The sequence below is a fragment of the Micropterus salmoides genome, unplaced genomic scaffold (genome assembly GCF_014851395.1).
Source record: "Micropterus salmoides isolate LMB-PRFRI ecotype aquatic unplaced genomic scaffold, ASM1485139v1 Ms_hic_scaffold_20, whole genome shotgun sequence".
NCBI lineage: Eukaryota > Metazoa > Chordata > Actinopteri > Centrarchiformes > Centrarchidae > Micropterus > Micropterus salmoides.
The window spans coordinates 25,088,829-25,233,007 of NW_024041151.1; the positions used below are offsets into that span (position 1 = coordinate 25,088,829).

The following is a 144,179-nucleotide window of genomic DNA, read 5'->3' on the forward strand; positions in this document are numbered from 1 at the left end:
ATTTCTACCAATTCTAATAGGCTACGACATCACATCTGCAGTTACAAATGTCAGTCATTATTTCTGGATGGCATGAAATATTTAGGACCAAATGAGAAACAATCTAGGTTTTTAAAAAAAATCAGTATCTATTAAGAGTTTCACTGTGTCAGAATTGCGTGGGTGACTGACAGGACTGAAAGTAAATAAACAACCCACCAACTGTCATCAAATTTTTATTTAAAATGCTGATAAATTCTGATGTGGAGAGCCCATTTTTCCACCTGAGCCCTGTCCACTTCAAACCAGCAGTAAAGCATGGAAGAGGAAAAAAAAGATAAGAAATACTACTTAAACTAATATTTTCATACACAAATAACTGTTCTAACTTTGTCTGAAAATAGTGCACTCATGTAGGACCCCATCACTCAAAGTAAAAATGTGAAGAGAAAAAAAGGTTTTCAAAGCCTTTAATAAATTGCCGTGATGGGTTTATAAAAAGGCCTTGTTATAAACTGCAATTATTATTATATTATTATTATGTGCTGTGCCACATGTTCAGTGTTAGACCACTTTACTGTAGGATTGGATGATATCATGTTGATCTTAATTGGAAAACTCAAGTGTCTCAGCAGCCACATAGCACACATGAAGAATAGGACGTCTGTGGAGGTTCTCAGTCATCCAGGTCATAGGTTAAAATCAAGGGCAATTGGACTTGAAGATACTAGAAGAAATTTCGCCCCTCATCAAAGAGACTTCTTCAGTTCTGACTGACTTGTATGGGAAACTCAGCTATTTAACCTCTGTGGAGTCGTTTGCCAGGAACATTAATACCGCTGGTTTGTTAGTGCTCCTGGCTGTTGTTGTAACGACAGTCGTTATGGTGGTTAGAGCCATCTGAGGCCAAGTCTAAACGACCATCGTTGGTATCTTCACCTGGGAAGAATAGGACAGATATAGAAAATGCTGAATCACAAACAGATCATATCTAGGGATACTGACATATGATTATAATGGACAGAAAACAGAGTGCAGAATGACAGTGACCAGTTGTCATTTTCAAAAGGTATAGTATCTAAGAGTAACATTAAACCAAGATATGTAACAGTAACTTGTCGTGAAGTTTCTCATCATTGAAAGAGATACTGAGATTGTGGAAACATTTTCATCAATGTAACCCTGACGATGTCATTTCGTCAGTCTTCCATCCCATACCCATCCTAATTAGGAGCAGTGGGCAGCCATTGAGCAGTGCCAGGGCAGCAGTTAGGGGTCCAGGGCCTTGCTCACAGGCACTTTCCGTAGTGGCACTCGAACTGGTAAGCTTACAGTTCTCAAGTCAAGTCCCCACGGGCTGAGCTAAGACGGCGCTAAATTGAAATATTCTGCCTGGAAACCTCTGTTCTAAAAACCTTCCTCCAATGGGCGATATATCAGTGGTAGTGTATTGGGGCCATTACTGCCTTATTTTTTTCTTTGTTTAATATCCACCCCACTTACTGGGTTTTAGAACTGAGAGCACCACCAATGACAACAACTAGAATTTCTCACTATCCAATAAAACTGTAAATCTCACTGCACTCCTATTATTGATTGTTAGCACTGCAAACTTCTGCTTAGACCAGTGTTTTCAGACTTTGCAAACGTGACACTTTTAAGCCTGTCTTCTCCCACAAGGTTATAATTCATTGGATGCATTTTACTCTCTGCTGTCGTATAGCAGAGTAATGCACCATGTGGGTCACTCAGTACACTTCTTGCATCTGTAAACACACAGTATGAATGCTGAATGTATTCAGTATGTAGATTGAGATATGAATATTTTACTAGTGTCAATAATGTGGGTTCCACTGACCTTTAACCATTGTATTGTTACAATCAATGATATCTTTATGTTAGAGTGGGTGTGGTGTGTCTCCTCTCATGTGTCCTTAGTCCGAATTCTCAAAAAGCATATTTTAAAAGTATGCCAGAAACAAATGTTTTATATGACAGCAAAATAAAAATTTTACTATAAAGAAAAAACATGTCATGATCATCATCATCATCATCATCATATCACACAGCGCACAAGAGCATAAATCAGGTGTGCTGAGGTTATCCAGATGTTAAAAGTCTTGTGTTAATCACTGGAACCTGTATATAACATTGTGATATTTTGGGTTTATACATTATTCATTGTGGAAAATCTTACTGAAGTGCCACAATTTAAATGATTGCTGATGGTGTGTAGAACTCTCTCTGTTACTGCTCCTGTGCTCAACCACTAACGCCACCTGTTTGGTGATTGGCTGGAACAATGTTGTGTGGCAAGGTCCACACCACTTTCTTTGTTTTCCATTTACTGAGCCAAGGCTGTGTAGGAAAACCAGATTTTCTTTTCACTCACTATCCCTTTAAGGTTCCATGTAAAGTCAAAGGAAAAGATCCATGGCAACTAGGACTATAATATCATACAGATGTGGATTTTACTAACATGAACTTGTAATTTTGATCAGAAGGAAGTTAGATTGTAATTGTAAGCAATATGTATCTACATTAATTATGGTTTCTAATGTACATTTTTCCATTTTTAGTTTAGTTTAGCTTCACAGAGAACAGATGGCTGTGAGGTATAAATAAATCAGTGCTGCATGGTGATCAATAAGAGCAGGCAGCAACAGCTTACTCTAACACACATTGTTAATTCCTGACTCACATTATAACAGACAAAACCTCCTCCTACACAAGTGGCCATGAAAAACATTTTAGCACTGAGTCCATGTTGGCCCAGTTTCCATAACAACGTGGTGGGCAGCAAATGGCTTTGCTGCTACTATTTCCTCTCCCAGAGGGCTGCGAGGGCCGCTGTGTGTGTGTGTGTGTGTGTGTGTGTGTGTGTGTGTGTGTGTGTGTGTGTGTGTGGGTGGTCATCTCTGCAGGAGAGGAGGATAGTCTGATGTCTGAATGTCAGAGGTGGATTCTAAAAAAGTGACCCCTCCCCACCCCAGTTCTTGCTGAACTGTCCTTACAGAAAACAAAACAAATGCCCTCGCTAAGAGGAGTGTTAGATAATTAGAGGGGGAAGTTGGCAGCGTGCCCGATAAACAGTTGGAGGAGGCGAGGGGAGGGTCTGGTCTCTGGACAGGAAGGGCACGGTCCTGGCATGCAGCGACAGATGTAGGACAAGTAGTGAGATCAGCAGTATAACTGAACTCTCTGATCTGCTGCTCTATGTGAAAACATACTGGAACTGCTTTACTGACTTATTATTGGTTCTGTTCAGTTAACTTTACACAGCAGTTGGTCAGTTGGAATGACGTCAATTTAATATTTGTGGGATTCTGCAAAAAGCAGATCCAAACATAAAAGAAATTGAAACCAATCAGTAAGCATTAGAGGTCAAAACTATGAAAAGTACAGATTTGATAGAATAAAATAAAATAGAATAGCAATCACTACAGTCTGCCCTCCCTCACTCTGCTGTTTCCTTTACTTCCCTGAAAACAGCCTGATTATAGGAGACTTATTATACTGCTTTTCCAGCCCTATATTGTTGTTCTGACACTCCCCTATGGCAGCTTTGTATGATTCAAAGTTCAAAAAAAAGAATTTCCATCTTATTCTGACTCTTCATGCAGGCCCTCATTTCAGCATCTGTCTGAAACAAGTTGTAGACTCTCCTGTTTTTTTAAGGCCCCGTCCTCTGTTCCTTTGTGGGCGTGGAGAGCATTATCTGCCTGGAGCAAATGACCATATATAGAAAAGTAGTAAAAAAAAAAAAACAGTTTAAAACAGAGCATTCAGAACAGGGGGATATCTGAGGTTTTGGCTCACAGGGATTTCATCGGGGGAACAAATGCCAGAAAATATGAAAACGCACAATAGGTCCCCTTTAAAAGGTATGATTCTGGAAAAATCCAATATTATGGCAAATATCATGATATAGAGCAAACAACAACACAGCAAGTTATGTAACTACTGTTAGCTACGTTGTGGGTTAGCAAAGTGTCGCCACAGTTGCTGCTGAGAAGCTAACATGCAGAGAGAAGGAGATAAACACACTGAACGGACGGCTAGCGGACCCAGAAGAGATATTGAATGAATTTGACAAAAAGATATGGATTGGATAAGTCTTAATAATAAGATTTCACAGTCTTATACCTCAACAGTTTTACATCAAGCTGCAACTTTCTTGACTTTTAAATGTACATTTTAAATTGTCCATCATCATATGTGTAATTCAGAGCACTATTCAAACAGGATCAAAAAATTTACAGCTAAACATTAGCATTCAGTCATTGCTGCAGTGCACAGTATGCTAGCATGCTGACATTAGCGTTTAGCTAAAAGCAGCACTGCCTAAGCTGGATATCTGACAGACCTGCTAGCATACCGAGTTTTATGCTAAGCCTGCTGTCTGTCTGTCTGTCACGTGGTTTGAAAGCAGTTGTTTCTCAATGTAGACAGAAGAATGTATTTCATATAATCAGTCAAATAATAACATTTTGTGTAATTAGCAACATCACTGCTGTGTCGCTGGGTCAGCCAGACAGCAGCCATGAGACACAGCACAAAAGGCTCAGAGTTTAAAGCCCACGTTGAAAGTTAATGTGCCATGCTGCTCCTTGGCTTGCCAAACAAGTGACCAAACCAACCTCCACCTGAGGTCCACTGCTAGATAGCTAAGGACACTTCAACACAACTGCTTGTTGGAGTCTCGGTGCGCCAGTTGGCTCTGCTGTCAATCCCACTCAGAGTCTTAGAGATTAAAGGGGAATTTCTAATTAATACCCAAATCGCTTTTCTTTCGTTCAGTAATTTCAAAAACAAACTTTACATTTGAACTCATCACTTTGACACTGATCTTTAACTGCAAAAAAAGTGAGTGAAGTGATCTGAGTAGGACTTTAAGCACTTTACCTTTACCACAGACAAGTGGAAGTGAGTGAGGAGAGGTTCAGGCAGGCGGAAAGACAAACAACAAACAGGAATAGGCATTTCTGTCAAACGCTGCATGTCACTGAATTTGTTTTATAAATAAATATGAGCCATTTTAAACTGCTTCTGCTGTATTTCATGGCTTCATGTGTCTACAGTTTGCCTTAGCTGTTTGATCAGCTGTTTAAATACTTTATAAATAAAACATGAACACAGCCTATGTTTCACATTTACAACACACAACAGCTGTCTTGATTTGCAGACACAGCACCCAAAGAGCCAAATCTGTCTCATGATCTCTCTGAATACACTGAATTATTACTAATTAATGATGAAATTGTCAGAACATCAAGATTCTGATTTCTTCATCACACAGTGTGTCTTTGTCTGGCAGTGAAGGCTGCTGCAGCATAGTTCTGCTGAATCCTGAGGAGATGAGGAGGAAAGTCTCCTCACCAGAGGGCTGGAGACGGAGCTGGCCACCACCCTGTAACCCATGGTAACGCCATCAGCTGCAGTGGGAGGAGCCACGTGTCTCTCTGTGTCTGGATTGGCCAGGAACAGGTGTTCTGAGGTTCCATATAGGGAAGATGGAGAAGGACTGGAAGAGGCGTTGTTGAAGAGGAAGCAGGGATCAAGAAGGGGTTACTTTCAGATCAGTTCTTGTTTACCTGATTAAAACTGTGCATAATTATTAACTGTGCATTGACCTACCTATTATCTGATCTTCTGATATCTATATCTTTTGTATTAATTAGGTTAACTAAAATGTCAATTTGGCACATCAACCTGAATGTCAATCAATTGAACATGAAGGGAGGGGTTGACATTTTCTAGCTTTGCAGATTTTTCCTTTATTTATTCACAATAATTATACTTTTTTTTCCATAGTACTTTTCAGGACACACAAAGAGACACTTTATAATAAAACCAGTACATTTAGCACATTAAAAATAGATACTTAGAATAGGCCTATTTATGCAAAATTCATAAAGGCAGGGGAGACTATAAAACTTGCAAATAGCAGTAGGTGAAATATTATTGGGAGTTTGAAGGCTAATCTAAAGAGGTAGGTTTTGATAAGTGATCTGAATGTGTCCAGGTCAGTCATGGATGTGTATGGGGAGGGAGTTCCAGAGGGAGGGGGCTGCGATAGTGAAAACTCAGGTCACCCAAGGAGTAGTGTCATCCTGAGACGTGGGAAGAGGAGGTTTGTGTCCGAGGAGCAGAGTGGGTGAGGAGGAGGATTTTGTTCTGAATGAGTTAGGTAACAGGGAGCCAGTGGAGATTGTGGAGGACGGGGGTGAGGTGGTCACAGGTGTGGGTGAAGAGGCGGGCAGCAGAGTTTTGGATCTATTGAAAATTATTTATTGCTTTGGCAGATGAACTATATAGGACGGTGTCAATTGTGGATGTAATAAATGCATGGATCAAAGTTTTAGCAGCAGAGAAGTTGAATGATGGACGGAGACGGGCAATTTTTTTGAGGTGCTAGAAGGCAGTCCTGGTGATCTGGGTTATGTGATGTTGAAAACTGATGTTGCTGTCAAAGATGATTCCATTCATTCAGACTTAATACACTGCTATCAAGGAAAGTCTACAACCATAGCTACAACCATTGTTGATTGTGAATAACAAGAAGCTTAAGAATTCTTTACAAAGAACATTGTTTCCATCAGCCCTGTTGCACAACTTAGGAAAAGTTGGACATTTTGGGAAATACACTTATTTGCTTTCTTGTCGAGTATTAGATGAGAAAACAGACACCTTTCTCATGTCTGTACAGTATGCAGTATGTACCGTGGCTTTTCTGCAACAATTCTCCTCTCACAAGATTTCAGAGTTAGAATGGTTCTCGAGCGAAAGGTGATCACCGGGAGACACTCGTAGGGATCCTTTCCGTGATGTTGTTAGACATCTTAAAGAAGCACTTTTTGTGGATGTAATTTTGACGGGCACAATTGCCCTGAAGGAATACGTTGCAGCCACTTCAGAATCTGTAAAGAGTCTTTATTCTGCTTGATCCTCTGTCTGATTTCATCGTGTTTTGGATCTGTATTTAGAGCACCAGAAGGGAAAAAATTACTTCTCTAAGAGATGTTTTAGTCAGGGATTTGAACAAAACCAAGATAACCTGCTGAAGTGCATCTGTGTGAATGTACAGTATACAGTACAATTATGTTACTGTATGTAATGCCAGTTTAACAGAGGGAACAAGTATTAGCCAGTCAGAGGCGTAGGAAAGCTGGTGGGGAAAAAGAATCAGTTAAGCTATAAACTACTTTATATTAATTAGGGTAGCTTGATAAGCATATTGTTGGAGTACAAAGTATACAATTTTTCTCTAAACTGCAGAGGACCAGGAGTATATTTAAATCAGGAATGACAACAAGTTATCAAAATGCAGATGCTTAATTTGAATAAGTAAAATCTGATTAATACTATCAATTTAGAGAGGGAGAGTTACAGATGGGGTCAAAAAGTAGGGTGGTGGAGGGCCAAAGCAGCCTAGACAGCAAAGACATCAGATTGATGATATATGTAAGATGTCTTGAATATCCCCACAGGAAAGCCTGCAAACAAATCCCAATGATGTGATCCATAATTTCATCTACAGTATGCGTGTGTGGCAACTTGGGTCTACTACTTTATGCTTCCTCATTGCGCTATTGTGCTGACAGGAATGCTTAAACAAGAATGTGGAGAAGACAGCTTCCAACATGGCACTGTGAAGCCTGTTGTAAAAAAATATGGCACGGTTGTAAATGAGAGGAAAACAAAGTTCATTGTAGTTTTTGGGAAACATTTTAAAGGAAATAACTGAAAATGCCAGAGACAGTCAGCACTGCAGTGTGTCTGCCACTGGAGTGCAGTGCTTCCTCAGTCCGCGACGTAGAGCCACTTTACTGTTGTCTTCTGTGAGAGACCGCACACAGTGGGGAGAGCAGATTCAAATAGATAAAACCAGTGCTTGAAGTGGGCCGGAACGCACCGGCACCTCGACATTTTACTCTTTGCAGTACCGGGACATTTTCTTGCGTACCGGGACTTCTCCCAAGTTGCAGGTGTCGCGCTAAGGTAGTTATCCCCGTCAGAAAGTGTTTCCCCTGCCGCGGGAGCGCGCGTGCATTCAGCGGTGAAGACGGACCTTCGACTTCATCAAAGTGAATGAAAAATATACCGATTGTTTAATTTATCGTTTTAGTATTGTTTTATTAACGAGGTTTGTGTAGAGCAAGCTAGCACTTATAAACGTTTTTATAGGCTTACGTTATGCGTTACCAAACTTCGTATTATTCATTGCACTCAGATGAATTTATTGAATTTTTATTTCGCGATAGTCTGGTGATGTTATAACTGACCACGTAGTCGATCACTTTTTCATCCATGTTACTGTTTAGAAGCTAGATTCAGACAGACTGTCACCTTTTTAAAGTAAGCTGCTCCACATACGCCATCGATACTGTATCAACATCACTGTCATCAGTTTAACACTTTGCTCGCCTCTGGTGGGATACAAATGATTTCAGATGGCCTAGCAACCTCGTTATGGATGGCGGATACATTTTCTGGCAAGTTGAAAATACAGTCTGAAATAATTTGTATCCCACAATAACTTTTGCTAGGGAAATAGAAACATTTCCATATTCACCCCTGTTATTAGTCATGATGTGAAGTATACACAAAATTAAATACTTGACAGTTGGCCATCATCTGTGCATTATAAAGGGGGGATACATTTTATGGCAAGTAGAAAATACAGTCCGTTTATAAGTATCTTTCAAAGACTGAAGGTTTCCTGTGGGATGCAAGTATAAAACAAGTTCATTTTATTCACAATTAAAAAGGCCCATTCAGTGAAGTTTTATTCACGTCATCTTTAATGACAAAATGTTTATCATTTTTTTCCAATGTAGTGGGAAAAAGAAAAATCAAAGCAAATGCATCATTACAATAACTACTGTTAGACCACCGCAGTCTGAGGGAAATCTCTTGCCACACTTCCATTTCCTATTCACATCAGGCCCTGCCATCAACAATGGGAGTTTCATCTTCACACACCGTGTCAAACTTGACTCCCGCTTTGTGCGTTCACAACCTTACTGCCACTGCCACTCACAAAAAAACAAAACAGACAACTCAAAACAAAACAAACAGTAAAGAACAATCCAAAATATTGCAGCCAAACGCTGCACGTAAAACACAAGAGACATGCATGTCGTGTGCAGTACCTCTGTGGCTGAAATGGAGACAGTACCCCAGTCACTGCTGGTAGTTAATGAGCCTATCATAAGAGGTAAAGCAAAAAGACAGGTTGACCTGCTGGATCATATAATATATGTAGCAAAACTATTTCATGGAGAGGCTTGTTCTACCTTTACTTCAAGGAGCTGTCAAAAGCAGAAAAAAAGTAGTAGTTTTTCCAAATACTTTCACATCTATGCCCTCTAGTGGGGTCGATGAAAGACCCACAAACTAAAACTTCACATACGCTTGTTACGATGCTTTTCAAAAAATGTCAGAGCTCGAAGAAGTTACTTTGTTTTGTGTCTATGCTTTTCTTGCTCTGTGAAATTGCACACTGAAATGCAGTAGTCACAAAATCATTTAACATTTTTTTGAAAAGGCAACAAAGCAACATCCATTTTTGTCGGTCATCGAGCAACAGGCTGATTCTGTCAGAAAGCTCACCCCACAGGTTTCATGTAAAAAAAATAAAATAAAAAGGTAGTATAATATTTATCTTTAAACTCAGGTGAAAAGCTGTACGTCTGTCAACAAAGTAGTCCGCAACAAGCCAATTAGTGGAAGAAAAACTAAGAACTGAACTTCTAAATGAAATATTATTTGAACCAGGTCTGGTCCACTTGGGACAAAACTGACCACAGACCAACCTCAGAGATACTCCAGTGAAGCAGATGTCTGATTCGGCTTTTCAAACATGTTGCAGATGTTACTGAACATGCTAGCCAAGTCCTTGTGTTTACGCATGAAGTGAACGCAAACTAAGACAGACCCTGGAATCAGTTCCCTTCATGTGCAGCTTGATGGAAGTATTTCTAGACATTTTTGCTCATAAGAAATGGCCTTTAATAACAATTATCTGAAGCCAACCAACCAACTCTGAAAGTTTACATTTATCTTTCATATAACACTTTTCAAATGAAATTACTCAGACATCCTAATAACAAATGTCAATATATCTCTTTAATTCAAATCTCACTTTTTTGATACCTTTTTGAATCACTTAAAATCCACAAAAATTAGAAACAAATCAGCACCATGTACCATGTCATATCCAGCCCAATCTGGAATAAAAGTGGGAACTGACAGGTCAGGACCAAACCAGCCGACACAGACCGTATGGACAGAAGACTGAACCACAAAATACTGTTGGTGTACACACTGAGAGGGCCACACTGCCTGCCCGCACAACACACTTCTACACCCTGGTTTCCTGTTACTGTAACTTTGCAAAAATATTCATTCAGATGCAGATTTCAAATGATTTTAATTTCTCGTTTTCATCACAGAAAAGGTGAAGAAATGTCCCATAAATCTCTCCCTCGTCTGGCAGACAGAGCCAGAGACTCCCCCGGTGCAATTCATGATGGCCACTATTGAAACTCCTTTCATCAAAACTACTTAATCACCGCTGTTGTAAAATTATATATATTTTTTAAACTATGTAGCCTATGGAAAGTAAACAAAATGGCTTCTTTCAAAAAAGGCATGAACACTTTTTCAGTTTGCGTAGCTGACTCTGAATCTGGTCGCACTCTTTCGAGATCGAGTGTTGGGCTACTCACGTAGGTGGCACAATCTGTGGTCAGTTAAAACTAAACTAAAACTGGACAGCCCTCCCTCGTTATCAGATGATCAAAGGGCACTGGGATAACGTATGAAGTAGAAGAGTTTGGTTTGATGCTGTGACCCTCCCTGAAAACCCACCCGTAATAAACAATCAAACCCAATCGCTGGGGAACAGGAAATATGACCTTATTCATCCTTTGAAAAGCTTATACAAATGAGTGAAGGTTATGAGGAGGGAGAGAGGGAATATCTACAGATAGTCAGAGAACAGCAATCAAGAAAAAAAGGGGGGGGAAGGAGGGGAGAGAGAGGAAAAGGTAGATGCATTTCATCTGAGAACAAGTCATATCTCAGGGACGAGGAGGGGGGGGCAGGCGGGACAGAGGGAGGAGAGGAGGGCGTTCTTCTCATGACAGCAACACTTTCTCAGGCACTTTTCTTCAGTTCCAGGTTCAGAAAGAGCTGGCAGGTGGTGTGATCAACCTCTTTCCAATGTAGACTCTGTTGAGCAGAAGGTAGACAAGGAGCAGGTTACAAACCATACTCACTGCAGCATGGGAATGTGACCGGTAAAAATATCACTGTGAAAAACAACCAGCTGTGGTGGTGTATTGACTAGACATGCAAGGAAAAGCTTAACCCCTTGTCAACACCCCGATCTGATGTCAGGAATCACTTTTCAACTGACTACATTCATTTTCTGTCTTCACCTTCAATGCATTCCTAGAAAACAGGATGTTAAGTTTGGGAATCACTGGCTTAATTAGGAGCTTAACTAGGGGGACACTGCAAGGGGTCACGCATGAAAAGGGTAAAAATTGTGGCGTGAAACTTTAGTTGGACAGACCTTTTTCACTGCATTTTGACTTGTCCTACACAGCCGTAACAAGTAACACTTATTGCTTTGTTGTAACAATTGCTGGAACAGAGTCACCATTAATGTTATTAGTTCTACCTGTACTTTTCCTGCTATGGTGAAGTCACAATAGTCAAGTTTCCATCCACATTCAGCACAAAATTTTAACTCATTTCCATTAAAAAAAAAAAATGCAGATGAATGTGCGTTTCCATCCACTATCGTTATGTGAATATTAGGAGTTGAGTGCATCCATTCAGGTGCCACTAAACCATTGCAGAAGAGGGCGCAACAAGAGGATGTAATTAAAAAAGTGAATGACAAAGGTGAAAAACGTGATGGAAACATGTCATTTCTGTTTTCTAACCCTAACCCTTTTCGTCTGCCGTTATTTTTAATCCGCCAAGTGGAGCGGAAGCTTCAGTGACGTTTCAGTCACATGCTTCCTGTACGTCGTGGTTAGTAAATCTGCTTCCATTGCAGCAAATTATAATAACTCTTCAAATTTCCTGTGTTGTCGCTGAGATTTCATTTATGTGCAAACTGAAAATCTACATAAAAAAGGTGGATACAGATGTAAAATAGACATTTTTCCCAGCAGATATTTTGACATTTGTCATAGCAGGAAAAGGAGAGATGAACTACTACCATTAATGATGGCTATGTTCCCAGGAAGCCTCTCTAGTGAGTGAGTATAGCATGTACAGTGCCAGTCCCTGGACTTGCCTCACCAAAATAGAATTCAACAACAATAAAAATCATTAATGCCACCTGTGCACTTTCTGCTTTCAAAATGTCTGCTGTGAAAAAGATCTGTAAGGTCTTTGAACCTGGTTCACTTGGAAACAATAAAGGGGAAGAACAAGAGGGCTCTAACGTTGGCAAGGCTAACAAGAGTTAGCAACATTTATCCAGAAAGCAAAACCACATGTTAAGTACAAGACGGACACAACTTTGATAGGGAAGAAAAGAAAAACTGTCAACACTAATCAAGCAAACATATCAGTCAAAGCTAGTGTCTTGCTCTTCACTATCAGTACGGCCATGGGGCGTTAAATTTGTTCATGAAAAAATATATATTTATACATATATATTTTTTGTTATTTTATATTACACCATCTTGCAGCCAGACATGCAGACAGGGATACATAGTTTTTTAAGTCGATGCCATATACCAGTAGCTCACCCATAATACTGATGTGATCCAACAGGGACTTTCTTTTTATAGCACTATACATTTTTAAGCAAAGAACAAATTGGTGTGCATATCCAGAACGTTTCTCAGACATCTTAAGTGTTTTCTTCATTGAATGTTTGTGTAATTTAACAGTGCTATTAGGGCACTTAATAGAAAAACAGGTCTCCAAAATGCTGTTTTTGCAATTAGATAAATCCAGTATCAATATTTGTGAGTAGGACTGATATTGGAATATTATAAATACAGCTTTTGACAGCTAATGTCAGCTAAACTGGTGCCAATATAGCTGTTATCTCTACACAGAAACTAAAAACAACCAAACCCAGCACTATAGACTAACATGTAACTTGAGGAGGATTATGAAATATTTAAATGAACAGAAATACCAAAAATAAAACAATTAGCCCTTTTTCTCATACAGTTCTTCATAAACAACAGCTACCATTCAGTGAGACCATAGAGATTTATTATCTAACCATATAAACCCCAGAATAGCCAAGAGGGATGTTGTGATTATCACAGGTTTGTTAATGACACTCCTTGCATACCACGTCATGTCCAAGAAAAGACTGCTGCCTGAGGAATCCTCGCTGTGACATTATCTGATTGAGGAGCCAGGATTACTGTAACATGTGCTATCACAACCAGAGAGTGCCACTGGGAGCGTCGGGGGCTCACTACGAGGCAGCAGGTGAGCAGCCTTTCAGTCGGCAGCTGCTCTCCCTGTTTGTCATGAGGGGAGGGACACAGCTGACTGCTGTGTGCAGCTGTACAGCTCCCCCTACTGGGCTTCATGTACAACTGGGAAATATTTACAAATTAAGAAAATGCACAAATAATGTTTTATAAAATGATTGTGAAACACCTATACACTAATATCTGAGCACAAACTTGAACTGATATCAATACCCAAACCTTTAACAACACTAAATTCTGGGTGTTCTGCCCTTAAGTGACCTTTGGCTTCAGTGGACCGTTTCAGTGTTCTGTGATGGCATAAGCGCTGGTTTTCCCACCCTGATAAGAAAACATTTCTGGGAGCAACAAATAAAATCTGTTATATTTTGGCATAAAAATTTTAATGAGCTTTTGACTACAAAAAGGCATTAATTTCAGTGTGACCCTTCAAAGACCTGTGGCAGTTTTTGCTTACCCCAGCCCCAGAGCCAGGACGTGTGATAGTAGCAGCGAGGGGATGAAGACTTTGAGGAACTCTGCGGAGAAGATGCCTCCTTTCTTCATGGCCCCGGTCTTCCTCATGCTGAGTGTTACAGAGCGTCGAGGGTGACGGAAGTGAAACTCCCTGCATAAATCACAGTCGCTTTAGACACAGCACTGCTGATTGACAACCTGATACCTGTCAATCTTGGTAAATGCACCCCCCTATAATTTGCTTAAGTCATTCATTGTTAGTCATTCATTGAAGTTTAGAGCTCTCAAATGAGACAACTTGGTTCAGCTTCATCTTTAGAGGACTGAAACACAAATACAAACATCTGAACCAAGTTTTTGTGGCTGATAAAGTAGACTGGCTTCGAAAAAGCTGTAGGTTTAATAGGTTATACAGCAATAAAAGTCATCGGCCCCCCCCCTCCCCATTTTCATATAAAATTGATTCTTAAATTATTTTGTGGGAGTATATTATATATATATATATATACACACACACACACATACACACACACACACACACACACACGTTTCTTGCTGATAGACTCTCTGACTCTCTCTGACTTTAATTTTCTCCATAATAAAATTTGATGGGAGAAATAAAATCTTTGTAATAAGGTGTGTGTGTGTGTGTGTGTGTGTGTGTGTGTGTGTGTGTGTGTGTGTATATATATAAAAAATATGATTGTGCGCCAGCTAAAATTGTTGTAAGTTCTGTACATTTATGCATTATTTAAATAGCTTTCTTTAAATTATTGGAAGAGAGGTTTAACTTGCATATCAATTAACCTTCAGCTTTTCCAATTGTAACGTGAGCGTCAGAGTTTCATACACAAATTCTGGCAGCTGGCTTTATATTTGTGCTTTTAGACCAACTTTATTGCCATAATGAGTAATCCACTTACTCAGGACAAACAAGGAGCTGTGATTTGGTTGCCATGGAAACATTAGGTTGATGTTTACTGAGTTTGAGACTTACTTGGGGGGAATGTTTTCCGGTCGACTAGACCAGTCAGCAACCCAATCTGCGTCCTTCATCAGGATGTCCATGTCCCTCTCCTTGTCCAAGACATCTTCTTCTGACTAAAGAAAGACATTTAATTTAGCCTTTCAAGACAAACAAGATTGTGTATTTATTAAGAGTTTTGTTTCCAGAGTGCCCTCACAGACAAAAAGAGATAAAGAGTGAACAACAGTGAAAGTAATAGTGACAATGCAAAAGAAAGAAATCCACACTGGGAGTGGCAGCCATTTCCATGGAAACTAAAAGCCAGGCAGCAGTTGTCATTCTCGTGTACGCGCACACACACACACACACACACACACACACACCCCACTTCAGGGCAGGTGGTGGAGGTTCCCATGGAAACAGACTGAGAACCTGAGAGGTGCACAAGCCCTTACTTGACTGTCTCTTCTGCCAGTCACGTCCACGTCAAAGATGATCTGTCCGTCATCCTGGGGACTGTGGGGCCGCGGAGGGCTGTGAGCAGAGTCAAAAAACGACATCAAGAGGCCTCGTTATTAGCAAAGTGGTGAACTCATGACTCCTCGTGACTCCTCGTGACCTTCGCACCTTCCTGGAAATTGTTGTCATAGTGTTTACTCACTACTTGAGTCTGCTCAGCTTGCTTTTCCCTTCAGTTCTCTTTTCCCTACACTCTCTCACACTGGTTTGTTATGCATCTACAGTAACCCGTATGTAGAAGACTTGACAGTAGTTTTGTATTGTTCCACCCCTGTTTGACTTCACGCACATTGAGCAAGAAAGCTATATCTGGACTCGTGTGGTTGTTGAAAAGGAGTTTTCTTGCTGTCTACTTGATGTTACAACAACATCTTGAATGGTACAGTATGTAATGCGAACCAGTGGTTTACCCAGCAGTAAAGTCCTGTTGCTCCTGTACTGAAGGAAATAAAAAAAATTCTAATTAATCCTGCGTAACATGACACCTTGATTGTTCTAAAATTGGTAAAACATTGCACTGCTGATACAGTGTTCTTGGATCAAATACTCAAACATCCTCAGGTGATTCGTTGACAGCTGACTGCCGGCTCTCTGATAAGCTCTGCTGTATCGCGGACTCGAGGATTACGCACAAGCACATGATGTGGCTGGGATTTGGAAGAGTCAGGATTTTTCTAATGTGCTCAGTAAAATGGGACGCAAGATGATGTCATTTTATTTTCGGAAACCAACTCAACTTCTGAGCAGGTGTCACGTCATAGTCAAAGCTGACCCAACATGTTGAGAGGGCAAATTTACATATTTATGGGCTGACTTCAGTTTTCCACTGCAATATTAAGGAACGTTTAGAAGCTAAGTGACCATAGGTGGGGACACTAGGGACACTGTCCCAACCACATTTTGAAATGGATGATTTTGTCCCCGTCACTTTTTGAAAGCATTTCTTAAAAACTTCTAAAAATGCCTTGCGGCAAAAAATGTAAACTTACAAATGAAAATGCAACAAATGTGCATTGTCAAAAAAAAGTAACAGGCTGCTGATTACTGCATTATATTCTGTTGTATTTTTCTATTTGTGAATTGTCACCTGCCAGCTGAATTTTTTGTTTCTCTTTTTATAAATGAAGACATTTCCACCCAAAATTGGAGCACAATGCAGGAAATGATATTCAAAATCATCCCCCATTTCAGCATTTCATATTACATCAAAATAGTGTTAAAAATCTTCTAATCTTGTTTTTGAGCATTGTCATGTCTCATGACCAAAGTGTATCATCATGCCCCTTATCTGATGCCGTGCTCCAGATTGCTCAGAACTGGGAAATGTCAGAGTTGAAATATCAGACTTAACCTCAAAGCATTCCAGGTGCACGGTGGTGCCTGACGCCGAAAGTGAACAAAAAACAAGGCTGATCGTGACAAACTCTTTGTCAAGTGTACACCCAGTTGCACCCTCAGGGCTTAGCACATAAACCGCCTCTACACTGGAAAGTTATATTTCAGTCAAGATGGCAGTTTTCTCAACATCTGAACTATCCAACAAACATTGCTTATCACTGATTTCACCAGAGAACACCAAGATTGTTTTACACGAGCAGATGTTGTTGAGTTTCTTGCTGCAAGACGACATGTTTTACTGTCGTTTAACAGCAAAGGAAAGTGAACAACAGCCGGAAGGGAAGGCTAATGAGTTGCTGACTACACACCAGAGGGGCATTCCATCAACGCTGAGCTGCAACTGGGGGCACCCACTAATACAGGGATAGACCTCCTCAGTATGTACAAGATATTGTCTACTGCTTTTCCTTAAATGGGTAATAGCTAATAGTAGCCCTATATCTTTCAGTTCATCTAATGCAATTCTTTCTTCTTTTGCTTGACAAACTTCAGTGTTCTTCTATTCGCAGAGAAATTGCACCAACATGTCTGGGGCTCTTGATGAGGAGACAAGGGGTGCTTCTCAAGTCTCTTATTTGTCGTTTCCTCACTCCAACCAGAAGTTGTTCCGCTCCGCCATCTTGCAGACTGTCCCAAAGCTCTTATTTGCGCTCCGAAGAGCAAGGATCGAGGAGCAGGACCGACACGCCCCTTTATTGGGTAGCCGTTATTTTGATTGGATGCTGCAGCTGATCGGACTGATCTGATACATCACGACAGAAACATTAAGCTCAACTGTATCACTGCAAAGTCTTGATTTGATTTGTTTTATGATTCACCGTCTAGTTAAAATCTGAGTTTATTGTAGGTCTGAACAACAGAAGCCGCCCCCCCCCACACACACACACACACCTTATTAGAAAGATTTTATTTCTCCCATCAAATTTTATTATGGAGAAAATTAAAGTCAGAGAGAGTCGGAGAGTCTGTCAGCAAGAAACACGTTTATCATAATTTATCGTCATTAAGGAGTCGGACAAGCCACTAAACTGCACTAAAGTCTCTAATGAAGCAAGTAAAGGAAAATACAGCCTGCACATCCAGCCATCTCAGACTGCATCTGATGAAAGCAGCCGGCGGCTTAGCGAGTAAAATCAGCTTATGACAGTGTGAATGAAAGCTGCTGCGCAAATAAAAATCGTTATATTGATTTGATGGAAAGCAGTGATCGACTTGCGAGTGATGGGACTTGCAAATAAAACGTATGCAGTAGTGTTAAAGGATATCAGAAGAGGAAATAAACGGAAAGCCTAAAACTGTGCATCCACTTTGATATGAGTAACATCATTTCAATTTCCCTGAAACATTTAGCCTAATAAATCCCAATACACCATGATCATATTCTGGGTTATTCAATAACAAATTCACAATCAGAATTAATAAATATAAATGCAGATAATATCAGCATTGTGCCAGTAGAAATGATGCAAAGAGAATCATGCCTTTCTGCACTGATAACTGAGAGACTTTATTAGTACCAACACCGTGCACATGTACAGTACACAAACTCCATGAAAAGTCTCTACAGCTGTTAGAGCCGACTGACAGCTGATCCAGCTGTGATCATGTGCTGCAATCATCAGAAACGGACGTCGCTTCATGTGATGCTTTGCAGGAAAGGACGTCTCATGTCTCATGCTTAGTTTTTAGGAAAAGACGCAAGTGAGGGAAACGTGGATGCAATTAGGAGACTTGAGAAGCACCCTATGTCTGCAGTGACAAATGCCAGAGGTAAGAGTAAGACAAATGTGAAATGTTTTGGACATTCTACAAATTATGTATGACCATCCAACTGGCAGGACGTGACTAGAACAAGAAATGTGTCAGAAAGGAATGAAGTAACTCTTCATAATCAGTTAGCCTTTGACACATTCTCTTTCACAGGATGTAATTTAGTACATGTACAAGCTCATCGGCATTGAAAGTTAGTGAAATAATAAATATCTTCAACGCAACTTATACACGCTAAGCTTTCAAATAAACTGTGCTCACTCATGATTTTCATAACTTATTTTTTATTAATATGGTCTTTGAACACGTAAATTCATGCTTGTTCACATTGTGAGAAAAAGGTCAGAACTTGTGTTTCCAAACACGACATAAGTGACGCGAGTGTGAAAAGAGACTGGTCTTTTGGGATTCTGTTTCCGTCCACTGGAAATTCTTTGAGCCAAAGTTAAATTAAGCTTGACAGTTGCCTGCTATGAAGCATCAAAATAAGTCAGGAGTTTACTTTATCTACCTTGATGGAACAGTCACCAGGTAAAAGAAAAATAACGTGTAACGTTACGTTAGTACAACAACTAAACCAAGGACAGAAGTGACACTATTTTGGCTTTAAAAATCAAATGCAACTTCTGAAGCAGGGTGCTCTAGGTCAGGAGAAGCATTAGACAGGAACCAAGTTGACCACGTGGTCTAAATATGCAACAACTATAAACATAGTCTTGTTTGAACCCAAGAACTCGTGACTTTCTTTTAACTTTTCAGTCATGGCGGACATTCCTGTGCCCTCTTGTGTAGGAAATGTTAAGGAGATTAGGAAGTATATAACAGCCTTTTGACCAAAACCTTTCAGAGGTAAAGAAAGACAAGTGTACATATGGTGAAAAATCCCCAATAAAAGGTTTAACTACAGGGAGGTCAGAAAAACAAACAAAACAGCACACACAGACCAGTGTGTGCGGTCGAAAAGTCAAAAAAAAAAAAAAAATCTCCTTTCCTAACCACTTTTTAAAGGAAAGATGTGAAGGAGAAAGAGGTACTGAGCAAATATATGCGTTGTCTTCACATACAATTTTCCCCATTTCAATTAGTAAAACACAAAAAAAAATCACTATGTGGCTGTCGATGTTGATAATGTGGTAGGCCGCCACAAATAAATCAAACACTGAAATAATACATTATATTTACTGAAGAGGTTATCCAGCTTGAATATAGCAGTTTCTAAAGGCATTAAGGGTGTCTACACGCTGCAACATTATCCTCACTTAGATCATTTTACAAGACTAGTAACATAGCTCGCATGGGTCTCAGTTATTGTTGACAGTTCAAGACATAGGGCCAATGCATATTAGCAAGATATGGCATAAGAGAGAAATCTCCTTTTCTTTCGTAATGGATGGTCCAGTGTACCCTTTGCAAAAGGTGACCAGCTCTTATGATGAATGCCATTTAAATGCTTCCAGTTCACTTCACTCAGTTAGGAACCTTCCTAAGCAATAAAGACTTTTCAACCGCAGCGTTCGTCTTCACAAGGACCCTTCAGCAGGGCAGGATTGATATCCCTGATATTATAGCGATTAATTTATCCTTTATGTATTGTTAGTGTATGGCGAGTTTACCCTTTTTGTATCCCGTAGCGGGATATTTCTTACATGTATTCTTTTATTTTCTATTCTGAAATATAATTTTTTTTTTTTTATTTGGTTATCCCCCCCCCCCACACACACACTGTTAGCTATCTGATAAGGATAAATGAAAATCTTTATTGTGATTATGCAGATTTCTTTTAAGCATATATATTTGTGATATGGGAAATGTATTGGCTCTCTGACTTTACTCTGTGTTTTTGTATGCATCTGACTATTTTTGTAATTTATAATAAAGTTTCTTAAAAAAAAAAAAGAGCTTGGTTAGCATCTGTGATAGATGCTAATTCTGGCTAGCAAAAAACAAGCTTAAAGCAAAATGTACTTACTGGAAAAACAGCTGACTCATAAGCTTTGAAGAAACGTGAAACTAAAGACTCAAACCATAAAAGGAAAGTGTTTACTGAGGTTATAAATCAAGTGAGAAGTTAGGTCAATTTTACCATTAAGTCCAATGCAATCGGACTGATTATTGCGATCAGAGCCCCCCGCTGGCCATGGAGGTTCCAGCTTGGTAAAACTTAACAATACCTGTCACAGGAGGAGTTGCTGCGGCTTGATTCGTGCTGGGCGTCCAGCAGGATCTTCTCCATGTCTCCGTTGTGGATCGAGGATGATGACGGAACGTGCTCCAGCCCCCCAACCATGGCTTCTGCTTCCTCTTCCTCCACCTGAGGGAGGGGCAGCAGGCCTGGGGCCGGGCCGTCTGTGGAGGACAACTGGACTGATGCGACTGTGCCTCGGTTCATCTCCAACTCCACCCAGGACCCTGTGGAAAGAAACAGACCATCATGCAACTTTCCTTCACTCACCTGTCAGCGATGCTTATATTCCAAGTGGTTTAAAAATTCTATTTCCACCTGGATTTTAAATTAGTATAATATTAAGCTGTAAAACCTGCTAGGCACTTTGGATAAAAAACAGCAAATCACACACAAAGAAAACCCCACTTTATTGTGATAGAGAACAATTATCAGATGATATTAAGGTATAACTTAGGTACTGACACAAACTCTTAAGTATTTGGCACGGCAGCCAACTATTCTACAAAGTAGCGCTTCACTTGAATTTATGTAAACGAGCTGGCCAGCATAAGTACGTCAACATAAATATTAGACATCACTGCATTTTGCACTGCTTTTTAAAGAGTTTCTCCATATGTACGAATACAAGTGGCAGGATCGCCTGATAAGACCAGCCAGTGTAAAGTCATGTCAGTAAACTAATACGCCAATATCCTGCTTAGTGCAAGATCTGACATGACCCAAGCAGCAGGCCTTTTGCTTATTTTTGCCAATAAAATCCATTAGTGTGCAAATGAGTGGCGTCATTTAACTGTGTCCTTGATGATAATGAACTGTGTCTATAATGCATATTACCAACCTTTGGTAACATTCCCCAAATAGGTCTAACAACCTGTTTGTGCCTATAGCAGGAGACAATGTGCTGCCTACCTATTCAAAGGAGCCTGGCGACCGATGTGTTAGCTGCTATGGTTAGCCAGTCAACATGCATGCAATCGCTGACTTAGGTTTAGGCACACACCTCTGTGATAGGGTAAGGGGCTTTGGGGAGCTGTCAGTGCCTTTTACACTAACATAGCTAGCTTCTTAGCTAGCTACTAGTGCTTCCAGTCTAGGCAGTGCGACTCATACAGGGGCGCACGAGGGCATCTCATACAGACGCTGAAGGGTAACTTCTGCATCCTTTCTGAAAGCATCGGTATTTGACGCCCTGAGATGAGAACAGACCACAGACACACGAGTAATTGTGAACAGACACATTTGTGGTAACCCTCTTTGACTGACAGGACCACTTCTGCGCATGTGCAGATAGGGATCGGGCTGCCAGTACGGTTTGGGCTCTGGGAGAAAGTTTTAGTTGACCTTTTTCACAGCAGGACAAGCACAGGTGTAACTTATCAGATTAACGGTGCCTCTTTACAATTTTAATGCCCAGCTGAGCAAGCTTGGCAGGTTTGCAACCATCCTGCTATGCTATATGTCAATTATCTACTTCTCTTTGACTAGTACAGGGTGTTCCAAGATCGAACGACTGAGCCTGTCAGTCAAACAAGTTCAAGAGTAAAACTCTATTTACTACTGTGTGATGAAAGGGCAGTAAATGCCTGTGTATGTGCTATGGTATCATGTAGACCTTGACTGTGATATATGGCACTCTCCCTGCGTGTACGAGAGCTTTGCCATGGACTGACAGCTGAGGGGGGTACAGCGTGTCAGAGCTGAGTTACAAATACATGGAAGGGGCTGGTTATCTAGGGCAATAATTAAAATAATGGGGGTAGGGGGGCTCCAATACCCCTTGTCATGCAGCTATGAAAGCACTTTCTCCTTCTGTACTTAAAATAAAAAAATAAAAAAGAGGAAGCCATTCTGAGCAAGTCAGATGACCCCATAATGATAAGTAAACATGTTCACATGAGCTTCCAGGGAATAAAATTTCTAAGTTCAGGATTCAGGCCAGTTATACCCCCCTACCCAAACGATGCACCCCTCCCCCACTACACAGGGCTAGACTCAGCACTCACACTCATCCTGCAGATTACACGGCGGACGGCGAGCCAAGCTGGTGTTGACAGCCCATTGTCTCCGCTCCGTGGACTAAAACCACAGTGCCATGGCGCTGACTCTCCCGAACATTCTGGCCACAGAGCAGTTATCAGCTGTTGGGTGGATTTAGAGGAAGTAGACATGGGGTGACATCTTTGATCTACTAATGCTGAGGTTCAGACGGGAGGGAGGAGGGCTGAGACTTCCTCTTGACTTAAGACCACAGGTATTAGATAAAAATGTTTACAACACTGGCGTGAGAGCTCCAGGAAACGCCAAAAATAACACAGTCTCAGATAACAGGGCACACTGCTGGCCCAGTGCAAGGTCTTATTGTCCCTAAAGCTATGTCTCAGCATGTACTCATACCCTCATATTAGACTGTGAAAGTACACGTACTGTAACAGAAGTCATTTTCCATTTCAAAACTCCATACTTTTCCAGACTCAAATTTCAAGACTTCAGACTATATTTGGCATTTGAGCACAAATAGCTAGATGTTTGCAATGTAAATAAATGGTTTTAAAATCTAATTCTGACTTTTTATGCTATTATGATGCAAAATAATAGACAGAACGGTGTAGTTAGATACCGTAACTCATTCAATCAATTTTGTGGCCGTTCAATCCACACTCCCACACAGAAGGTTGGGCAGTTCCACTGTCAAACATTTCTGTCCAGAGAGGAAGTAAACTAACTGGTGCTACCGTACTATTTCCCCCCCACTAGGGGCATGTTCAATCTGAAAACGGTGAGCACCGTTTTGCTACCATTTCCGGGTAAAACATGTTTCCTCGAAATAGTGCTTTGAGGTATGTTTTTCCTTGTTTGGTGGTGGTGTCAGAGGGTTTACCCAATCAGCAGTGACTTGTATGTAACACGGCCATATTAAAAAGGCAGTGAAGTGCAGTGCACTTGCGTACACAACAGAGTTTGAGGTACCGCCACTGTCCTTTTAAATAAACGGCCGCTGCAAAACATGAAGGAAGTTGAACTTCCAAAAATGGTTCACAGGCTGGCACGTGACACTAAAAACTAAAGTAAGCTTATGTTAAATGCACGTGTTCAAAGATTTAATGATTGCATGATGTGAAGTTTGCTATTTATTCAATTATTCACATTATAAAAACTACATTTGATGTTCACAAGTATCATTTATGTATAAATATTTTTTTGCAGTTAGGCTAACACAATTCATAGTTTATCCTCATTTCTGCTTAATAGCAGCTAAATACCTATATTATATTTATATTGGATTTATTTAAATGATTTTGTTTGCGGGCGGCGCGGTGGTGCACTGGTTAGCACTGTCGCCTCACAGCAAGAAGGTTGTGAGCAAAGGTGCGCAATAGGCTTTGATGTATGTTTTCTCTTGTTTGGTGGATGTCAGAGGCGTTACCCAATCGGCAGCGACAGGGTGTTCCAGGCACCATCAATTCAGTTGAAATAAACGTTTTGCTACGTTTTGTCGTGGCTGAACTTGGCCATGGCACCAAAAAAATAATAATAGTAATAATAATAATAATGTAGCTGTGCGTTCAGTTGCACACCATACATCAAGCTCACTGCGGCACGCTCACACAGTGGTAAACAAATTGGCAGCATTGACTCCCTGCTCCAAACACCATGAAAAACACTCGACTGCTTGTAGGATTATTTTACTTTAAGAAATTCTGAATTTTATATTTAAAAAAAAAAACAGAATAGGGGCAATAGTCTGGAAACACTAATATGTTTTTTTATTCCATACATATCCAGTAGGGCTGGATTTTGGAAAATAATCTAATTGTGATATTTTTTTTACCAACATTGCAATTTAATATGCGATTCATTTTTAAGTTCTTTAACTTCTGTATTCAGAACAGACAAGCAGTAAATCAGTGTATAGCATGACCAACACAATATTGGATAGATTAAACATACACTGTTCTTGTAGGTCAGGCCTGTGTTATGTTGAAATTAGGTGATTTATGAATTGCATGAATTATTATGAGCAATGGTGGAGAAGAAATATCAAATTTTAATAATATTAGAAAGATAATTTGAGAGTCAAATCATGGCAGATATAATAGCATCAGGTCTGCCTACCTACAGACCACAAGAAAAACTAACTCACCACAGTGTGTTATACAGTAAGCGCTCAATACAAAACCCAAAGTTCAACCACCAATTAATGAGTCCTTATCCCAGTTCAAATCTCCTAGGAGTCCATCTTTCTATATCCCAGTATGCAAACAGTTTGAGGTTCAATTCAAAAGTTGGCCAATGACAGTATAACTAAGTGACGCCTCTTGTGTCTAATAGACAAGCTTAGTAATTCTCTGACAACACCAGAGATCCTCCCTCCTCCCCCGCAGCCTCCGATGCTGATGAGCAGCGCACTGGCTGTGACCAGGCTATAACTTGGGACAGACTGGGCCTCTTTCGGACTTTGAAGGAACCCTGTAATATATCCTGGTGCACCAACGCCACCACTACAATGTGCTGTGAATTTTAAACTTCATAAGTTATTCTGGCTCTGTCTGATGTAATTATGACCACTACGTTTATCCGCCAAATGCAAATGAGTAAGTTAATTAAAAATGGTTCTGTGTTAATGTTGTGGTAGGGATTATGGGGAGATCCAGACTAAATAAAATATTGAATCCTTATTAAATGTTTAAGAAAGTAATTCAAAAAGTTGGACTGTTCTAAGAACTACCAAACGTGAACATATAGTGACACACTGTCTCTAATAAAAGCAACATTTGTTGCTTTCCATCACCTATAACAGGAGAAAGATTTAACCTGGCATCCTGTTAAATGGCCAACCAAATGCTGGCAACTTGCTTACCCCACAGGTTATTTTTAAAAAGGTACCTATCAATCACTAGATATACGAGACTATTAAAGAATTGTGTGTCTCTTAAAATAAGAAAAGTGAAGGAAAGTTTGAGTCCTGCCCAGATGTGGCTTTGTTTCGGCCAGCCTCCATGTTCCTACACTGCTGTGTGCTGTCCCCACACTTTCCCCACCTTCCTCGCCCCTAAAACGTCTGTGGCCATAAATAGCATGCCAAGTCACGGCCCCCCCATAGTGTGGAAAAAATTAAACCACAGCGTACAGAAGAAGGCCCCTGAGTCAGTGCTGCATGTAATAAACATACCTTTGTTTACGTCGCTAACGCCATCCGCAAAGCCGAGGTCTAACGTACCCTCCAATTTCAACAACTGAATGCTCAGGTGAAACATTTCCACACACATGAAATGATAGAGTGAACACACGGTGGGAAAATGCTGTGTCAAATGCTGACTGAGTTAGAATTTTAATTATTTGAAAGAGATGTTTTTTTTATGAAACTGGTAGCCTACTTACACAGACTGAAATCTGAAAATATAATTAATAAAAAGGATGAAGATTACAAACGTTAAAATTTTACACTGATTTCAGTTCTTTAGAAAGACTTAACTGTCTGTAAAGAACAGCAACTACAACAAATTTCTCCAGCCCCATTTTTCCAGCTCTGACTTCTTCCATCTCGCCTTGTTGACAAAGCTTAAACCCGCCCCTCCGCGTGAAACGCTGATTGGCTCACTTGCCTATCACTCAAGCCTGTCGAAGCGCCATTGGTTAAACCACTGTCAATAAACATACGGAACATAACGTCCCTTTCTTTACCTTCAATGTAGCTTCACGGCGGAAAAAAGATAGGGCAGAATAAACTTTATAACCACCTATAAACTTGTTATAAGCATACAGCCGCTTCCCCCGACACGTTCCCCAGACAAACAACACACTGACAAGCTGTTCCAGTCCAGCAATTTGGTCACATTTAGCTTACCGTTTAGCCCAGAGTCTCCGTTGTTTTCTGTAGTGTTAGCAGCGTCGGACATGGTTGTGCCTGGTGAGCAGGACGGGTTTCTTAAAAGGCTCAAGTCAGTGCAGAAGGCGCACTACCTTAACTTCACACATTCAGACCTGCCCTGTTTTTCAGAGAGCGGCAAGCTAAGCTAAAGCACCGCTGCGGTTTGTTTCTCGTCCGTTTTGCTGGTCTTGAAGCAGCAGCCGCCGCGAGCTGCTCACTCACACCCCCCTCGGTGCTGGTGATGACGTCAGGTTGTCCGGTTGACAACAAAAGAGAGAGAGGAAGTAGAATTACATAACGAGCAGAAAAACACCCGTACAGGGTAGGGTATGTATGGACTATTAGCGTGGATTATCGGTCAACAGTATAAGTTCAAACAATACGCCATCTGGTGATTGGTTGCTATCTCAATTTGCCCATGTGGGATGAGGCGTGCGTGCACACACGTACACAGCACATGCCAGTCAAGAAACGAGGCAGACGTGTACCCAACTCTAGTTCTCAGCAACCAGACACCACATCAGCTTATTTCAGTAAACCGACAGTGGTTCATTAAGTGCCAGAGAGCGGCTGGTTTTCATTACGTCCATCAGTCACATCAGCTTTAATGCCAGGTGCTCGCAGCTGTTTATGATTTTAACAAAAAAACAGCAGAAACCCAAATGGAGAAGGTATGCCTCCTCTCCAGCTGACGGTGTTCTAATCAGTGAAGTCACCTGGTCCCGTGTTTGTTTATCGAGTAAACATGGATCTAGGATGGCTTACAATTGATGTACAACCTTGAGGATTATGCTACATGAGGCAACAACACAGATGACAGATTGTGTAAAATTAGAGCTTAGTGCTGATGACATCCCATCAACGATCAGGCAATCACAAGGATGCAAAAAGTAGTTCCTTTATTATCTTCACTGTCATAGATTAAAATTGTAGTTATACATTGCTAGAGGCATCAATATAATCTGAACTGTCCACATTTTAAATACGCGTGTGGAAACATCAACTGCCGCACATCCTTATGCAGCTTATTGTACCATCACATACAGTTGCAGTAATAATGTCTGCAGTAGTTTAAACACTTTAAGTGACTTACTCAAATAATGTTTTCTTTGAAAACTCCAGTCTTATAAACACATCCAAGTACTTTAGTTGGTGCAGTAAGTGAGTCCAGTGTCAAATCAAAGGTTTCCCCTGTTGTGAAGTACTGTTTCAGAGCTGTGGTACACCAGGAGAAGACAATATTTCTGATCACTCAAAAAGATGGGTGAAAGGTCCGGCTTCATTTCACAAAACAGGACGGAACAAATCTAGTGACATTTTAACTTTTTTAATATAAATATGACAATCATAATAATTATCTTTGAATAGGCTATCTCTTATACCTGACTATTGTTAAACACAAACAAAAGAAATAGAGGAACCAATGCACAGATGTCGACACAAAGAGCCAATCCACAAAAAAAAAAAGAAAGTAGTCTGGAGTCTGAACCCATTTGGCCATCCAGAGCCTGAGGCAGGTCAACAGTGAGTGGAAACTCCTCCTCAACTCCTCACAGATTTCAATCTGTGGAAACACAACCGCTGAAGTGTTGCTCTCCAGTGTGAGCAGCAAGTACAAGAAAACTGTGACCATACATTTGTGACTGTTAAGTATGCATGGTTTAATGAAAGAGGGGAGACATTTTAAGAGACGCATAGAATACTATGACAGTATCACAGATGAATAAAAGGTGTATACACAAAAAAAATCTGGCAATTTTTCTTAGAAAAATAAACACTACGATGGCACAGGACAATAAGGGGACGTACTAAATAAGTGTTTCATTTTCTACCACAGAGCCATTGGGGGAAAGTTATAAAAATAAGTGTGTCTGTGTTCAGAATTTTAAGGAAATTATACTGGTTTACCTACCCATGATACCCAAGGGGAAGAAAAAGGCAGGTGATCTGCCCCTCCCCCAAACAAAACATAAAAAAAACAGGGGAAAAAAAAATAACAAAACAATTGGCACAACATCACTTAAACAACAAGGCGGGTGTAACTCTGCCACTGACAGGCTGATGATGGGCAAGAGCGAGGCTTCCTCTGTCCACATCTAGAACAAAGTGGCAAAGTCTGGTCACCCAGTAGCGACGGACAGGGATGCTGGTTGTCGGCGTTACCACAGAACACTCTGGATGAGGCTGAGAGGCTGCACGTGGTTCACAGGACGTCACCCATGCCAACTTTGACATATGCTCACCCAATAGTTAATTCACTTTATCCTGGAATATGTAGAGGTTGTTGGTCGTCGCCACTGCAATGATGTTGTCCTGGGGATGCCAGGCAGTGTGAAGGATCTTCTTGTTGAAGTCCAAACTGTCCACGCTGATTTCGTCCTTCTTGCGCTTGCCGCCTGCGCACACTTTGCGGGGTTTTAGGGCCTGCATGGGCTTGCTGTTTTCTCGGGACGCCTCCAAAGTTACATCACGCCTTTGGCCGCGGTCGAACATCCGGAAGAAGTTGTTGTATGAGCCAGTCATCACCACACTGAAAGGGGGGGGGGGGGTATGAGAAAGGTGTGAGAGCCTTTCACGCAAGTACTCTTGGAATAATGTTGTTAATGTAATTAAAAGATGTGTTTTTAAGTGACAATTTGCACAGTAGGCATAAAGTAAATACACCATTGGTATACAACTGATATTAAACTGAATTTGAAACATTTTAAATGACCATACGTTTTATATAATTACATTACAGGACTAACAGAGCTAAGGAGGTCAAATCATGTCAAGGTATCAATCTTGAAAATCATGATATCATATTCTAAACACAGACAAGCAGAATCCAGACAGTGCTATTTTATTATGTGCCCCCTGCATGCCCTCACCTGTCATTGCCATTCCAGCAGCATTCAAACTTGTCGAAGATGCAGTCATTCTCATAGAGCGAGCACAGCTTGCTCCTCAGGTACTCATGAACCTGCAAAGATCAGGAGGCAGGTGTGAAGGAGCTGAATGACGCAGCCACTGTGAAAGATCATTATGACCGCTGCAGGTGTGTGTTTACGTCAGTATTCAGACTGGCCACATGAGCCACCTATATGCTCAGCATATCTCCATTATCATCAATGGAACAAACCTCTGTCTATACAAAAGCCAGTGCACAGCAAAGCCACATATTTATGGTGCCTCCTAGTGGCCACTATGTGAAATTACAAGGAATGATTCAAAAAAGGTGTGGCCACTCTGCTTCAAAAAGTCCATGCATTTTTTTCTTTAGTTGAATTTTGTGTTTAAAGCAATGAAATAAATACTACTTTAGTGTAATTTAACCTGCAAGCCCACATGAATTTAAAGTAGTAGTAAATTTGGTTTAGGTTCAATTGTCTGTAGCAACGAGTTAATTCAACGATAAGTCACTCATAACTTGTATACACCTGTGTAACAAAACCTGACACACACACTGTTACTGTGCGTGAGTTTGTTAGTCTCACCTGATGGGTCTCCACTGGCCTGTTCTCCATGTTCAGATCCCAAATCTTCACAGACAAGTAGTCTCTGGTCATCATGTAGCGTCCATTGTGGCTAAACTTAACATCTGAGATTGAGGATATGATCTCAGAGAAGAAGGAGCGATTACTGGGATCTTCTGGCTCCTCAAACACTGGGCAAGAGAAAGGAAGATGATACAGACATTATTCAGATGAAATATAGTCTGACTGCAGTACAGACAGGGTTCTAAGTAACATTAGGGAAATGTGAAAGACTAAGAGCTTGTTATTAACATGAGACATTTTTTGTTATTATTTTATCATACATGCTTTATTTGATAATCACAGTAGAAAGAGAACGGCACAGCAGAGGATGACATGCAGTGAAGGGTCCACAAGGGCCATTCGGTAAGGACTCTGCCTTGATACATGGTACATGCTCTACCTGGTGAGGTACTGGGGCACTTGTGTGTTACTTAGTGAGAGCTGACAGAGATGCAAACTGATGGCTTTTAATACAAAATGCATTAAACAATTACTCACTAAAAGATCCAAAACAGGTGTGTAGAGTATTTCACAAACCTGTGTGACTGATAAATATTTACTTAATCCTTTATTGACAGCGCATTATGAGTAAAGCTCATCCAGTAGGCTTTTTTCCCCAGTAACCTTGCATGCTTGAAAATATATGCATGCACGATAATCGAAATAAAATGATTATTGCACCGCGTTCGATTCTCAACAATGCTCTCGGTCTATGTTGTTATAAATCTAGTGCACCCCTTTCCTTTACAGTGGTGCACTTTAGCCCCTCCCTAAAGGCCCAAACTCAACCTCTCAGACAGGCTGTGGCATGTTCATTTCAGCTTGAGCCGAGATGACTGGAGGTTATTACTGCTATGACTACAAGTCACCATTGTTAACTCAATCCTATGGCATCATAAATTGCATAAATTATCCTAGCGGACATTTCCTCTACTCCTAGTTTAATAAATTAACTATTATTTATACTCATTTATACCTTTCTTACTTACTCACAATTGATTTAATGATCACTGCATGTCCCGACAGAACACCCCGTTGAATAACGTAACAAGTTAGTAGTAGTTCACCTGCTAAGCCCACACTCACACAGAGCCCCCTCTGTGGACCATCTGTCACCCAAAGCACTCTACCTGGGCAAACGCAGTTTGCTGTCATCCTCTTACACTCCAAGATGCGGTTTAAAAGTTAATAAAGTCTAATAACTCTTGATTATTTCATGGGCTATGATGTGTCCTAAGTCCAGTGAGTAATTGTGTTAAATATTCGCGATCTCAGTAATATTTTACCATAATCTAGGAGCCCTAGTGTCTAGTATATTTTGAGGAAACATGCTGACATTACAAATATCCATAATGAAGGAGGTTTAACATGTGCTGCTCATTAATTGTCTGGGACGGACACACACACACACCCCGTCTCACCATGTGTAGGCTGGTTCAGTGGTTCATTTTTTAAGAACACAGCACCTTTTCATAGGATTTGCCATGGCACCACAAGCCAACCAATCCCAAATATAACATGCATATACTTGTATGCATGTACACAGATGTGTACTGGCTTGAACAATGCATCATATTATACATCAATATTAAGTCACTCAGAAAAAAAAAGCAAACAGGTGCTCTGCAGGTTGACAAATATTTACTTTAAGACAATAAACCTAATATTTTAAATTTCTTCACAATTAGCTTTTCTTTAAGGTGTACAAGGACAAATAGAAATACTTATTTCAGTTTTTTTGGTTGGCTCAGATTCAGTTGTCAGAGACTGAGTTGAGGGCTGATGACACTTTATTAAAACCATAAAACAAATGTGAATTGATAATAAATCTTGCAGCACCTTTGCCCAATCCTCAAGGCACCGTGGGGACAAGCACCGTGGGGACAAGTGGTCTAGGTTAATGTTATCACAGCTACCATCTGCCCCCTTTTATACTAGAATGTGTTTCATATTCAGTGTTTCCCCACATACTGACTTTACTTGAGTATAGTACATTGAGTGACCCATTTTAGCATTTTGCAGAGAAACCACAGATGTTATCTGGTATTACATTTCAAGAGGCACGGTGGATATTTTACAAGCACGGACCAGGCAAAGGAACAGTGAACCCATCAGTGCAGATGTCATTCGGTACCACAATGGTTTTGATCATTTCAACAGGCTACGTCATTAACAAACCTCCTCCACATGCGGATCTGCAGATGGAGAAAAATCTAAAAAGACGAGTTCTGTGTCTTTTTGGCAACTTTATAAAGTCATACCTCTGATGGAGAAGGTGTGTGTGTGTGTGTGTGTGTGTGTGTGTGTGTGCCAAAGAGAACTGAAGAGACAAGCAAGGGGAGCAGATTCAAGCAGTGAGTAAACACAAACACTGCAATAAAGTGGAGAGTGAAGTAGAATTAAAATGGTGAAATAAGAAATAACTTACAAGAAATATCCTTCTAAAGCAGGTACTCACATTTTGAGTGCTTGTCACACAGCGCTGAAACCCTCATGTCACACAGACGGATGGTTCCTTTGCTGCTGCTGTAGACGAAGGTGTTACACTGATGAGGATGAAACTCTGCTGCTGTGATCACCTCCGTTAGCTCCTCCATGTTGGCTGGTTTAATGTCAACAATATCTGAAGCGCACAGGGTTAAGAGGAATAAACCTTTTGAGCGATTAGGGCATTGACTCGCCTGATTTATGCATTTTTGCAGCACAAAAACATTTCCTAAATCATAACTCAAATTGCAGCAATTTCCTTTGGCAAGTGCCAAACTGAGTGATAATGTACCCTGAATAGAGCATTCGCAACAGGAAAAAAAACAGACCGATAATGGACCAGTGAGGATGACAATCAGTGTTTTCAGCCTATTCAATAGTTAGACATGAAAGCCAATCAGTGGTAACTGAGATGCCCTGACAGACACAAGCCCGTCAGAATCTTTTTTAGAATAGCTCAAATTAGGTCTTTTCTGTCTAGGGCTGATGCAGAAACCCAAATTCACCCTTTTGTTTCATCCAGACTTGATTATTAATGTTTTGTTGTCAGGCCATGCTAGTATTAAAATGGCTGGATGGTTCTGCAGCACAAATCTTAACTTAGGAAAAGTAGAAAAATCAACCTATTACACCATTCTTCTTCCATCAGGTCACTCTCAATGAATATATTAAGTCTAGTACTATAGTCCATGTTTGTCCTGTCAATGAGAATCCTGTACATTTTCTGAAAACCTCTGAATATCTCTCTCCGTTTGTGTCCCACAAGCACAGCTGTATGCCTCTCTCATTCTCTCTCGTTTTTCCTCCTTGTCCTCCATTTTCACTCAGGCTTCCCTGCTGGACCATCACGTGGGAATTTTTCCTTCCCTGACAACGGTCTAAAGACAGAGTTTGTCGTGTGCTGTACAGATTGTAAAGTCCTCTGAGGCACATTTGTTATTGGGCCATATCGATGAAATTGACAGAACACATGACATTGATGAACATCAGTCTGCTATTCGATAATCTCATATTCAGATATGAGTTTCATGGACTAGACAGGTGTGCAAAAAACACCCATATGAATTTAAGGATACTGAAGCTGCGGTCAGTGATCTCGAGGTGCCAGAGGTTGATGCGGAGGTCGTCTGCAGACAGGTAAGTCTCATTGTCACTGTTGACTGAGATAGAGTTGATGTGGTAGGTGTGAGCGTTGGCGAACACCCTCCGTGGGCTGGCTTCCACCATGAGGTCCATTGGTATTAAAACTGGTACCTGAGATAAGAACAAATGAGATTAAGAACAAACAGGAACTAAGTTGAAACTTATAATAAAGTAGGCAGGAATCCATTTTGTAGCTCTGATATCTCCTTGTGGCACATTTCTGTCAATTCACAAAGCTCTTCATAGCCTTGCATAACCAGAACATCTAGCCAGTGTCATGCAGTATTCTACACTGCTCAAAAAAATAAAGGGAACACTAAAATAACACATCCTAGATTTGAATGAGTGAAATAATCTCATTAAATACTCCTTTTTTTCTTTACATAGCTGAATGTGCGGACAACAAAAATCACAAAAATTATCAATGGAAATCAAATTTATCAACCAATGGAGGTCTGGATTTGGAGTCACACTCAAAATCAAAGTGGAAAACCACACTACAGGCCGATCCAACTTTGATGTGATGTCCTTAAAACAAGTCAAAATGAGGCTCAGTAGCGTGTGTGGCCTCTACGTGCCTGTATGACCTCCCTACAACGCCTGGGCATGCTCCTGATGAGGTGGTGGATGGTCTCCTGAGGGATCTGCTCCCAGACCTGGACTAAAGCATCCGCCAACTCCTGGACAGTCTGTGGTGCAACGTGGCGTTGGTGGATGGAGCGAGACATGATGTCCCAGATGTGCTCAATTGGATTCAGGTCTGGGGAACGGGCGGGTCAGTCCATAGCATCAATGCCTTCCTCTTGCAGGAACTGCTGACACACTCCAGCCACATGAGGTCTAGCATTGTCTTGCATTAGGAGGAACCCAGGGCCAACCGCACCAGCATATGGTCTCACAGGGGGTCTGAGGATCTCATCTCGGTACCTAATGGCAGTCAGGCTACCTCTGGCGAGCACATGGAGGGCTGTGCGGCCCCCCAAGAAATGCCACCCCACACCATTACTGACCCACCGCCAAACCGGTCATGCTGGAGGATGTTGCAGGCAGCAGAACGTTCTCCACGGCGTCTCCAGACTCTGTCACGTCTGTCACATGTGCTCAGTGTGAACCTGCTTTCATCTGTGAAGAGCACAGGGCGCCAGTGGCGAATTTGCCAATCTTGGTGTTCTCTGGCAAATGCCAAACGTCCTGCACGGTGTTGGGCTGTAAGCACAACCCCCACCTGTGGACGTCGGGCCCCCATACCACCCTCATGGAGTCTGTCTGTGGCCTGCTGGAGGTCATTTTGCAGGGCTCTGGCAGTGCTCCTCCTGCTCCTCCTTCCACAAAGGCGGAGGTAGCGGTCCTGCTTCTGGGTTGTTGCCCTCCTACGGCCTCCTCCATGTCTCCTGATGTACTGGCCTGTCTCCTGGTAGCGCCTCCATGCTCTGGACACTACGCCGACAGACACAGCAAACCTTCTTGCCACAGCTCGCATTGATGTGCCATCCTGGATGAGCTGCACTACCTGAGCCACTTGTGTGGGTTGTAGACTCCGTCTCATGCTACCACTAGAGTGAAAGCACCGCCAGCATTCAAAAGTGACCAAAACATCAGCCAGGAAGCATAGGAACTGAGAAGTGGTCTGTGGTCACCACCTGCAGAACCACTCCTTTATTGGGGGTGTCTTGCTAATTGCCAATAATTTCCAGCTGTTGTCTATTCCATTTGCACAGCATGTGAAATTGATTGTCAACCAGTGTTGCTTCCCAAGTGGACAGTTTGATTTCACAGGAGTGTGATTGACTTGGAGTTCCATTGTGTTGTTTAAGTGTTCCCTTTTTTTTTTTTGGGCAGTGTATATATCAGGGATGGGATTGTGCAAGTACAAAAAAAAACAATAGGATTTGTGATCCAAGATTAGGCACTTTTTGTTTTTTTAAACACCTGAATAAGCCATTTACTGCATGAACTAACAGGAATTGTGAAGAATGACACATGGAAATATGTTTACAGCTATAATTTATAGAAGAGAATAGAACAGGCTTGTATTTCACCTGGGACTGTGGGACGTCTGTACACAGTCTGTAGGCTTTTGTCTCTAGTGTGTGCTTGTACTCGCTGACGATCCAGCATCTACTCTACTGACAAACCTAAGCATAGCCCCTGTAAATTACAGATAACTATACTTGCTAGGTGTTAATGTTATCAGCTCGGTCAGGCACATTCAAACAGGCTCTGTAAGGTTTTTAATACATTTCCAAATGTAAAATACTATTTATACTATGACTTGTCTGAATACATGATGGTTAGTATTTATTGAGATGTGTATCCATATTGCCCAGTCTGCACTGCTGATTAGCTTTTTTATAGTCAAAAGTCAATGTCAATCCATTGCTCTCCACCTTGCATTAGTCCAGCGTTGTAACTAATCCTTGAGTGATGCCAAGAATCCACTGACTCCGCCTACGGCACATTACGGCTACGCCACGGTTTTGATGCGTCCATAGCCCGGCATCAAAATCCACTGGAAGGGACTCCGAAGCGTTTAACCAGCAGAGTGTGCAGCCTGCTCCACATTATTGACTTATTAAATTTATCCTTTTTGTGCTTACCACATTTCCCACAAGGAGCATTCCAAAATCAGAGCGTTTTGCCTGCCTGATTTTGCTGACATGTTTAGATTTTGTTGATTTGGTAATCAGTGTTTGCATTTTGTGCCTCTGCTATGATTAAGTAGGCTACGTAGTTAAATGATTTCCTTGTGTGTCCGTTTTAACCGTGTTCATTTTTTTTTTTTTTTTTTTTTAAACCATCGGGAGTCTCCACAGGGTGTTTTATTTTGAAAATTGACTGGATTATCTATGCCGTACTGTCTCTGACTTCCTGCCTGGTTCGATCTGCTCTGTGCTGCTTGACACGGCCTGTGGCAAAAATAGACTTGCTACCTATTCTCTGCGGAGCGGAGCATAGAGTTGCTTCTGGGACGCGCTGCAGCCGTGTCTGGTGAACTCAAAAGCATAGACTAATGGTGCCAGACTAATGGCCGCAATTAGCTCAGTGAGTGGATCTTGTGGGGTGAGCTGGGTGCACAATCAATGTAAAGAACTGCTAAATATATACCGAAGAAGACCCAGGGGGAGAAGTCTCTTAAAATTTAAAATGTTTTTACTATAACCAGAAGGTTAAGAAACATGCGAGTGTAAATCATGACCCCTTTGCGTCTTTATGCCTTGATGACAATGCACCCAGAAGGTACATGTCTGATATGAGCTCAAACAGTAACTGTAGTAGCACAAGTTGCAAGCTGTTATCTTTGCTGTTAACAGGAAGTTAACCGGTAGCCCTTGACGACACTGCAAGTTAGAGGCACAACTATTTATGTTATGTACAGCACATTGTAAACATCTTAACCCCCCCTCCCCCAAACACACACCTATGTTACACCCACAACTGTTAGCAGTTGTCTGATCAGACATCTCAGGAATGTATTAGCATGTAAAGACTTCACTAACATTTAGCTTGTCCTGTTAGATGTCTGTTAGTCTCGTCAGGCTTGTTAGGGCAGGAAAACCTACACCTATACAATTCTGTCAATTATATAATTTAGTGCATGCCGCAAACTGCCAGCAGAGTTTCACACAAGTAAAAAAATTTTTATAAAAAAAAGGTGCAATCAGCCAGAATAACTGAACACGCCTGTGTGGATATCCAGGGCAACTTGTACATTTCAAACTATCAGTATAACTGCAGGGCAGGTAATCTGAGCAGTCTGCATTACCAAACCTACTAAACATGGCAACACTGCTCTCTCACTATATCCAATATCAAATAAATATGTAGAGATTATTTTCAGTTTGGTCTGCCTGCTTGTGTTTGATTCAATGACTGACCCGCAGTGATGTGATATTGTTGGGGTCTTTGTAGCGTCCATCCTCCTCTTTGAGATTATAACCCTCTGGTCTCCTGTCTCGTTCACTGATTTTCCACAACTTGATTGTCTTATCTGTCAAATAAAAACAATTATGTAAAAAACACCATGACCAACTCTTTTCAAAAGGACAAATGCAAACTCTTAGCATTCAGAGAAAGGGTCAAACAATCAACGGATATGTTGATCGGAGTTTGGTTACATTTCAGAGGAATCAAACAAAAAAAAGGTGGCGGTACAAAAGGGGACTGGTTAAAGGGAATTCTTCTGGATGTGAAATCTTTGACTAACCTAGTGTAATACTATTTACACTAGGTTGCCTATGTCTTATAACTTTAAATATCCAGTGATGAATTTTTTCCAGTTTTTAAAAATATTTTATTGCCCTTTGGCATTATGAATGATGATGAGCTGCATTACGTTTTCTGAAATATGAATTCCAGTTCTTGTCCACATGTAACTGAAGTAGGAAAGTGGAAATAATTAATTTCTCTGTTAAAAAAGTTTAAATGTCACCTTTTTGCATTTAAGATTAAAATCACCACAGATTGCTGTTAAAAAATATATAGGTATGCACTCAATTAAAATTACTAACTTACCGTTAGTTGACAACAAGAATTGCGCAGCGTTCTTTTGAGGAAGCCAGCGAATTTTGTTGATCTTCTCTTCTATTTCCAAACTCTTCAAGTAGTCAAACTCGGGCTCATGGCTCTGGAAAGTGCTGTAAACATTGTATTCGCTCCGGAACTGAGGCTGATTCTTATTCTGAAATATCAGACAGATGAAAAAGAGCAGACATTAGACAAGAATAAGACAGTGACGATCAAGTTTAATTCCAAAAAGATATAACCATCTTTTAAATTGAAGCTACTTTTACAAAGAAATAAAACTGTCATGTCCATAAAACTTAAGAATAACTGATTTCAGGGGTTGACCTTTTCTAAAATGGATAGTGTGTGGGAATAAAACTTGCAGCTGTACCTCTATTTCCTGCTGGAAAATGACTACACGCCCACCCTTGTCTCCTGTGGCCAGCAGCTCCCCTGTGTGGTTAAACTCAACTGTGGATATGATGTCCGCTGCAAAAGAAATAATTAAAAACACATACATGACACACATTTAAAACTTGCATCTGCAATGATGTTATTTTTATGTTGGTTGTACAGAGATAAAACGACTCATCTCCAACAGTAAAGACAATGAGAAACCACTCAGTTCATGTAACTCTGGATTTATTGGTCCTAGAATCAGAGAGCACTAGAAGGACAAGCGTGTAGGCTGAAGATACAGAACGATGTCAAAAGCATGTAGAGCAGACGGACCAGTAACCTACTTTTTCCCTTTTCTCTCCCCCATCACTCAGACAGCATTACACGTTTGCCCTCAGCAGCATTATGTTGTTTTATAAACTGAAACACACACACACACACACACACACACACACACTTAACCCTTTGTTGCCCACTGGAGCAGAAAGACAATGCAGCAAAAGATTGTAGGAGGAAGTCTTTGTCTATGCTGTACTCCCCTGAGGCCTAAAGCAGGGGGTAATACATTTGAACTATATGCAAGGCTACTTGAGAGGACATACTAATAACTGCTCTTCTATTAGGGCAGCAATCACTTTATAATTATCCATCAGCGATCATTTAATTTATTCTGTTAGCTTATAAGATATATAAAATAATGAAGAATGCCTATCAAAAAAAATTTAATAAAAATGTCAACATCCAATCCATAGCATCCAATAACTAAATTTAAACCAAACTTATCCGGAAAACGAGCACTTTAACATAGGGCTGAGCAATTAATCAAAAATTCATTTTCAACAACAATTTTGGCTTTCAATGATTATGAAAACAAGATAATAAAACAATTATTGTGCTGCCTTCCGTTTCGCAAGATGTTCTTGTTTTGTCTTGTGTTATAAACCCAGCGGACCCCTTTCCTTTACAGCGCTGCACTCTCTCCCCTCCCTAAAAGCCCAAACTCACTCTCTTCGTTTTTAGTGATCTGTCATGTCGTCCATCTTTATATACACTCATGATTCGTACACAAGAGTGTCGTTATCCCACAGGAACTTCCTTCACATTTTTGGGGATAAAAACCTTAAAATACAAACTAATAACCTACCATACCTGATGATTTGTGCATCAACTGGGGGGAAAATTTTGCATCTCACAGCGTAGCCACAAGAGACGCAGAGGGTTGTCCAGTAAAAAAAAAAAAGTTGAATCTGGCTCAAGTTGCCAGTTTATTAGGTACACTTACCTAAAACCTAAACTAAAAAGTGTAGTCTAATTCAACTGTCAATAAGTCCTACCTTCATGAAGGTCAAAATGTTGGTGGTGTTGATTCAACTGTATGGTCATTTTGGAGACTGTATTTTGTTGTGCTGTTTAAATGTATTATGTTACAGTGACTAGTGTTTCCGTTATTTTGTCCACCTCATTTACATCAATAAGGGAAGGCTAATGTTGTGCTAATTCTACTGTTTTGCGTGCATTGAGACAGAGGGGGAAAAAACCCTGATAACTCCTGTCTAATAGGAGCATAAACTACTTTGTGCGACAAGCCTTCACATTTCATGCAGACATCTGGCCTTCTGAAGGCTCTGATGCAGGATTTCCCTACACATCCTTCACCATGAACAACCGAGACCAGAGTCCAAGATGATCATTCCTTTCTGAAATACATCAAAGTGCTTAAAAATGTCCACATTTTGCTGTTTGATTCAAAAATTATGCATGGATGATACATTGCTTCAATGTTCCAACTCTGACAAGATCAGACCACGACTTGTTTGCGTTTGCTATACAAAGTGGATCACTGAGGGCCACAATTGCAAAGACGCAAAAATCACGAAGTTGGCCCATGCAAATGGGCTAGTAAAGGCCAATGATAAAAAAAACATCTTGTGTTTACAGAATCCATGTAGCTCCTTCAATGAATAAATGACCCTACATGCAAAATACATAAAGAGTTCAATATATCAAAAGGTGCTGCCCTTTCATCAATAATATTACCTTACTATATCATATAGTACGTATTTGTTGGCAAACAGTACCATTTTTACAGTACCCTTTTCACATTTTATTGTACAGTAAATTTTATTTATATATAGTTATTTTTATCTTCATTTCCTCTTAATATTTTGATTGTTTGTATCAAACACCAGGGCAAATTGTCAAACACTACTTACCAAAATAACAAAAATTACCCTGAAATATATAATATGAAATATTATAAATATTTATATAATAATAAAACAATAATACATTTAATAGTACAGTAATAATAAATAAGTCCTATATAAATCACACACTGAGATACTTCCTGCAATTGGTTTAAATGGTGTTCACACCAGAAATGAAACGCTCCAGAGTTCATTTGACAGTGGCCCGAGAACGCCCCTTTGGGGCAGACAAGAGAGCCTGCATTTCAGCTCGAGCCCGACGGGCCCCGACTTATTTACACCCCTGGGGCCGGGCTTCGGGCCACTTTTCACATCATAGTTCACATGCGGGCCGGGCCTCGGGCCTTTTTTGGGTTATCCTTTTTATATTTTTAGACATTAATTAAAAGAAAATATGAGAAGTTGACGTCGACGATAGAAAACAAATATATAAAGACATTTCATAACCTGTTTTTAACCTCTCTTATAGTTACACTGACATATGACTGACATGACAGTCTCACGCACGCACACAGAAGGTTTCTCGGTGAGATGTGCTGCTCTAGTGGAAACAGCACGAGACCCTGCTACCGCAACGGTCAAGACTGGCTCGCTCTGTGTTTAGTGTCCCCGTCAGCAGCAGCAGCGAACGTGTCTTAAGCCCAGCGGGAAGAGTGATAGAAGAGAGAAGGACGGGCTTAAAACCTTCCACTGTGGATGCTGTTCTTTTTCTCCATGATGCTCTGTAAGAGACTGTTCTAACTTTTCGTTTGATTGGACTTTATTTTCGTTTAACTGTTGGAAACTACTGGAAAAAAGAATGGCCATGTTCTTTGGTGCATTATAAGGTAAGATAACCTGCAAGTTTGTTTTTAATTAATTTAATTTAATTTGTTTAGATTGTAGGCTATTGCTCATTTGGTTTGGGAGCGCTGTTGAGAGCAGCCTGCCTGCCTCACTGTAGTATTTCAAAAATGTTGTTTTACTCACTGTGGTTTAATAAATAAACATTTATTAAAATAACTATCTGTGTGAACAGACTTGAAGTGTTTTGTAGCTAAGTAAAGGATTAGCGTTGATTTGAGAGGCTAAATTGATCAAACATGTTTTACTCGCTGTCGGCTCGGCTGTTTGGTCGTCATTAAAAAGAAAATGCTCCAAACATTTGTCTAAATTGACTTAATAAAGAAATGAAACATAACTAACAAAACTGACATATTTTAATGGCTGCCAGTAGGGCAGGCTGTCACTGTGTAATGAAAAGAAAGAAAAAACAAACAAACAAACAAAAAAAACACAGGCTCGGGCTAGTAACTTTGATGAACTGTCGCACACAGGTCGGGCTAGGGCCTGAGCGCCTCGGACCAGGGCCGGGCTCGGGCCTAGATTTGAGGCCCGTGCAGGGCTCTACAAGAGAGAGCTTGTTTGGTCCATAACCAAGTTCGAGTCTGGCTTTCACACGAACCGCACTATGAGCATATATGCTCCAGCGTTCGGTGCAACTGGACTTAACAAGGCTGGTGTGAACCTGCCCTGACAGAGAGATGCATACGCACAGCACTGGCTGAGCAACCTAGACAGCGAATATGGAGAGGGAGTGTCGGTGGCAAGAAAGCCAATGAATCAGAGACACATAAAACATTATTTTCTTACTGTTTCACAGCGGTTATATTCTTAAGCACAAATAAACACACCCACACCACACAACACTGTGGCTAATTGCAGCAACGCCTTATTTTGTCTGAATGCAGCCTTAATGTGAAGCAGTAACAGCAGGAAGTGTTTGGTTTACATTAGCACTACCTTAACACACAGCTCCAATACAGCCAAGGACTGTAACAGGCTGCTGTATTAAGGTAAAAACAAATGTAAAAGTGGAAATACAGAGACTTGTGTTACCTGGGAGCTGCTAAATTCCCTAAAGTTTAACAGGTGAGCAGTAAGTTAGGGTTAAGCCCCATTATATTATTGTCCAGCTGCAGGAGGTTGTAGTTGAAATACGTAGCATCACAGCTCATCACACTACAGCATGGTTAAATAGTGCTTCATCTATAAAGTGGAAATGGAACAAATGAGGAAGCTACCATATGCTCACTCACTGCATGCTGTTGTGTATTATCTAGTACCTAGAACATTTTTCCTACGTTCCCATCCATGCTTTAAATTTAGTAAGTTTTTGGCAGAGCGCATACCCTCAGCTACATCGTCGTCGATGGCTCCTTTCACCTGAGAGAAGCACCACTGCATGTCACCTCCAGGTCCTGCAGAGTGGAAAAAAATAAACATTCAAGTAAATTTCTGGCAGGTTGCAAGTTTACTTACTAGACATATTTTCATTTCAAGCTTCATGTTTCCCAGGTGTTAACTGTCTTGCAGTGGGCATCGACGATGATGTGCAAGTGGTTGAGATTAAGACGGCCAAGTTGAACATTCTTTGCAGATAATGAAACAGAGTGCCTCAGCAATAACTAACCACACAGTGTGGTCTGTCAGAACAGACTCCTATGAAAGTGGTTCAAAGGCAGCACTTTTTGTTTCAGCAAATTGTATAACTAAAATGATGTTTGAACTACAGACAGATGGCAGACCTGTTGCGCAAATTTATGCAGACATATGTACACACATCCTCTCACAACTTCCTACTACCCTCAAAAGAATGAAATAGATATCACATGAAACTTTTTAATCTCTCCGAAAATGAAGATATAGCTATCCCAGAACTGTTCCACACATGATCCCTGCAAAGCCAGTTATGTTATGGGCACATTAAGAGGGCAAAAACTGTTTAAACTGACATGAAATACTGGCCACTTCAAATGTAAATAATGTAAATCCACCAAATCATTATCTTTAGAGCAGTTTTGCATTTCCCTCAAGACAGATTTGAGCCTTAGTTGGTGCTGTAGTTCTCACTTTGAGAGGAAAAGTCAATTGCAAATCATGTTCCTAAATACAGACTTAACTCCAGATCATACTAACACTTTATTTTAAGCCCAGGCAACTGATATACCAGCAGGAGATGCTCTTATGCCGGACTCCTATGTTAAAAATACATCAACAAGAAAAAAACATGCTGCCTTGTTTGATTATGACCTCCATCACTTGCCTCAACAGGTTCTCCATCAACATAGCTCATTGCACAATGCAGCTACTGGATTCCGCATATTTTGTTTTATTTTTACACGTGATCAGTTTGGTTATTACACAATGAAAACTGGTCTGATTTGTCGATAACAATGTCCAAAGCTAGCAGAACACCTCTGCAGAACGATCAAGGACATTTATGAGTCACCGGGGCTTCAACATACACGTATTCTGAAATGAATCATGACTTTAAACAAAAAGGCAGAACAGGAATAGTAATGTAGGACTCTAATAGGTTGCCTGCATGTGTTTAAGAATACAATGCACAGAACAAACAGGTGCTTTAATGTTTAAATAATCTCAGTCAGTTTTCAAAAGAGGATGATATGCACTACCTCTGCCCAAAGACCAGTGTCAGTTCCCCGCCCAAAGAGAACAAATCCATATTGGTAGTGACCTATTGTTTTTTAAACGCTAAACGAATAACGTTAGACAGCCAGTAATCTCAAGATACAAGGAACTTAAGTCGCATGTACTTTTTAACTACATTCACAGCAAAGTATCAGATGATGAATGAAATGCGCGATGCTACGTTAGGCTAAACAAACCTTTGACTATCTGGATCTTATTTGAAAGAGGAAATGTTCCACTTTAGTACATGTGTGTCACCAACACCGGCTCCTTTGACTTTTCGGTCCTTTTAACCAGAAACTGCACAGAACATTTAACAGCTTGTTCAGCCTGCAGCAGGCCCGGAGTACTAGCCTGCATGTGGGCAATGTCAAAGTTCGAGCTAACGTTAGCTAGCCAGGCTTGTCAAGCCAGTCATGGCATGTTTGAGAAATGTGTGCACTGGATTGGAAACCACCGGTTCCACCTCTAGCTATTTGCTTTATGTTTCAACACGACCAACAGACCACATCACCTCAATTAGTGGCTTTTATGTCCCGTGCATAACGTTAAGTCTGAGATGCAGCCGTTAACGTTAAAGCTAAGTTACGACAAGTTAGCATAAGATGTTAATGTAGCGGATAGCTATGTTTGGCTATCACTGTGTGCAGTGTTAGCTTGCGAGACCGGTCCCGGTCCGGTGATAATGGTAAACATCTATCCTTTGCTAGCAGCAGCTGGCTAACTAGCTTTAGCCGGCAAAGACGGGCCAGATGGGCGATGACACTCAAGATTGCTTGCTAGCTTTGCTAGCTAGCACTAGCTAAGTTTTGTTAGCTAGCTGCCGCTAGCTAAACTGACACTGGGCTGGGTTCGCGAAATCTTGCAGCCGTCGGAGCAAAGAGCTTGTTTTGGAACAATGTCGCATTTTAAGAAGGCCGACCTGTTCGTGGTGTTTATGTGTGTAATGGCAGGATTGGATTACCTGCCATGATGAGACAGACAGTGGAGCTTTCCTCAGTCAGTCACGATCCTGCTTCCCACTCCCACGCGCTGGTTCGTGGGCTCTGAACTTTTTCTTCCGCTATCTGTCTGCGCAAACCTGAATGTCAGATGCTGAAATAACCGTAACGCGGGTTATTTTAATGCTCTCCTCCTTTTCTTTCCCGCTCCCCTCGCTGTTGTTTCACTCTGTTTTTCACTCTGTCACTCACTCTCCCCTCTGCCTCTCTTGCCGCATCCCACAAGTCACTTCTTCCCCACCCCTCTAGAGTCTCTTTCCGCACGTGAACCAAAGGGTTTTTATAATGCGCGCGCACACAGCATGGCTGATGCACAGGCATGCGCGTGCACATGGATGAGTAGACACCTAGCTATAGTGATGGAGAGAGTATCATACTGTGTATTCAAGCTGAAAGCTAACAATGTCACTTGATACAAACTTTACTTAAGTATCCAAGTGTCTCATGTTGAAAAGAAGAGGAAGAAGACAATGTAGTTATTTAGTTACTCAGTAACATCTGGTCACACTGTGGCGCCTTGAAGTATCCATTTCAAATGTGACTAGCCCACAGGTATCAACCAACCTTCTCCAATTTAGGGATCCACTCAAAACCTGTGGTCATATTATATATGAAAGCTTTCTCAAATTGTATGAGTAGGCCCTATGTATATTTTAACCAGACAGTATCTCCTTATGCCCTAGTGTGACTGTACACTCTCTCCAATGTATGCACATAAATCATCTCTGTATATAGGGAGACTAATTATCCTGTTTTCTTTGTGCTGCCATTCACTCTTGCACTACCATAACCCTGTAGTATATAGTAACAACCTGGGCTGTATATAGATACTGTTTGCACAACGCTTGTCTGTGTAGTTCCTGTATCAAATGTGTGCTACTGTGTACTGTGTAAAAGGACATCAATTGCTACTGAAAACCAAAGACAAATTTCTTGTATGTTTCACCAATGACACTTGACTAATAAAGGTTATTCTGATTCTGAAATATTGAAATCCTCAAATTTTGCAATGACCAACTGGCAGTCAGAGTTTCACGTATCCATCCTCAAGGATAAGACACAAACCTCACTGTCAACTTTTCCAAGGTGGGTCAAAAATCAAGGGCAACTGGCTTCTTCAGTTATTTCTCTTGGATGCGAGGCGAAACATCATCAAGTATCTTCAACCAAGTCCAGTTGCCCTTGATTTTTAAGCCACCTTGAATGACCTGGATGACTGGGAATATTCACAAACTTCTCACTGTCAACTGTTTTCACTGGGACAACTGAAAATCTTTGATATTTTCTGATGACAATTGTTCACAGTGAGATTTGTGGATTATTCAGAGTAACCAGGATATTGTTTCCAGAGACATTGCTGTTTAGTTTTTAAATGCCATTTTAAAAAATACTTTTAGGTTTACAAATCAAATTCCATTTAGTTTGCATAGTGGTGCTTTGAGCTAAATGCTAATGCCAGGATAACGTCCTAACAATGGTTACATGCTGAGGTTTAGCAGGTGGAATGGTTAAGATGTTTACCATTTTAGATTAGCATGTTCTACAGGCGTTTGGTCCCAAACCAAATTTTGACTTCATGATTATGGCATTAGTTGAAAAGGAAAGAACAAGGAAGTGTGAACCAAATTTCACGGCAGACCACGGTTCTATAGTTCTTGAGACATTTCACCCAAAACCACGAGTGTCAACCTCATAGTTGCAGTGTCAAGATCACAGATTTTAGGATTCAATGTGGTAGCATTGTCAAGAAATGAGATAATGTGGTCTGGATCAAAGTGACAGACACACCGACAGACCTACTGACTGTCATTGCCATCCCTACAGAAATATAAAAAGCATCCATTATTAGAAAAAGACATTCAATTTCCTGTTGTATGCCTTTACAATATTATAATTTTTTCAAATAAAGTCAAAACTATCTGCATTGTTACTAGTAGGGGTTTGTGGGAAAACATATTTTTTTGTGATTTGGGGGAGCTAACCCTTTATGCCCTTCTCATGTCCAAGTCTCAAGTGTACGGCTCTGCCTGTTGAGGGTTGCGGGACTTCCTGTCAGGCTGAATGCAGCTTGTGTTGCAGTCTGAAACGGCAAGTCACAAAAACAAGACGTTCTTGTTGGGATTTTTTCATCTTTGAGCCCTTTCCATGTGTGCAATGTGAGTCCCTAATTTTTGAAACTGGCAGACATGGATGATGTACATCTGTGGGAGTAATTTGATATACAGTGTCTGTTTAAGGCAGCATGTGATTTGCATACATCTGTAATTAACATTTAATCCCCAAGGAGAGTAAAACTGTTTTCCTCCTGCCCTCATGCAACATTTTGTTACCAACATTAACATTGGTAGTTTTTCACATCACTCAAATCAAATGTCGTTAAGTTACAGTAGGCCATGCAGTAACCAGCTTATAATGCTTGTTATTAACTTTCTTGTTCAGTCAATTGTCTCATATTTGTGTGGTGTGTATTTCAGTAAGGACGTTACTCTGTTACACTGATTTTGTTTTTTGTCCACTAGAGGGCCACCAAGATTTGAATTTGTGGGTTTACAGTAAGGTAAAGGGCCACTAGGTTAATGTTCACCTCAGTTCTCTTCCCATCATATTCTATTCTGTTCTTTCAAAAAGGCCAAAAAAGAACATGATTTAAAAAAGAAAATATAATGTCTGAATTTGTGTTTTGATTTCCAAACCCATGCAATTCGTGCAATTGATGTTTGTCTTTTACTGTAATTTCACAATGATGAATGAAATATTGTGGGATTTACAAATCAACCTACTGCATAAAAAACAAGCAAGCAAAGAAATAAAATCCCAAGTCAGTTTCACCTGCAAGATCCATGAGTACACTGGTGCGTTTTTATTGTCAGATATACAGACAATGCAGGTGGTGTCAGTTACGGGAAATGTTGAATGTGACCTTGCACATCTATTAAAAGAGTAAAAACTAACTTACTGTACCACAACAGACCTTTATCACTGCTTTAAAAAAGTACTTATAATAACATAATTATAAATATGCTATGTGACATGTTAAATATAAATAAGTTAAGTTTAATATAGTCTATAATGTTGAATTTGGGTTCATACACATTGTGGCACATTCTGTCTGAAAACCACCCAGGGCCAATCTGTATCCTTTATACAATTAAAATAAACGCCATTGATTTCAAATGCTACAAATTACATGTAACTATCATTAATCATTTTATTATTAGTAGTAGTAGCAGAGGTGGTGTCAGAATACATACATGCCTATGAAGAAGACAGAAAAGACAAAATAAAAGTTCAACAATGTAAAAACCCACAGATTTGATGGCAGTGTGGCAATTGTGTGGACAAGTTTTTCTCTGTGGCTCCAGAGATCGAGTGGGTTGTCCGTTAATTGAAAGATCGGCATTTCAATGCCCAGCTCCTCCTGGCTGCAAATGTCCTTGGGCAAGATACCGAACCCTGAATTGCCCCTGGTGGCTGTTCCATCGGTGTATGAATGTGTGTGAATGGTGAATGCGATGTAGTGTAAAAGTGCTTTAAGTGGTTGCAAAGACTAGAAAGGCGCGATACAAATACAGAGCAATTACATTTACTCTCCATATAGCATTGAACAATATGAACAATTAGAACTAATGATTTCTGCCAGTGGCACCCTGCTCTGGTTGAAATAACTCTGATAGAATAAATCTTTTCTGCAATGGTTTGGAACATTAATAAGATGACGCCATAACTCTTCCAGATTATATGATAATGGAGGGCAGCGTCTTCTACTTTACCAAGTCAAAGACATTCTCACCTAAGTCAACCTATATACCAAATATCTGCAGCAGTCAGCACCAGGAGCCATTAGAGCTAAAAGATGTCATGTTATGAGGCCTGCCTCTACATCATCCAAAAGGATCCACAGGGAATGTTCATTGACTTCCAAAAAGCATTTTGACAGTTGTTGCTACAGATGGCTGTATGTTCTTATTATCCAGCTTTAGACAATACTTTTGTAAAACATAAGCATGTTGTCCATGCTACACCATCCCTAATGTGTCCAAAAAGATAAATCTTTGTTTTTGGAAGGCATCCCAGAATGATAATTTATTGTTCTTTCATTGTAAGCTGTGTTTCTGTAAGTCACGTCCACCCCTTTGACTTCATTATCTAAAAGTCTAATTTTTTGCAATATGCTTTCAGTCTCTTGCTGTAGATATTACAATCATACCATGCAAAATATTTACTTTGCAATTGGAGATTATATACAACAGTCATAATTTTATGATTCTGTAAGAACTGCATATTTAATGCATATTCATTTTACTAATAAATTAATTTTCTTTGCACAGAAACATGACACAAAGATGTAGCTTTGGATGTGTTTTAGTGTGTGATAATATGTGATAGTATCTCACAGTAATATTTGCAGCATACTTTTATAAGGACTTACACCACTGCTAACCTCTGTCTGCCTTCAGATTCATTAGTGTTAAATGGTGTTAATGTTAACAGATTAGGAAACAGATACTTGCACACCCAGTTTTTCATGCAGGTGTGTTGAAAGGGGGCTTATGTAATATCTTGAAATATTTTTATTATTACTATTATCATGCACTAAATACATGTCATAACTGCAAGAACAGTGAGCAGCAATCTCCTTTTCTGAAAAAACAAGTCTGAATCTCACAGGACTTCACTTTTCCCAATGACAAGGGCTGCTGCCAACCTTTGACCCTCTGTGAGCACATGGGGAAAACCATGAGCAAGCACATGCCTAAAGCAAGTAGCCTGCATGATCATGTTAAAGACAGACGTTGGCACCACGCAGGGGCAGTGTTGTTCATTATGCACACTCTGTTGGTGACCGGAAGTGCAGGCTCAGTCCGGGCTGAGCTTGCATTTACAACCCCTACACAGGCAATTAAATGTACACTGTAATTCATTATTAGCATTCCACCATGTAAACCTTTTTTTATTTCTATGACTATTTATCTACGGTAGGATATAGGCCTATATTTTTTATGTGTCATAATTTCATCAGGGAACTACAACTACATCTCGTTCTACAACCCTGTGTTGTAAAATGCTGAATACATGTAGGCCCACCTTGTACCTTGTACCTAAGTGCTTTATAGCCTATAAGCTAGATAGATAGACAGAAAACTGGTGAGACAAGCTGACAGTACAACAGGGTGTCGGCCGCCCCTCTGCAGGCTGTGCAGCGGGGGAGTGTCATAACGGGGAGTGTCCCGGTCCAGAAGCATAAACAGCGGCTCTGCGCTGCGCCGCCCCGCCGACTCGAAGCCTCTCTGCTCCCACTGCAGCTAGAAGCACTCACCGCGGCTCAGTCAGGTCCACAACCGTCCGTCCGTCCCCGATCACAACCTACGCTTTCAGGTACGTTATAATCCACTTTGTCCACAACAACAAAAAAAGCATTATAGCCTTACTGCGCGCACAGATTGTCTGATGCCTTAATTAGGTCTGCTGTAATAATCAAGTGAACCATTACTTCCCATGCAGACTGGAACAAAGGTTTGATGCTGGGCAGAAAGAGTTTGTAGGCTATAGAGTGAAAAAGTTGGATTCTTTCTTCATGTAAAATGGTTAACTTGAACACAAGTTATTTTTTTGTCTATCTCCTTCAAAGTAAACCCTGTAAACCCCTGAAGTGCAACACAACTGCGGCCATATAAGGACAGGCAGTTAAAACTGGAAGATCACTGAAAATACTGTGTGATTCCACTTAAAGTGGCCACACAGATTTGGTCACATACTCCTTAACTGTTTAAAGTGAGTTCAGGCTGCCATGATGTGACTCCAACCCCAGGGCAACATTTAACATGCTCTGTTTTGCTGCATCATAGTAAAAAAGTCAAGTAATTAGTTTGAGCGTCACCTTTAAAAATGGTGAGATTTTCCTCAGCAGCTGCATATGCTAACCTCTATTTAAAGACATCTGTGGTTGCCATAGAAACACACAAATAGTGGGGCTGTTCACTGCGGAAGTAAGTCAGAACATCCTTTTTTGTGGTGAGTTGTTACAGCAGCTGGGCTAAGTGCGTGCCTCAGACAGTTTGCTGGATAGGTTTTTCTGTGTGTATGAGAACGCCATAGACAGACCTTTGTTAGAGTCAACCAGAAAGCGCTGTGTCAGATCCACACTAAGCCATCAGACGGACAGCGATTACAGGGATTCCTGAACCCACCAACTGCACTGCACCCCAATGTAGATTTAGATATAAGCCTTTAACAACTGTGCGCATGCTTTCTATCCATGTGTGCAAGTGGGTGGGGCAGCTGAACTGGAAACTATTGTATGTGAACATAATCGCCATATTTGGAACAAGGAAAAAGAAAGAAAGGAAATACAGTCAGGTTGTTTGACTAGAATGCCATCATGTTGTACGCATTCCTGGTGTCATTTTAGCACTAACTTAGTTTTAGGTTGTTCTCAAAATGCCTTGTCAAGGCTCAAAAGAGTGTAAAACATAGACAAGTTGTCAGGGATGTCACCAAAAGGTTTCTTTGGGGATATTTTGAAGTCTGACTGTTTAGGCTCCTGCTTGCTGTAATATATGTGGGCTGCTGGAGCCAGAAAATCCAAATTTGGGAGATGGTCCTTACACGACAGATGACAGCATCTCTTTAACTTTTAAATCGTAAACAAAGGTTACGCTTGCCACTCCTGACAAGCAGCCTCTTGCAGTCATGCATATCATCTCTCTGGAGCAAACATGGAGATGGCGTCACATTAGGAAGGAGGTTGGGTGGATGGTTTGGCATACAAACCCAGTAAACAATAATTTGCAGGTCAGAAGATGTATGTATTAAAGCTGGCACTGTCTAGGTTACCTGTAACCAGAGTTTTCATTTATTCCTCATTACATATTGGATTATAGCATAAATGAAACATAACTTAGACAGACCTATAGATTTTCAACTCAACAAATTCAAGCCAAAAATGTCTGGATGTCTTTTGCAAATTGTGAAATCAGTGCTTACCAAGAATAGTGTGACTTGAAAGAAATCTTTCCCTTTCCAAAGTAGTTTTAGTTGCCTAAAACTAACCCGAGCTTAACCATTGGGGTGGAAGATCAGAAAGCATTCATATGAGTAATTTTCTGGACAGTTGAATGGTTCATGGTTTACAAAAGACCTCAAACTTAAACCCTTCTTTAAGTATTAAAATCTTCAACATGACACAGTAATGTTCAAATTCTCAATTTGAAAAAACACTCATTCGAAGAGATGAACTTAACTGTTGTAGACAATATTTACTGACACTGGATTAGGGAAGACAAGTTTGGGTGGGGTTCCCATTGACTAAAAAACAAATAACCACACCTCTGTCCCAGAACACACGCGGCTTTGCATTTAGGGCATATGCTTGATTTGATTCAATCAAAAACAGAACTGGTTACAGAGTACCTGGGCCATGGCTGGCTGATTCCAAAAAGCGTTTTCAGGTAGATTGTTTCTGGAACAACCTGCTCATATCCTTAAACACCATCCAGATATGACAGCGGTTATTTATAAAAGCCTCTTTAATGACCTTTGTTTTACACTGTGTAAACAGATTAAAGGGAAGCCAAGCGGCTAATAAAGAGTGTAGAGTCTGTGCAGAGTGTTTTCTGCCCTGAGCGAGCTGGAGGGCAGCTGCACAGCCCTCAAGAGGCTGAGAGCGGCATGCATGGAGAAAGTGAGTCATCAAGAAATCCCTTTCCTAAAGGCAGAATCTCTTTTTGTGGGAGAAACTCTGGACTGAAGCCCACAAATTCAGAATTTACAGATAAAACGATCATGTGCTTGTTATTGCAAGTGGGACACCAGCAGACAAATCACAAGGGCATAAAAAATATTTATCATATGAATCGACTTTTTCTGTTTGCACAGTGGAGGTTTTGAGTTTTCATGCAGGCCTCAACTTGGGGCTGGTTAAACAACTGGGGGATGGGACCAAATAACTGAGGTAGGAATGACCCAGATTATTGTTAGGCGAAGGGTGCGTCAAAGAGCCAGTGATCAGAGGTAGGAACTCGACAAATACCTCCGGCTCTGCAGAGGTGTGGTAAGGCCTGAAGGCACCATCTACTTTTCAAAGCATGACTGTGAAGAAGCAGCTTACCAATAGTCATGTGACCTGTTCTATTTAAGCTCAAAGCTGTGTGTGTGTGTTGGGTCAAACAAACTACCCCCCCTCCCAACCCCCTGAGTCACTTTATCCAATCTGGAGCTGCCAGAAATGGTTCATGGTTAATGGTTTGTTTTAGTCAGCTGCTGCCCTTTGTTTAACAAAAGTTTGCACAAAAATATTAAAATATGTTTATCTGGTGGTTATCTATCTTTTGTCAGAGTTGTTATTACTTTTCTTAATACTGCCCTTGATTTTTCACAGTGTGAAGTGGTTCAGATGTGATGATGTTTGCTTTATTAAGTCACAGACACGGTATCTTACTGTGGGATAAAACGGCTTTGATGCATAGAGACAGTAAGAATATTTCTCTCCATCAGAGGGGACGATCACAAGCAATGTTATATTTTTGTAGTGCCACAGAAACAAAGATCTTCAGAGTAGGTAGTCCCACAGAAGTGATATATTCTATTGGTGTAAAGCTGCTATTGGATATAAAGACTTCTCGAACAAGTCAACTTTTCAGGATTTAAAAAAAAGCAGCTCTATTTTCAGGCAATCTGAGGGCTACATATGCAGCATGTCTTTGAGCATTTGTCATGGGGACAGAATGGGTTACTTTGGCACCTTTTGTCATGAAATGTGCACTCCATAGAAGCAATGATGTTAAACTTTACTTCCAAGTGTAGGTGCAGTGAATACGGCGGTAACACGTTTTCCTGTTGCTCTCTGTACATTGACGTACTGTATGTTTGCTTCATGACCACAGTTCCAGGTGCTTATAAGCCATAATGTTACCTTCACAAACTTGGTTTCAAATTAAAAGTACATTTCTCTGCGGTACATCCGTCCCTGTGTTAATGAAGGGTCTCTTTGCTCGGGTCAGATCTCTGCATGCAAACTGTTTTCATATTGCAGGGTGTGTCAGTTTAATGAAAGGCTGTAAATCAACTCCAGCAGAAGTTACTTCAAATTTATTACCAGTTGTTTGGGAACATAAAGTCATTGTATTTTCTCAACACTGCTGTTTTGGATGGTTACCCAGATATTTAGGGAGTAGCAGTTTGGAGGATGTGGTAGCTACCTCATTTAGATGCATTAGATGCAATATTCAAACCATTTATGGTATACTCAGTTATGAGGTACTGTCACCAAATGCGATTATGGGATCACGGGTCACTAAACTCATCATTGTCATAGAAATTGCTTAAAGGAATAGTTATATATTTTGGGAGATCCGCTTAGCCCAATTGCTTGCTTTTCAAGCAGGAGATGAGAAGATCGAAACCACTCTCGTGTCTGTGTGTTAGGTGTGGTGCTGGCAACGGGAGGCGATTAGCCTAGCTGAGCTTAAAGACTGAAGACAATGGGAAAAAGGGTTGCCTGGCTCTGTCCAAAGATGAACAATACGCCTTCTCTAACGTGCTAACACTAATAACACATTGTATCTTATTTGTTTAATGTGTAGCAAGAAATGTTAAAACAACAATTTTGGGGTTTCAGGGGTATATTACGTGTTGTTGCTATTTCTTGAAGAACATGACAACCTACAGATGTGGAATTTTTAGATGTCGACCATATTATCCGCTCAGAGAATTCACCAGTGTGTTTGTTGTTGCTGTTCACATTCCTGCAGATGCAAATTCAAAAAATGCACTACAGGAACTGAATGAGGTCATCAGTAGTCACATGACAAAACAACCGGATGGTCATTTAATTGTAGCTGGCGATTTTAATCAAACGGGGCTCAAGGCTGTTTTACCTAAATTCCACAAGCATATCACCATCGTACTAGGGGAAACACAACCCTGGACCATCTTTACACAGATATTCCTGGCAGATACAAGCCTCTCCCCCGCCCCCATTTTCAGCCATTATTTCCCTGCTTCTTCTGCCTACTTACACCCAGCTGACAAAAAGGCTGACAAGTCTGGAGAGATGAGGCAACAGCAGCTGTACAGAACTGTTTTGAATTCACAGACTGACATATGTTCAGAGAGGCCCCCACTTAGGAAAACCAGCAAATGTGTTGATGATGTGGTGATCTCAAAGTCAATAAAATCATTCCCCAACCAGAAAGCCTCTATGAGAGGTGAGGGCTCTATCCAGAACCAAAAAAATCTGCTTTTCAGTCAGGTGACAAGGAAGCATACAGACCGCCAGAGCGAGACTGAAAGCTGGCATCAAGGAGGCAAAGCTGAGACTGGAGCGAGACCTCAACACCAGCAACACCAAAGATACATGGCCGGCCATCAAAAACATCACAGGCCTGATAACATTAATGGCCGTGTACTAAAAACCTGTGCCAATCAGCTAGTTAATGTCATTACTGACATTTACAACATTTCTCAGTCTCAGGAGAGGGTTCCCACCTGCTTTAAGACAGCCACCACTGTTCCTGTACCTAGAAAGTCTGCAGTATCTAGTCTGAACGACTACCACCCTTAGGCACTCAACCCCATTTTGATGAAGTGCTTTCAGTAACTGGTTCACAACAACAACATCCCAGCCAGCCGGGACCCTCACCAGTTTGCTTTTAGAACCAACAGATCCACAAAGGATGCCATCTCCAATGACCTCTACTCATCCCCCCTCACACCGGGGGAAAAACCAACACCTACATCAGAATGTTGTGGATTTCAGCTCCGCATTCAACACAATCTCCCCCATGAAACTTATAAGTAAACTTAACACTCTGCAGAGCCCAAAGGATTAAAAAAGACAGTACCCACCTGTTATGGCTTGGCTCTAGTGGCAACAATAAAAGGGGGACAAACCAAGGGAAACTGTTAAGAAAGACTATTTTGTTAATTAGACCAAATCAAATACCAAAGTAAAAATACTCAACATGTGTGAGGTGCATGCGTGAAAGGGATGGGTGTTGGTGCACAACAAAAACATAAGGATAAACTTGTAGCGACATAAACCAGAGAGTGGTGTGCCTGTGGGGAGGAGTAGAGTGTGATTAGACTGCAGTCAGGAGTAGTAACCCAGGAAGTGGTGCCACAGGTGTTCAAGAGCACACTAATAAGCTACCCGCAGGGCAAACAGAGCTACAGGTTATTAACAGATGAACAAAGATGACACCATGGGTCACCCTCCACCCACATACAAACACTTAGAGCTGAAATCAACGCAAGCATCTTTATTCAGTACTCCTTTTCCATGTTTACCTTCGCGGGAAGGGGGGACAGTCCTTAATGGGAACACCACATTTTTAATAAGCGTTATTGGTTTCATTTGAAGAAATATGTTTTCCATCCAATCAAAGTTAGGATGTTAACAAATAAATTAGACAATGGGAAAGCAATTTATCAATTCCCAAAGTTATGGTCTTGAAATAAAATCCCGAGTCCTCCAATGTCCGAGACCGAGACAAGACCGAGTACAAATGCGGTCGAGTCTGAGACGAGACCAAGACCTTCATAAAATGGTCTTAAGAATGGTCTCGAGACCAAGACCGGTCTCGAGTACTACAACACTAATAAAGGGAACTGCATTCTCATCTTGTTATACAACCCCGTGTTGTGAAATGATAGATATATCTACCTTGTACCGTGAGCTTCACCGTAATGACAAGACTCCCGGAAGTCACTGTTCTTTTCCAAGAAATATATCACAATACTCCCACTAAAAGTTTGTTTTTACATTACTGCCTGTATACTGATCAAACAAACAGGATACACTGTGTTAAATAGCAAGCTTTAGGGGTGCTGAATTTAAAAATTTGGACAGACCTAAGCTAGCTGTTTGCTAAGCTAGGCTAATCGCTTCCTGGCTCCAGCTCTGTACTTAGACACAGACATGGGAGGGGTATACGTTTTCTCATCTAACTCTGTGACCGGGGGGGGGGCGTTTCCCAAAAGGGGCGTTTCCCAAAATCTTGAGCTGTTCCCCTACGTTTAAAAATGACAAATTTGTGTTGAGATTACATTAATCAATTCCACAGTATTACAGAAGATATACAGTATATCCCTCTACCTATACACTGAACATCCTAGGATAAAGAGAGTCTGTATTGCACGCTTTACCAGGAAAACACACCTAATTGGCTTAACATCTTATCTTGACTATCCAGTCCACTATGTCCAATCACCGGCCTGAAGAGAGATCCAGCAGGAACTTTTGCTGATTATTTTTGATAAACACTGCTGTCAGGGAAACAGAAGGTCTGAAGGCTTAGCCAAACTGCGACATATAAGCCAGATGATCCGCATCAATAAATGTTTCTTAGTCCATTAAATAAAAATAAAACCCCCTCCAGCATGACACCCTCTTAAACACTTGATAACGGTATGTGATAGTATTCAAGGTGTCCTCATTTTATCATTTCCATGTCCTTGTAAAAAAAAATTATAATTTGCATCAATTTATCAGTGTAACCATATTTCTCCTGTAACTGCGATTTATCTATTGGTATATTTGTTTTCAGGCTTGACAAATTAGTGATTAAACATTGCTGCTACTCACCTAAGGCTTATGTAAATATTCCTGTGTGGCCACAGACACTGCAGATTTTCTGTCTGACTTTTGTGGCATTCAAGTTTCTCTAGGCTGGAAACTCCAGCAGGCTACTTTAGAGCCGCTGTAGGAAAATTCAGCTTTCCATGTCCTCCATCAAGCTATTATGACCCCAGTGGAATTGCGCAGCAGCCCCAGTTTCTCTATGTCCTGGATACAGGCGCTGCAGTGTCATGGAAGGTCAGACGGTACATGACCTCAGATGACTCCTGGTACCCGTTTGTTGTGGCTACATTTTTGCTTTTTTGACTGCATACACTCCATACTCATTCATGCAAAATCTAAAAGAGCATTATATTGGTGTCCCATTTAAAAATCAGTAATGGTGACTGTGAAAATACTTTTCCATGCTGAAACTTTCCAGAGCTACAAAGTAATGTGCAGTGAAGTCTGGTTGTTACGTAAGAGGAGAGCATCAATGGGGGGGGGAGGAACCCCACATTTGTTGGCCTCGTTACGTGAATTCTGAGCCACTTCCTTCTTCCAGGGTCAGGAGCAGATTCCTGCCATGTTTGTGGGCAGACGGCCGCCTAGAAGAATGGCCTATTATTGCTCCAACATGGACGGTTAGTCATGCAAATTGAGAGGCGGCTGGTCCGAGCAGCATTCCTGTGGTAAACTGGATTCTGTGTTCATTTTGAACTACATGACCTCCAGTTTTTACATATTTTGTGATACCTTGAGCTGAGCTTTCTTAACAGCTCCTTATAGTTCAGAGCATTGATGGTTTGAATGTCTTAAGCACATCAACATTTGAACAAATTAGTAAAATTAAGAGGATATGCACCATGAAAGGCCACAGAAGCCCTTTCAGAGAGATGAGGTTCTAATTTGAGAACACTGCTTCACTTTAGAGAAATTGTTGTGCAGCTTTGTGCAGCTTTTGAATGATGTAGCTGACTAAACTACTTTATATACAGTTGAGTAGTTAAACTTATAATAATACATCATATTTTATATGATCTTGAATTTGTAGGTATAAATCAATATAGCTGTCAATGTAAGGGAGACAGAAGTGTACATGTGCCACTTAGAGTTAAAAGTATAATGTTGAAAGTAAAATACAAGTAAACTTTTCATAAACGTTGTAAGAGTACTTACAAATTTACAAGTAGTTCCATTCTACCACTTCTTTGTTATGCTGTCTTTAACCACACTTTTCCAGACAAATAATCAGTTCCTTTAAATTCTCTAAGACAGACGCCTGAAGCATGTCCAAACCGACAGAGTCAGCCGATTCTATTCAAACTATTCTACAAACAGTTTCCAGACTGATTTTAACAGGATTCTTAACTCCCATCTTAAAAATCTCAAACACTCACACATGCTACTAAGAGCCCTGTGGGTTGTAATCCAATGCAGCACAGACACCTACTTGGTTGGGCGCCACTTTCATTGTATGCTGTCAGATATGGCTGAAGTGAATGGTGTGTGTGTACATGAATGTTTGGGCGTGAGTGTTTGTGAATTTGCTTGTGACTGGACCAGTGTCTGACTGACTATTTTGGTAACAAATTAAAGAGGTCATATTATCCTCATTTTCAGGGTTATCATTTTATTTAGGGGTTGTACCAGAATAGGTTTACATGGTTTAATTTTCAAAAAAACACCATATTTTTGTCTTACTGCACATTGCTGCAGCTCCTCTTTGCACCCTGTATGGCTTCGTTTTAGCTATGGACTGATGCATCTGGCTTCTACATGATCTTTGTTGGGAGTCGCATATCCACAGTTCCTAGTGAAGGACTACTAGCCAATCAGAAGCAGAGTAGGGCGGGTCAGTGAGAAGCCAGTAGACACGGCTTCTGTTCAGCTGTTTACATTCCCCTTACCAGCTTAGCAATATGGACTGGAGCAAGAGTTTCAGAGTGGTGAGTTATTAATTTATAACAAAAGTATTTTTCATCCATAACGTTTTAACTGAGCTCTGTCTCTACATCACAGTAACAACTTTATGTCCATTGACTGCCTGGAGGGTAGCTAGTGTTTGGAAGCGAGAAGAGATTTTTCAGGGGTGTTTTTCAGGGAAAAAGCCAAAAAGCAGAATATGACCTCTTTCAAAGAAACAACAAAGTTGCATACAGTGTGGTAGAAGTTTTTCTCCATATCTCCCACCCCTGGAGACCAGATATTTGTGGCTGTGTTTATATTGTTATGATAGACTGAGGAACAAAAATACCTAGTTATATACTACCAGTCTATCTAGCTATCTATCTAGCTATAACTGTACACAGTGTTTATTTTGCCACTATCACTGGAAGTTATGACAACGCCTGAGTCATAACTGACAGGACTTCCCCTTCCCCACTGCAGGAAACACACTGGGCACAGGCCACCAGTGACTCACCTTGCTGTGCACTAATATCTGACTATAACCCTAAACTTTATCTGTGTCCATGACAACAACGCAGCCTTAAGAGGCGCGGCTTTATGTTTTCCAGAGCAAACGTCTCACAACTAGGGAGTCCCAGTCACACTGTAAAGTTATTACAAAGCTCTATGACTCTCGCTGCAGAGTTTGAACACTGTTCGGGAGTGTTAGACCACAGCTTGTTGCCACTGGAACTCACCTGTATGTTTAGACCTGCAGTGTAGAAACACACTAAATCTCAGGTGTGTGATTTTCCTGCAGGCAGGATGGCAGCGCAACACCCAGAGTTTGAGCGAGCCGGAAAGCAGTCGGGCCTCCAGGTGTGGAGGGTGGAGAATTTTGACCTGGTGCCTGTTCCCGAGAAGCTGTATGGCGGATTTTACACCGGAGACGCCTACCTCATCCTCAACACTATTAAACAACGCTCCGGGAACCTGCAGTACGACCTCCACTACTGGCTGGGTGAGTGCAGTGAGATGGATGGTGTGTTATTACAGAGAAATAAGCAGAGGTACATGGAAGATTTGCTTTAAAGTATGTCCATTGCTTTTAAAAATGTGGGGACATTTTCCTTCTTTGTGATGTTTTTTTTTTGTGTGTAAAATCAAATAAACTGTGTGCACAAGATCTCTGAAAGGTTAATTTAACATTGTGTGTGTCAAAGTAAACAGGAAATCAATTTAATCATCAGTCATCCAGCACTTCTTGAATGTGCAGCCCCTCCCGCAAAACAATAAAATAAAACGTATGACAGTGATAGTAATAATCTTAGACAGACCAAATAAGTATATAGTTTAAAGACACCATATTCAAATGTTGATGCATAGGAAAACAAAAACAAATTCTTCTTAAAGGCAGCATAATGGATTTACATTTAAATTTAATTCAACACATTTTTAAAGCAACAAGGGACAAACATTTCTGCATCCATTTTGTTTTTTTGTTTGTGTGGATGTTTCCATGGACATGTGACCAAACACAGAAGAACAGATCACCGGTGCAGTCACAGTCCTATTTGACTTGCAAAGCAGATGAGGATCTATATCTGTGCTCCTGGAAAGTATTTTACACTTGACAATTTGCGTGTGACGTATTGAATCTGGAAGGATGAGGAGAGATAAACCAGTCGACAAAAGCACTTTAATTGACGCGGTGTGTTTACAGGCGGTGTTTCCTCCGCTTCTGCTGTTGCGTTTTATATTTCTGCTGCGTCTCATCCTGCTTACTTCAGATCTAAAATCTGAAGGGCCTGATTTCCTTTTAGGAGCGTAGAATAGACATGCTTTGTAAATTGATATCAGCTTATGAGACTTGAATGGCTTACAAGGAACTACATAAGGAGCTGACATTTTTTCTGATGATGATCCAAAACCTCATAAGGTACATATGTTTTGTGATGTTGTCTAGACCATTTTGCACCAACATCCAGCATACAGAAACAATTATATTGATAGCGGTGGACTAAGTATTCAGATGCAGAAGTTAAAGCAGCAATACAACATTGTAAACATACAAGTTAAAGTTCTGGATTCAAAATAGGACTTAGTTGAAATAACATCTTATCTGCAAAATGTTATCAAAGGTAAAACTACACGTTTGAGGGTTTTTTATTTTATTTTTTATTAAGGTGGATTTAATCTTTCAGCCGTGTCCTCATAGATGGTTTTCACTGGACAGAGACATCAATGTGACATGGTATTCGGATCAGCCAAAACCTGAAACTTAGTCCTGTAGATGAGTATTGATAGAAGAGGGGGTTTCTGACTGGGTAATTTTTAGGATTAGCTTAAAACAAACAGGACAGCGAAAAGCTTAGCCATGTGTTTTTATTTTTATTGATTTCATGTGCTTTTAGTCAGCTTGGATTGATCACGGAAACAGCATTTACCAATAAACAGGATCTGATATAATCCTCCCACTAGCTGCTGAACTACTCTGTGTGACCAAAAATAGAATAATGTTGCTTGTATGAACGTGTCTGCTGTGATCTGACCCCCTGCTGCTCCCACATATTGATCTCCTCACTCACTGAGTCCTCAGTGAGTGAATTGGTCAAACAAAATATGGCTCTCTGCGTAGTTGTACGTTTGTACAGGATGACTACTGAGATAAAATAGGCACTAAGGTTAATATGGAACACATCGGCGGTGCTTCTCTTGCAGGTGATTTATGCACCCAGGATGAGAGCGGCTCGGCAGCAATCTTTACAGTACAAATGGATGACTTCCTGGGGGGAAAACCCATCCAGTACCGTGAGGTCCAGGGACACGAGTCCAAAACCTTTCTTGGCTACTTCAAGTCTGGAATAAAATACATGGTGAGATGTCATGTTTATAGCTGCAAAACATCTATGTACAAAGAAAAAGATGCATGTTTGTTGTATTTCATCATATTTTAAACCATAAACTGCATTTTGCATCTGTGAAATAGACGATCGGTCTGTTATGACTGCATTATTTTGTCATTGTTTTCCATTGTCCTTAAAAAAAAATAATAATTTTTTGTTGTTCATTTTGTTGACTTTTGAAATGCAACTCTTGTCTTCCAGAAAGGGGGCGTGGCGTCTGGGTTCAAGCATGTTGTCACTAACGAGGTGGTTGTGCAGCGGGTTCTCCAGGTCAAAGGTCGGCGTGTTGTCCGGGCAACAGAGGTGGCAGTCAGCTGGGACAGCTTCAACCAGGGAGACTGTTTCATCCTGGACCTGGGAAATGTGAGACAGACTGAGCAGATGAACCAAACCAATATTAGATAATCAAAATATTATGATGTTAAATTTACTTTTTTTTTTTTAACATCCATTCGTTGGTCTTAATTTTTGTAAAACAAAATGCTAGTTCCACCTTCAGGCTTTTATTTACCTACTTTGCAATCTGCTCCTCTTCTTGCTGTACAGGAGATTTACCAGTGGTGCGGCTCCCAGAGCAACCGCTTTGAGAAGCTGAAGGCTACTCAGGTCGCCAAGGGTATCCGGGACAACGAGCGCAGTGGGAGGGCCCGAGTCTATGTCTGTGACGAGGGGGTGGAGAGAGAGAAGATGATAGAGGTAAGATCAGTGCAGGGTGAGAACGGATGAAGTCCTAAATGGACATCTGCGTTAAAACCGCTACTCCTGTCCCCAGGTATTGGGTCCTAAACCAGATCTGCCTCTCGGAGACACTGATGACATCAAAGCTGATGCTTCCAACAGGAAGAGGGCCAAACTATACAAGGTGAGAGAAGTGGGAACACCCCAGACACGCAGACTGTCGTTTTCTCTTTAATATCTCTTGTGCTGACAAGATTTTTTGAACTGTGTTTGCTGCAAGAAGAACTTTTTTACTTTTAACTCGGTAATCAGTGTCTTCTGGGAGCAGCAAACATAACTTTTGAGTTCTTAAAATACACATGATAAACCGATCTCCTTCTGAAATATCTGGGTACTTTTAAGTGAGAATTTGTCTGTAATAGAGTTGATTATATGGCAGCTCGTATATCCTAGATTGAAAGACCCAGGAGGAGGAAGTGACACTTCCTGCCTCTAATCAACGTTTCTCTTCCTTTTTTTTCCTCCTGCAGGTGTCCAATGCCAGCGGAGGCATGACCATCGCCCTGGTGGCAGCAGAGAACCCGTTCACCCAGAGCGCCCTGGAGTCCGGCGACTGCTTCATTCTGGACCACGGCTCCGATGGCAAGATCTTTGTCTGGAAAGGTCAGTGCAGGGTGATGCGGTGGATTCCCCATATGTTTAGCAAGAGGTTCTACTACAGTGATATTTAAGGTAAATTAAAGGAATAATAAGATTCTGGGGAATGCTCTTCTTTGCTTTCTTTCTGAGAGTTAGATGAGAAGGACTGAATGAAGGATAACTTTCATGTCTGTACGCTAAATATGAAGCTAGAGCCAGGAGATGTTTGGCTTAGCATAGCTTAGTGCAAAGATTGAGGGGGAAACAGCTAGCCTGGCTCTGTCAAAAGGTAAAAAACCTCTAAAGCTCACTAATTAAAATGTTTTATGTAGGTTAAATCTATACAAAAACCAACACACTTGGTGGTTTTACAAAGGCTTATGTCCATTTCTTGGCTTGTGACTTTCTGCAGTCTAAAGGCCACCTTGAGGTCTCCTGCCAGCTTGTCCTCTAAGCTAACTGGCTGCTGCTTTGTATTTAGTGTACAGACATGAAAGTCTATGAGTCACTCCCACAGTTAGCTCACCATACAACTCAGAAAGAATTCTTGTAGACAATTCCAAAATGAAAATTTTAATATCACTATTTCTTTAGTTAGTATGTATAATTATTTAATAATGACATTACAATTTAATAATCCTCACCTCAGCTATCTTTTCTCTTGCTCACAGGCAAAGACGCCAACATGGACGAGCGAAAGGAAGCAATGAAAGCTGCCGACGAGTTCATCAAGAAGATGGGGTACCCCAAACAAACTCAGGTCCAGATCCTGCCAGAGATGGGCGAGACGCCGCTCTTCAAACAGTTCTTCAAAGACTGGCGGGACAAAGATCAGACAGAGGGCCTGGGCGTGGCCTACATCGCTAACAGCATCGCCAAGATCGAGAAGGTGCCCTTTGACGCCGCCGGTCTGCACGACTCCCCCGCCATGGCCGCTCAGCACGGCATGGTGGATGACGGCACAGGAGAGAAACAGGTGAGAGTGGACTGATTGTCAGTGTTTGATTCTGTCTCCGAGAGGTTTTTTAGTACTACCTTGATGACCTGAGGCTTTCGTGGGGCACCCGCTTTGCACCACTGATAATCTCCACAAAGTTTATTTTCAAAAGTACAGAAATTCATGTAAAGCAACGGCTACCTGGGAGGAAGGGAAAACACTTAGTTGCTGCTGCTATTACTTTCCCATCCTGTATGCATGGGATGTTTTCCATTTACAGAACAATTACCAAATAGCTTCCTGTTGTGGAGAATCATTACATTGCATTATACTGTACATGTTATGTAATGTAATAGCTTTGTAACTTGTAGTAAGGGGGACAAAACATGAAATAGCATAGTAAATAGTCCCAATATTTTCTCACTGAGAAATTCTTTATTATTTTCTTGACAGATCTGGCGTATTGAGGGATCCGACAAGGTGCTGGTGGACCCGTCCACTTACGGACAGTTCTACGGTGGAGACAGCTACATCATCCTTTACAACTACCGCCACGGAGGACGTCAGGGACACATTATCTACATGTGGTGAGAATACTAGAGGCTAACCCTTTGACGTCACACGCAGTTTAGTTTTTACATTTGGTAATGTCTTATACTTTAACTACATCACGTTTTCAGTGACTGGTCGGTTGATGTAGTCGATTTGTACTTAATATTTACTGCTAATGCAATTTTGACCTTGGTTTCTTTTTAATTACAAACCTTTGTTTTACCTTTTTTAAAAGAGAAATTGAGACGTTCTGAAAGTTGAAATTAATACAATTGATATATTAGCACGCATATTAGAGCTCTGAGGAACACAGCAAATTCAGAAGTCTGTAAAACAATTACAATCAAATTTAGCAATCGTTTATACTGGTTTAGCAACACCACGTGTTAAAAGTTAAGTGCCTTGAACTTTTTTAAAAGAACATAGAAGTCAAATATTTTCCAATTTCAGTTCAAATTGGTGGGGTATGGAATTGCTTGTGAGCACGTACCCAGTCCGTGCTTCTCCTTATGTTCAGTGTAATGATAATGCACTGTAATTGTCTCCCAGGCAAGGATCGGACTCCACCCAGGATGAAATTGCGGCCTCTGCTATCCTTGGCGCCCAGCTGGATGATGAGCTTGGTGGTGGTCCTGTGCAGGTAAAACACACTGTTCCTTTAGTGGCTATGAGTGGCTTATATCCATCTTATCATTCAGTCATTAAAGTCTCTCTCCTCTAGCTCACTCAGCGCAGTCACCTTCTCCCTGACCTTTACATCCTTTCACTCTCCTCTCCCTTAATGGTTTCCCCGCTGCTGCTTCTGTCCTCCTTGGTTTCCGACCTTTTCTGTTTCTTCAGGTTGTTGGTGCTCCTGTAACCACTCAGGTATTTTCCCTCCCTTCCCTGCTCCTCATCCTCTCAAAATGACTTGTATGATTTTGTCCAGAGCCAGTGACAAAAAAATTTCTTCCCTTCTCACATTCCAGATGAATGTGAATCTTGATTTTTGAAGGGAGCCGCTATCTTCATTTTTCTGGCACCTGTAACACTTAGCGAGTGTGATAAGGAGTTAAAGTGAATTTACAGTGAAACGATCTCGGTCAAGCACAAACAGGACATTCCGATGTGGATGTTAATGGGAGGTCCCCTCCTCCTCTGTCGCCAACTCTGGTCTGCTCCACATAAATAACAGCCCTGTTTCCAAACTCTGCTGTTAGAACAACATCATGACGACCTAACGCGTCAGTGGGTGCTAATGTTTGAGTTTGGAAATATCTGTGGAGATCATAAAACAACGTCAAGTCTGTAAACTCTTGAGTTGTTTAGAGTGAGCCCTGGCTCTGTACTCGTGTGAGTCTCCATTCATTTCCGTGTTCTGCATTCGCACTTCTCTCCTCAGGTGTGTCTTGCACCCTGCATGTGCAACCTTCGTGTTTATGTTGTTGGAGTGCTGTGGCATGACTCTGTGTGTGCACTAAAGGAGAGACAGGATTTTGCACTAAAAAGAAGATACTCATATTTCTAAGTGAAACAGCTGAAGTCTCATATTTACTTTATTTGAACTTTGGAATGTATTTTTATACATAAGGAGGACTGTGGATTTTTCCTCCCATCACTTACGTTAAAAGCACATTAGAAATGGATCTCTCAATGTGTGAAAAGGGAGAAGTCCCTTTTGTGTATTTAGCTTACATATACTTTTTCTCTGGTCTGACAGTCTTGCTGGGAAGACTGATTCAAGAGAAGACATGCTTGCACCATCTGACAGCCATAAACATTTCTGACAAAAGCTGCAGACCAAAGAGATTCCTAATACCTTTAGACATGACCTGCGTCATCACTGTGCATTTATTTCACAAACCTTGACACCCACCACAGACGGTGAACATGTGGCTTAGCTCCATGCTGCCATCTTGTGTCTGTACTTGGTGATTGCAGCAAGATGTGTTAATGCATATTTGACGACAAGGCCCTATCTGTTTAACGTAATTGGGTTGCACCACCTTGAGAGAATTCACAAACGTTTAAAATTGCATGAGGTACTTTGCCACAGCTTTAACTGTAACAACCGATCTTATCATTCCCAAGTTTTAATGTTTGTTTGCGGTTTGTGTACCAGGTGAGGGTGGTGCAGGGGAAAGAGCCGGCCCATCTGATGAGTCTGTTTGGAGGACAGCCCATGGTGGTGTACAAGGGAGGAACGTCCAGAGAAGGAGGTCAGTCCGCTCCTGCGGAGACTCGACTCTTCCAGGTGCGCTCCAACTCAGCAGGATGTACCCGCGCTGTGGAGGTAAGAGAACACAGCATCATTCACTTTTTAACTTTACCACTGCAAGAGGTGATTTTAAAGGATATGTATGGTGGTATACTATATTTTTCTCACGGTCAACAAATCCCATGAAAAGACCAAAACCAACAATGAATTGGCCCCCACTCATAAGTATTGTCTGTCTATCTAAAGTCTGACATGTGCCATTGAGCTTCACTGTTGTCCAAAAACTATTGAAACACATCAGTGCACCACAGTGTTGCTGGCTGACATGTTTCTTCATTATAAAGAACACTGCCACGGTTGTTTGCTTTGATTCAATCACACATATTTCACAATCACACCGTCCTGCTGGGAATGCTCACTACGGTACCAAATCTGTATTAATCCGCTTCTGAAAATAGTTCCCAACATCTCCTCCTGTTACACTGTTTGCTAAAAGTCCAGTGCACAGCTGTTTTAATAAATTAATGACCATTTTTCCCCCCTTGTTTTTAAATGAAACTATATATTAATGGCCTGTTCAGTTCAGTGTTCAGTTGTAACTTTTTGGCTAGGGAATGAGTTTAATTGTGGATATTTCATTGTGGTTATCAATTTAGCAACCTGTAAAAGAACTTATTGTAGCTTTTCCATCCAACTGTCATCCACAATAAGGTCTGGTTGCTGCCTACTACTAAAAGTTAGGCAGAATGAAGTGAACCAAGTCCTCTATAGTCTTTTGAGGAGTGCCAGAAATTTAAACAAAAATGTATTTGTTTCTGTACATTGGTCAAAGTTGACTGAGTATTAAATTGGAAATGCCAGACATCTCGAAACAAACGGTAGCACTTAAGTAGCAGAACTGCTCAAGTTAACCTGCCATACCTCTGCGTCCATGCAGCTTGACCCTGCGTCATCCAACCTGAACTCCAACGATGCCTTTATTCTGGTGACGCCCGGAGGCTCCTTCCTGTGGGTGGGGGTTGGTGCCAGTGACACGGAGAAGCAGGGAGCTCAGCAGCTGTGTGACATCCTGGGAGTGTCTGCTTCTGAGCTGCCTGAGGGAGGAGAGACTGGTGAGAAACACAGAATAACAAAGTCAAAGTGAAACCCCGTACAAGTTAACATACTAAGAATTGTATCTGTGTCTGCTACAAACTGTAGCCAAGCTGTTGAAACAGCGCTTGTGAATGTGAAGCTAAATAGTTTTCTTTTTGTATTTCAGCGAAAGTAAGTGCTTGCGCTCATCTATATTAAAACAAAAGAAGACTTGGTTGCATCACCCCTTTTAGATGTTTTCAGTAATCTTGTGATTTGATTTTAAAGCCCAAAAAGAGTTCTCTGGGTTCTCTGCTAGCAGATAGAAAACCTCAGGCTAAAACACAACAGCTTCCATTTTTTATAAACACCCTGCTTTTAAGGGCTGGCCTCAGTTAAGGGCTGCTAAAGACAACAAAACAGAAATTCAACATTTTATTTCTGTGAGCTTAAGCTGATAATTTGTCACTGGGTAAGCGAAAGTTACCTTCAACAGCTAGTAGGTAACACATTGTGAGTGAAAATTCATATTAATTAAAAAACAGCAAATCTTGTTTCTTATTTAAAGCTACATTAATCAATATTTCCTACATCAGCAATGGTAATGCAAAAGGAACTGCACATAGTGACAAACCCACAGAGAACTACCATCAACTCTGCAGCTCTGTGGAGCTTTTCAACATTTTATGATTCAATACATAAAACCACAATAACTTAAAGTGTGTCTGACGTCTTCACAGATGAGTTCTGGGGCGCTCTGGGAGGAAAAACAGAATATCGGACTTCTACCAGACTCAAGGACAAGATGGACGCTCATCCACCCAGACTCTTCGCCTGCTCCAACAAGACTGGAAACTTCATTGTAAGTCTTTGGTTTGAGCTTGTTTTAAAGGGTCATTTCACAGAACGTAAATGCCCTTGTGGATAGTAAGCGTTTGAGGAATGCACTGCTGAGACCTAGTACTTACTAATAACTTGCCTTTCCAGAAATAATGTACCGGTTACTTTGGATAATCCCCAGATGTCACAGTTAATGCTTTCACCAGGAAAAAAAGACTGAATAGAAAGCACATGTACCTGGACTGAACGCTCCACAGTCCTTGGTGCACACAGTACATCAACACAGCTCCACTCAATCCCTCTCTTCCTTTCAGATTGAGGAGGTACCCGGGGAGATAACCCAAGACGACCTCGCCACTGATGATGTCATGATCCTCGACACCTGGGAGCAGGTAAAGAAACCAGGGATTTGACTGATTCAGCCCCACTACACAGACTCCAAGCAGAGTCGCTGCAATGAAAGGAACAAATAAGCATAACACTTTCCCATTTTCAGGTGTTTGTCTGGATCGGAAATGAAGCCCACGAGGAAGAGAAAACTGAAGCAGTGTCGTCTGGTAAGAACATCTGGGGTGAAAAAAGCTCAGAGAGAGACAGATAATTATCACTAAAGATAATCTTCTCAAGCACCATATGTGTATTAGATTATTAAACTTTTTTCAGGGTAAGTGATCTGACAATCTTTTTTTAAAGCGTAACTTAACAACCCCTGAAAACCTCATCTTTGCTGAACTCCAGTGGTTTAATTTCTCACTTTGCTGTAGTGATGTACAGGTGTACTACAGGACCCATTGACATAACTGCTGGGTGTGGTTACAGGTGCAATAAAACACTTTTCGGACCACACCTTGTTTCGGTGAAGGCAACAAAGCACAGATTTTCGGCCTGGTGTTAAATAACTCTTTTCTGTTTTTAAGTGTGCTATGACTAGCACTAATTCAAGTTTTTCTTATCTTCCTCAGCGGTTCGTTACATCGAGACAGATCCAGCCAACAGAGACCCCCGCACACCCATCGTGAAGATCAAGCAGGGCCATGAGCCGCCCACCTTCACTGGTTGGTTCCTGGGCTGGGACCACGACTACTGGACCAGCGACCCCCTGGAGCGTGCTATGGCTGATCTGACCGTGTGAGACCTACGTCCCTCCCTATTTGACCTCGCTGCACCGCCGCAAGCACTGCGCTGCAATCATAAGACTTTTTTAGCTGCCAATACGCCCTGAAAATGAGGAGTTAATTTTTTTTTTTTTTTTTTTTTTACACTTAGTTGTGTTTTGAAGGGATACAGGTAGGCGAAGCTGTGTTTTCATTCACTTTGTCTCACATGCTACAGGGATCCCTTTATACCTGTTATAAAACCACCTATAGGAATAGAGCTTTAACATTAGTAGAGTTTTGCACTAAGTAGTCAGATACTAGGACTTTTATTGAAGCCATTTTTTTCATTTGTGTCCTATTTTGAGACTAAAACGTGTTGACTAGTGAAATGTAATGGCAACAAACACATAGCAAGACAGTTTAAAGCCTTGGTGTGCTGCAACCTTGGAAAACTCACTGCCAAGAAAACACCTCTTAATCTTCACAATACTACCAATGCCTTAATATTCTTTCCTTTACAGCACTCCTGCTTTTTTAAAAAGGTACTGTCCCAGTTTAAGGATGCCTGTAAAAGCAAGTTGTTTGTACCTTCAGTTTAGACACTCCTACATTTATTGTTTTGTTTTTTGAAATGCCACAGATTCATGCCCAGGATGCTTTTGTGTTTGTGCAGTGGCCAACTTTAAATTGGAAACGGACGCTTTGCTGCTTTAGAAACCAGTTACACCTTCTGTGACACGTTCTAAAGGTTTTCCTCAGCCTTGTTATCATTTAAATAAAACCAAATGAAACGTTTAAGTGTTTTATGTCTCTGCTTTTACAAACATTGATCTGAAAAGAATTAGATCCAAAGACAAATGCTTTTTGATAGCGTCTTTATTTAAAGTCCTCATACGTAGGCTATTATATTCAAGATAAACCCATATCAAACATTAGCAAACTGTATAAAAAATATTGCTGCAAAAACTAAAATTCTGAATAAAATGTAATATAAAAATAATATGACAATGAGTTTTACAAGACAGAATCAGAAATTATTACTTCAGTTTAATGAGCATGGTTTGTCCTTTGCGTGAAAGCAAAATGATAAGAGAAGTGAGCTTGACAAAGTATGTTCTCTGAACACAAATACTGCCTGTGAAAGTTGACTATACACAACAACCACAAATTACTGGTGAAAACCTCACAGAGTAGCTGCTCGGGGCTCATCAGCATAATGTTGTTGTGCTGTGGGTGTACATATGTGAAAGCCTCTCCTTTCTTCTATAACAAAGTATCTGTTAAAGTCAAGTTTACTCACCATGGGTCAACAGCAATAAATGAAATAAACAGATGTAGTAGCCTTTGAACTCAATAACAAAAGAAAAGCCACAGCAATACTTTAAACTTTACAGGACTATGATTATATATACAGAATGTGTGTGTATATAAACACAAACAGTAACACTGCTAAGTCAGACATTCACCAGATACTGTAATGTATATTTATCAACACTTACATGTCCTTCATATGTCAAAAGGAGAAAAATATATAGAACTACATGTCAGTTGTAAGATAGATACAAAGAGTTGTAATTATTTGGCTTGTTCGTTTACACCCAGAAAGAGTCTGTGTGATAAAATACTGTTGTTTAAAAAAAATAGGTAAATAAAATCTTTAGTTTTTTTTTCATTGGGAAGTGCATAGAAATGTGATATTAAATGAACTGATGGCAGTAAGTTAAGGCTTTTGGCTGAAAAGATTTGCGATAAGGTTCTTTCTAACAGTCCCGGTTTCTCCTAAGCAGTGAAGCCAGCCGGAGGGTGGACAAAATGCAACCAACAGCCGTACAAGATACACAATACATTTACTCATTTAGCTGATGCTTTTATCCAAAGCAACTTAAAATTGCTATACATGTCAGAGGTCGCACGCCTCTGGAGCAACTAGGGGTTAACTGTCTTGCTCAGGGACACATTGGTGGATTGAACCAGGTCTCTCACACCAAAGGCATAGTCTTATCTATTGCGCCATCACCACCCACCAAACGACCTGTGTAGCTGATAATGTTCACTTTGTTTGTCAGAGGGTCCACGCTATGGTAATCTGAGGTGCTCCTAATATTTTGTCTACCCTTGTAAATACAACATGTACTGTGTATGAATAGAAAGCGTACTGTAAACATGTAGAAGTAACATCCAGCGTTTCAGTCTAACAAGTTTTAGTTTAGACAAAAGTATTGGCAACCGGAGAAAAGGTGTTTGTTTAACAGAAAGTAAAGTGTGTGTGTGTTTATGTATTATTACTTGTATGTCACTCTGGCCAATCCCTACTCTCTGAAGGGGCTCTTTTAGGATTGCTGCCTACCTCTCGTGCTGGCTCAGTATTGTGATAAAGCAAACCAAATCAATCATTGCAGCTTTTGCATGGACTCATCGTCAGTATGTTTATACACCATATTAACTAGGCGTCGGGGTTGAAGCAATTTGAGTTTTAGATGCATCGCAATTCGCTCTTGAATTTTGTCTCAATGTAGAAAAGTCAAGTCATCCGCAGAAATATTATTGTGGCCACCTGTTGAATGTTAATAATAATTAATAACTATTTGGCCATGAGTGACACTGCATTGGTGTTTTGACAGGTGGGCTGACTTTTTGGTGGTGCTACCAGAATTACGGTATTTCTGCCGTTGCTCTAGGTCATTAAACCATGGTTATGCTGCGCGATCATGAGCAGTAGACGCTGGTGCCGACAGGAAGTAGCCCTGTAGTAGTATTTTATTGGTCCTGTTCTGGTACAACCCCTAAATAAGATTTTGAACCTGAAAATTTGCATAATACCTAATCTTTAAAAGTAGCAAGTAGTCACACATGAGCAAAAAATAAATCAAGTTTAGAAATCAAATATTTTGATGCATCAAGATGCATTGATAACCATTTAATCATGGATTTGTAGCTCTCCAATCCATCGGAATTGAATCAGTGCCTAGAGACTCCCACCACTAAAATATACGGCAATTTCAGTAAATTGCTTGCGTTTCTTTCTTTCTCTCTTCCGATGAAGGTGAAGAACCAGAGTGGAGCAGGTTAAGTACAGTAGAACATATACTGTATGTCGTGGTGTATGAACCATCAAGTTTACAATTTAAGTTTAATGCTGAGGTTGGAATGAGTTCTGACCAAAAATTCTGTGAAAACATGCAATGGCACAGCTAACGTCTAAAGTTATCATAATTTTAGGTACAACTTGATCGCAGCACTATGATGCTGGCAGTGGTTCAAATAGCACCACAATATTAGGAGATATTAGATAGCCAATAAGTATTTATTTATTTATCTGTGTGTGTGTGTGTGTGTGTGTGTGTGTGTGTGTGTGTGTGTGTGTGTGTGTGCGCGCGCAAAACTGTAAGGCCACATATCCAGCAGGCACTGTCCTTTAAAATGTCTGTAAAACAGATGACGTGGTTTTGGCTTCTACTTCTATTCTTTTTGACAGTCGGAGAACCCTGCCTGCTGTCTACATTTGTAGCATATAGAAATGTAAATAAATGAAACTGCAGGATTAAAGCTAAACCACCTGCTGCACTGTAGCTGTTCTCACTTTAACAAAATGAATTCAGTCAGTGGTCAGTTCTTGGCGGACACACCAAGCTGCCTGCTGCAGTTTTTGCTTTGGGCTCTAGCTGACCCTCCTCTACAGCTGTTTCACTGACTGAGCATGCTGTATAGGCAGCAGATGACAGAGAGCTGTTCTGATTGGCTGTTCGGCCAAAAAGACAGCAACGCAACCGTGTGTCTACTTAAGCGGTCTGGTTAATCTTAAAGAATATTTTTACAACCAAACGGCAATTTGGAATGAAGTAACCAAAAATCCAGTTGATAGAAAATGATTAGTTAGTTTGTGTTGGAGTTTTCTTTTTTTATGATTATGAATGTGTGTGAGTGTAAGTGATGCAGGTTGTGTGGACTATGTGTTTTGAGACTCCCCCCTCCCCTCAGCGTTTGATGAACCCCTGCATCATCTCCAGCGGCAGCGGGAAAATGATGGTGGAGTTCTTCTCGGCGGCGATGGTGTTGAGGGTCTGAAGGTAACGCAGCTGCAGGGCTGACGGAGACTCTGCAATCACCAGGGAGGCCTCCTTCAGGGCCCGCGACGCGTTCATCTCTCCCTCAGCTGCGATCACCTTGTGAAGAAAGCACAGGAGGAGAGAGAAGTGAATGAACAAGGCAGGGAGTGAGGGGTGTCTGAACGTGGAGCTGAAAAGTTATAGGAACATTGTGAGGTGAGAGAGGATCTCCTACTAGGCAGAACCACCTTACCTTGGCTCTGGCCTCGCGGCTGGCCTCAGCCTCAGCAGCCATGGCTCTCTGGAGCTGAAGGGGCAGCTTGACGTCTTTGATCTCAACCCGCTCCACCTTGATCCCCCAGTCATCTGTGGCGACGTCCAGAGTGGACTGAGAAGACAGAGAGACGAGTGTTCAACATTGCGCAACGTGTTTTCCAAAGTTCCCGGGGCCTCTACTGAAATCTCTTATTTTGACAGCATTTGACAGAAACTGCCAACATGTCAATCACTGCAACATTTTAGGTTTTTTTTGGTGATAAAAGCAAATTCATATTTGTCAGCACATATTTTTTCACCAAGATTTAAATAGACAAATCAAAGACAAATTGTTGCATTTTCCAAAAATCGTCCAGCAGATGGAGCGCAACCTGGGTGCATGTTTCTCTCTGCTGGAAAGAAATTACTTTTAGAGCGCAGTTGGTGTGAACGGTAAAATAAAAATATAATAAATTAAATAAAAAAAGTTAATCAAATATATGATGGAAGCTGCATGTAAAGCATACTCACACTAAACACACAATCCTAAAATGACATGACACTGTGGCAAAACTGCAACCACTCCCAGCATCATAGTACTGCATGCATTTGACACCTACGATTATAATGTTGTGGATAACGAGCACTAAATGATGAGCAAGAAGCACATCACACAGCTTATTTTCACTTTTATTCATCAAGTATTTCATGAAAGATATTTCCACATCAACAGTGACACATTAGGAGCTTTGTAGCCATACAAACAGATTGGTCTCTACTTAGTACAGTGGCAATGTTGGAGAGAGGAGCTTTGTTCTCGCTGTACTTAATCAAATCAGACAAAGCTTCCTACTGTGAAAACAAAAATTTAAAGTCCGAGGCTATGCTCTGTGCTGCATGCTTGTTGAATTTGTCAATAAAAAGGTCTCTGTGTTTATGTGTATGCTGTCAACAACTGTTGAACACTGATTTGATCAAGGCTCTTAACACAGCAGCAAAGGTATCACTGCTGGTACACAGGCCATTTAAGCAATCACTACATTATACTAATATTATAGCAGTCTGACAACTGAACCAGAGAGAGATCACTTATGATTACACGTATTCAACCACACACCGAGCCGGTGTCTCCAGCTTTATCCGTATCCGTGCGAAGACAATGTAAATTGCACAGTGAGCACATACAGTACATCTGACATTAATGAACTACCGACTGATCGCTGACAAACCTTCTGACTGTGTGTGAGTCACAAATAAATATTTTATTATTTATAGAAGCTCAGCATAAACTGGAAGTAAAAATTTAATGAATAAATAAATAATTGAACTGAAAGGCAAACTAACAAGCTGTGCTCTACACAGAACACAGGATTCTTAAGCTTTCCTTAGTTTACAGTTTGTTAGTTTAACTGTGACACCGAGGACAGCCAAACCTGGTTCTAAGCAAGCAAGGTGGCAGTGTAATCCTCCATTCTGTTTTCTCTACGAGTCAGACTATGTTACTGGAGTCTCATATTATTGCATTAAATTTATTTTTATAAACTACATTATATGTTTTCTGCGTAATGCCTGCCTTAGTGTGCTTTATTGCAGGAGTCCAGCCTTTCAGTTTCACTCTCGAGAACAGCATGTTTACTATATATTCTTTTATAACAATCACAGGACGTTTGCATATTGACAATGGCGCAGAGCTGGAGGATTGGCCTCACAGCATCATGAAAATGTAATGTTAGCAAGACAGATTAGTTTGGGGTGTAGATGAGCTACATGTACCTTGAGACTTGTACTGATAAAAAAATTGAGCTTTAATGTGAACACTGAGGCAATAGGCAAGAAGGGAGGTTAAATGTGACATACCCCTAATGGGTAATGCGTTTATGTGCTCCCTTTAGCTCTAAAGCTCTCTGACAAGGTTCACTTTGTTCACCACCTAACCGCTTTTAGCATACAGCGGGTTTTGTTTGTTTTTTACAACTTTCTGCCTGAAACTAGGTTAATGAGAGCAGAGTTTGCAGGCCAGAGAAGTAAAACAATTAGCTAAACAGTTGAGGGGGATTGAGAGTTATTTTCTGCGGGTTTGTCACCATGAAAGACACCTTTGACATTACAGTTATTTGATCTATTATTATGTAAAAGTATTCATCAGTGCAGCTTTAATTTAATAATGAATTCCATTTTGCAATGTTTACAACACAGCTATCCTCACAAATGTCCACTGAGACTTTAATTTAGTAATTTTTCTTCAGACAAGCTTGTCTAATGCAATTAAGCCTCACATTTTGGCGGATAAACTGCTACGCTATGTTTTTAATCTTGATTTCAATATTGACAAATGGATTGTGGACTTACTTAAGTCAGTACAAGGACATTCTTACATTTGCAGATGACACTGTTGTTGTCAGTCTGCATCATGGAAATGACTCATCACAGGGGTCTGTGGTCAGTGGTTTTGCACAGTGGTGTGATGATCACTTCCTGAGACATTTCCAAAACATCACCTCCACCTTCCCAGGCCTTTGTTAAAAGAAAAGAAGTAGAAATTGTAGCGAGTTTCATGTACCTCGGGACTTATACTGCTTATACTAAAATTGAGCTTTGATGTGAACACTGAGGCAATGAGCAAGAAGGGAGGTTAAATGTGACAGACCCCCAATGGGTTTACAGTTCCATCACCAAATCAGTCCTTACTGTCTCACTGATTTGTAAGTAAAATCACTGGTGAGAAGCCACTGCCTCTGTCTAACATTTATAGCACTCAAATCACACGCAAAGCTTAATCCGTCATATCTAATCCAAACCATCCTCTCCTCCGCGGGTCCGAGATGCAAGTTTCCAAAAATGAGAAACATCCTCATCCATACATCCTTTATTTTATTTTGATTTGCGCACATAGTACAGCACTTTTAATGTCTTCAATTGTCTTAGTGTGTTGTTACTGTGTACCATTTAGCATTCATGTTTGTGATTTATGCTGCCCTGCTGCATTTCCTCATGTGATACAATAAAGATTTGAACTAAGCTCTTCCTAGCATGCAGCTCCACTCGTTTCTGGCATGTCTGCTGCCTCACTTGGGTTCTCAGATTTGTTGTTGTTCTAGAGTAAGGCAACTGCTTTTTACAAACAAGTCAACAAACAGCCTCATCTTTGCTGGTAATTTTGCTAGAGAATACTTATATGCATTAATACGCGTTGGTGTTGTGATTATCCGATCAGCGTGGCTTTGCTAGCTGGTGTCCTCCTTCCTTTTATTTATTACCTTAGCCCCTGCTAGACTGCATGGCAAACTACTTCAAACGCTCTGTGGCGATTATAGACCACAGAACAGTTTGAATTTTTCAGTTTTTCCCATGTTTGAACAAAGGTGTGAATTTTGAACAAATCTGAAGCCCTACTATGTGCAAACTGGTAATACAAAAAAAGTATATTAGTGCGAGCATGTTGTTTTTGAATCACAATGCCTGATAATTTACCTGCATACTGTGTGCAATTTCTTCACGGTCGGACAGGATCTCTGACAGGTTCTTGGTACCCAGGACGTTCCTCAGGGTGGTCTGGGCCAACAGCCGGGTGGCAGCATCTGCGTTAGTGATGTTAGCCACAGCCAGAGTGGCATTCTGGACCCGGTAGTACACCACACCATCAACACTGACTGTCACGGAGTCTTTGGTCAAAACCTGGTGGTCAGGAAAGTGATTGAACACAAGCAATTGTTAAGTGATGTTAAGGGGAAAATGTTCTATGAAAACAATCAAAAGGATTTTTATTGTTTTGTTTGCCAAGTAGTGCATTTACTGGTGGGCTGTACCAAGACTTTGCACAATTATTTGATGTCCTTTGTTTTTTTGTGAATGTGGCAAAGTATTTGTTTAATGTAATTGAAAGTGTGCATGTCATACCTCTTGCGGTGGGATGTCAAAGGTGATGGTGCGCATGTCCACATTAATAAAGCTGTCAGTGCACGGCAAGATGAAGAACAGCCCTGTGGAATCACACAAATGCAAATAGTTTTAACAAAGACTAAAGCCGCGGTAAACACAATTATGAGGAAGCTTCTTCACAAATGTTTGAAAACACCGGGATGAATAGAATTCAGGCAGGAGGCCAAGTCAAGCTCTCTGTATAAGACTGCAGCTGTGCTGACAGCAAGGCAAAGCTGTGAATATTTGCAGCTTTCATAAGCCCATTTCAAGTCACAATGATTGAATTAGTGTATTAAACAATACTAGGCATGTGCTTGAGTGAAACAGACATGTGCTAGGTGTGCAATCATTTAGCAAACATTAATGCAACACCAGTTACAGTGGGCTGCATTTCCTGTCAGGATATTTTGTGTTTAAATGGTGAGACAACAGCCATCTGTTCAGGAGGGGGAAATTAAAAGAACAGCAGTCTCCTTGCACTGTTTCCATCAGGACATTTCCCGCATTCTCAACAAGTATAACTCTTTTCAGACGAAGTAAAGAGGACTCAGTTGCTTTCATACAGACTCTGTAAACTATCTTATGATGCAGTGGAAAATGAACTGAAAAACTAAAAAAGGTTGTTCATCTCAAACAGCTCATGGCAGAAGAGCAGTGTCTACAGATGCACACTGTTCCATAAACACAAACTTTTTTCAAATCATAACAAACTATCCCCATGAGCCTGTTTCAAACTAAACATACAGGGAAATGTTCTAAGTCACTATCGTATAACAGTTGTTGTAGATAGGGAGGGAGTAAGATTATGAGTGTGAGTTTAAGGGCCATTATGGAAAACCCAAATGCTGAATTCAACTTTGGCATTGGCTCCACCAGCTACTCAGGAATGTGATGTTTGCCGGCAATGAGCTATTATTACCCCCACTCTGTCATAAACAGGGTCCCCTGGCACTCTGAGGAGTCACATTTCAGTATTTTGAGAGGACACTGCCTGGTTTTTAGATCCCATAAAACAAGAAATCAAAAGATAAAGAGCCAGTGAGTTATGAGATGTATGCAAATTATTACTCATGGGAGGCTGTATTTTATTCATTTATTATTATTATTATTTTTTTTTTTACATACACACACACACACACACACACACACACACACACACACACACACACACACACTGCCTTTCAAAACAGAAGTCGCATCACTGAGAATAAAATGATTAAGGCATTCAGACACACATAGAAAAGGACTACCAGACGTATAGCTAAACAGGGTCTCAAACCTGCCTCTTGGTTGAACTTTGAGGTGGGACATCCTCTTGTTGTTGTTATTATTATTAGGCCTAGATATTTTTCCCATTTTTAAATTTGTTACACTGACTTCCCTTTTGTCATCCTGCCCACCAGCAGAAAGGAAGGGAATGGGTAGGAAATACAGGAAGCCCCCCCCCTTGCGTGATCCTTCCAATTGTTTCTTCCATTAAGAATTTTTTCCCATAACTAGCAGCAAGGCTCTCGCAATAGCAATGTTGGACTGTTTACTACTTAACACTTTGGTCCAGACTGAAATATATCAACAACTACTAACATGGTACCCAGGTTGAATCCTAGAGACTCTGGCGATCTCCTGCTTTTTCCACTAGCGCCACCGTGAGGTTGACATTTCTGGTTTTGAGTGAAATGTCTAATCTACTATTGGATGGACTGCCATGAAATTGAGCATAGACATTCGTGTCACCCTCAGAATTGTTATCACTCGGGTGATCCCGTGTTTCTCTAGTGCCATCATCACAAGTGCTAAACATCAGCATGTTAGTGTGGTGTCCGAACAATAATGCTGCGATGATGTGTTGAGAAGAAATCCGCTTGACACTGTTCTTGAACATAAAGGTTTATTACATCAAGGAGTTCAGCATCAATTACAAGCTCTGCAGCAGCTTGGAGAGTGACCAAGCCCGATAACCACTCTGTCTCTCTGTACATCAAACACAGCTTATATAGGACATGTTTAGGTATCTGCTAAATACCATATAAGGGCACAGTGCTGTAGGATGAAGTGAAAACATCTGTTAGACACTATAGAAGGGTTCAGTCCCTTCATACACACTACTCTCTACTCCCCCTAACACTGGGTCAGAGGTCAAATTCCATAGGAGGGTTCACTCTTTACACACCCATCAATCATTACTCCCCCTTAAGAGTTCACTGAGCCTCTCTCCAGCTGCTAGAGTGTTATTTTAAACTGTAATGGTCAAATGCATATATGTTATACACCACATTAGCATTGTCATTGTGAGCATGGTAGCATGCTTATGTTAGCATTTAGTGTAAAGGCTCGTTGAGCCCAAGTACAGCCTCCCAGACCCGCTAGCATGGTTGTATTTTAAGGGTCACTCTTTCATGTAAATTGAAAAAATCTTTAAAAAATTTGCTAATCAAATCCTAAAGTTCAATATTCACTGCAAGTCTATTTTTGACAGAAGCCGCGTCAAGCACCACAGAGCAGATGAACCAGGTAGGAAGTCCAACACAGAACAGCATAGAGAATCCGGTTGATTTTCAAAATAAAACACCCTGTGCAGACTCCCGATCGTGTATCAACAATAAACACCGTTAAACCAGACAAAAAAAATAAACAATTTAACTATGTAGCCTACTTAACCATGGCAGAAGCACAAAATCAAGGACAACTGAACAAATCAACAGAATCTGAACAAGTCAGCAAAATCAGACAGGTTAAAGGTAACTTTCTCTGTCAATGACTGAAGCTAACGTTACTGAAGCTAACATCAAAACACTTACATGAGAGGATGTTGTGATAAAAGAGCCAGGAGTCGTTGGATTAAACACATCAGGTGAGATATATTTCTGCAGGCAACATAGCTACATCTAGCTAGTAGCAAGAAAGCAATGAACGTTAGCTAGCTTTACCGCGCTAACATGTTGGTGTTATTGTGCAAGACGAGAGATGTAGTTCATTGAGCGATTTCACACAAAACGAGATGTAACTTTACTGTTTTACAATAAAATGTGGCTTTCTTTACTTGCAAAATTCTATTTTAAATTGACCAACATCATATGTGTAATGCAGGGTTCAATTCTAACGGGATAAAAAGATAAGTTGTCTCTCGCCATTGACTACCATACATAATTTTTCCAAAATAAGGTCCTATGAGCTGGAAGCGTGAGTGAGTGACTTAAGCTCTCTACAGTCTATGGATGGCGCCTTTATCCCACGTTTTCCTCCAGTTTCGTTTGTTGTAAAACGTACACGACCTGTACCCGCTCTGATTGGTGAGTAACGTTAGGACCATAACAAGAGGCGCATGGTGCTTGTGATTGGCGAGCAGGTCTGTCACACAAGGATGACAACGCCATGAATTTGTAACTGCATGACTGTTTAAAACGGGTCAGATGCGCTGGATAATTAAGCTACATTTTAATCGCTGTCTTCAAAATTAGCTAATCACTTTCTTTTAAATTGCAATTTTGAAATGAAAACGATTAATCTTCAGCCCTAAAACAAAGAGATGAAAGTGATAAAGATGACTAAAATAATCCAGGGGGACACTGGAACAATGTTTGAAAGACAATTTAATAAAAGACCTGAGCACTTGGATGAAGTAAAAAATATATGCTGGTGTATAAAACATTTTCTTACCTGGACCTTTGGCTCCTCCTCGCAAAATACGCCCTAGGCGAAAGATAATGGCTCGCTCGTACTCCTTCACAATCTGTGTACAGGGACAAACCACATAAATGACATGCATATGAGTATTTTCATTTTCTGAAAGCACTGAGCAATTAACCTGCTCTCTGAGGATACTTTTTAATATAGTCATTGAAAAACAATGGTTCACCAGCTAATAAAGGCTGATAAATAAATACATATAATACAGGGGAGTCTCCAGTACAAACCATAGCATTTTCAAATCACTTAATAAACACAGTAGGCCTTCCTCAGTCTCTTACTCTACTGCACCAGCCTGCTTTGCTTGTAAAGTGGAAAATAAACACTGGATTTGACCAGCAGCTGACCTTAATGCACATCCATATGGAGATGGGCAGAGTAACCAGCATGAGAAGAATGGAGAGACCGACCAGCAGCCAGCCACACAAGCCAATGTCAGAGTCTGCATTCTCCAAAGCTGGGGGAAAGAAGATAAATGCATGCACTGAAATACATTTATTGGGAATGTATTTATATATAATATACTTATGCAAACAGCACAATTCTTTCAGCTGCGACTCAGAGCAGCTTTCATCCATCTCTGAACCACTTTTTGTAAATGTGTATAGTTAGTCAGGAAGGTTTAATGTCACCTCCACCCACATACACACCACTGCTGCTGTTAGGAATTTGTTATGTCATCATCGGCCCCACCAACAGCATTTACCTCAGTTAAAATCTGATAATGACATGCAACCATTCAATGAGATCCGTACCTTCAATATCATGTAAACCATGTCTGCTTGAACCTACAGACAAAGTTAGAGGTCAAAACGCCATTGAACGACTCACAGTTAAAGTCATTATAGTCATTGGGTCAGTAACTAACAGACTCATGGTGTATATAGTTAATTTATTAAGTAATTTAAAGTACTGGTAAGAAGTAGCCATAATATCAGTAATTGGCCGGGGTTGTTATAGGGTTCCTGATGCAACATTACATCCCTGCATCACTGACATAATCAATACTGTGATTTCCCCCGGGCTTCACAAACTGACCCCACCCAGGGATTAAGGACAAAACCAACCCGCTAGCTAGGTCAGCGTTCAATTCCTAAACACATTACTTCAAAACATTTTAACCTGTTACTTCAGGATGTCAGCTATGAAATTAGCTACCGCCTACAGTGGGTATCAATATCGCCCAGCTGTCTACGGTTTATCAATAAACACAGTCTCAAAGAAAACCCACATCTGCACAACCGATTGTGTCTTAAGTTAATTACACAGCCAGCGTTTATTCTGTTGTATGGTTTGTTTCACGTTGTTACATTCACTGTCAAGACCGAAACGTTACCGTTAACTTACGTTATCTAACGCTTAACGTTAATAACATTGGCTTGTTGTGCCAATTAACGTTAGCTTTAGGTTGCGTTAACGTTACCCGACTGTCGTGAGCTAAATAACGGCTACTGCTAACGCTACGTTTGATATATTCACACCAGGTAAACACACATTTCTGAACTGTGCACCGTTAATAGAAAAGTAAAATAACTTGGCATTAGTGTTTAGTTTCGCTTTGCTACCGTTAAATAGACACAGCTAACGTTAACGTTAGCTGTGTCCAAGCTGCCCGAAATAGCACACTTATGAAGGTAGCGAGGGTCAATCTTACCCGACTGGCGTTGTCGTCTTTTGGATTCTTTCATTGTAACTTCTTCGTTGTCGGTATCCATAGTGGAGGCCAAATACAATATCTAATAGTGACCGCAAGCAGTTGTCGCACCGTGTCTACTGGAGTGATAGGGTCGCTGCAAGCTGGCTGCTGATGCGGGAGAGATGTTCCCTAAATCTTGACTTGTAGGTGCTATGACGCAGAAGGGAGTCCGTTTGCAGACATGTTGATGTGGGCGCGGCTCAGCCTTCAAAACATACACCAGCTTTACAAACAGTTCATTTTAACCCAAAGAGGCACAACTTTAACTATCCTGGTGCCCGTACGTTTTTCTAGATTGTAGGCTATATTTCCTCAGCATCACAATTCATCAAACAAAGAACAACAGCTATATAAATGTAGGCTACTTCTAGATATTTAAGGTGACCATGTAGATCTTGTAGGCTATTTCTTTATACTCGCTACGTGGATAAAGAGATCTGAAAAACTCAATTCACAAATGTGTATGAAAGCTGAATCTGAAAGATGAAGATACCAACCGTGCCATGGGAATAAAGCTGTCTTTTCTGTGGCAGCTGGCATCTAAAGTAGCCAGCACTTTAATCTAGCTCATCTCAGTTAGCTATTTGTAGGCCACACAGGGCAGGATTAATTAACAGCTGAAAGCATATCCCATTAATTACCATTTTAACTACCTTTCTGTCCAAGTGGAAGAACTTTAATGGGTGAAGAAAGTTGTGCTTGGCATGTTGTTGACGTGAGATGCCTCATTGGCCTTCAGGTTAGGTTTGTTTTATGTTAGGAGGTGCCAACATGTCCAGGGCTACAGATAAAATGGAGCTTAGAGAACTTCCTGACTCCCTTAATTATGAACACTGTAGTCAGGGGAATGACTGTGGGCAGGACATTTCTTGGAGGTAGTGGCGCAAATGTTGACTGATGTGTTGCTGTCATCAATCTGAAATATAGATTTCAATTATTGTTTGTCTCATTTATCTTGTTTATTTTGTAATTTCAGTGTTGATGAAAAAAATAACACCACAGTGAGTTTGGATATATTTCGCAATTTTGCGAACCTTTAACAAAATGCTTCCCCCCCCCTTACAGTTCCTTTTAATTTATCAAATCATAGATGAAAAAATCCCAGTTAGAGATGAAGACGCTAACATCTGGATGAGAATCCAGCTATAGGGACCAGTGGCTTCGAAGGCTGTTTGTGGCTTCCAGTGATAGGCAGTAACGTGTTATTGTAAAGTAACTAAGTAGTGTAACTTAATACTTTCCTAAAACACTAATATTATTACTAGTTATTACTGAACGCACCATCCTTGACTTGAATCCACTGTGCGGCAGCTCAAAGGCACCAGACTTTGTTGTTCATGTCCGCTGATAGCCAAAAACTAAAGGAAGAATGTAGAACAAGGGAGAGAGGCGTTCTTTCCACCGCTGTAAGTAGCTACTGCCATTATTGTGTCACAGTCGGATGCAAAGAACATTGTCGTCAAGTGTAAACCAGCGAAAAGCTTTCAACCGTCAACATTTCTACATTTCAGCTGGTGGTGTTAAGAAACGTTAGGCCTAGGCTATATACTCTATACCATACTCCTTGCTGCTGTTATGGATATGATATTAGCTATAAAGTCGGGAGAGACAACTTTGAGGGTGAAGGGGGTGGTAGTGAAAGTAGTGTTTCCCATAATTAGCCTATAATTTGGATAATTATCAACACTGTATTGATTTTCAATTTTTTACTAGGTGTGTTTAAAATCATATTTGATTAAGGAGCTGTATTGAAGAGCATATATTCATGCAGCACCTCTTTGCTCACTGTTTCTCTCTCTCTCTCACGTGAACACCGCTGCACAAACCTGTGCAAACCCCTCCCCGTCATTCTGTGGGAAACACTGGAAAGTAACATAATGAGTAACGTAACTAGTTACTTTTATCACCCAGTAATAAGTAAAGTAATAATATTACTTACTTTAAAGGAGTAATAAGTAACTAGTAATATATTACAATTTCTGAGTAACTTGCCCAACACTGGTGGCTTCCAACAAGGCTGGTCCCTGTTTAGTTGCCTACAAGTCTTTACGTTAGGCAAAGGGTTAACCATTCCATGTTTTATGTGCTGAGAGTGTCATGCTTGCTTGTTGATTTTTCTGTTTATTCAGTCAATCCTCAAGTTATGTGACTGGTTCAGTTTGTATTGTTTTCTTCAGTTTACATTCTTTTTATGTAACAGAAAAATATAGAAACAGATCTGATTTATTAATTGGTGCGTGAAGCATAATTTGTATATAGAATAAAAGTGGGGTTAGAGGAAGGATAAGGTACTTAAACTCAGTTATGCTCCTTTTCTATTGCTCCAAATATAAAAATAGGCAGACAGAGGCCTCTATAATTGAAATCCCTTTCAGTTCGATAACCACACTAGCACTTGCACTTTAATCCATGGCACCATGTTGTTAACAGCTTTCATTTTCTTCTGTTTTTATGTTTTCCTCTTGTAAAGTACTTCACCGTCTCAATGCTTCTCAAGTTCTTGTTGATGTATTGTGATGGTTTTCGTGATGTGTAATGTTTTTTGTGATGTTTTTATTTTTATGAAGCAACAATGCACTGTGCCAAGGCCAAATTTTTCATTTGGGTACAATAAAGTTTAACCTTAACCTTAATATCCCCACAGCACATGCACACATTCTGATAATAAAAAAAAGTATGGAGATAAGCCGTTACAATTAAATCTTATAATCACAAGTTATGAAATACAACATTGGAAATGAAGCAGATTTGGGGTGTAAAGACCATATGTAGACACCAGTTGGGGAATTGCTATAGTGCCCATATTTGTAAGCCCCTTTAGTCTCAGCACCAACCATGTCAGTGACGGACACATTCACTGAGTTCAGGTGGTGAACTGCACAGAAAATCCAGGCAATTCCAGTTAGTGTGATTATCCTGGGAAAGTGAAGGGACGATGGCTATGCATGTTGGAGTGGCCTAGAGCTCCATCCCATCTAATCCTCTTTTAATTAGGGTGAGAGAAAATGCGGGACCCCTCCTGGATTAGTCACAGCACATTGACAAAGCACCAAGCTGGGACCAGTGTAGAGGACTGGTGGCCACTGTGGCCAGTTATGTACAGCAAAGACCCTCTCAACCATGAAAAAATACCATCTCATCTCCCTTTGGCTACCTGGAGCTTGGCCTTCCTGCTTCTACAAACCAAAGTGTCTTTGGTCTCTGGTGAACTGGGAGGATAAGTTACAGCATATGATTCGCTCATTTCCAATCCTTCCCCTATTTTTCACTCTCACTTGATAGGCTGCGGTCACACTTGCTCCCTATTATCCACCCTTTTTGCTAATCCTACAGGGTACTTTGCTCTCCTCATTATCTCTCCCAATCCCTAACTTTCTCTCTTCATGCTCTATCTGTCCATTTCTCCATCCCTTCATCCTTTTGTGGCTCAGCCTCATGCTGATGGGGATTGATGTGAACAAAAGAATCAATTTAGAGCCAAGTAGTCTGTGCTGCCTACTTAGAGCTTTGAACATGTACAGATGTAGATGTACAGATAGAGCTTACACAAGCCAGTGTAATGTATTGTGGTACAAAGTAATACGATCAGTAGGCTAGATTATAAATTATCACAGTGCTTCAGTTCACACAGAAGAATCTGGATAGAAGTAGCACATGTTTTTACGGCAATGTACTTAAAATAGATGTATTTGTTGTGTCTGTAGGAGCTCAGGAAACTGAAAAGATTTTGGGTTCACAGATTTGCTCATAGGATATCAACTGAGCACATACACATAATCAATTCTGTGGTGCTAATTAGAGCCTCACTGATAATCGCATGCTGATGTTATCGGCTGATATGAGCTAATAATAGATAAATCGGAATAGGTGCTTCAGTCATGTTACGAGTGTTGTCGTTGCATAGCTTGTCCACCAAAGGGCACTCTGCAACTCCCCGTTGGCAACACACACAAGCCACAAATCTACCACAAAACACAGCAACTAATCAGTGGTATTTTTGTTCAAAGTACTGTTTTTAACAATAAAAAAATCAAATAATAAGTCTCATAACTACATATACAGGTCTAGCTCTAGAGCTAATCCAAAAACAACAAGTGGAGATGGCATACATAATATTAGTCTGTATTTTAAATTGGTTGTCACACTGGGATTCTTTTCCTGTAAAAATGTTGGCTGTAGACTGTATACAAATGTTTTATAAGTGACCACTGGGGGTCACTGAGGTGGCTCCACTATATACCCTTCTTGTTGTGCATCTGTCAGTAGTAAGCAGTGACTAAATGGAACTGATTCAGAGAAACAGTTTGTTGACAGAATCAGTTGTATAGTTTTGAGCCTGAGGAAAGTTAGAAAACAGAACTGTTCTGGAGAACAGAAATCGACTGACAGCAGGGAATGTTTTGTTTTATATACAGCACAGAGTAATTGTTCTGGGTTTCTTTCTACTATGGTTATCACTATTAATATATAGATGTGTATCAAATTCTAACAATAAATGGTGTCAGATCATTGGTGTCAGGTATCATTTCTGCAGGTGATGCTGTGAAAAGCTTTGTGGACCACAGTCAACATTTGAATTCCATCATTTCCCCAACAGTCATTATGGATGTTCGAAAGCAGTGCTGAGATGCAGTATTTCCCTGCATGTTGTTAATACCAGATCAGTCTTGCTGTTCTCTTGCATAAATGACTAAACAATGACATTGACCTAAGTGTAACTTGTTACTTGGTAGGATGTGAAGGTTGGTCAAGAGTGACAAACCATGGCATTCACAGTTTCTTTTGAACTCTTAGCAGTTCATTACATTAAATAGAAAATTAAAAGCAAGAAAATCATCTGCCAAGAAGCAGCCTTACATTTACATCACAGGAAAAGAAAAACATGGACATGTGTCATCCTGGGATCATTAAAGATTTACACAATATTTGTTTCATTTTAAATGGTCACTGTGTCAGAGTTAGTGATTTAGAATTAAATTCATTTTTGCTGGGCCTTGGCCGAAAGAGATAGCAGACTACATGTTGGACCTCATTTAGTTCTACCTAACCTGATAAGAACTATGCATCAAAATGAACTTGCTGGTTTTACTCGATTCACATGATGTACTGTATATTTTAACTGACAGGGTGTAGACTCAGACAGGTGTAAAAAACAAGAGAAATATATAAAGTGCTTATGCATTTTTAAATACATACATTCGCTGTTGAGAGAAACAAGGTGAAGCTCTCTGAGAAAAGTAATGTTCTATTCAGGAGTCTTTTATTTCACTACAAATAGCTCACAGTGGTGGATAATTCTCAGCATCACGCAGGTTATCGTGACTACATTAACATCATAAGAAGGAAGAATGATCCTATAGTGACTGGTATCGGAAATGGACAAACTTCAGTAAACTTCAGCTCTTCCTGCCTCACAGCCTATAACACTGGGTGGCAGTGTGTCCCTCTAAACAAAAATACTTCACCCTCTGTCTCCAGCAGAGGAGCTCAGTCTGTGAGAAGTGAGTCTGAGGTTCCTGTAGAGGATGCCTCAACTTTGACCAGTCTGAAGATTAATAGAAGTAAAACATCCGAAATGTGACACAGTCTAAATCACTGGACATTTTTTTTCATTCACTTCTATCCATTCAGATAAGAATGATGCATCAATATGAACTTGCTAATTTTAGTCTGCTCACATGAGGTACTGCATATTTTAACTGACAGGCTGTAGACTCAGACAGGTGCAAAGAAAAACAAGAAAAAACAAGTGGCGATGCATTTTTAAAGAAACGCCTGAGGCCAACAAAAACAAACTAACATATAGTCACTGTTAAGTTTTGTTTGCTTTATTGATCTATCAAAAAAAAAACAAAGCCAGTCGTATAGAAATAAATCAAAGTGTTTTGCTGAAAGCAGTTAAATGTAAGGGATGCACTCAATTTGTATTCTGTATAAATATTTTTTTGTGAAGCTTTGTTAATTCAATTGAAAATATTTTTGTAAAGAGTTTGTGATTTTTTAACTTCATATGATTGTATAATGTGAATGATGCTCTAAAAAGCCAAAACCTGTTTTCTAATTTGTTTAAACTGCATCACTAGGAATTTTGAACACATTAAACCCTAAAATCTTACTAGACATAATGTTAGTGGTTACTTTTAATAATTTGTTCAACCTAGTTTAAAATTTTGCATAGATAGCACATAATTCACAATGCATCCTAATCTTTCAAAGAGCTGTTGTTGTGTTCGCATTATATTCCATATAAGCAGGTTATTATATTCCAACTGAAGACGCCTGAGGGATTTATCAACTGTACATGAAGGAGCAAGTAGGGTCAATTATAAAATCACACTATATATTTTTTTCTTTTCTGTTTTGTTTTGGGCACAGTTCTACAGAAACTAAATGCAACATGACAAAAAAATATCAATTTACATTATTATATATAATACCAGATTATCCTTAAAAAAAAACAAGTCTGCAACAACTGCGAGTAAGCCTCCAACATATGATTTTACTCCAAAAGTTGACAGTGAAGATTGAGGTCACAGAGGTCACCGCGAAGATAAGCTGAGAACGTGTAAATCCTGACAATCTGTTTTCAAATTACTGCAGTAACAGCATGCGAGGTGTTGTTTCTGTGTATTATGGTAATGTAATAGCTGAGGCAGGCCTTGGTCTGCAGCTCCTGTTTGTTCGCAGGTACAGCGCTCGCTGCGTTTGGCATTCTGCTCCACTTCTCCCACTGAAATGAGTTCTCTCTCTCCCTCTAAACTTACAGAGGATGCGGCGCCCACACAGCTGTTCTCCCCTGAGCTGGCGTACATAAAACATAAAAGGCGAGCGTATATGAAAAATGCACAGAGCGCTGGAATATAATGTGCTTGATACCCTGCTGCTGTCGGGCAGGCGAGAGATAAAGAGAGAGGCCTGGCCTGGATAGATTCCTTTTCTGCAGAATTCGTTTGACTGCAGGCTTGGATGGCTGCCTGTGCAAACATTTACTCACCGCGCTCAATCCGTGGATCACATTACAAAGATTGATTGTTCACTTGCCTCTCACCCTGCACTGTTTCATTGGCCAATATGAAATCAAATGGGATTCTTGAAAAGAGGAGAATCTGAGGGGTAGACTTGTTATGCACAGAAAAAGTGACTGCGGTCCTCAGACAGACGTGAACGAGCCGAGTGTGTGCGCGTGTTTCGAGCAAATTCCTCCCATTGTTCTTGTGTATTCGAGATGAATTGAAATGCTGAGTGCCCGGCAGTGAAAACAAATCAAACTGATTGTTACAGTTGAAAGAGTGGCACGTTGCACCGCGCTCCTCACCCTCATGTCACCATGTAAATTAGCCGCGCTGCCGTGTGAACTTGCAAGGCAATAAATTTGTGACACACAGGTGCCTCGCTACCTACTGCCGCGTAATTGCAAAGTTCACAAAAAGCGAAATTAAACAAGGCAAACACTGGATTGCGTGCGCTCTCTTTGGAGAATTTGTAGTCCAATTAAAGCTCAGTAGGTTTGAATTGTGGTGGCGCACACACTGCATCCTGTGGTTGTGCCAAACCTTGGCTCATAATCATCATTTCAGCTCGAGCAATTGCCAAATATTTACTCAGTTGTTCTTAGGGCCTCTGGGTACTGTATCAAGAAGCCTAACTAAGACAACAATTGTTCAGGAGGCAGAGCGAGAAGCGAAAACTCATAACGAAACTATCTGAAAATACCCCTGGTCCCTCAGCCGAGAACAAGATCGAAACAGACATTACTCTCAGCTCAAGGTGACCCTCAGCTTTTACCCCAGTCTTTTCCGACCAACTACACCAGCCAAAGCGAATCAAATCCGTGACATGTAATTCTTTGCAACAGGCAGACGCCCCCCCCCCCTCTGTTTTAATCAATAGGAAAAAGTGAAAGCAGAGTAGAAATGAGCACAGACAAGGCATGAGATGTTGGTGCTTGTGTGTAAAAACTGCTCAAGTGGAAGTAAAGAGCCAAGATCAGGTTGCTTTGACCCCGGGGACGGAGGGTCAGCACACAGGACGCCGGGCTTTCCCCTCAGCTAACCTGCTTTCAAAATAACCAAACTGCTCCCGGAGACCCCGAGCAGCAACAGATTAGCCCCCCTCTGCTGCATCTTGTCCTCTCCTGCCAACACGCGCGCGCTCTCTTTCCCATTTCCCCTCGGTGTCTTCTTCCCATCATCATTTTCCTCCCCTCCTCTCCTCTCTCTCGCCCCCTCACATCGTTAGCATTTAGATAGTTGAGAGCAGAGGAGCTTGGGTAATAGGCTTTTCCCTTCCCTCCATCCCTCTTTCCCCTCTTGCTCAAATCAGCTGAAGTAAGAGGGATTAAATCAAAAGAACAACAGTGATGATGAGAGCGACTGCGAGGGAGAGAAAGGGGGAATCAGGAGGCGGTGGGGGCGGCGGTGCATAACGCTTGATCGGCTGTGAGCTCATTAACCCGGGCCTTGGCAGAATTGATCTTAGAGGTGATTGGAGATTATCACATTTAGGAGACACTTCATCCCCTTATCTCTCTCAGCTCTCCCTCCTCCTCCTCCTCCTTCGCCTTCACTCCCCCCCCCCTCCGCGGTTCTCTTTCTCTTGATTTCATCCAGGTCAGCTGTCCCCAGTTCGATTCCCCAGGTGCGGGGAGGGGGCCTGGTGGATACCATCAACACCAGCCCCTGTGTCTGCTTGATCTCCTAATTCTGCTTCATTTAAACTTCATCAACTGTTCCACTGGACCGGAAGCGAGAGAAGAATGAAAACAGCTTACATGGAAACAGCTTTTTCTCCCTCGCTCCTCTTTTGTTGTTCGATCTGATATGATATCCCCAAAGCTGCTGCAGCAACCCCAACCACTGCGCCCACACACACACACACACACACACACACACACACACACCCACACACTCCTCCTCCTCCTGAAGCGCGCACTCTGCACACTCATGCATAGACACTTGCACTGTTAAAAAAAAATCCACCCTCATCAAGTGATTTTTGTCAACAAAGTAGCCTATTAAAAGTTGTGTTTTATTAAAACCTTCAACAGCATGTCAACAAGTGTGTGTCACTCTCTTGAAGCAAGACAGAATAAAACATGTGACACTTGATTTTAGTGCTGAAAGGATTAATAGATCATTCATTCGTCAGAAAATTAAGGGGGGACAAGGATTTTCTAGATACTGTTGAATTGCATTGTGGGTTGTCGGATATGGCGTTTTTGGAGTTTGACCCATATTAGGGACTAAAAGTCAGGATATTTTGACTTCTGTTTCTTTGATTTTGACCATGATATTAAAAAAAGTCTCTTGTGAGTCCCCCAACTTTATGGAAGTGCAATAGCGACTCGCTGGAGTGGCCCTTTATTTGGCAACAAACAGTTTCTGGTTCAAGCCTCTCAAGTGGATCAAAGGATTTGCTGCTTTTCTCTGCTTTATATCCTTGTAAACTGAATATTGAATATTACATGTGGTTTTGGGCTGTTGGTTGGACAAAATAAGACATTTGAAGAAGTCTTCTTGAGGCCAAGGAACTTTTGGGCGCATTTTTCTTTAAAGACGAAATGATTCATTAATTGAAAATTAAAAACTCGGATCTCACTAGGTGTGTCCATGTTTTCTATCAGTTATGATGAAACTGCTGTCACCACATTACTGAGATCTGAGAACGCGGTGTCGCTACATCAAAGTCCGACAGGGCAAGATACCTGAGAGGTCAGACATCAGACACTTGTAAGTAAGCCAATGTTTTAGCCAGTTTATCCTCTTTATTTGAACTTAAAACTGAAGGTGAGCACACCTGAAATGTTGCTAACAGTCCATCTTCCATATAGTATATGTTCCAACTTCCATGTAAGTTTGGCTAGCATACAAGTTTGTGTAAAGCCTGTCTGATCACTGCTTGTGTTTCTTGTCCTGTCTGACTTCTTTTTAGTTGTGTCACTGCATTCCCAGATCTTAGCTATTACCTTTGTGAGGACAATCTTATATCCAAAAGACTGATGGCCGTATCTACAAAAATAAGACCAAAGTTATATATATATAAAGTGGATTTAGATTTTAAGGACTCAAATGCTTTGGTAAGATGGATTTATTTTTGCAGTGTGCCACCACAACAACCCCACAAACTGAGACACGCACACAGATTGGGAAAAGTCACTAATCCCGCATGCCCTGGACGCCGTGCACACCCCTCCCTCCTCCCTCCACGCTGGGAAATTTAGCATGCCCCCTCGGCTGAGGCAGAAAATGAGATTACTGTATTTAAATGACTATGGTAATGGCGAGCATGCTGCCGGGCCCCTGTAGGATAAGAGATTTCTCCTGTGCTCATTGTTAGCAGTTTTGCAAAGTGCCATCGTCCTGCTCTGGCTCACAATGGGGATGTCATTTAAAAGACATTTCTTTCTGTCTCGCTCCCCCCTCGGTTCTTTTTATGCCCCTCTGTTCCCCCAGTCAACCCCGTGTACCAGTCCCCAGGAGGGCCGGTCTCTGAGTGTGTGTGTGCATTCCCGACCCACCAGTCCAGACATAAGGTGAATATTCTTCATTCAAAGCCGCTCTAGAGTGATTGGACACGGTCAGTCTGTTTGGGAAGACGTAATCCAATCTATGTTTGTAATGAAGTGTACTCTCTGAGGACTAACACCATGTGTCCGCTGTAGAACGCAGTGGCCAGGTGGCCAGTAGGTCAAGTGTTTGGCGTAACTGCACGACTCAGAGAGTTTTCCAAGGCCGGGATTTATTTTGTTGGCTTTTGAGAGGTTTGGTGTAAAGATACAGTCAACTTGTGATTCTGTATGATAACAGCAACAGGGTAAACAGTTTCATTCACTCATTATGTTTAACAAAGTTGGAACAGAAACAAACTATGGCTACATAATGCATTATTTATTCTTACTTAGGTACAAAATGTTCAAAAATGCATTTTCAAGGTCCATTAGTGTTGAAACAATTAGTCAACAAATCAATTTAGTTGATTGAGAGGAAACCATGAACAACTATTTTGATTATTGTTAAATGAAAGACCATGTGCGGGTTGTCTCAAGGTGTTTCATTCTCGATACCCAATGACTGCCATTAAGTCGAAAAATGCTGTAAATAAAAATACAACAAATGCGACAGCATGTGGGAGCATTTCTTCCATAATCCAAGGTAATTCATGAATTTTTACAATCATTTATCAAGCAAAAATGCCAATTACTCACTAGTTGTATCATGTAAATAGCAAAGATTTGCTGCTGTTCTGTCTTAACTCACTGTAAATTCAATATCTTGGAGTTTTGGACTATTTTAACAATTGTTACACCATTCTTAATTTTATGAAATTGTATTTTTATAGATTTAAGGGCATAATTAAAATAATAGAATCCCTTTAAAAAAAAATAGAACAACTTGAAAACAGATCTGTATCTACATGCAACTAAACTGAAGTCTTCTGGCCAGAATGTCATCATAAAGGTAAACAACCAATGGAGTAACTCACAAGCCAATTCAAACGTCCTTATAGAAAATGATTTAGATTTCTGCAGAAGGACAAGGGCTTTTTTAAAGCCTATAAGCATGTCAGCATTTTTGAGCTGACATTTGGCAGTTCACAGTCTGAATGAATGGCAATTAATTCTGCCATGTGCGTATATGCAAACAAGAATTAGCACCTGTCGGGAGTGAGATTTTGTTCATCCATTGCAATCAAATTGTTCAACTTCACAATACACACGGTAACATTTCTATATTGCAATGTATCGTTAAGAAACAAATTTACAGTTGGCTATAAAATACAACTTTCAATGATCAAACAAACTTATGAATAATATATACAAACAGTTCTGTCACCGCATTAATAAAATGACCTCCCTATCTATAACACGTGGATGAAAGGATTAGGAGAGGATGAATATACAGACTTGATATGTGTCTTTCTCTGGTACCTACGAGTTTCTGTCAGGGTCAGTAATCACACTGTGATGTCTGATGTCAGCTAACAACCATAAATTTGTCCAAATCTCTTCAGTCATCAGCGCTGTAGGTGTCATTGAGGACACTGAGGTCACGTCTGCGGTATTTTTTAAGGGAATTCAGGTTTTTAGAAACTTCGGTGAGTTCACTTCTACAATTAAAACTTATACATTGTGGGAATTCGGCAGGCTAATGCCAGTATTTTACACATTGAGCTGCTGAATAGTTGGTGGTGCTAGTTCATCAGTCAGGTGCCAGTAAACCATTGCAGAAAAAGACTAAAAGAGTGCCTGTCAAACCTCAAACGATGGAAAACCATATAGGAAACAATATAGGACATTTTTAAAAAGCACATAAAACACAGGTACTTAATTGGTCAAACTGATCAATCAGTGCTAAAGTAGAAAACACATCCTAAATATAATTTAGTCTTAAATTTGGAAAGTTTCCAGATAGTTTTGTCCTCCCAATTAAATTACAATGTTGTTTGAAACTGCCATCCAAAATAACACATATAAGCGCGTTCTAATCATTAAGAATCACCTTTGCATAAATACAACCATTGCCTGACCTGACAGCAATATGGTTTAGGTGTTTAAAAGAAAGCAACTTGCACTGTTAATTGGAAATGAACAGTGGCCTACATTAGGATGGGGGGTTGAACTCATGACTTCAGTATTTCTTCTAAAATCCTGGCTATGGCCCTGTTCCATTTCACTGACCACAGGCCGCTGATCCAAGCTAATCGTGGAAATTATCCCTGTGCTAATGATGAAATTCAGCCCTTATGGGGTAAGCTAGGGAAGAGCTTTAACGAGGGAGTAGACTATTCGTAAAGAAAACAGATGAGAATAACAGAGGAGGACACTGGAGAGAGGGCTGCACTGAGATGGAGTAAAGGAAGAAAGAGGAATGCGCTCAGAGGGACGGCAGGACGCCGACTGCGAGCTGTAATGTTGCTGTAGCTTTTCCTCTGCGTCACAGAGCACTTCATCATAGGTGGGTTTTTCTCCAGGTCCCTTACCCTCCCCTCCAGCCCCCCTACCACCATCCCCATCCCCCGTCTCTCTCTGCCTCCCGGGCCCCCCGCCGCAAGCCTGATCTATTGGTTTTCAGCAGCGTGCGGAGCGATAAATCATGAGAATGGGGGCCGGCGATGATTAGGTTGCGGGGTGCAGAGAGAGAGAGGGAGAAGAGAAAAGAGGGGCCGGATGGATTGGAGGAAGAGAGGGAGGAGGGGTGAAGGTGGGCCCGGCAGCCTTGTGTACAGCAGACAGGTTACTGATGGTGTTTGTTTCTCTCAGGCCTGTACCTGTGCAGGGGGCAGATTCTCCTGGGTGTTACATAAAGGAACTATGGGTCTGCCGGGGCCCAACGCAGCCTCGAGGACATATAAACTGAGCTGGAATTACCCAGGTGCTGAGATATATATACAGGCATGGCAGCATTGCTTATTCTGGCCAAGCCCATTATATCAGCCCTGCTCCTGAGAGGAAGCAGGGAGAAGCAGAGCAGGAGCGAGATGAGCCCACGGGAGCAGAATATGTAGATTAATACTGTTGCATATTTTACCACAATTAAAACTTCATTTGTCTAAATGTGTGGACTTTAGCCTCATTTAAGCCTTGGTAGTTTTTTAACAGGAGGAATTAAGAGATTGACCAGAGAACATTTACAGCCCACCGAGAATAAACACTTCAGTAGCTTGTTTTTGTTCTGTGAGATTTAAAAAATGCATAGTTACACCTTGTTTTGCCCAACTCCTGGAAATTGAGCTCCCTGTCAATTATTGATACCCCCACCACATCTGATTATATAAATACTAGGAGGAATGTTGATGAGATTTGTCTGGAACTTGAGCAAAACTTGAGTTTATTGCCTCATTGACAGAGATTTGCCAGTCAAGCACCCTTTAGCCTGTCACCTTTTCTCAGGTAACAAATCCCCCACAATGCACCCAGCCGCCATGTCTGGGGCTGAGGAGTCGGAAAGCACAAACACGAGCAGGGATGATAATGAACAAGCTCGTGTGTGTGACTGAGAGCGGGATGTGCCACAACAAGCCCCCCTCACATTGTACAAACTCGGTTTTACCGCTCGCCCGTTTAATGGTTGTTCTCTGTTACTGTATGTTTCATCAGCGGCGCAGGGTGGCAGGTGGGAGGGATCCTGCCTTTGGAGGAGCGGAGAGGGGCTTTGTTTGCTTTAGTTTACACGCTCGCTTGTTGTTTGTTGCATGTTGGTGCGCCAGCTCTTTGCCGTCAGCCCCGCTATCATCGAGTCTGACAGCTCCGCGGCCATGTTTTGAAGGGGAAGGAGGAATTAAAAGATAGAGATGGGTGGGAGAAGGGAAGAAAGGATCCAGGTGCCATGCTTTAACCTCACCTGCCAAAATCTTACAAACTGATTTTTTTCGGTTTTAGGATCCCTGGTTTGAGGCTACAGAAGGCACCTTTACAGCTAATGTGGGTGATTCTCTTCTTTTTCTTGGGGGGCAGGAGGAGAGGAGGGGGGGCCCCTGGATTACAGAGATGATCCTGCCATTCATCCTAGCTCTAAACAGAGCCCCGTCTTCCCTCCCCAAACCCTGCTAATTCCCTTTTGATGAGGCGTGCTAAATAAATCCTATTTCCACGCCTTTATTCCCCACCGACTCCTGGAGCGTAGATCAGGAACGCAGATTTTAGGGGCTTCTGCCGCCGTTTGGGACCCACAATGGAGCCCGTCTGCATGGCGGGCCACTCCGTCCAGTCAGCCTCATTATGCTTTCACCCCAACACATGCCCAGTAGCCCCACAAGCACACACATACACACAAGCAGCAGCAGACCTGACACATTTACACATGTAGTTTCACCCAAATACACCATGATGGCTTTGTGCAATTGCTAGGACAAATGCCGGACATCATGTCATGTACTTCAAATTTGTGGTTGGAGTGTAAGAGGATACTCCAGGTGACTCTGTGTGTGTGTGTGTGTGTGTGTGTTTACTGTACATCTCCCTCCTGTCCTGTCGGCCCTTCCACTCTCACATGCTGTGCCCCTGCGCTCGGCTATGACGCTAACAAGCTCCTCCGTCTCTCCTGCTCTGTCTACACCGGGGCCCTGTTATTAATGGGGACCAGCTGGGAGTGGTGAAGGTACATGCACAGCCAGACAAAGCCCCATATATAATCATAAAGTCATAACAAACGACCTGATGTAAATGAGGATGGGGGTGTTTTGTGGGAGGCTAGGTTTGGAGAGAATAGGGCCAGGGATGCTGAGGTGCAGTAAATGTAGAATCAAGGCATCATACCACATCAAAATGGTCAGCACCTTCTTTGCTGGCTGGCAAAGCTGCCTACCTGACCTTTGACCCCCCCCGGACATGGCGGACCGGGGGTCAAGCCTTGAGAGGCAGCGCTGAGTGCCTCTCCGATGGCTCAGTTCTCTGCTGATGGGTCAGTTAGCTTAGAAGAGTGCTGCCTCCGTACGTGTCCAGGCAAACAAAAGACAGCTTTCCAGCCAATAGCTTGGCCTCTTTGACATATGGCACCACTATAACACACACTTCAGGACCTGGCCAGCTTGCAGAATGTAGCAGAATTTTTTATTTTGAGATGAAATGATGATTATGATGTTACGTTACAAGCGATCCTGAATCCTGGCCTGCTCATCTGCAGTGTGTCTGCATTGGTGGGGCTTACCCAGACACATGCTTCCAATTAGCTGGGCTTCTTCATGTAAATGCTTCATAAATTATCCCCCCTGCCCTGGGATTAGGTGCTCATAAAGAGAGTAAGCATCTCAGTAAACAGCAAAGGTTGTGAATGGACAGCAAATTAGAGGGACAGTGGGAGGGTAAAGAAAGTAGAAGGAAAGAAGGAGGGAGGGTGATACTGTGAGCTGGCAGTTAGGGTGGGGGTGAACGGTTCAAACTGTATTTATAGGAGAGATGGTGCTCTATCAGGGCAATTTGAAAGGTGTCATGTTACAGAAAAGTATCTACTGTCATCCATACTCTTCATACTGTTTAAAATTTCTGGCAGTTTTTGGGGCAGCGGGATGAGCTGCTGGTCAAACATAAAGACAGGAAATGTCCTATGTTCCAAAAACATTCCAACTTTTAATAATCTTAATCATATTTATTATTTAATTATATTCAGCTTCTGAGTTAACATGAATGAAAAGTGTCAGTAAAAAAATGGAAATTTGAGCATGTACAATTCAGTGACAAATGGGCAAATTTCAACTGCTGATGAAGATCATTTGATAGGATTGAAAGATGGAAAGGTGCGCAACAGCTACTAAATTTTTATTTTATTACTTTGTAATGAGATTATTTTGTCAACATTCCAATCATATTATAATGATTATTAATATTCCAAAATGATTTAGTAAATTTTGTTCATGACAATCTAATCATAATGTAGACTAATAATGTAGACTTATATAATTTATATATATATATATATATACAAACACACACACATACACTGTTTCCATTGAAGAATACATTTCCATAATAATATTGTATAAAATACATTTTGTACACAGAGATGCATATGTGTATTCTATATATGAGTATTTAATTTGTTTACATTCATATATGAAATGTGTACATAAATAAGATGAATTGAGTATAATATAAAATTTTAATATTAATATTACAACAAATAAGTATTTGAAACTACATATTATATAGAATTCTATAAGGGCATAATTAAAAGGTGTGAATTCTATCTAAGCTGTGTCAGATTAAAAAGTTAAAAAGAAACATTTTGTTCATGCAGTTCCCAGACTGAAGATTTGAGGAGAATAACATCAGATGTAAGGTCTTAACTATTATTTTTATTATTGATTAATGTCTTGATTATTTTCATGATTCGTTCATTTGTTTAGTCTCAAATGTCAGAAAAATAACATTACAATTTCCCAGAGCCAGAGGAGGCAATCTTCAGATTCAAGAAACTGCTGAAAACCTAAAGATTTTCAATTTACAATGATGTAAAGCACTGAAAAATAGCAAATCCTCCCATTTGGCATTTATGTTTGATATATGACTTAGAAATTGGATAAATTGTTGTTGATTACTGTAACAGTCTACTCATTTTAGCACCATTGAAGATGCAGCAAAACTGCTTAATGCTCAGTCTAATGCACCCACCAACAATGACAACAAAGCGCCTAACTGCACACTTGAAGGAAATACTGATGCAGAGCAACTCTCTACCCATACAGGCATGAGCCAATCCAACTTCTTTTGCTGTTTGTGAAATACATGACTGCATAATTAGATAAAGCAGTGCGCCTCTGTTCAGTCCATCAGATAATAGCTGGGGCATTACGCGACTTAGACCGTTTGGTTTGTGCAAAGGTGTGGGGTGAGCGAGGGCTTTTTGAATTCTGCCGGGAACATAAAGCGTCTGTAAACACAAAGCACAAAGAGTCTTAACGCACTAAACCTTGGGCCACACTGGTCATACAATGGACTGTCATATTGAATTGGCCCAGAGCTGTGGGAGAGAGGCTGTTTAAGAAGACGCAGGGTGGGAGTTAAGCTGAGAGAGAGCCCAGCGTGACAGACACTTGTCCATGTAACAGCTCTGCAGAAACTCACACCAGGCTCTCAACAACACTCTGCTTTACTGTCGATCACCAAGACACTCAGCAACACCGGCTGTCACCTACACATGTAATATAAATGCAATCTCACTTTTTCTCTGTGATATATATCGACCATCTCAGGGGGGCAGACAGAGACTGACACACATGCACACACACTCACTTTTGAATACAGCACCATACAGACAGTCAATAACAGAATGGGGTGTGAGATTAAGCCTAAGCCCACCTTCTTTTCATGTGGCAGAGCAGCCGCTGCCCCGAGATCTGGCACCAGATGGCGCTGTGCCGGTCGGTGCCAGGAGATAATCGGGACAGATCGGGCCGCATTACTACCCATTATCTTCTAATTATTCTTGTGTGGAGCGCTGATCCTGCCGTTTGTGTAAGTGGATGGCACAGAGAGCCTGTCGCCCCCGGCAGCACGAAAATCCTCCCCACTTCCCTCACCCCTCTGGGGATAGAGGGAGAGATCAGCCAGGGGAGGGAAGGAGGGAGAAGAAGGAAGGAGGAGCTGGTGGGTAAGTCGGCCAACCTGATAGAAGGGAGGTAACGCCTTTGTGAAACCTAACACAACGTCCAGTTTTCAGAAAGGGACGGCAGTGACGTCAGGCTGAGGAGATCCCGCTGACCTTTGACCTGTGTGTGTTGGTGTCACATTGAGCAGCATCTTGTTCTTGGACAAAACCAGAACGAGAACAGCATCTTTCTCCTCTGATGACTCAATAAAAGGTGTGATATGGATACAGTTCAAGTCTCTCAGGCTCCATTTGTACAGTGCCTGTGTGGAAACAGGCCCCAACCCCCCTACCCCAAAGGATAGCGCTAACTGCGCAGAGGCATATGGCTTACCATGTGCTGGGTCCCACATGCACACTCTTAAGCGCGATTCTACCCAGAACATCTTCGTTTAATTATCAGCATTTTGTTCAGCATCCTCCTATTTTGCATATTAATATCTGTCAGCTCAGTATGTAATGTGAGGAGAGGAGGGCTTAGGCTACGCTAAAATACCACCGTAAATGCAATCTTTACAGAGCAAGAATATATGTGTTCAGCTGCATCAACTCCCCCAGGGTGCAGAGTCCAAGATGATGTGTGTGTTTTCAGTGCCTTTTAACCAGGTCTCAAGTGTGCCTGTATGCATATATGTTTGTAAAGTGTCAAAATCTGGAGGTGACGTGTGAGCAGTGTGCGCGTTTCGTTTGTGAGCATGTGCCTGTCACGCGAGCGTCGCAACCAACACAACACCCACCGGGATACACGATTGTACGTGCTCGCACACATGTGTGCCCATGCCGTGTGGTAACCAGCCTACCGACTGACATGTAATAAAACACGGCATTGTTGATCAATCTCGCCAGCCCACAGGCCGCACAGCGAGGGCATGTACATGCAAATGAGAATAGCTAAATGCCACTGGAGGGGCGGGAGAGGGAGGCAATCACTTCAGCTGACAAACTATGCAGGAAAGGGGGGGTGGGGGTGCAGTTGGAAGGAGGAGGGAGCGAGAAGAGGGGAGATATCCAGGGGGAAATATTTAATGCAAGGTGATCCAAGATATATAAAGACAGCGGGCTTAATTACAGGAGGCGCTGCCTGCAAGAGATGAGTTTATCTTCACCACAGTTTAAAAGCACAGGTTAAAGAGAAGCATCATAACATCTACTGTGCTGATCATTTCACCTAGTGAAAAAAAAATAAAGAAAACAGTCGAGTGTGTGTTTCTGTGTGTGTGGCAGCGACAGAAAGAGCTGTGATTAAAATGTAAGAGAGGCTGCAGCTAAAACCCATTCTCCGCCGAGCCGGGGTCAGGTCAACTGATCTGCGGGCCACTTGGGCAAATCCCAAACACAAACACAGCAGAAGAAAGGCGCAGAAAGCGTGAGTAGGCCGGTGGTAAAAAGACTAATAGAATGCGTCCATGGGAAGATGAACAGCCAGGGAGATCATGAAGGGAGAGCTGATTAACTGGCTTTTAGATCTCTGGGAAATATCCGTAGGATTGTGCCTCTAGCTCCACAAATCCTGACCCTTAACGCAGAATCTATCAACCCTGGGAGCCCCTGTGCAACAATGAGAAGTCTATAAGCTGCTCCAAGCTGCTCCATTGACGGTTCATTAAGCCACAATGAGGACAGATAACCACTGCATTGCTGTATTTGGTGGCATTCGCTTTACGCTCAGAAAGAGCTTTTTAGCTTACGTCACCCCAGCTTTGAAGCAGGGGGCATTCCCCTTATTCTAAACCGGGGTGGCACATTCAAGAGGCGAGAGGCAAAGACTGAAGCAGGTGTTTTTCTTCTCACACATGTGGCTGCATGTTCTGACTGTCAAAAGCGCCATCATCACTCTGTTTTCATCTCCCTATGATGATGAAATGGCTGGATGACATCAAGAGGAGAGAGGAGGGAAGTTGGATATTAAAGCTCGAACCCACTTCAGACGGCCTTTCTCTGATCAAAGACGGAGCAGCAGGTCAAAGATCACTGAGCAGCTGGGTGGAATACTGGATAGAGATAGATTGTCCTGTAAATGAAGGATGCAGGTTTTATCTCTGTAGTAGCTCGCGTGCTGTTCAAGTGTCCCCGATATGCCGAACCCATGATCGCCCCTTGAGTGTTGTTGAGGGCCTGTGGCTAACCCTCGCTGTGGTTTTGGTGTCAGGTGCCGTTGGCTCTAGTCGGCCCTTGTTCGCATCTCTTTAACTGAATTGGTGTCGGGGGCACTGGGTGACCCCGTGTGCAGGCGTTTGCAGCTGAAAAGCACCACAATCCCGAAGTGAAAATGTTCACTGAATTTCACTTGAATCTCAACATCACACTGTTTTATCGGTGGGCCGTAATTGGCTAGCTGCATTGCTGCAACTAAACATAGGAGAAAAAATTAGGATACTGGGGTTTTTTCTAGAGCAACAACACACAACAGAGCATCTGTGTTTTTCAAAGCAAAGCTGACTTTTTATTTAAAAAAATTAGCTCGGAGCTGGCTGTTCAGCTTAGTTAATCAGTGACTTCACCCGTGTTGTTCAGTTTCTCTTTATCTTTTGCCTCTGCCTTTTCCTTTATCCGCAAGCTGAAGACAGCAGGCTGACATTGCCAGAGCTGAAGTTGAGCAAAACTGCAGTGCCAGGTGCAAAATGAGATATATCTCGAACCTTAATAGTTTTTTTGGTATCGAACAAAAAACATTTCTAGAACCCAGTATCAAAACCCAGTCAAGTAGAGAGCGTCAGATCCTCACTCCGGTTTGTAATCTTATTCTTGGATCAGATTGTTCTACATTTCATATTTCTGCCAATTTTTAACATTTTTTTAAGGCAAAAGTTGTTGTACGGCTGCTTGTGTTTAGACAACAAACAAACAATTCATATTAAGAACTTTGGTTGCTTTTGTTGTTCGTTTTATTTTTAATTCTTCAACTAAGATATCTTGAAACGTATGCCTCTGTATACAAATGTGTCAGAAAAATGAGCCCAGTTTTTAATTCTTTCTAAATAAGAGCACCCTAAAATGCGAAATTAAACTCTTCCTATGTGCATGTACACTATTTGTGCCGTTGTCATACATTACACCACTCTTTGATTTCCAGGCCTCGACCCGACTCAACAACACACAGAAGACACACAATAGTTCACAAGACACCTGTGTGTTCGCCTTCAGCAGAGGAGGTCAACATTCCCATGAGGCTTTGTGTTCACTCTAAGATCGGGGGTTCACCTGGAGCGACAGGGTCCACCTTGCAACAAGAGGCCACAGCTTTTTTCCCTCTTCTTTTCCTGACGAATGTCAGTCAGTGGCGAGTCACGACCTGTGTGACACTAATCAAAGTGAATAGAAGAGTGAGCCAGGTGGTAATTGTGTATTATTCAACTGACAGGGAGCATGCCACGCTGCTTTAGCCTGTTGATCGCTTATGTATAATTTAATGCAATCTGTGCATGTATTATAAATGAACAGGGTTTGCGAAGTGGCAAATAGAGTGCAATTAATGTCTCGGAGCTCAGAGCTTGCAGATTGACTGTCTTTAGCCTATTTTTCGTTGCTCATTTTCCTCCTTTCGTCCTTTTTATCTCCCCCTTCTCTTTCACTTCCCTCTTTCTCTCCCCTGTTCCCCAACCTCTGCTGTCTCCCTCTTTCTCTGGGAGTCAACTTTATAAAAGGAGTATGAGTGAGAGTGAGTGAGTGAGCACTCTGGAGGCAGTCAATACCTTATCAACTCCTGCCGAACGCTGACACCTTGACGTCCTTGACAGCAAATTATTACTTTTTCATGACGCAACCAGGTGCAATTACAGCAACATCTTTGCGCTGTATCCTGCTGCTCCTGCAACTGTCAAAAGGCGTTCCTGGTGGGATCCTGGAGGAGCTGAGACATCAGTCTCTCAGTCCCTCCCAGATCTCTGCAAAGACAGACTGACAGACAGGAGCGAGGCAGGGGGACGGAGTGCAAAGAGAAAATGGAGGGAGCCATTCAAACATGCCCAAAGATTCAGTAAATAGTTGCATTCTACTCAAATTCCTTCTCTGGGAACAACCAAGACGTTTGTTTGGAGGGCTGTTGACTGACAGTGAGAATGTGGCAGAGTTTTGTTGTTGTTCGCTGGTAGATGCAGGTGGAGCGCTAGCTGCTGCTGCTGCTGCTGCTAGCAGCCCGGTAAACAACCGTGTTTGTAATGTCATCACACGCTCAGCGCTTTTCTCGCTTCCCACTGTAAACCCTGTAGGCTTGATTATAAAGTTTAACCACACTTGAACGCACAACAACACTGAGGAAAAAACACCAGGTAAACCTCAATTAAGACTTCAGAGTGTCACTTTCTCCCCGTGGCGCAGCAGCAGAAGAAGAGAACACAAAGAGCCAGCAAGCCTGTGATGCCACCCCTGTGAATATGGGGATGCTGGGTGGTGGGGGAGAAACTTTGCCATCCTGGAGGTGGATGTTGCCTCATGTCTCTTTGTGTGTTTGGTGTGTCCCCTGGTTGGGAGCAGAGGGGTGGGGGAGACGTGAGGGTGGCAGTGGCAATAGTGTGTGTGTGTGTGTGTGTGTGTGTGTGTGTGTGTGTGTGTGTGTCGTTGAGAAGAAGGACAGGTAAGCGGAACAGAACAAACCGTGAACGTGCTACAGAGACACCAGCGAGTCTCGTCTTTCATCTCAGACTCATCTTCCGCTGATCCTCACCCCTTTTCCTTCCTTTCTCCCCTATGCAGCCAATTTCCTCACTTTCCCTTTAGCACTCAATGTGCCTCGCAGATAGTTTAAAAAAAAACACACACACATACACATCTGACTTGTGCAGGTAATGACACCTCAGTGAGCTATTGGTTTTCTTCGGCCCTCTGTGTGTTTTTTCTCTCCTCCCAGCTTGCCCCCCCCCCCCCTCTTCAAGCACTGCCTTCTCTCTCCTTTACTCCCTCAGGCCTCCCCCCGCCTCCTCCGCTCTCCTTTTTCCTGTGGTGTCAGACACAGATTTATTCTGCCTGTGATGCGTGTAGAGCAGAGGAGTGTGAGTGAGCGGGAAGGGGAGGGGGGGCAGAGGGCAGGGTCAACGGTGGGGGGGAGTTGTGTGTGTACAATAAGAGATAAGATCATGGCTCCCCAGGGGCTTGTTTGGCCCTGTACCCGATCCATCAAACACCGGCTCCAAGTGCCAAGGTCAACTCTAATGAGCATTTTCTGGGGTCTTATTCTACACGCTGAACACCCCCACCACTGACACACACACTCTCTAACACACCTTGGACATACCTGCTTAGCTGTAGGATGGATGGTCGTGACAGGAGATATAACACGCTTGCGTGAATCCCAACAGGTATTTTTCCTCAGAAATCAGACATCGCTGCAGGAGAGTAGGCGCTCAAGAAAGCTGGCAAAGGTGAGTGATGCGTGTCAGGTGTGAACTGTGGCAGGTGTGGGGACGAGTATCCAACCCTTAACCCTTTTTTTTAATAACCGACCAAAATGTTTCTGCAGCATCGAGTAGCAGAAACTGTCAAGTATCGGAAGCTGGGTGACTGGTCACATAAGTCTTGTTTGCTTGTTCTATCATCAGATATTTCCAGACCTAAATCAGAACTATTTCCTTTTTTCAGGCATGTATCGGGCATGGTTGCTAATGGTTGCCAACATTAAATAACTTTAAAATCATCTCATTCCACAGTGGCCGGTGTGTACTCTGTATCAGCTTATTCCAACTCTTCATTGAAGCTATGTGATGTTTACACTGAATTAAATATTCAAACCTAAGACGCGTGCCTTTTTTACACATTTCCCCAAAAAACAACACTGGGTCGATTAATATCGAACAATATGCGTCATATCATGTAAACATATCATGTTTTCTTATGAGATAAGTAACTATAAGCGTCAAACAAATGTAGTGGAGTAAAAAGTATAATATTTGCCTCTGAAATGTAGTGGAGTAGAAGTATAAAGTAGCATTAAATGGAAATACTCTAGTAAAGTACAAGTATGTAAATGTACTTAACGTTCCACCACTGCAAATGATACCCAGCCCTCGGCAGGTCATCTCATCTGCTGTGAGTTTTCAGGTGTGACAACCGGATAAACCTTCACATCAGCTCGCCCAGCTGTTTCCCCTACTCCCTGCATCACCAGGTTGGGCTTGGACAAAAATGGGCCACAGCGCCAGGTAGGTGAGCTTTTAGTATGAAGAGTCCCTCATCATCGCCTCATCACGCACTGATCTGCCAAAAGTTGTTAAGGTTTGAAGGCTCGCGGAGTGTGGGTGTGCGCCGGAGCATGTGGAGCATACTAATGAAGCAATAAAAGTCACGGCAGGAGGGGTGAGGGTGCGGGGTGAAGGCATGTTGGAGGGGAAGGTATCGGCGAGCGGAGGATTGGGAGCCGCTGACAGGAGGTGTGATAATTGAGATGTTGCGACCCCACATATTACCTGCATATTGGCCAAATTAGGAAGCAGGTCGTTTAAGGCCAGAACGGATTGCTGGGGGCCCCCTGCCATGATCCACGCATCCAGTTTGTGTGTGTGTGTGTGGGAGTGTGACAAAACTAGAACAAGGCCTGACATTTTTTTTCAGTAACAACTGCTCAGTTAGGTGTAGGGGGGGAAAATATGTGGATTAAAAAAATGCACCTAGAAACAATTCGATGGTGTGTTGTAGAGATGGAAATACAATTGACAGTAAGGTATTCGCCGTAAATTGCCTCAACATTTGCATAAGTATGCAAAAACCCTATTTAAGGATAACAATTTTGAATGTAAAATCCAACACAGGGAGCAGGGCGGGGAAAAATCACTATCACCATCTCTATAGGAACACACATGGAAAATGTTCACAAAATCTGTTGTTCAATGCAATGAACTGCTCTGCATCATGTCAAACAAACTCTTCACACATGTAAAACCTATAACTTGAAAATGAAAATTTCATAGTTTTCTGACATTTTTTTTGTTATAATAAATTTATCAAAAAAAAAAACAATAACAGATTAATCGAATTTATCGATGATGACAGTAACTGTCATCAGGTGTCGCAAACCTAAAGAGGATCCAAGGCCATCCGTCTCCTGGAGAAGGACACTACAGTTTTCCGCAGCCTCGTGTCAAACATTGGCTTCATTACTCTTGTTTATTGTGCTTAAGTGTGTGTGCGGGTGTGTGTATGTCCTGAGTGATATGCGCTGTGATTCATGGACGTTAGCACGGCCTCTTCAATGCCCCCACTTCCCCACATGGAGGGAGAAGGCCAAGGGCCCAGCCCGCTTCAGTATCCCCTGGCAGGGTAGGGGGTGAACCTGGACCTTCCCCTTCTCCCTCGAGGGTACAGGAGTGGATGAAATCTCCACACTGTCCACCAGCTTGTGTGTGTCTCCCTGTGGCAGCTGCAGGGAACCCCCCACCCAATGTGAGCCCACCGATACACCATCACTCAGGGGTGGGGGGTGGGGGGTCTACATGACAGGTTAACATTGAACTATGACACCTTGCATAGGGAAAATGGCTCTGACTGTTATCTAGCAGTAGTTTGGCGTCTTAAATGCACCATTCACCCGTTCTAGTTGCTTGTTAAGTTTTTATTAGCCATTACATTAAATCATAGTTTTGCAATTTAGACTGTATTTTATTTAGTGATTGGTTAACTGTTTGTGTTAAACGGTACACATTTCAACATTGGCTAATATTGTTAAATCAGTAAAGGTTATTTTAAAAATGTGTTTATATTCCTAAAAGCAAAGAATCAAAAAAGTACCATGCTACATTGGCCAATGGGTCCTCAAACTAAACAATAAAATGGTTTGCCTTCCAAAATGGCCAGAAGTGTTAGAGATGACTAGTGGAGGGCAAGTTAGTTAAACATTTGACCAATTACTCACTGAAAAAGTAAATACATTACGTTACTAACAACAACTGACAGCAGAAGTTGCTTTGTACATTACTTTTGTTACTCAGTTCCCATAAAAGTGCTTTCAAACAATTCCAAAGCTAACATTAGCTAAGCCCCAGTTACTGAGCACAGGCAGGACTCCAGAGACATGTAGACTACTGTAAACACACATTTCTCCTCTTTTGCTAGAGGCTAACCACCTCCTGATTCTGCCCCTCATACATTACTCCTTACTCAAAAAAGCACTTACATTACTATTAGCATTTCCTGGTCTTACACAGCTATGATTGGGTTCAGACACCCAAACTACTTAGGTAGGGAACCTTCACCGTCAATGGTTTGTTAACAAGGTAACAAACTGCAGTCCCCCATATCCAAGCACACCTTTTGTCAACCCGTCCACCCCACCCACACCCCCCCGATCTCCTTCCAACGAAGTTTTGCGCCTGTATAACCACGTCACGCTACTTCCGCCTTAACTCCTGAAAGACAAGAGTCATAATTCACACAGCTGCTGTAAGTCTGCTAGAATGTAAACATATGTTGTTTTAAGGCATTTGAACAACTGGGAGACAGTCTTGCACTGGGAACAATTCAACTAATTGGTAATTAAAATAATAATCACCCGAAGCCCTCCTTAAAATACCTCCAAATAACACTAACAGATCCCCATCATTTCATTCCTGATGGCTCTAATAGTCGTCTCGGTTTAGAGCCATGGGGTCAAAGGTCAGCAAAAGTAGAGTTGGCCCTAGTTTGAAGGAGCCGGCATTCCTCATGAGGGACAGTTATGATGGATGGTCGTAGGTCCTCGTCCTCCCCCTGCTCTCCATTGGCTCCTCACTCACCTCTCCGCCTCTTGGCACCGTCCCTCCATCCCCTCTTATCCTCTGACCAGATGTGTTCATTGAACTCTGTCAAGAATAATAAAACACTGGCTGCAAAGGGCATGCACACCGGGCCGACAGTGCAGGACGGGAGGGGAGGATGCACATTCAGATGCATGTGTGGATCTGCGATTACAAAATACACACACATTAGTCGAGACAACTGAGGCATCCTAATTAATATAACTATTAATTAATTGTGGTCTTGGTGATGATGCAGGGAAGGTTTAGAGGTGTAGATGTTAAACACATTTGAATTACAATATACTAAAAGTGTACTACTATCTTTCTTAGTTTGATGTTGCACCCAAAGGTGGTGCAGTGGAAAACTGTAATTTCAAGGTTGAAGATGGTGAAAAGAGGCTGACAAGATCACCCATGTCAAACTGCTGAGTGACTGATGGTGCTTTGCAGAGAACATGAGATGACCTCTCTAAAACCAGTGAAGTGCTAAACGTCTAAGACACAAAACATAAGCCCATCGGAACAGTGGCTTAATCAACAGTCAGGTCAGAGCTAACAAGCAACTAGAAATCTCCACCTCCTCCAAACTGTCAGGTAAGAGTTTAATTTAACAGTGCTATTTTGGATCCAGATCCAATGTACAGGACTTGTTCAATCATAGAATCGAACAACGTTTTATCATCGCTGTCACTTTTTCCAGGTGCTTTGTCTAAATAACAGTCAAGTAAGAATGTGGCCAAAAGTATGTGGACACTCAAACGTTCCACCCATATGTGAGAGCTGAACATGTCCTTCCAAAACCAGAGGCATTGACCTGCAGATTTTGAATCCTGGCTGCAGGGATTTGTTCACATTCAGACACAAGAGCATCAATGAGGTCCCGGGCGATGAGGCCTGGCTCACAACTGGTGGTCCGGGCACTGTGGTAGGCAAGTTCTACCACACCAAACTGGGAAAACCATTTCTTTATGGACCTGGTTTTGTACACGGAGCATCATCATGGTGAAAGAGTCGGTTGCGACAAAGTTGGAAGCACTTCTCTTAGATATAATTGTATGCTGTAGCCCCCCACCACCACATACTGTACTTAAGCTGTATCATGTAGATGTGTCCCTGGGCTCTTCTTAAAGAAAACAATGGCATTGCACCATCAATCTTCAAAAAGCATTGAAAGTTGTAGAGTGTTTCTCTATTTTGACATTTCTGGTGTAACTGCTTTTTTTTTAAAAACAGCAACAGGAGTGAGGCTACAAATTTGAGAAAGGTTTCAAATGCTGGATTCAGATTCAACTACTCCCGAACCCTAACCTGCTTTTTCTCTTTAGTTTTGCTTTATACTCCACTTGCACTTTAGCATCAATTATTTTTATATTCACCAAAATTCTGTAGATGCAACTTTAATAAGGGGCACAACCACATGGACGCAAACAAGATTATACAGTCGCCTCACTGTGACATTTGCTCTCATGGAGAGAAAAGTTTATGATTCCCCATTTCCGCTTGTCGGACAAGTCTCAGTCACCAGAGGAGCCTGAAAAATGTCAAATATTGCTCCTCCCGGTTTGAAACGCCGGCGTCAAGAGCCCAGAGTCTGTTGATGGAGGATGAAGAAAAGGAGGGAAAAGATGAAGAAGAGTGAGAAACAGTTTCTTGCTCTGATGTCCAGGAAGCCCTCGTGGGACAGAATCAAAACTGGCCTCTCCTGAAACCCTCTCATCATGGGCAGCCAGTGACCACTCGCCCCCCAAAAGAGCCGCCAGATGAGAGCGAGGACGGGGAGTGATGGCAGAGGTGGAGGCAGGGTGAGCACATTGATGGTGATGAGTTCCTTCACACACAGAGACACAAACGCCCCCCCCCCCCCCCCCCCCCCCCCCCCCACACCCACTCATCCTCACACCTTCTCCCATCTCCCCGTGGCCTTGGCCCTGCAGGCAACACACACACATGTTTTCTACCTCACACACACATACCATGGTTAGGCCTCCAATTAAATCAAAAGTGGTTTGTTTTTATTGGTCTTTTGCGCTGACAAGTGGGCTATCATTCTGACGGCTCTACCTGTCAGTGAGCAGCTGAAAATCCTCCGTTGACAATGCCCAATGCTTCCAATTAGGGGAGAATCAGACTCCTGGCGCGCTAGCCATCTTTCCACCCTCCCCCCCAGGCCCACCTTCCCTCCCTCTTTTTCCTCTACACTCGCTCCTCGATCCTCTACTATTCTCTCTCACTCTCTCTACCTCTCCTCCGAAATATCTCCCTCCTCCTTCTTCTTCTCCTCCTCCTCCTCCTCCTCCTCTCCTCTTTCTCTCTCCAGGAGAAGAGGGTCTGTCTCCGCTGCAAATTACCGACACAAAACGAAGGTGGTGGCGGCGCTGGCGCTGGGAGCTGCCGGTCCAGGGCCCTGTCAGCATTAATGAGACGATGAAGGTTTATTTCGCCCGCATGCATGTGCTAAATTCTTTCTTGTGTGACAGCTGACTGGGAAATGTGAGTGTTAACCTTATAAAAGATTCAGCGGGTTCTCATTATTTTCTGTCAACTCCAGTACCTGATGGCGTTAAGGTGCATCATTTGCATCCCTGACTGGTCCAGGGTGCAGCACCAGCTCCAGAGCAAGCGCCTTTTTCTTTTCTTTTTTTTTTTCTCCCCTGCCTATTTTTTTAATGCTGTTTGTTTGTTGAGAGGAGTCATCTTTTTACACATATCCCCCTCGAAAGACATGCTTTTCCCCGATGTTCCAAAACGACAGAGATGCCAAAGTTTATTCAAAGGCGACACACATTTTTACAAAACATATCTAGATCTATATTTAACACACCTGCTCAATTGAGCGAGTAAATAAAATGTTTTCTCCCCCCCCCCCACCCCCCCACAAAAACACAGGAAGCGGAGGAGGCCCAGCAGGCATTATTAGTAGTAAAGCTTATGGACAGGATTCCAATAATGCAGAGGGAAAAAAAACATAAAAACAACATGTCCACAGATAGATTATTAACACTGACAGGTGGACTATCACGATGAAACTGCACTTGGTGCCAGTTAATGTTGTTATAGGCTCTATATTATTGATATTTAAGTAAATATTCAAAGACAGGCAGCCTGATTAGCATAAAATATTGAAATCAATATTGGTCTTATATACATTTATGAAAGTTAGATTAAAGAGCCAGAGGAAATGCAGTGCACACTTCATTGAAATGGCCCATGGGTGCCAAATTGTTTTGGTAAAAATGTGAGTGGAAGGTGTGGGGCGGTTTAATGTGAATCAGTGATAAAATTTTATTTAACCATCTGATAAAAACAGATCGGGAGGTGAAAAAAAAGGATAGCAATTCACTCTTGTACTGACCATTTCCTGGAAACATCCATGTTTCCTCTCTTTAACATGGATCAATAACATCCTCCCACAACATCAATTTGTGTGTGTGTGTGTGTGTGTGTGTGTGTGTGTGTGTGTGTGTGTGTATTTCATCATTGGGGTAACAGCTGCACTGGACCTCAAATTCAGACCACTTCCTGGAAAAAAAGAAGGAAAAAAAATCTAGCTTCGCTTGACCAGAGGGACACTTGTCCAAAATCAGCAGCAGCATGAGCCAAATCATTACAGTACAGTACACACACACACACACACACACACACACACACACAGTGACAGTCTAGCTGCACTGTCTTCTGCCAAAAACAATACATTTGGATTTATAAACTTTCAGAAGCCTATACTGTTCAATATAATTGTACAAATTATATGAACACGCCTGTGCACTAAGACTGTGTTAGTGCTAAAATAATCATTTGTTTAATCCAAATTTTGATAACTCAGCTAAACATTTCAGTTATTTAACAAGCAAACATGTCTCACAATTCCATCAAACAGTAATTCCATCAAACAGGAGGTATGAGGATTTGCTGTTTTTCTCTGTTCATTGTAAATTGAATATTATTTAATATTTGGGTGTGGGGCTGTTGGTTGAATAGAACACCTTGAACTTGGGTTAATTTTCCACTTTTTTAATCACAATTCTGAAATTTTAAAGGCTAAGAGATCATCGAAAAAAATAAATCAACAATATAATAATGAAAATAATCCTTATTTGCGGCAATAAAGTAAAACACTCCTTATCCTAAATCTGTTAAGTAAGCATGCTATGGCATTGTGTGATTTTCTTTTTTTCTTGGAAATCCTTCAAAATGAATAACTATTTTATTTTATTTTTACCTGCTAGCTGGATTGTCTGTAAATAGATTTGATATAATAAAAAAATAAAGCCGTTATAAAGGGTTATAAAGAGTTCAAATGAATAAATAAAAATAAATGAGACTTTTGGGGTTTTTGAAGAAACAAATAAAATAATTAAGGCTTGTCTCACAAGTTTACAGGCCATGCATAATCACAAAGAGGAAGAATTCAGTTTAAAGAGCTCATGATTTATTCACTCCAACATTACTGGAGCCAGTGGACATGCGGAACAGGATAAAGAGAAGAAGACAAAAAAAAAACTCTGAGAGAAAGCATCAAACCACAGCTCCTTTTCATGCACCAGCAGAGGAGAAAGAAACAGCTAAGTCAGGGTGGGTGTGTGTTGCCTTATATCTGTGTTGTCCCCGCCTCATATGTGACAGCTTGCAGCCGTGATGGGACCCCATGGGAGCGGGGAGCGGATTCACTAACCTGCCGGTGTCTGAGACCGACGAGCGCCTCCAATCTGGTGGTCACATGGGGTGGAGGAGAATCGAAGGGAGTGGGATGTGTGTGTGTGTGTGGGGGGGTGTAGATGATGAGAAAAGGGTTAGTTAGATTATTAGGGGCTGTCGGGGGCGTCGCGCGGGGCAAACTGTTGTGTATGGAGCTAAAAGTGCGCACAATGGCATTTCACGCATGTTAAGGTGAAAAGTGCGCACAATGGCACTTCACGCGCCTTGAAGTTTTGCTACATGCTGCTCGGACTATTGTATGCAATTACCGGGGACTATTAGTTAATAATGACTGTTCGACGGCTAGACATTGTTCGTGCTCAAAAACAAAACCTTTTTTTTTATAATAGCCTATATTTCTTATTCCTCAAATGTCAAGGTGGCCAGGATGTATCTGCAGAGATTGTTTTGGTATTTTAAAGTTGAGATTTTTTTTCGACTGAAAGCAAAATCTATAACAACTAAAAAACAAAATAAATAAATCCAGAGTTTAATAATAATAGGCTAATGTTCAGCAAAAAGAGCAAAACAATCAAAGGCCTCTTACAAATTTAAATAATGTGTAACAATAAAATCACCACTATCCAGCAGGAGATGATAATACTAATAAAAAAATCTAATGATTATTATACTTAAAATTTCGTCCATGAATTTCTAAATATCAACACATGCGCAACCAAACAATGTGAAAACTGATAAATCCGTTAAATAAATGATGACAAACAAAATATAAAAATTTGTGTTGATAATAAAAAGTAAAATGTTGAGGGGGAATCTGGAAATAGAGGAGCTGTGGAGGTGGGGAAACCAATCCAGTCAAAGACAGGGAGTCGAGAAGAAAAACACAGAGCCGCTCCACATAATAACCCCATTATAAGCCTCATCAATGATGTAATGAAAGCAAACAGTGTGAAAATTGCCTGTAAACAGTTGGATCTGAGTCTCCTGATGAATTCAGTGTCTCTTTTATCAAAGTGAGGATGAGCCAGGGAGGAGAGGATGGGAGAGGCAGGGAGGGAGGGAGGGTGAGAGGCAGAGTGAGTGGGCGTGTAGGGAGGTCCACTTCCAGCTCCCCTCAGCCAATGAAGGCTTGTCACAGGGGACTCACGTGGACGTGGCGCTCTTAAAACCTAGCTCCTGACTTTTCCTCAAGTTCAATTTTTTGGGATTCCCTCCCACCCCCATCACATCTAGTCCTTTTACTTGCCAGTTGTGACTATTTAACCCAGTTTAGCTCTCCCTTTTTTCGCTTCTGCGGCGCGCATCGCGTCGTCCCGAGTCTTCCGCTTCTTCCTCTTTTGCTGCTTTTCTTTTCCTGCTGCAGCTCTCGGACTCCTCTCTCTCTCTCAGTCTCTCTGTTTCGTGTTTTTTTCCCCCCCACAGTTATGTCGTTCTACTTAGAAGAATGTGAACAGTTTTCATCTGTCTTCTGTGCCACATGACGAGCTGCCCTCAACATATCCCGCTCCTCTCTCAGGTCTGACGCGCCTGCACCTGTCCATGGTGCTGAAACGCATTTTTCCCCACGAAGACGCCGGTGCGCTGCTGCTCTCACATTTCCAAAAATAGTCATCAATTCTGCATCTTTTTCGTGTTCTGCTGGGTGAGATAATTTCAGCAAGAACTGGTTCGTCTTGCCGGCGAGGCTTCTCAACTGAAGGCAGAAGGAGTTGGTCTTAAAGGAAGCAGAAAGAATCGATTACGAAAGAGACTACAGCGACTGCATCGATTTCAGGAGGACTCGTCTTGCTAGACTTGACAAAAAAATAAATAAAACAAGAACATCGGATGCATGGACGATTGTTGTAACGCAACTGAGCCTGGAGATATTTTCTCTTTAAGAACCAGTTGGGGAACTGGAAATAGCGGATGAATAATCTCCATTTGTAGCGTATCCAAAAACAGTTTTCTTGGTGTGGGGAGGGGGGTTCTTTTTTACTCTGCTGGATCAACTGAGACTAAAACACCCCCTCCCCCTCCCAAAAATAAAAGTTGTCCTGAATACCAAATGGTAGTTTGAGGAGGCCTCGAGCTAGACAATGGAGGCGTCCGCCAACGGGTCCAGTTTTGGCATCGACTCGCTGCTGTCCCACAGGCCTGGAAGTCCGGTGTCCAAAGGGGACAGCCTGGCGGGGGAGTGCCGCTCGCCTCTGGAGTTCAGCCCGAGATCAGATGTGGAGAGCGGCTGCTCGTCGCCACCGTCGCCGAGGAGAGAGTGCGCGGAGGAGGTGGCCCAGAGGCAAGGTCACGGCGTGGGCCTACCGCCGCACCTCCAGCACGCGCAGATATCGGCGGGGTCGCAGCAAAGGACCGTGACCTCGTCTTTCCTCATCAGAGATATTCTCGCGGACTGTAAGCCTCTGGCCGCTTGCGCGCCCTACTCCAGCAATGGCCAGCCGACCCAGGAGGCGGGGGAGGCTGGCCTCGAAGATAGCGGACGACTTTATGGAGAAAATCCACAGCAACTCGTCGTCAGACAGTGAATATAAAGGTAAGGATGTAAAGCGGTCTGTCGGTAGACACAAGGAGCTGTTCTGCTTTGGAGGTGAGAGTGGAGGGGAAACTGATTTGGCTCATAGTGGTCTTTTGGCTCCTGCAGAAAATGACTGACTCTTAAAAAGCAGGTAGTTGTATCTGGAGTGGCTCCTTCTTAGTTTGAGTTTTTGCGTGTGGTTCAGGTGCAGCTTGTCTGGCCTAAGTGCTTCTTTAAAAAGGGATTATTAATTTGGGCAAACCTCATTAAATCATGATTCAATATTAAATAAAATGAAAGAAAAGGGTTATAGGGGGATCTGTTACAAAATGTGTGGTGCAATGCTAGAAAAATCTAATACGACATGAAGTTGGAACGACAATAAATTCAATTTCAATGAAAGCCAAACTGCTCTTCAAAATATAATTAAAGCATTGTGTTACGCTCGATGAATATAAAAAAATAGAAAACCTAGAGAACTATAAACGTAGGCCTAATTAAAAAAAGGTCATTTTTATTTTGAAGGTTTAGAAATGTTCAGATTATTTTATATCATTCTAATAATAATAATGTAGCTTTTTGAATCAATTCATTAGTAACAGCCCGCCGGAAGCCATCATCAATGAGGAAAAATCGACCCCATCCTCTGCCGCTGCATCACGGTGGTGGAAACATGACACTTGTTTCTGCTGGGTGACAGACTAATGAGTTCATTTTCATTATTTTTTTTTCTTTCTTTCCTTCTTTACATTTAAAATCAGCGGCTGCCTGCGTGCATGCGCGGCGCGTCTCGAGCTTCGCATTAGCGGAATATCCAGAAAGCATCTGTTGATGTCAGGGAGGCAAGAATGGGAGAGATGACAGGGTCGCCTCCAGATAAATGCCATCAAGGGCCTCTCTGTTTCCAATCATGTCAGCCATAACAGACATGTCACCTCCATTGACAGTTTAATGAAGCAGTGCCTGGAAAGACGACGACCGCTGCAGGCTACAGTGCAAATACATAGCTTATACTAATATTTAATACTTTTGAAAATGTATAGGCCTAATTATTATTATTATTATTATTATTATTATTATTATTATTATTATTATTATTATTATTATTTCAGTAGTTTTTTTATTTTGTTTTATTCACTTCACAGGCTCACAGTGTTTTTCTTCCAACCTGACTTTCCCTGTAGCTATTGATACGGCCTCACGTCATCAATTTGCTCAACCAATTCAGTGTGTGCGTCCGCGCGCGCTCACGTGTGTGACAGTGTGGATGGAGATGCTCCTCGACGCGCTGATTGATTGAAGAAGCCGCGGGGCCCACAGCGCTTCTGCACGGTAGCTTTGATTTCCACGAATCCGCCTCCTATAATATTTCAGGGATTTGATGCAATTTGTCCCCGGCGCTAATCAGATTTGTAACCGCGCAAGGCCGCCCGGCTCTTGATTTCCACTCATTTCCACGGTCCTGTGAAGTTTCTCCGGTCGCGGTTGAAAGGCTCGTCCTTCCCTTGTGGCTCAATTAGGCGGATTATTGTGCTTCTTGAGACGACTCAACTATTCAACTACTAAGATCCCCCCACCCCCTCTCCCCCCCATCACCCCCATATCAATGCTCGTCCTGACATGACACCACGCAGAAAAAGAACAAAGACTGCGGGTCTACTGATGGGAAAAATATCAGATTGGAGGAGTAAATATTGGAAGAGCTTTTCATAACAATTTAAGACCAAATCAAATAGCTCCATATAGCCTATAGGCACTGTTTCTAACGGCGTGTTTTTTTTACACTCCACAGTCGAAATTGTCAATCCCTCTCAAATAGAGCGAAATAGTTGTAAAAAAAACCCCCCAGCATGCTGGTAAAAATCAGACATGTTTATAAACATATTTAACAAAAAATATTTGAAGCGCTTTTATCATTTTCTTTGAAATGCGCATAAAGTTAACTGTGTAGACTTTATGCACTTGGTGCTCATACCAGTGATTTCAAATAATTCAAAATAAACTTCCCGGTTTGATTTTCTGTGGTCACCCCCACTTTTCTCGCACTGACGTAAAACGGAATAAAATTGCATTTAAAAACGAATTTAGCCCTGTTCCAAAGTTGGACTTTGTCGCGTCTTTTGGGGGGTGGGGTGGGGCAAGAGTTTTTATTATTATAACATTAAATCTTGCTGATCAATCAACCAACTATTCAGCCAATAAAGCCTTTATTTATATGTCATACAGTGAAAGAGTTTTGTAATTTTAAAATAGTTTTTACAGATATTTTTTTTAGAATTCTGTTTTGCTTTCATATTTCATATTTCTGTTTTCTCCGGAACCAAATTCTTGATTACAGTAAGCAGCCCACACGAACATAAAATGGACCCTTTTAAAACTACTTTATATTTTAGTTCACACTGATAAGCTATTTGTCTGCCTTATACAATGCTGCTGTACAGATTTATTTGCGCCTCCATGTATGGAGGTGGCGCGTGCACACAAAGATGGATGTGGTTTTATACAGTGTGAAGCCATGGCTCTGTTTTCACCTTCTTCTCTTCTTCTTCTCTTCTTTTTGATCGGCGCTGTTTCTATCCGCCAGTGAAAGAGGAGGGGGACAGGGAGATCTCCAGCAGTAGAGACAGCCCTCAGGTTCGGCTGAAGAAGCCCAGGAAGGCCCGGACGGCCTTTACGGACCACCAGCTGGCGCAGCTGGAGCGCAGCTTCGAGCGGCAGAAGTACCTGAGCGTCCAGGACCGCATGGAGCTGGCGGCCTCCCTCAACCTCACCGACACACAGGTCAAGACTTGGTACCAGAACCGGAGGTAAAGACACTGCGGCTGCTAGGGAGGAGGGGGGAATAATCTGATTTCTCAGGGCCTGCTCATGACCAGATAGACCGAGGGACGCCATGTTTTCCTTTCACCATCAACCTTAAGGTGGAATGAGTTCACTTCACTTAACTGCACACTGAGGCACCCACTTGGTCTGCAACTAAACATTGTATTAATTATTAATCAAGCTGCCGGTTTTTTACCCTCGATTAATTGTTTGGTCCAATAAATGTCAGAAATTGGTGGGAAACCCCTTCACAGTTTCTCAGAGGCCAAAGGGGTCTAAAAATGTTGTCCAATGGGGTCCACCAGAGACATTCAGTTAACTGTCATAGAAGACAGAAGAAAGCAAATGCTCATATTTGATCAAGTGGAACCAGTGACATTATGCCATTTTAACTTGTAACGACTGATTGATTATCTGTAGTTTCTGATTTAATTTGATGTCAATCAAAGTCGAGTAACCGTTAGTTTCAGCATCAATTTTACTTTAAAATAACACACCCAATAAAATTACCAGGAACATCTAGCCTACTGATTGACAGCTGATCAATTGATCTGATATCCTTATTAGCTATAACACTCTCATGACTAATTAGCCTAATTTTATCTTTTACATTGTTTTTTTATGCATCCTTTTTCCCGACTTTTACCTCTCTGTTAAGAAAAAGAAAATACCACAAGATGAAACCACGTAGACACATTTATGGGTGGTCTGGGAAGCTCTGCCAGCCCTGAATGTAGCCTATTCTTCTGTTTACAGCATCTTCATGCAACAAGATTACTTTTTTTTAAGCTCACGCCCGATTACAGCCAATCACCCTGCAAATACTTTGAAAACCAAGGCGTCAACATTGTGTAAATAAATAAAACGCCATGCGCTGGGAAACCGTCTTCGTCAGTGTTAAAACATGTTTTCTGCAGTTATCGGTTGAATTAACTTTAGCGTTTATTTGCCTAGGCTACAGCTTTGACTCTCAGGCAGCTATGACATAAATAAATATAAAAACAACACTTTGGAGTATGAATAATGCATCGTTGCATGTGTGCATATCAATAATTCAAACAAACCACTATATCTACTCAATTATCTTTATTATGAATTATTCACCTGCATGCAGTGCATACTGGCAATAACAAACTTGGGCGCGAACGCAAGTGGCAGGTTGGAGATTTTGGTGATTTAAAAAGAAAAAAAAAAACAGATGTATCCCTGACTTCTAATTAGACCCCAGGTAACCGGATGGGAGATGTTTTGGTGTGTGTCAGATTCAAAACACACTCACTAATAGTGCATGCATTTATTATACACATGCTAAGGCTAAAACAGCGTCTTTTCCCCTCCAGGACAAAGTGGAAGAGGCAGACTGCGGTGGGACTTGAGCTTCTGGCGGAAGCTGGAAACTATTCCGCCCTGCAGAGGATGTTTCCGTCCCCGTACTTCTACCCGCAGAGCCTGGTGTCCAACCTGGACCCCGGAGCGGCCCTCTACCTGTACAGAGGCCCCTCGGCGCCCCCGCCGGCCCTGCAGAGACCCCTGGTTCCGCGGATCCTGCTGCACGGCCTGCAGGGGGGCAGTGAGCCCCCTCCGCCGCCTCCTCTGCCCCCCATGTCCGGCGTGCTTCGGCCCGCTCAGCAGCGGTGAGCCGGACCCTGCAGATTTTGTTTTTTTGTACGCCGACCTTGGCAGCTTTGGACTCATTAGAAGAAATTAAAGACAGACAGAAAAATATAAAAACGTGACGAACAAGAGAAAAAGAAAGAAACTTTTCGTGGCCTTCATGGTGCGAAACGACCGATTGTAGGCTGAACCCCTGTGGACGGAGCTTTGTGACTGAACCTCGAACTGTCTTTGTGGAAGGATTTTATTTTCCATTTTTGGGGGGGACATGAGCTTTATTTATAACTTATTTATTTTTCAATATGAATTAAAGCATCTAAGTTATGTATTTATTTAATCCAAGTTTCAGTATTTTCAGTGTTTTTACCAACAAAGATAGGCTACAATTGTTGGTGGCACTTTGACCTGTCCACCTTAGTCCAAAGCTAATTAGACCCCCTATTGGCATTATTATTATTATTATTATTATGATTATTATTATTATGATTATTATTATTATTTGGACGTGCACGGATAGTGGCAAAAGCAGAAACGAGCATCCTTCCATGTATTTTCAATATAATGTAGTTACAGGATCCAAAGGAACAATTAGTAAATATTTCTTTTTTTCCTTTCTAAATCTGTCATTGATTTTTCAACAAGCAGTCATAAACATGTAAATAAGAATATTTTGCATTTTATTCGAAAGAGACTGATTTTAAAGAAACTTTTTGTTTTGTTTTGATCTATGAGTGTGTCGTTTTCAGACCACGGTGATCCAGTTTAACACAATAGGCTAGATTAGCCAACCCGAAACTATAGAGGTGAATGAGTCAGAATAATAAAAAAGAAAAAAAAGGGGGGAAAAAAGCAGATTTGTCTGAGAAAGGATGGACTACCTGCCTGGACCCACATATAGGCACAACCACGAGAGCTACTGAAAGAAATAAATCTATATAAAAAAGTCTTTTTCCTGTTCTTAGTTGAAGTTTTAGCGGAGTAAAAATGTCAAGTAATTTATATAAAAAAAAGCAGTTTTATCTCCGCAGATGGGGAAACAGGGGAAGCAATCACCTCGGTAATGTCTTTATTTCTGTTAATTTTTTTTTTCGCTAAACAAACGGATCGGACTCGGGTCCACGTCCAGGCGTAACTGCCTGTTGATTTGCTATAGATGTATTTGAACAGACGTTGTGCATTACTTATGTTATTTCATATGAAGCCGTGATTACCCTTACTTGTTATACTCTCCTTTGGTGAAAATGTATATTGCAGATATCAAACTTGTGGAGTGGTTCTCGTATATTTCCTGGATCGTTTTCTTATTTTTATTTTTATTTTATTTTTTCTCGTCCCTCTAGCTTCCCCCAAACTCTCCCGTTTCGTGAAGTTCATTTATTGTGTGAAATTCACAGCAAAAAGATGGACAGAAAAAGAGGGGGGCGGGGGGGGGGGGATTTGATGTAAAAGAGAATTACTTTTATAAATGTGGAAATAAAAGTCTTTCATTTAATGCACGTGGCTGCTTGAATATGTGTGAAACAGAAATGCCACGGGGCTTGTCAGAGAGAATAAACACTCTCTGCTTACATGGATTTCTCCATTTAAAACATGCAGTATAAGGACAAAACAGATATGATAGAAACAAATATCATACTTAAAATGTTTCGTTTTGGTTGAGATTGCAGACGTGTTTCAAAAGACAGTCCTCCTGTAAAGAATCACAATGGCAACTGTGGAAAACGTTTTAAACAAATAGGCTATGCTTTATAATAATTTCACACACACAAAAAAATATTTTAAACACTCTAGTTGGGTGCCAAAAAAATATAGTTTCCATATTAAAGACAGAAAGAAACATTTGAAGTAGGCTACATGTAAAGGCTTGCTCAATGTTTTTGAGAGCTTGACTGCCCACTGCCCAAATATTAAATATGCCAATAGAGTGTTTTTATTATAAAGTGATATGAACACATTTCAGAGTCAATGAGCAAAAGGTTGGGGAGATGGGTGGCGTATAGCTTTAATTAAAACATCCCCGCTTTTCGGGAAGCAGCTCGAAAATAAACACACGTTTAAGGGCTCGCGGGTTTCTATTAGAGTAAGACGTGTTCCAGTGAATTTGAACATGTCTGTCAAACCACTTCCCCCTCCTCTGTTTGGTTTAGTGTCGTTAATTTAATTTGTTAAATGTTGAGATGAGGGCGTGAAGGGCAAAAAAAAAAAAAAAAAAAAAAAAAAAAAAAAGTTAATAAGAGCGTCACCAGCGGAGCAAAGTAGGCCTATTTTAACATCCGTTTTCTTAACCTTTTCAAAAGAAGAGCGTGGATTTGCGCAACAATTATACAACTAAGCTCAATTTGAACAAATGTTGATGTTTTTCTGTGTTAATAACACAAAAATGGGCTTTTATTAGGCTACTTACTACATTTTAGTGCTGCGTTTTATATAAATGCACAGTTTTGATCGTAAGGTGTATAGAGGAAGGTAGAAAGTTTGATTGGAAATTGATAGCTACCCCCCCTACACACACGCACACATACACACACAATAAATACCCACATGTCCAAAATGGAGCCTCTGTCATGTTCACCCCACTCCCACCCTCTGTCACCATTCCCACTTTCCTAAATTAACAGCAGCAACTCCAATTCGTTTTCCATAAACAATGCAGGAGATGAAATATTAATGTTATGTGCGCAATTGTTTAAGTGCCCTAAATGATCCCATTTGGAAATTGATTGTTTCCATCCTTCTTTTCCTTGAGGGTGCTGGATGTGCGCTCCTCTGCCAAACGGCTCCAGCAGCTGGTGACCGGGCTGGAGCTGACTGCAGACCGGGAATCAGCGTGGGGACAGCTGGTCAGCGGCTCCATCGCCACCACCCCTCCCTCCTCCATTCAAATTTCTCCCAACCCCCCCCCCCCCCCCCCCCCCCCCCCCCCCCCCCCCCACACACACACACACACACACACACACACACACACACACACACACACACCATCCAAGTCTATGAGGCCCCAAGTTATCCAGCCGTAGTGCGTTGGGGGTTAAAGGAGTTCAGGCTGACGGACAAGACTTGGCTTGTAGGATGTTAACGATTAGACAAAAGACTTTAATAGGTTTTAATTGAAAGTCGATAATGGGTTTGATAGCCAGCTCCCCCTGCTGTCATCCACGCATGGCACCTGTTATCTGGGGCCTCCACTTAGTGGCCGTGAAATATCAGACTGACGGCCTGATAACTGGCGCGTTTATGATGCGTAAAATTGCATTAAAAATACAGTGGGCCGAGCAGAGTTTTGACGACCGAGAAGGTGAAGAGGAGAGAGGGGAGGGGAGGAAATCAAACACCTCCCAACTTGCCAAACGATCATTATAGTCCCATCATGAGGATCCGTGACCGATTCAGATAACGATGACCCTTTGTATGGAGAAGGGGGTTATTCTTGCAAAGTGCACAGCTGATTATATAAGGAAAAGCCTCCGTGTGTCTTGTTGGATGACTCGGAGATTTTTCCCCCCTCTATTCTTTGCATGTGAAAGGCTGATGGTAAATCCCCCGGCTCTTACCGTGGATTGTCCCCGGCTCAGGGTTAATGAAGTGCGGATGGAGTCTCGTTGAGCTCCCGACAGACAAAAAAAAAAAGAAAGGCTTAGAGACCCAGAGGATCAGTGACTCCTGCTTAATCCCACGGACTCCGAATAATAATAATAATTCTAAAGAACGAACTAAACAAAAACACAACCTTTTGATGAAATTAAGAGTGAATCAAAGCGTCATTTGCATTGTGCTCGTGGTGTGAAAGCTTTTTATATTTGCTTTCATTCCTTTCAGTGGACCAATGAGGCAAATCTGCAGCTCGCATTAAGATTGTTTCAATACACTGCCAGCGTTTTGTTTTAAACATCCGCGGGGGAAGATGAAAAATAGATCAATTAAAATGTTCAAGAAATGCATGGCCTATTTTACCATTTTCCCCAACAATGGCAATAAACGAAAAGAACTAATTTGACTGTTTTGTGTGCACAAGTAAAATATGCCTTTATATGGGCTATTATATCTGCTGTTAGCCAGAGAAGAAATTACATGAATGTATTCCCACATGCCTATAACCCCTATCCTACATATTACATGTATTTAGGGCATTTTGGAATAACCTTTGAAGCCATCATAGCACACAGAAATGTTTCAAAACAGAGCAAAAGCACTTTATTACACACAAACTCTCATGTGTAATGCTCCAAACAAAGTGTTTGACTGTGGTTCCCAAAAAAGAGAAAGTTAAAGATTTTTTTCTTTCACATCCATACACAAAGGCCTGTTTTTTCCCTCTTAACAGGGCAATAAAAGTTTTGAATAATAAAACATGCAAAGTGATTAAAATGTTTTAAAACCGACAGAGGAATGAGAAACACAAAGCAGCTCCTATGTATGTGTTTCTTTTGGAAATATGGCAGTCTGTTTTAAATAGGATCATGGCGCTTATACTGTAAAAATGTAAAATATAGGCTGCAGTTGGATGCACTGATCTTCAGTTTATGTTTGCAGTATTTAGAGTCTATACAGCAGGCAGGGGAAAGTAGCCAACTTCATTCATCTAACCAAAATGTCTATGGCTTAACAGCAGAAAATATGGAGGAGAAAAAGATTGGCGTAAAATAAATCTGACTCAGCAATGAACAGAGACATTTAGAGAGATGAAGAAGGCCTACATGATGAAGTAGCAAATGGAAAGGGGGAGAGTGTGGAGGAGTGAAAGGAGAGCAGCAGCCTGCCTTAGAGATCCACTCCTTGCCTGGAGGTACGGGGGGGCAGCGAGGAGGAATGAAAGCCTCGCGGACTGGAGCGGAGATAACCCCACTAATCATTTCCCCAATATGACGGGGGAGCACTACAAACTTGGGTCAGGGTCGCGGGGATTGACATCCCAATCTCAGCAAATAATGAAAGCTTTCCTCTCGGATCAGAAGGAGGGTTAGGAGGAAGACAGGAGAGGAGAGCGGGAGAAGGGGGATAGACGCAGGGAAGAGAGAGGTGGGGCTGCTTCACAACCACACACATAGCCTGCACTTGAAATCTCTCATTCTTTCATTTCTACTGGACTGCAGAGGATGGTTAATATCCCAACTGACTGACTGAATTTACCATATGTGACAGCTTGGATATGGCCCACTCAGGCACCCTCAAAACCAAGGGCATCACTTTATGTTGAAAAGTGGTGGGGACCTAAGGGCCCAGATCACGGGCGTGATGATAGCCTACACTTGGGTCATGAGACGATGCACAAGAACAAGACAGGAAGATTTTTAACATTATTTTGAAGAAATAGCCAATTTAATGTTGTAATATATGAGCCAGCGGCCTCAGGGTCCTCTCCCAGAAGATTTTAAGCATTAAACGTTTAATGTCCTGCATTCTGGAGACATTTTCTGCTCCAATTTACAGTGTAAATGTCTTTATTTATATAAAGGAAAACAAAAAAATCAGCTGCCAGGTTGCAATTCATGAATAAAAAAATACAATAGAAAATAATGCAGTAATCTGCAGCTTGTATTTTTATTTTTTTTGCTTAAGTTACTTTTTTTGGACAATGCACATTTGTTTCTATGATAGTTAAATTGCATTTCATGTTTTATTGTGCAAATAAACCTTTCTCAAAACATTTTCATTTGTTAGTTAACATTTCTTGGTGCAAGCTATTTTTGAGAACATTTTTAACAAAAGTGATGGGGACAAAATCAGCCATTTCAAATGTGACGGGGACATGTCCCCGGCGTCCCAAGTGTAAATGACACCTATGCTCAAAACTCTATTAAATGTTTTGTATTAAATGTCAATAAAATTAAAAGGTCAGGTCATTAACAGGTGACAGCACTCAAGTTTTCCACAACAGTTGTAACCTTTTGACACCTTTAGACAAAATTGTCAAAACAAACCTTACACTCGTTTCATTGGGATGCCTTGTCTGTCTGAAATGAGTTTATTCAGTCAGCTGGCACAGCCTAGCTAGCAAAGTTTTCAATGCTAAACTAACTGGTTGTCCATCTAATGCTACATTTACTCATTTTGCTTTTATCCAAAGCGACTTACATTTGAGGAACAACTTACAAGCATCAGCAAAGTAAGAGATCCATGAGTAAGAGCAGCAATCATAGCCTATAAGAACTATTGACACATATGGCATCAGGCATCAATGGGACCGATAGGCTTCCTAAGTTAAGGCAAGCAACTCAAGCAATATTGGCAGACTGGAGACAATTGAACACATTATTCCAAGATAGTTACCCCAGTTTCTGTCCTTGCAGTAGCTAAAAAGTCAACTAATAGGCTAAATTAGAAAAAAATAAATTAAAAATAATGTTACATAGCCTATTGCAATTGTAATAGATAGTTTACAACAACCAGTAACAAATGAAAAGTCTAGCTAGGCCTATAGCTGCTATTAAATGAGCTGAGTCAAATGTATTAGTGTTAACGTTAGATTTTATTTAGATGTTACTGCCACCCATTTTCTTTAGGCTACACTTCCGTAGTTCTCTTTGCCGACTAAGTAACACTGGAGCTGTCAGCAATTCACAATATATCCAACTAGCAATTGCAACAAAGAGGCTGACATGGATAGTTTTCCTCACCTGGCAACTCGTAAAACAGGTCACGAGCAATTACATGCAGTATTTTTCACTTTTAACTGTCCCTTAAGTAAACAGGATAAGCCAGTATATTTTCATAATTTAGTTTTATTTGTTTGTTTTTTGGAAATCTGGATCTCTGACCATAACATTAGCCTTTCTGATAATGATGGGGGAATGTTTGATACCTTAAAGGAATGCAAAATCCTATTTCTCTTTTAACCAATATAAGACATAACACATATCAAATGCACATTTAATTTGATGTTAACTCAAAGGAACTTTGCAAAACCTTTTCCTAAAGAAAATACAGCCTAAATTTAGCAAAACTGATATTCACATAAGGAATTACCAAAGAAGAAGTGAACAGCAGCTCAAGGCGATTGGTGTCATGCATGTGATATATTGGTTAGATAGATACAATATGATCCCAATGGGTAATTGGTATAAAAACACATAACAGCAACAAACACATTCTTGATTTCTTCTTGATGTGAATGTCTCCATTTTTCCCAGGGAGTAATGAAAGCTGTGTAGCTTGCAGCAGGGGGTCAGTGTAAGCCCCATTACTATCAGATGACACAGAGATTATTCAATCAATACCATGTTGTGTTACGGCAGGCTTTGCCGCCTGCCACTTTGTGCCTCTCTGCAGCCACTTCAGCCAGACGACATGGCAAAAAAAAAAAAGAAGAAGAAGAAACACCCTGAGGCCCTGACCCCCACCGGCCAACCAGCCCTGGAAATGCCTCTGGGACCAGATGACAACTTCAAGCAATGAGTAAATCTCACACTGATCTGTATAAGACTTCTAGACAAAGACATTCAAGGAAATGGCAAACTCTGCTATAAAATCGCACCACAAACAAGTCATTTTCTTTCAGCTTTCACAATATAAATGCAAAGTTATTCATCTGCAGTAGACCCAACATGATAAATTCAACAAGAGCAAACAAGAGAAGGACTACACAGACTGAAAAATAACCCTTCTGTGTGAAGACACACTCATGATGTGGGTTGCCTTGACTGCTATGCCGTTGTTCATAGTGATGGTAAATGTATCTGATTGACAGTGGGACTGGAATTTCATCATTGCCTCTTAATTGACATTTTTAAACTGAAAGGTTACGTGACCTTTTATAGGTGAAAAGAACAAGGGGTCACACCCTTTAAAAATACATTTTAATCCCATTACACACCCAAGGTCAGCCATCTCATAATAAAGCTGAATCTCCAAACCTTGAAAAAGCAGATTTTTCTTGAAACTACAAAATTTTCAACACAGCAGCAACTTACTATTTATAAGTGATCCCCACATACAGCTTACACATGTGCAATAGTGTCCATGATCTGGTCTCATTTGAAAGCAGGGTAAATTAAAGGGAACAGGCAGTTTCTTGGACAGCCCGGTAGACCCTGGGGGTCACTGACCAGGGCCACAGGGATGCCGCTCACCTTATAAACATAAAGGGAGGAGAGACCATCAATAAATGATGAGGAGTGGTATACATGTATTTTTAACGGTGCTTCTGTGTGATGTCTGGCAGCTCTCTCACACTCTGTCTCCTGGTGGAGGGCAGAGAGCAGAGCAGGACCACGCATTTTTGAATTAGGCCTTCCTCCCTGTGTGTTGGTTGGGGTGAGGAAGGGGAGGGGGCTGCGTTAGGGGGCCATGCAGTCTTTGTAAAATGAAAAAAAAAATAATATTAAAAAAGTGTCGATGGCTAACAGGTTCCTGCTTTTTCCAGCAAGGGTCATTGCGGTTCATCAGTGTGCATGTGAGCGTAACAAAGCGAAGGAGTGATTTGAGATAGAAGATGGGAAACAGGATTAACAGAAGAAAATCAAAAGCAAAAAGTGCACTAATTTGCCAGTAAATTAAATCATTGGGGTCAAGTGCTGCACCTGCAGAGTTTCCATCATAAAGCCATTAAAGATGGGCACCACGCAAACACTTTGATTATGTAACCAAGACGGAGATATTTGCATGTTAGCAGGGCTGGGTCATATGATTGAAATCAATAACTTTAGGATTGCAACAAACAATAATTTTCATCATGGAGAAATATTATTATTATTATATTATTTTTTACAGGTTAATGGCTTGATTGTTTAATCTATAAAATGTCAAAACTAGTAAAAATAATTCCCAGAGCCCAGGCTGACGTCTTCAGATAGTTTGTTTTGTCCGACCAACAACCCCAAACCAAAAGATATTCAATTTATAAAAGAGAGAAAAGCTGAAAGTCACCTTTGAAACGTTGCAGCCAGAAAATGTTTGACCTTTTTGCTTGATAAATAACCTTACATGATTAATCACTTAAAATAATCACAATTGTTTCAGCACTAAAAAAAACTTCAATAACTTTCTTTTGGAAAAGGAATCATTGGAATCATTAATATGATCATGTCATCACGATATGATTCATATCAGAATCAGAAACAGCTTACACATACAAGGAATTTGCTTTGGTATTATGGTGCATAAATATAAAATTGACATGGTATAAAAAATTCCAAAAGAATGAAATGAAAGTTGTTACCACCCAGCCCTACATATTAGAAAGCTGTATGATGCCTTCACTCATGGAGGTGGAGTCCTAAACGAATAATATATTTACATCTGAGTTCTGTATTATAGGACTCTGAACATGTCAACACGTGCGCTTTTTACAGGCTGCCAAATCCACCCCAAAACATAAAATGTTTATTTTCTTCTTATAATTTGTTCATATCAAGCGTTCAAGTCTCAGCACTGGAGAAATTATGAGAAAGTTGCAGAAATGCCTAGGGAGCAACACTGCGGTTTCTGGCAGGAAGGAAATGATTGATGTTGCTTAGCCTCCGGGGGAGTGAGCGAGCACACGACAATCGATTCAATCAGCGATGGCAGGCAGGAGTAACAGCACAGCCTCAGTTTGATTTACATGTGCAACATTTCACAGTACTGTCATATTCCAAGTCCAGGCAGGCATTAGACTACTAATAACCAGCACATTCATGTGCTAATACCAAGCTCCACCCTCTTGACGCAGCAAACTCATCAGTGTTAGCAGTTAGTTAGTGTAAATGCAATGTCCGTCTCTACGCCAGTTCAAAGCTGTTACAATTAAATCATCAGTTAGGTGGATCTGAGCATCTGCCAGTGAGCTCTGTGATTGGATGAGCAAGTCGCTAATCAAGTCTGGTCAACTTCAAATAACAATAATTAAAACATATTGTGGTATTACTAATTATCCACACACAAGACTTTCAAACCAAAGATGCACCAGAGTGAACTATTATTTAAAAGAACAGTTCAACTACTGCTGATTTGTTTTTGTCAAATTATCTTAATTGTTAAAAATGTCATAAAATAGTTTAAAAAAATCACAATTCCTCACCGTCTTCAAACAGCTTGTTTTGTCCAACCAACAGTCTAAAACCCAAAGATAGTCCAGTCACGTTTGAGGAGCTGAAACTAGTGAATATCAAAACTGTTAATAAATGAAATCAAATGATCAATTCAACTTGTGATTTCAGCACAAGGTGTGGCCCACACGCCATTTCACCTGGGCTCATTAACATACTTATTATGCAAACTCACACATAAAAATCAGCTGCGACCATAAACGACTCATTCATGCCCACACGTGTGCGCAGACAAGAGTGCTGCTATTTTGTTGTTTGGCCGTGTGTTTGAGCTCGTCGTTTGCCCACACGCAATATTTATGTGTACCAGTGTTCTTGCATGGTGTCAGGTATCTCCGTCTTGGTTCCAGAGATGTTGGGGAATCAGTCAAGAGTGGACGGGTTGGGGACTTAAAGGGGGGCCAAAAAGCTCCTAATTGGACAAGTGAGACTGCTGGCGGTGAGGCTGACTGTGGGGAAGACAATCTACCACAGTGACCACTCCTTGACATGCCATTTGCCTCTGAGGACCCCCAGGGCTGGTCGAGCAGCTGCCCGACAAGAGCCATAACTCCAGGCCAAGGCGAGGACCTCGGGCTAACAAGCCAATAACGAAAGACTGGTGGAGTGTGAGAGGGAAAGACAGCAGAGAGCGGTAAAGCAGAAGTAGGAATAGACCGGGAAGTCAAGAGGAAACACAGATGTGCTAAGACACTTTTCTGCTCGCAGAAACTTTATTCTCTAACACGAACAGAAGCCGGAGATCTCACACTGCCAAGAGGATGGCTTTAATCGCAAAAGAAGCGGTGTGGTTCCCTGCCTTGCTACGGATCCTAATGCTCATTTCATCATCAGACAAACTGACACCGATATATTTACATGGAGCAGGAACGGCAGAGGAATTTGGAGGCATGTTGCCTGCAAGATCAGAGGCCTGGCTTATAGAATGGAGGCAGCACAAACAAACAACAGCAAAGGCCCATGGCTCTGCACACACACACACACACACACACACACACACACACACAGACGCCCACAGACACCCACACCTATATACACCCGAGTGGAGGAAAAGGCACTCTCCCAGGTTTGAAGTTCGTCTGGAGTGGCAAGCCGAATAAAGCGTGTGAAGCGTGATGCCAGGTAGGAGAGAAAACCAGCTTCAAACGGTTATCAATACAATTGGCTGTGCCAGGCGCAGCAGTTTAACCTCTTTAGCACGCCGGATGTCTGCTAACTGGATGTGACGCTTTCTCTGGAAGGCGCCTTCTGTGGTGTCGTCTTCACAAAGACTCACAGGGGCCTGATGGGTACTGAGAGTCCCAGTTTAACTGTGCAGCGCCGCGTCCCTTTGACAGTCCCCAAACTCAACCATAATAACACCCCAAGAAAACACAACAAATTCTCCCACTTGCCAGAGAATAATCCAAAAAAAAAGAAAAAAAAAAAAAAGAAAAACACAGGTTGTGATGTGCAATGGAAATTTGCAAAACAGTAAATAGTGATTCAAGTGCCTCTCACAGCAGATGTCTCAAGTTAGCCTGTTTATGGGAATCAACTTTTCCTGACTGCTCTCATAACACTTTTTCCTAAGAATATCAACATCCTCTTACACACAGTAAAGGACAAACACTATGAGCCCTAAAAAATAATTCTAACATATTTGTAAACATTGACACAAGTACAAAGACAAACAGGCTCCCTATAAAAATCCACCACATCAAACATGTTTCCACACAGTGCTGCAGCGTGATTTATGATCTACAGCTCTATCTGGCTTGTCTGAGTTTTTTTTATACATTATGCAATTACATCCAGTGTAATTACCCATAAACACATGGTTTTAGCAGATTTAAAGGCTGAGCGGAAATCATGTCTAATCATGTGCCCACTGGTCAAACTCCATCATCAAATGGCATTAATGTATTTCACATATCCTGAGGCGTGAAGAGGAGGAAGCAGGAATAAAATAAATTCACAAGAAGAAGCTTCCATTTTTGCCAAGACGTAGAGCTGGGAGGAAAAGGGCAGGGGCACAGCCTGCCAAGGCTGTGGCTGAGGCATTAGGGATTGCAGCTGGTGTGCAGTCAGGCTGGCTGGGCGCAGCAGCAGCCCCTGCACCCCTTGATCCTACGCAGAGGCAGGTCTCAGCAGACCTGCAGGTGCCAAGACGCCGCCATCCAAACCTGGAACCATCAGCCTCCACATGGACACATGAAAACAGAAGGAAGAAGAAAAAAAAAGCACATGCATCTGCAGTGCGTATATGCATGCAGGCACACAAACATCCTCCTTTGCTTTGAGCACAGTTGCACACTCCCACACCTCTGACAGGCCATACACAGATGTTCCCGTGATAACTATGACAATGTCAACACACACTGCTCCCTAACTCGCACCCTAAGTCATAATTAACTAGAGGCACTGAGCCTCTATTTCTTCTCTGACAATTTGTCGACTGCTTCTGACCCCCAGGAGGAGGAAGAGGGAGAAAGGGTTATATATGATAATAAATAAAATAAAAAAAGAAATCAAGCTGATCAGGATGGAGAGACGTGTCACTCGGGAACCCGGGCTCTCCATTTTAAAGCCACGTCTGAGTGTGACCCTGCTGAGCTGCTGTCCCCTTCAATTAGGCCTGGGACAGGATTAGTAGAGAGGGGAGGCGGGGGGAGATGGCTCGGAGAGATAGAGCAACTGGCGCAGCTAACGGGTGTATAAGAAAGGCAAAGTTGAGTCATAATACGCAGCGGAGGGAAAGGTGAGGAGTCAGTGGGGGGTGGGGAAGATAGACCGGCTGATATGAGGACCCAGGCAGTGCTGGTACAGTGCGCTGAGGAGGCACACAAACGCGAACAATACAGGGGAGTAACTATAGCTCAGCTGCATCAGGCTCCTATAGAAAACTGACACACACACACACGCTGACACACAATCATCACTGTCTGACTGGAGAAGGACAAGCTGGGTATGCAGAGTCTATCCCTTTGATGCTTTGCTCCCAAAAGTAGGTATTATTATAAAAAAAATAAAAAAAACTTTTTCTAACATAACAATAGAACTTGGCTTGGGCACCTTCGAATAGGGAAGTCCTGTGGTGGAAGTTACAAATAGGGTGGTCTGCTCATTACAGACCCCCAAATCTGTCAAAATCTGAGAGTAAGTGCAGCGTCAGATGAGTGGTACTGAGTACCGAGTGAGATATTTGGAATATACCTGCACAAATGTTGATATAATGAATAAATAATAATAAAATATTTATATATAAACAGTATTTCTTTACAATTTAGACATGATTTTATTTATAAAACATTACATAAAATCTATTTTGGATGTCACTGAAAAAAATCTTTCAAGCAGGATCTAATATGCAGAGGCTACTGTCAGTACAAATCACAATTTTACTATAAGCTTATGGGTATTGGAAGTAAACTTTCTTTTTTAAACAAAATTATGGATTTTCCCTTTAATTAACGCTGTGCCCAATATCTGAAAGTGTGAGTTGTTGGACAATTTTGTGTTCACTCACAGTCTGCGAACAAGCATGAGGTTTTGAATACGGAGCGCCAGGTGATATTTGAAATGTTTTAAAACTCATACAAGGTGATTTAAGCGTGACCTGAGAAAAGTGAAAATGATTTGACCTTTGCCCCTGCAATTAATAAAAGCTGTGGCGACTCTTCCCCTGAGAACCCAACTAGACAAAACAAAACACTGTGTTGCTTTCCTGCTGCTCGTCTCCATTACGACGAGCCTCGACCATGAATACCAACAAGGGAGCTCTGCGAGCCCTCGGTGCTGAGAGAAACTGGCCTGACAGCTCCACTAAACGAGATGGAGAGGATGACGAAGCGAGAGAAAACCACGAAGAACTACTGTACAGCTCCCAGCATCTACGTACACACGGTTAAATCAACTGTCGCTTTTTATTTTGGATGCTTTTATCACTTTTGATCGCTCACCTGAGCTCCCCTCAAAGCTATTAATTTTAAGCCACAAAGTTTACTGCCAGTGCCTCGCCTTACATTTCCTCCTCCGCTAAAAAGAGAGGAGGGCAGAGGAGAAAAGGAAAAGGCAAAGAGTAACTTATTGTTTTTATATGAGAACTATTCCCCTGGTGTTCTGGTCAATAATGACTTGATATATCAGTGACTGCCTTGCTATTTGCACTGTTTTCGGCGTGTTTTCTCTGCCTGTGATTGAGCGGAGCTATTTTCACGCATGGAAAGAGGTGGTTGAGGACCAGGGAGGCTAACGTCTGTTTGATCAAAGTTTATGTGAAATTTCCCGGGGCCGCCGGGGGAGTCGCTGTTTATGAACTGTAATAAAAAGAGTCATTTTGACGGCGTGACCCCGGTGCACAGGCAGGCGGGGGTGGGGGGTGGATTTGGTTATGTCTCTGTTTGCAAGGAGGAGGTGCTCGCACAGGCCTTGCAGAAAGAGAGGGGAAAAGAGGAAGGGAAATGGAAGGAGAAATGAGGAAGAAAGAGGTGAGGGGCTGTTGAGGATGCGAGTAAAAGAGTAATGAAAAAGGAAAGAAAGAAATTTGAAGGAAGGAGGGAGTGGTGGTGGTGGTGGTTGGGGGGGGGGATTATACCCCCTGTGTTGTCTTAGCAGCCAGCCAACAGCTCTTAATGAAACACTTTGGTTCAATTTCTGAGTCATCTCACACAGCGTGATCAGCTTTGTCCCCGACAATCCCCCTCTCATCTGAATGTAATGCATCGTAAATGAGAAATTAGAATGCACATACTTCTGCATTAGACTCTCAAAACGGGAGAACTAAGAAAAGAAAATGAATGTATGTGCCGCTCCCGCGCGCTTGAGGATGTTATGAGGAAACGGCAGTCGATAAATACGTATAAATAGTAACCTTTGAGAAAATCAAATAATGTTGACCTTTCTCTAAGTCAATAGTGTAATCCTCTGTGCTCCCGGCTCCCTGCAGAGACACTTGAACAGTATCACACTTTTAATGAAGAGATGAGCGGTCTCCAGGTTGAAAGGCTTACAGCAGGACTTGGACAGATGCTCTTCAAAAGCATACTAAATGATAGGTTAACGTCACATTAACTATTCCTCTGGCAGGATGAAATCAAACCTTAAATGTATCCCCTCACTCCAACCCCCAATTTGCCTGCTTATATATGGCAAATTGAAAACTCAGAGCAAGAGATACTGCACTCTTTCTTTGTCTTGACTCAGGCACATAACATTAAAACTTTAAACTCAATGCGAGAAATCAATGACATTTCTAATTGGATTGATCAATCCCCTCCCTCCCATCTTCCAGCTGATGTTCAGCGGAGGTTAAATTTCAACTATTTAGCAGTAGATGTAATTAAAACACAAACTGACGACACCTTACAGCGCCACTCTGCACTGCTTCTCTAAATAAACCTCCCCGGGTCAGTGAAACTGCAGGAGAAATCACTGCGTGATCCAGGGAAGCTTTGCTGTGACAACACTCCTGTCTAGTTCCTGTCTGAGATTTATCAGAGGTTTCACAAAATCAATGCAGCTCACTGTAAGAAAGATCACAGCAAACACTAGAGACCCATCAACAGTAATAGCCATCTCTGACACGGACGGGGGGAAAAAAATGTGTCGAATTACAGAGAAACACACGAGACGATGAGTTAAAATGTGCGACGTGTCATTTTGTGTCGCTTCTCCTGGATTTCAGAGCCAGCATAAGATTGCACTTGAGCATCTATATATCTATCTATGTTGCACACGTGTGATTAAAATTTGTGTAATGTGTCCTGGACTTCCTGCCGGCCCAAACACAAGCGCACACATCCATCACACAGCACACCTATGGGTCTGTGGCTGCATGCCACAAACACCCACACCCACCCACCCACGCGCACACACACACACACACACACACACACACACACACACACACACACTCACACACACACACACACAGGCAGAGGATTATTGAGGTGGTATCAAACAGGAATAATAAAGCAGGTTCTTAAGATTTTAATAAGAATAAAATGAAACAGTAACCACCGAGGGGCCAGCAGGGTTAATCCCTTCTATATTACTGAAAATAAAAAAAGGATAAAAACAGACAGGAGGGCAGAGCTGGAGCTGGAGGAGAGAGAGACAGCGAGAGAAGAAGAAGGAGGAGAAGGAAGGGGGTCTGTGGAGATGAAATATAAGAATAGTGGCCGGCTGGTAACTAAAGTAGAGCCAGTTAAAAGGGATTGAAATTAACAAGCAGGTTTAAAATAGCCCAAGCGAGCATATAATTTCCTGCTCATCCTTCTGTTCTATTCTCTGACACAAACACACACTCACACGGACACACACACACACACACACACACTGACACGGACACACACACACACACACACACACACACGCACAAAGATGACACTGTTTGACTGTGTTTAGACTTGATGAAAGCTCGGTTCATTCCCTATGCGTTGAAACACCCGTGTCGGTTCAGCAGCATATTTCCAATGTCAAAGCACGTGCGCCGGCAGCAGATGGCATGAAACAGTTGGCAAGAGTGAGCGAGCGTGAATATCTGTTTACTAATAACCCTTTAATTACTTCAGATGGGCAATGGGATCAAACATCCAGACCCACACAGGAATTAGCCTTAAATGAGACTGGACTGAAAATCTAGGCTAACCCCTTATGTTGCCATAAAGACCTTTGCTGTGAGAGCTGGCGATTAGAAAAACCCTTAGAAAAAGTAGAGACACTTTGAATATTCTCTTTTCCACTTAGAGGCCTTTATTTGTAATCAGACACCATAGCAGATGCTTTTAAATAAATCTAAGAGGGGGGGATAGAGGAGAAACCTTCACATATGGCTGAATTTAAAGATTTTCTTTTTTATTCATCAATTACTCATTTAATCTAGAAAATGTCAGTAAATAGTAAAAAGTTCCTAGTGCCCAAGGTGACGTTTTAAATTTTTTTTCTTTGTCTTTTCCAAAACTCAAGTGATACAAAACAGAGAAAAGTAGCAAATCCTCACATTTGAGAGGCTCCAGGTATAGTTTGACTTTGAATTTCAGAGCTGCAACTAAAAATCATTTTAATAATTGATTCAACTGCTGATTAATTTATTGGTTAATCATTGAATCATTGGGTCTATAACAGTGAATAATGCTCATTGCACTCTCCTTAAGCAATGTGACATCTTAAAATTGCCAGAACCAAAGATATTTAGGGTCCTGTCAAATAAGTCAACTTGAGGCAACAAATTCTCACAACTGAGAAGCTAGAAGCTAAATTTGGGGATTTTTGCTGAAAAAAAGACAATTAACCGATTACCAAAACTGTAGTCTCATTCTGTTTGTCACGGTCGTAAACAGAAAGGACATCTTTCTCTGAACAAAAATCCGACCCTCTGGATTTTGAAGACAAATCCTTTTCCATATTTTAAATTCCACTTTCTATATTTGAGAGTTATAAGGTCTGATCCTGATATATCGCAAGTTCATTTTAAACTTAAAACACACAACAAAAACAATAAGGATTTCTTAAATTCTGTTATTTGTTCATATTATTATTATTGTGATATGTACTGAGTCAGACATTAAAAATCGACTTGTCTGTGCTCTCTGGTGGACAAACTGTGTAGTGGTGAGAGCGTTCCTAAATTATATTTCTGCAAACTGGCAAATTGGCACCTGCACTACGGTTATTTGTTACTTATTAGCCGCCCGTGTACGCAAACACCAAAACATCTGTGATATTCGTAAACCAACCATCTGATTCGTTGGACAGCTCTGCAAGCTTTATCTAAAAACCTTAAAATCCCTCTTGTTAGCCATTTTCTACGCACGCCTCTTTCTCTTTCTCGATTGGTGCACATTTAGCAGATTAAGTGTGCATAGCTTCCTCAAAGCATGTGTCTGCTGGAACAAGGAAGCATTTTTGATATTTTGTACACTTCATGTGTATGCCACTGCTCATATGCTGGGTAGTCGAGTGTTATGAGGGTGCTCCCAGGGAGAAAATCCCCGCTGTGTGTAAATGTCACGAAAAATTCCTTCATCTGCCAGAATAACGTTAACCTTCTCCATTTTGTTCCACTGAACCCACCTCTCGGGCAAATGTGTTACAAAGACGTGCACAGTTTCCTCAGCCTGCACCTAGTTCTTCCTTTCATTATGTGAACAGGGAGTGAATGCAGTTCGCCGGCTGCCCTTTTCCGGTGCGGGTGCATTGAGAAAGCATACATTTTAATGACGGGACCTTTCTTTTTGAGAAACTGTGAGGAGGGAAGAAAATAAATTGCTGTTCAAAAAGGAGATAATACTCTTGGCATTGTGGGATTGCCAGGGTTTGGGCAGCTGTGTGGCGACGACCCCTACGTTGAGACCAACCTGTATAAATTAAGATATAAATAGCCTCATCTAGAGTAGTATTACCAGGGGTGTGCTTGAGTGCTCGAGCACATGCTTTAATATATGCATGTAGGTGTGTGTTTGTGTGTGTGTGCACCCTCATGAGGGAAGCAGAGAGAAAAAGAGCATGCATATGTCCATTTTACAATCTGGTTGCATGACAATTTGTGTGTGTGTGGGCACGTGTGCACACGTACTTGTGACAGAGTGCTGGGGAAACCTAAATCCCACTCAAGTGTAAGGCAAACAGTGGTGGCAGTGTGTGGTTATTGTATTTTCTTTGCTTGGATCACAGTAAACACCCCCAGGCCTGCGTTGCCTGCCTGCCTGTCACCACGGCCATCCTGCCATCAGCGGCCAGCTTCATGCTGCAGCCAGAGCCCTGGCGCAGGCCCCACAAGGAAATTAAAAGGGGATTAAGGCTGGCTGACACTTTGTGGCCGATTACTCATTTATTTTTTTGTGTGAGAAACGCAGGGTGGCAGGGTGGGGTGGCATCTTGTCTTGGCTGGGAAGAGCTGGGTAGGGCCCGGGGGCCAGATACTAGCCGAACGTGCCGAAGTGTGATCATTTATGAACACCAGAGTGACGTCAGCATCCTAACTAGGATCCTAGGGGGCTGGGTATTGTTAGAATTTTTTCAATAATGTACCTGAGTTTTGGTATCATTTTTTTCAATTTGAGAAATATAAAAAGTTCTGAATGTTCTGAAATGTTAAGTGATGTCTAAACACAAGCATCCCTAGAAGAACATTACCTGAATAAAATTAACAAAATGTTGACTTAAATGAGGAATTAGAATAAGTAAAGATTACAAATCTGACCAGATATTTGTTGCAGTAAGTACTTGACAGTTTTTAATACTCCATGCTATACACATATTTAGGTCAGTATGAAATAAGTGTTGAGATTCAGGTTAACGTCTCTTTTTGGGTCAAAACTACGTCAAAAAAGCACTGTGATCAAGCTAAAAACAAAACAGCTTCTTTGAAAAATGCTAAATTGTAATATTTAACTACAATAATTCCCTCTGAAATATAGTGAGCAAAGCAATAGTAGCTATCAGTTTGCAAATGTTACATCCCACCTCTGTTCTTTGTTGATCTTGCAACAGGTCATTTACCATCTCATCCTTATGAAATCTGACCTCTGTGGTGCATGACCCTGGCGTTAAGTAAGGCTACGCTTATCAGCAAGCCCCCTTTACTTCTGAAACGCTTCAGGCAGCTCAGGTTTACTGCCTCTTTGTGTTAGAACTCAATATCATCGCTGCAGGGAAAACAAACTGTACAGATGCCAGTGTTTGGTCTGCTAATTAGCAGTTTGTATTAGTAATTAATAGGCATTACCAGTCAACCGGGCTCCTGCGCGGCAGCCTCCAACAGCCTGTGAAGGAGATCCAGACACCGTGCTCCCCCCGCAGTGTAGCGGCACTGCGGTCCAAGGAGAAATTTCAGCATTGTAGTCACTCTTAAGCCGGGACAAGGTAGAGACTGTGTGTTCTATCTGACTGCAATCAATACTTTTTAATATCGGAGAATGCAGCATAAACCTTAAACACACTGTAGCGCCAAGCATCAAAAACTACAAAGCAACTACTATTTTTTGATCTTTCCTGATTTAAATCATTATTTTGCTAATTTTAGCCTGTATTTTATGTGGGCAACGTTTTTGCACAGGTGCTAGTGTCACTGTGTTATTTTGTTAAAGGAAAAAGGGTTTGTAGAAAAAGGTATTTATATTTTTCAAGCTAAGGTTTAGAAAAGAGTAAATATAATATCAGTACTGAAACGACTATAGAGGCAACAGTTGGAAAAAGTATTTTTCCCCCCTTGCTTCTGGAGTGAAAAGGCATTTCTACAGTGCAAAACAACCTGACAAGCTTTAAATCTGTACAGTAATGTGTCCACCACTGATTTGTTTAGATGATGAGCTGAGGTGTGGTGGGCACGAGGTGAGGCAAGGTGTGGTGGAGTGGCAGAGTTATCAATTATCCAGAGCGCAGTGGCACTCTGGCTTCCTCCAGATCTGGTGTTAAATTAAGTTGTCAGCGCTGTCTCTTCGATTTCCCCCATCACACAAGCAGACGGTGATAGCGCGTGACGGCCGCTCGCTGGAGCTCCTCGCCGGCTGCCGCCCCACATCTCGCCTGCAATTCATCAGCTTCTGAGCACACTGGCCCAGCCTCGGTCCACGCCAGCGCACGCCGTGTTGCACCAGAGCCAGCCAGCCCGCCAAGCGCAGTGGCAGAGGAAAAAGGATTGGATCACCTTCCAAAAACCCGCCGTAGAGGACAGGGTGCAGTGGACTTTTGCCCCCATGTCTGGGGCAAGAGTGGGCTTGGTGCGTGTTTGAACTTGAGGGGCGTTTGTGTGGGCGTGTTTGTTAGGTTTCTGCAAAAAGAGAAGAAAAGTGAGGAGGGGAAAAGTGCTGAAAACAGTAGAAGGGCATCGTCGTGGGAAGCGCATATAGAGCAAAATAAAGCCTCTGGCCCTGCTTTCCCTTTGGGGCAAGGCCTCAGGTGAGGGCAGAGAATATGGGACACAGAGCAGGGAGGCTTGGCACATGGGCACTAGCCACCAGCTCCCTCCCAGCACAGTTGAAGGGCACTGGGAACATTCAGTCACAAAAGGGAAAGAGAGGCAGTGAGGGGAGGAGACAGAAAAAGGACAACCAGGTGACAGAAATAATGGATAACTGTAAAGCAGCGGGGTGCTAAGCTCTCAGTGCTTAAGTATTTATTTGTGATGAATAGTAATGACGGCACACTTACAAAGCACTTGTTTAATATGGAGAGGGCTCGAGAGGGGTGAGGACAGTTCCCGCGCTCCTTTAACAGGGCCGGCGTGCTCAGAGGCGACCGGCGGGAGATGCCAAACCCTGCCCAGCCCTCCACCTCCCATCTGCATTCAAAAACACTTGCCGTCCCTTAACACTGTCCCTGCCTCTGTGCTGAATAAAACATTAAACACCATTCTGAGATATTAACCTACTTATTGAAAAAAAAAAAAAGTCAGTGATTTATGTCGATTTGGTTGGCTTTCAATGCTGCCCAGCTGTCACCGCCGAGCCTGTAA

General features: G+C 41.6%; 5 protein-coding genes across 6 annotated transcripts; 2 read left to right on the top strand and 3 right to left on the bottom strand.

The window, feature by feature from the left end:
- Positions 1-8,760: 8,760 nt before the first annotated feature.
- LOC119915048 (BCL2/adenovirus E1B 19 kDa protein-interacting protein 3-like) lies at positions 8,761-26,990 on the bottom strand. Its single transcript, XM_038734605.1, has 6 exons — positions 26,607-26,990; positions 20,748-20,985; positions 15,345-15,423; positions 14,920-15,023; positions 13,924-14,073; positions 8,761-11,217 (listed from the first exon to the last, which is right to left on the bottom strand). The coding sequence occupies exons 1-6, from the start codon at positions 26,656-26,658 to the stop codon at positions 11,169-11,171; spliced, it is 672 nt and encodes a 223-aa protein (XP_038590533.1). The 5' UTR covers positions 26,659-26,990; the 3' UTR covers positions 8,761-11,168.
- Positions 26,991-27,512: 522 nt separating this feature from the next.
- On the bottom strand, positions 27,513-45,586 carry LOC119915047 (serine/threonine-protein phosphatase 2A 55 kDa regulatory subunit B alpha isoform-like). Its single transcript, XM_038734604.1, has 10 exons — positions 45,326-45,586; positions 43,059-43,127; positions 38,673-38,770; positions 38,291-38,456; positions 37,654-37,766; positions 33,712-33,889; positions 32,607-32,771; positions 30,107-30,276; positions 29,501-29,592; positions 27,513-29,160 (listed from the first exon to the last, which is right to left on the bottom strand). The coding sequence occupies exons 1-10, from the start codon at positions 45,330-45,332 to the stop codon at positions 28,881-28,883; spliced, it is 1,338 nt and encodes a 445-aa protein (XP_038590532.1). The 5' UTR covers positions 45,333-45,586; the 3' UTR covers positions 27,513-28,880.
- A 4,971-nt stretch (positions 45,587-50,557) lies between these two features.
- On the top strand, positions 50,558-71,520 carry gsna (gelsolin a). Its single transcript, XM_038733052.1, has 16 exons — positions 50,558-50,738; positions 60,629-60,829; positions 62,530-62,684; positions 62,916-63,077; positions 63,261-63,410; positions 63,487-63,576; positions 63,923-64,055; positions 64,703-65,007; positions 65,422-65,555; positions 66,070-66,160; positions 67,622-67,792; positions 68,655-68,829; positions 69,532-69,653; positions 69,946-70,023; positions 70,128-70,188; positions 70,594-71,520. Exons 2-16 carry the CDS (start codon positions 60,634-60,636, stop codon positions 70,761-70,763), a joined length of 2,193 nt encoding a protein of 730 aa, XP_038588980.1. The 5' UTR covers positions 50,558-50,738; positions 60,629-60,633; the 3' UTR covers positions 70,764-71,520.
- A 66-nt stretch (positions 71,521-71,586) lies between these two features.
- Positions 71,587-84,479, bottom strand: stom (stomatin). Of its 2 annotated transcripts, XM_038733053.1 has the most exons (8): positions 84,292-84,479; positions 83,393-83,425; positions 82,985-83,094; positions 82,608-82,680; positions 78,927-79,009; positions 78,501-78,704; positions 75,028-75,162; positions 71,587-74,891 (listed from the first exon to the last, which is right to left on the bottom strand). In XM_038733053.1, exons 1-8 carry the CDS (start codon positions 84,350-84,352, stop codon positions 74,703-74,705), a joined length of 888 nt encoding a protein of 295 aa, XP_038588981.1. In that variant the 5' UTR covers positions 84,353-84,479; the 3' UTR covers positions 71,587-74,702. The 2 variants fall into 2 exon arrangements, with proteins under 2 accessions (XP_038588981.1, XP_038588982.1); XM_038733054.1 differs by lacking the exon at positions 83,393-83,425 and having other exon boundaries at positions 84,292-84,477.
- A 32,503-nt stretch (positions 84,480-116,982) lies between these two features.
- LOC119914089 (barH-like 1 homeobox protein) lies at positions 116,983-124,132 on the top strand. The gene is given in 4 exon segments (XM_038733091.1): positions 116,983-118,218; positions 118,220-118,301; positions 120,868-121,090; positions 122,447-124,132. Coding segments are annotated over 4 exon segments (972 nt in total). The 5' UTR covers positions 116,983-117,849; the 3' UTR covers positions 122,745-124,132.
- Positions 124,133-144,179: the final 20,047 nt, after the last annotated feature.

Bases quoted from the DNA above. Each gene is read 5' to 3' on its own strand.
- LOC119915048 (XM_038734605.1), bottom strand. From the start codon at position 26,658: ATGTCCGACGCTGCTAACACTACAGAAAACAACGGAGACTCTGGGCTA. The intron at 15,024-15,344 runs GTAAGGGCTTGT...GTCTTTCTTTAG, and splicing joins CTGGCAGAAGAGACAGTCAA to TCAGAAGAAGATGTCTTGGA. The intron at 14,074-14,919 runs GTAAGTCTCAAA...TGATTTATGCAG, and splicing joins CCGGAAAACATTCCCCCCAA to GGAGTTTCACTTCCGTCACC.
- LOC119915047 (XM_038734604.1), bottom strand. The intron at 38,771-43,058 runs GTATGCGCTCTG...TTTCTTTTGCAG, and splicing joins CGACGACGATGTAGCTGAGG to CGGACATCATATCCACAGTT. The intron at 32,772-33,711 runs GTATCCTTAAAT...TGTGCGCTTCAG, and splicing joins GATCACTGACCGCAGCTTCA to ATATTGTTGACATTAAACCA.
- gsna (XM_038733052.1), top strand. From the start codon at position 60,634: ATGGCAGCGCAACACCCAGAGTTTGAGCGAGCCGGAAAGCAGTCGGGC. The intron at 65,008-65,421 runs GTGAGAGTGGAC...TTTTCTTGACAG, and splicing joins ACGGCACAGGAGAGAAACAG to ATCTGGCGTATTGAGGGATC. The intron at 70,189-70,593 runs GTAAGAACATCT...TATCTTCCTCAG, and splicing joins AACTGAAGCAGTGTCGTCTG to CGGTTCGTTACATCGAGACA.
- stom (XM_038733053.1), bottom strand. From the start codon at position 84,352: ATGGATACCGACAACGAAGAAGTTACAATGAAAGAATCCAAAAGACGA. The intron at 75,163-78,500 runs GTAAATTATCAG...CTGTCTTCTCAG, and splicing joins AAATTGCACACAGTATGCAG to TCCACTCTGGACGTCGCCAC. The intron at 74,892-75,027 runs GTAAGGTGGTTC...TTTCTTCACAAG, and splicing joins GCCGCGAGGCCAGAGCCAAG to GTGATCGCAGCTGAGGGAGA.